General features: G+C 46.8%; 2 protein-coding genes across 3 annotated transcripts; one reads left to right on the top strand and one right to left on the bottom strand.

Annotated features, from left to right (window-relative positions):
* Window positions 1-14,442: 14,442 nt before the first annotated feature.
* On the bottom strand, window positions 14,443-18,688 carry LOC119445907 (inhibitor of Bruton tyrosine kinase). The gene has a single exon (XM_037710206.2). The coding sequence runs from the start codon at window positions 18,212-18,214 to the stop codon at window positions 14,672-14,674; it is 3,543 nt and encodes a 1,180-aa protein (XP_037566134.1). The 5' UTR covers window positions 18,215-18,688; the 3' UTR covers window positions 14,443-14,671.
* A 221-nt stretch (window positions 18,689-18,909) lies between these two features.
* LOC119445905 (BCAS3 microtubule associated cell migration factor) lies at window positions 18,910-75,614 on the top strand. Of its 2 annotated transcripts, XM_037710203.2 has the most exons (23): window positions 18,910-19,104; window positions 19,775-19,829; window positions 22,475-22,550; window positions 22,887-22,972; window positions 23,082-23,160; window positions 23,988-24,051; window positions 24,279-24,386; window positions 25,944-26,020; window positions 26,413-26,489; window positions 27,587-27,670; window positions 28,284-28,730; window positions 29,541-29,634; window positions 31,631-31,777; window positions 39,910-39,936; window positions 48,192-48,455; window positions 48,840-48,996; window positions 50,747-50,850; window positions 51,490-51,563; window positions 54,808-54,989; window positions 60,309-60,406; window positions 63,315-63,485; window positions 70,837-70,966; window positions 75,212-75,614. In XM_037710203.2, exons 1-22 carry the CDS (start codon window positions 19,034-19,036, stop codon window positions 70,956-70,958), a joined length of 2,664 nt encoding a protein of 887 aa, XP_037566131.1. In that variant the 5' UTR covers window positions 18,910-19,033; the 3' UTR covers window positions 70,959-70,966; window positions 75,212-75,614. The 2 variants fall into 2 exon arrangements, with proteins under 2 accessions (XP_037566131.1, XP_037566132.1); XM_037710204.2 differs by lacking the exon at window positions 39,910-39,936 and having other exon boundaries at window positions 18,911-19,104.
* The last annotated feature ends 32,678 nt before the right edge of the window (window positions 75,615-108,292 follow it).

The raw sequence follows: 108,292 nt of genomic DNA, 5'->3' as shown, positions 1-108,292 counted from the left end.
TCACCACCAAGAGGGCAAGTAATGCGCGATTATTATAAATAAAACATTTGAAACAATCCGGGATAACTCGCAAAGAAAGGTTATACCTTAAAAAACCACGTTGCGGAAGCACATACCAGAAGCAATATAATTTCTGTGGCACCTACTTCTACTTGTGCGATTAGATTAAGCGCCACCCCCCAGCTAGGCAGCGGTTAATTCTTTATTTCAACGCTCATATATAGGTCTCCGACAAACGGAAAGGTATTTGATGGTCACCAATTTTAAACGCTTACGAGTACGTTACTAACATGTCTGCCCCACGGGGTGGTGGTGGTGAAAACTTTTATTGAACAAAGAGAGAGGGTGAAGCCCGTGAGCTCCATGAAACTAGGTGTCATCCTTAGTCCGGGACGTCATTGGACGCCACTCGAGCCCGTTGGACCAGAGCTCGTTGTTTCTCTAGTCCGGAGCTGTTGAGCACGGTCGCCTCCCAGTCCTCTCGAGTTGGGTGGGGAATAGGGGATAGATTGGGATTCTGTTGGCAGGCCCAGACCATGTGATACAGATCTGCCAAATTACCACAGTGCTGGCATTGCCCATTGATTTTGGGATCGAAATGCTTTACTATAGCTGGGCAGAGCAACGTATTAGTTTGGAGGCGCCGTAGGACGCGTTCTTCAGTTTTGGATAGGCCTTTTGCCGGAGGGGGGTACACCCGGCGCTGCTCGCAGAAGTAATGTCGAATTGCACTGAACCGTAGTAGGGGAGTAGGACATTCAGGCTGTTTAGGGCAACAGGGAGGTTCCCGGGGAATAAGTGCGCGGGCTGCTGCGTCTGCAGCTTCATTACCTCGAAGGCCCTGATGGCCTGGAGTCCAGATTATTCGTTTTGGTGCGGGATCCCGATCCCTGATGCAGAGTCTCAGAATTTTGTTGGCTAGTGGAGAGATTTCCCCTGCCAAGTAGTTTTCACAAGCCCTTCGAGAGTCTGTGAGTATGCATTTGGATTGAGGGTGTGCAGCCGCCAAGGCGACAGCGACTTCCTCTGCTTGGTTTATATTCGCGGCTCTAAATGAGAGTCCGTCCACCTGAGTTCCCTGATGTACAACCGCCGCCGTGTAATATCCCCTGGGCGAAGGTCCGGCTACATCCACATAGTAAACCCCAGTACGGGAGCCAAGCTGTCTTTCTTGCGCTTTGGCACGCGCCTGTCTTCGTCCTTCATGTGTTTCTTTCGTCATATTACGAGGGAGTGGGGGCACCCAGAGTTTGGTGCGCCACAGCTCTGGGATGCGCTCCGTGTGTTCAGGTTCGCAGTTGTGTTGAATGCACAGGCGGTCTAGCAGGCGACGCCCCGGGGCGGTCTGCATAAGCCGTGTGTATTGATTTGTGAGGTGCGCCTCCCTGAGCTCCTGAATAGAGTTAAGGACCCCCAAGGCAGATAGTTTCTGATTGGAAGTGCTGATGGGCAGGTCTAAGGCGCGTTTGGTTACTTTCCTGAGGATTACATCAGCCCTGTTCTCGTCGTGTTTAGTCATTCTTAAATACGGAGTTGAGTAAAGAATCCTGCTGGTTACAAAGGCGTGGGCGAGCCGAAGCGCCTCCCTACCTCGTAACCCCCCGCGTTTGTTTGAGACTCGGCGGATCATACGTCCTACCTGTTCCCCTACTTTGCTTAACTTGTCCAACGTAGTTCCGTTTTTTGTTCTGTTATTTATGAGAAGGCCTAAGATTCGGATCTCAGAGACCACCCGAATGGAACCCCCTGATAGAGTCAAGTCCAGGGTCGTTCTGTCTTTTACGTTTGCTCGGATATGTAGGAGTTCGGATTTAGCTGTAGCGCACTGCAATCCGCATTGAGTCGCGTAGGCGTCCACGATGGAGGCGGCCTGCTGGAGACGGTCTTCCATTTCGCCTATACTGCCCTGATTTGCCCAAATTGTGACATCATCGGCGTATAGTGCGTGATGTACCCCCTCTACCTGTGCCAAAACCTGCGGGAGATTCATCATAGCTATATTAAATAGTAACGGGGAGATGACCGCCCCTTGCGGGGTCCCTCGCGTACCCATTTTAAAGGGTCCATGTTCCTCATCATCTATGCGGAGAATCGCCAGCCTATCTGAGAGGAAGTCTCTGATATATGCAAAGGTTTTCCTACCGCAATGAGTGTGGCTTAAGTTGGTCAGAATGATCTCATGTTTAACATTATCGAACGCACCTTTAAGGTCGAGAGCAAGAATTGCCCTGTCATTGTGTGTCGAATAGGTGGGTTGGATGATGTCTCGATTTAGTTGAAGGAGGACGTCTTGTGCAGACATATGTGGCCTAAAACCAAACATGGTATCCGCGAAGTATCCCTTACTTTCGAGGTATGGAGAGAGGCGGTCTCTAACCATGGCTTCCATGAGTTTGCCTACGCACGAAGTAAGTGATATGGGCCTGAGGTTGTCTGTACTAATTTGCTTGCCGGGTTTGGGAATGAAGGTGACTAATGCTGTTTTCCAATCGATTGGAAGCGGTTGGCCGTCCCAGATCGCGTTAATGTATTCCAATAGATGCCAATAGGTATCATCCGACAGATTTACTAGAAGTGTTACAGTGATATGATCTCGGCCCGGGGCGGTGCCCCTGCGCATTTTGCCCAGCGCCGCTTTCAGATCATGCATGGCAAATGGAGCATCGAGTTGATGGTTTTCCCTGCCCGCGTATTCGTATGCAGTCTTGTCCGGGTCCAGCATGCGGCATAGGTATTTATCGCAAAGAGCATCGGCTAGCTGGGAATTGGTTCCATGAAAGCCTTGCAAGGCCCGGCGGAGCTGTTTTTGTGTTTCTCCTCTGGTTTGCGTGGGGTCAATGAGACTGCGGAAAAGGCGCCATGCGCCCTTCGAGTTCATCTGCCTAGCTACCGCATTGCATCGTTCTGTCCAGTTTGAGTCGTTGAGTTGCGCCGCGTATTCCGCCGCTTGCATGCTCAGCTCAGCTATTCGAAGTTTGAGCTTGCGGTTGAGTTTGTTTTTCCGCCAGCGTTTGGTTAAACTCCTGCGGGCCTCCCAAAGATGGAGGAGGTGATTGTCTACTGCAGGAATGTCTTCCGTGGTCTGTAGGATTGTGACACACTTCGAGTTTGTGGCAGTGAGTTGTTTCGCCCATTCTGTGTACCCACCCGCTCCGAAAACAGAGGGGATTGCATGAGAGCGAAAAGCTGTCCAATTTGTAAGCTTGGCTTGGCTCCACGTTGTGCGGGCCACTTTAGCGGAAATAGTGATTTTGAGGAGACAGTGATCGCTACCGAGTGTATCGTCCAAGTTTTCCCATGTTGCATGAGATATATTTTTAACCAAAGTTAGATCCGGGCATGTATCCCGGTTTACAGAATTTCCAACTCTAGTGGGTTGCATCGGGTCTGTAAGGAGCGATAGACGGAGCGTGGAAATGAGTTCTGCCAATTTGCGACCTTTGGCGATTTCGCGAGTGTAGCCCCAATGGTAGCTGGGGGCATTAAAGTCACCCACGATCACTAGTGGATGCTTATCCGCTTCCCTAACTGCTTTATAAAATATTTCGTTGAAGACGCTTCGCTTGCATTTGGGGGAACTGTAAACATTAAGGACGTATACGCTAGGGTCTCGTCTTTTATTAGGTAGGATGTTGACCATCGTGTATTCATGCCCCTCCGAGAGATCGAGGTCTATCTGACGAGCGGTACACTCCTTATGTACGAGAATACAGGTGGACGTACCCCCCTGAAATGAATTGTATCCAGGCAGTTTCGCCTGCAGTCCGGTTTCTTGTAAGGCTATGACCGCCGGCATTGAATTTAGGGTCTGCAGGTAGAGATGGAGAGTGGCCCTCTTTTTCCCATCTCTAAAGCCCCTGCAATTCCATTGGATAATCTCTAATTTCGCTTGTTTGGAATTTTTATGATTAACTTTAGAAATGCCTGCCATCATGAATTTATTGTTGAGGGGGTGGCATCATCACCACTGGGGCCTGCGTGGGAGCCTGAGTAGGCATGGAAGTCTCGATTTGATGTGCAATGGGTTGCTCCATAGTGCCCTCGGATTCAGAGTTTGCCGGGTTACGATGAACAATTTTGCGTCGACGTTGTTCCGGCATCTTAGTGCTAGCTTTGATTTCCTCCAATTGGGGAGTGAGCCAATTTTGGATGGTCTGAAGTATGCTGGCCGTGAGTATCGGCACGAGACTCTGCTTCAGGTCCTGGAGCGCTGCCTGGACTGCAAGGTTTACCTGTTGTGGAATAATGTGTTCCACCAAAATAATGTGTTTGTTTTGTTCCATTATCATTTTGTTCTCTTCCTCAAATTTTGTTGCCAGCCTGCTAAGACGTGTCTCTATGCCCTCCGAGTTTGTTACGACGGTTTCGGTTTTCGAGACGCTTGTATAACCTGATAGGTCCGACCCAGATTCCTGTTCCTCGTCCGAGCTGGCCGAGGCCTGCATAGACTCCGGCTCCGTTCGTTGTGGAGCCTGCATCGCTTTCAGCACCTGGTTTTCGCGTTCTAGAGTGGCAATTCGTTTTTGCATAATTTCTAGCTGTTTGCTGATTTCGATTTCGGAAGGGGTGGGGGAGGTGGTAGCGGGAGGCTGAGAGGCGACCCCTGCCCAACTGCTCACCTTTTGCTGCGGGCTTACCAGTGGGGGGAAATCCCCAGCCTGGAAGGTAGGCGGCTTCGACCTCGGCCCGGCCTGTACATTGCTCGGTTTGGGCTGTCCAGTCTTCCTTTGCTTGGAATTCTGTGGCTTTTTTACGCCATTCTCGGGAGGTGCTGGTCCCCCTTGTTTGTGGTGTCCCGGTTGTCTATGTTTCAGCTGGGGTGGAGTGGGCTTCCATGCCTTCCTGAATTTTCCCACACATTCCGCAGAGCCAGTGAAGTGGTTTCCGCCGCAAATGAGGCACTTGGGTTGGCAGTTGTGCTTCGTTGGGCCTGACGCGGTGATGTTCACATTCGCACCACAGTGAATACACCGCTGATCGTCCGGGTTGGGGCACGCATCCGCTCTGTGGCCCAGCGTGCCACACCGGTAGCATGCCGGAACCGTTTTCTTGTAGTAACGCACTGGCACGTTTTCGGAACAGTAGTGAATGAATCTTGGAACGCGACGTCCCTTGAAAGTCACCACTGCGACGTTAGATGTTCCTAATTTCCGCACGTACAGGATTTCGCCGTCGATCCATTCGAGCTTGTGCCGAAGGGATTCCGAGGTTTCGGTGTCTGCAACGGTGATGACGCCTTTGCACGTTTCTCCAGCCGATTTTAAATGTCCGTGAAACGGTATTTGGCGGTCCCCGATTGTCAGCGTGACGTCCCCGATAAGCTTCGAGGCCAGGGCTTCTGTCTTCACTCCCACAACAACGATGTTTTGATCCCATACCGGCCACACGGAGACGCCAGCGTTCGCGGTACTACCGGTGAGGCCTTGCACTGCGGTGCCGATCCCGCCTGGACCGAACGCAGCACGGAGATCCACGTTAAGTCTTGGCTTGAGCACAATCACCAACTAATCTGGCCGGATCCGAGGTGTTTGTGTCGGCTTCCATTGCACTTGCTGCCCTCCTGGCCTTGGAGAATCGGAGGCAGCGCCAGCTGCGGGAGCCAATCCTGTTTTGGGAGCCTGTTGCTGGGCGGCTGGCGCAGAGCCCGATGGCTTCGTCTTGGCGAGCTTCTCTTGCATTTGGCGAACCATGATCTGAAGATATTCATCTTCTCCAGGTCTTGCCGTGCTTCCGCGGCCTCGAGTTCCATCCTCTGCGTCGTGCTGGGGTCATTGCCTGCCTTCGCGGCCACCGCCATGGCTGGGAAGCCTCGGCGTTCGCCCCGCCGGCGTTTGGCTTAGCCAGGCTCGTGTGTGGCGTGAGTTTCAACCAGTCGTAAATTGCTGAAAAAAGGCCCACCTGGACAAATATGGTATCCAGAGGTTCCTGGCAACTTCACGGAGACGGTGAGACCAGTTTCGGGTGGATGTAGGGCAAATTTTCAGAACACTCATCGATTTCCGACGGAGCCGACGTGGCATGCGTCCGACCGCCGCGTCTTGACAGACGCGTCCCCCACGGGGCGATGCGTTGAAAACCGTACTAATGGTGCTGCTACTTCTAAAATCAGGAGAATTGAGATGGAGTGGCTTTGCAAATGAGGTAGCATAATTGAGCCACAAGTGCAGTCAATGCATGGAAGAAAATTTACAGAAAAGGTGGCCAGCCTGAACTGAAAACCAATTTTGTTCTTCTTGGTTTCACTCCAGAGTGTAAAAAAAATCGTAGCGTTCCGGTTCGGCCCCAGTTCCAGCCGAAATAACATTTCTTTCTAGGTTTTCGGTTCGATTCCGGTTCGATATATCTGCTGTCAACTGTTATGTCCACTGTGAATAGGATGAAAGTTAGTGAATTCTTGCTTCAATTTCACGTTTGATCGTGTCAGTCAACGACGTACTGTATTCGAAAACTATTAAACAAGATATTAGAATTGTTAGAATGGCGACTATTGTATACGCGGACTGACTCGAATGTGACAACATTCGATTCGTTATTCTAAAGTTTACAATATTCGCACACCACCTAGGTACTGATGACTTCTTAGACACGGCGCGCGGGTCACGTATGTACTCGGCCGCGCAGGCGGCTACGCGCCGCCACGACCGGGCTAGAGAAAAGGACGCGCGCTCTCCTTCTCCAGCTCGGCGTTGAGGAAGCGCGGGCTCGAACACATGACCTCCAGCATTGGGCGCACGGAAAGAGGGCTTGCATGAAACCAACAACATAGCAGTAGCGCACCCAGGATCTCTGCCAGGGGGGGGGGGGGGGTGACAGTTTGCCAATACCATCTAAACAGCACTAATTTCGATTTATTCACGGGAAATTGTCAAAAAATGCGCTTTTTGCGAGTGTGCAGACGATTGCGCGTCTTACATCTTAGTTGCAGTACTCAAATGCGTAAGGAAAGAAAAGGGGTTAAACAAAAGGGGTGGGGGGTTTAAGTCGGCCTCAGGGGGGGGGGGGGTTACAACCCCCGAATCACCCCCCCCCCCCGTCGGTGCGCCACTGCAACATAGAGTTAGTTACTGTATATGCTCCCTACAAGTTTAGGGATGAGGGAGGCTCAGAGTAAAATTGATTTTGAAGAACGACTGATGAATATGCAAGGAAGTAGATGGATTATTGCGAAGGTTTTCAGGTACCTGTACAGGCGAAATATATACGCACAGTGCGGGAAAAGAACTAGGAAGCTTACCAGCAAGTATGCGACCTGTATAGTAAGCAACGTAACAAAGGACGTCAAACGCAAAGTCAGAGAGGCTGAGACAATCTACTGGGTGGCGGCAATGGAAAATAAACCTGCTGTTAGTAACTATACCTTGGAGGTAAAAACGAAATCGGGAAAGGAGCAATTTATGATAACTCAAAGGGAAGCTCTTTACTTTTCGAAACGAGATCAGGATGCCTTAGAACGCGTGTTATAAAGCGAGGTACATCATGGAAGAAGAAGCATGCGCTTGCTGCGATAAAGATAGGGAAACGATAGAACAATTTTTATTAGAATATGAAGATATCTACCCAGCTGTCGAGTTGGGCTCCACTGGTCTCATTGAATCTTTTGGGTTCAGGTATAGCAGGGGGAAAGTAAACATGTCCGCAAATGAGAGAGAGAGAGAGAGAAATAACTTTATTTTGCCCAAAATGTGGTTAGAGGAGGGGGTAATAACTAGAAGCCTCCCCCGTCCCTCCTTTAGACGGCGGCCGGCAGCCCCTGGGCCACGGCGGCGTCTTCAGCCATTTGGACTACTCTTGCTTGAACATCCGGGCTGAGCAGCATGGTCTCCCATTGCTCCTCATCTCTTATTATTAAACTTGGTTGTTGTGTTTTTGACCTGTTATTATATTGTTTCTTTGGGCATGCCCAGATTATGTGTTGAAGATATGCTCTGGTGTTACAATGCTTACAGATATAGTCACTGAAGGCAATGGGGTTGAGGAATGTGTTGGTTTGTATTAGCCGCCAAGCGATTGGAGGTTTGGTGGGAGAAAAGTAGGGAGACCACAAACAACAGAGCCGTACAAAAACAAAGTTCCCAATAATGGTTCAGAAAGTTTCATGCTGGAAATTTTTGTCTGTTAAAAGATAGGTAAGACATTAGGCAAATAAGAATAAGAGCTTGGTGGCGCAACACACGTGCCACGCCGTTTTAAAGCGGACGCTCATAGCATTTATGCACCCATCCCAATTACTCCCTTATCGGCTAGCACTCGAATGTTTTAGCATGCTTGCCTTCGTACCCAAAAAGCACATCATATATGACCACCAGAGCACACGGCGCCCGGGCCACTCTTTCTCGTCGCACTTGGACTTCGTATGGAACAGCACGGCGACGGGGAAAACGCGCCTGTAGTGTCCGTATATAATTGCTATCGCATTAGAAGAATGTATACTTATTATTGCGATAGCAATTATATGGACACTCCAAAGCAGATTTCTGCCGTCGGCGTCGCCGTCGCCGTGAGGTTCCGTATGACGTCAATGGAGATGAAATCGTCGCCGCGCGCCGCCGAACGCTGTGTGTGCGAGTGAAAGGGCGCGAGGGACGCGCTCTTTCACGGGGAGTGAACCCACGGCGGATTTGGCGCTGAGCCGTGCTCCCTCAAGGGCTGCAGAAGATAGCGCCAACCTTTCCCTTTCCCTCAAGAACCACTTATCATCAACCCACGGCGGAAAACAAACGCGCGTTCTGCGCCGTGCTTCCTTAAGGGCTGCAGAAGTAGGCGTCTCTTTCCTCCTTTACAATCACCATATATGTAGAGCAAACGCGCCTTCTTCCGACGCGCTAAAGGCGGGGGGGGGGGGGGAGGAAAGGGAGGTGACTTTTAGCTGCGGCACCAAATGCCTATTTATATCAGAGGCTCCGGCACCAGTCAGCAACGCCGCACGCATTTTGTGCGAACGCGGGCAAAACGCCGACGGCGTCGACATTAGTTCTGCGTGTTGCCGGTGCTGCTGCATGTCCAAGTTTATACAGCTGATAAAGCTACTATCATTTACTCCATATTGACCCTTTTCGCGGCGTTCCCGTGGGCGCTGCCATGTTTGATCACGTGGTGACGCGTCCATTGCTTGCCTCAACTGCCTTCGTTGCCTCCTTGTTTACAATGGAAGTGTATGACACCGGCGCGGCTTAGAAAACCTCTGTTTTCGGAGATATCATAGACGGTGACTAGGTGGACGACACGAAGCTTTGATCACAGCTTCAGAGAACATGCAAAAGCGCTTTCGGATCTCATTAAGCTATGTCCAAACGGCGCTAGCAGCGTATATGGTGCTTGTTCTAAAAGCGGGGCTAAATATGTATTCCAAGCTATCCAAGCTTTCCGATTATGAATTCAGTCCGGATTAGTGTGTTTTGCTCTTTGTTCTTTATTCGGCAAATATTTTGAAGCAGTGGCTTGTCAGTTTCTGACTCAGTGAAGTTCCTCGGTGCAGCCACGATCTGATTATTTTCTGCCATTCGTTCGCGGGTGTGCTCAGTTCCGATAGATTTGCTCTTGCTGCGCACAAGGCTTGAAACGTAGCTGTTTTGTACATTGTAATACCTTGTAGCAAATATATATTACAGCTAGTAACTCGCTTACTCTTGTGGAGCGTCACGAAACATTCAGTTTCGGCTATTCGTGCGCCATAGGTGTAGTCCGTCATTAATTGTGCGCATACAGTGCGCATATATTCAAGTGTGCGCCCATTCACTTCTTGATACGTTGGCGATAGAATGGGCGCAAGTTTTCCTGCCATTTGGGACAGATGTGTATGGATAACGTGCGCGAAACTTACTATGACAGGAAGCGCGCTACTCCCTTTGTCATTGTTTAACGAGTGGTACTCATTCTTGCCGACGTTCTGGGGATGAAGTACTTTCTGTGAAGGTTAGCGATACAAGGCTGGCGGATGAGCAAATTTCTGTATCCTCGAGGAAAGCCGTACATCACGAAGTGCCCGTAACACGTTGCAGCAGCGGTTGCAGCAGCAGTTGCAGCAGCGGTCCGCGAACTTGGCCACACACAAGTGCAGCCAACTACTGCACACGTCTTCAATCCACATGATTCAATCTAGCATGATTGGAGCAGTGTGTTAGCGAAAACTCAGTTGCATTTCCAACAGCTGATCGCACAGAAGCAAGGTAGAAGCGGTAATGGTTTCGTATTCGTTCGCGGTCGCTGAGGAGAGGTATGGCGTGCCGCCGCGAGCGCCATCTCGTTTCTCTAAAACAAACTGCTCCGCGAAAAGGGTCAATAGCTCTCTACACATTTGCTATCGCAATTGATGCTTCGCCTTTCAGGTGAAACTGCGACCACGTTTTTTGCAAAATAAATAGATGTCCTGTCACTTCGCCAGAATTAGTTGTTTGTCACCGACCTTCAGCTACTTCAATGCACACAGAATAACAATGGAAGACATATGTAGGAATTCCGCATTGTGCGTTCCTTTTACATTTGCTCTTCGGCTTTTCGAACATTTCATTCAAACTACTGCACTTCTACTGCTCACTAATCACGATATACAAGCGCATAACATCGATGAATCGTTTGTTCCCCGTTTTAGTACCGCTTATAAGCGCCAGTTGTTGAAGCATTATGTACTCTTCACCTTAAACAACACTTAGGCAAACCTACTGTAAATCAATTACGTAACATTTTTCTGGACCGCTAATTATTTATGTAGAATGTGTCATTCATTAGCGATAAATTATGCACTATGTACTGTTACTTTTTATGATTACCACTGCCCCTTTATTCCATTGCTGTTACATATGTCGCTTAGAGTGTGACTTAATTATTGAATGCAGTATTTTTTATTGCTTTTTATGCATATTCATATTTTGTGATACAAATGCATTTCATACTTCTGTATCTATCCCACTATAGTGAGAGTACATTAAGAAATTAATGTATGTCATCATGGCTACTAGTGAATGGTTAACTTGTGAAGGTTTATCATCTGCCGCCACTCCTTTCAGAGATCAGCTTGTGAACTGTCCTCTTCAGAGACATGTATATGCTGTCATAAGCCCATTGAAGTGGTAGCGTGGTAGCATTGTTTAGGCAAAACAGTAGTGCTGACGAGTCTCCCACCTGCGTGGCATATGCGGTGACTTCCCGGGCTCACGCCATGTTCTGTGGGATTGTCCTGTTGGCCATACACAGGCGTCTGAGTTACAACCTACAACACATAAAAATCAACAGTGTTCAGACACCTTAGACCTCTAACCTGGCTGAGGATTACACCTCACTTTTCTCTGTGAGCCTTTACTAGGATTTCATGTTAATGATTTCCCTTTCCAGAGGAATGCGTACAAGATAGGCCATAAAGTCAAAGCCCTATGGGGAACCTGGTGTCACCAACAGCCTTGCAACACCCCTTTTGTACACATTTTGCTAGAATTAAATGAACATATTTTTATTTTCCTACTATGCATAGAAAAGTATCATGTGCTGTTATCAGAAGCACAGTGAGCCAATATAACTGCCTTTTCATTTGAAAGTGCAGTCAACAGGTATGCATGCACATCTCATAGCAAGCACTTGCAAATATCACTATAACATTGGTGACATGTTTGCTCATCAGGGCAGTACAGGTACTAAAGTGTAAAACACATTAAAATTTGTTTGCACTTTACACTTTAACCCACCAATACTCTCGTAAAAAAGGGTGCTAAATTCACCATTTTTTCTTTCCCGGTAAATTATTGCCCATTACATCTGTACTTGAAAAATATATGTTTGGTTTGTCTCAATGCCCTGAAATATCAATGAAAGATATCTGTCCTGAAATGGAGTCTCTTCCTCAGAGCATGTGTTAAGTTCGAATGTAATAATTGGAACAGATAACAACAAAAGGAATTAAAAGCATTGTAGAACATCTTGAAGTGCCGAAATTCAAATGCACAATACAAACCGAGTTGACGAGTGCAACTTGTCTTCCAAGCAAAGCACAAGCAGCTGTGGCCTGGAGCAGTACAGCTTGTCCAAGGTGAATTAGTACAAACAGCTAGAACGAGTACAGCTCGGGCTTAGTAGTTAAATGGTTAAGCAAAATAATGCAAAGGAAAGGTCAGGCAATCTAATTGAGCTTCCCCTCTCCTGTGCTTTGGAATTTCATGTCAAGAAATTCAGGCACAAGAATAAATACTTTCCCGACTTAGTATCAGTCTGTATTTAAAACTTCAGAAATACGATAAAGTGAATGTAGATGCTGCTAGGAGAAGTCGAATTGCTTAACAAAGAATGCACTTAGCTTTTCTGACAAAACAAAAGGGCACTATCAGCTTATTAACACTGTCACCTTCAAGCAATCAATAAAATTTGATTTAAAAGTGCTGCTCAGACATGTCAGTCAGAAACCCAGTTTCATAAGTAAATGATTAGCATAGAAACAATGCTATCAATCAACGATTACGATTGAAACAATGTTATCTAAAGCATTTTTAAAACCAATAGTTAGAATTTTTTGCTGATGTCCAATGTAGTTAATGGATCACAAGAAAATTCATTAATTTGGATGATTGCCACCTGCTGTTCAGATGCATTTGACAGTAGCACAAGAAAGCTATGGTGTAAGATTAGCTTATGACCTTCAATTTTTATTTCCCCCCTTACTACACCCCCCCCCCTTTCTTCTGTACATTTATACCGGATTCGTAGAATACACAAAAAATGCGGCAGAACCCATCTAACGATGACTGTCGACGGTAATGTGTTAGCAATGAATCAATACAGTGATACAACGTATTGCCACCGTCAAAACGAGTTATGTATGAGGCGTGTACTGCAGCGAGGCTACTCTTTAGCACTTCCCTAGGAACACTTGGGACTATCTAGCATCGCGAAGTCTGCGTGTGAACTCCGAAATGCACGGCTCGCGAATGCATGCAGGCGCCGAGAAATGTGTCATGCGGCAACCAGGCTCCTCTCTTGTGCTTCTTTCTGGACACAGTGCGCCATCTAGTGGCACTGCCAAGAAGTCCGCACGTGGCCTTCGAGACGAGAAGCCTGATGCGCCAGTGCCTGCAAATCTGAGAATTGTTCCCTCACTTGCCGCACACTCAGTGGCGCATCCTCAATGACCCAAGTTGGCGAGGGGTTCTTTGCAGAGCAGTACATACACAGTGCATTTGTGGCAGAGCCTGTTAAAGTGCCTGGTTGCTGTCCTTGAGGAGACAATGTGACGTGGGTTCGATTCCCCTCAGCATCTGAGAAATTTGAGGGAACTTTTTCGTCATTGTAGAGCGACACATTCCCAGTGTCATATACCTAGTTGTTGGAGTCAAAGACGTTCATCAAAGAGTGGCACACACTCACTGACACATACACAGTGACCCAAGTTAGCATCAAAAAGGTTCATTGAAGACCAGCACAGACAGAGGGGCACATACCCGTCGCATTCATGGCGCAGCTCACTAAAGCGTTGGCATGACATACATTAATTGAAAAGCGGCACATACTTGGTGCATTTGGGGTGTGCTTGTTAAAGCATCGGGTTGCTGTTCTTGAGGAGACCTTGTGACGAGAGTTCGATTCTGCTCAGAATTAGAGAACGTTAAGGGATCTTTTTCATCACTGTAGAGCGGCACATTCCCAGTGCCACAGTTGCCCAAGCTGGCATCAATGACGTTTATTGAAGAGTGGCACACCACCTACTGACACATACTCAGTGCTCCAAGTCGGCGTCGAAGAGTTTCTTAACAGCGGTACATACCCAGTCCCGCGCCTACAGTGACTTATGTCAGCGTGATAGAAATTTGTTTAAGAGTGGCACGTTTGTACACATTGCCATATACTCAGTGACCCAAGTCGCTCCGATGGCTGGTTTTGAACCCTGTTACCTCAGCATAGCTGCCTAATGTGCTACCCATTCCACCGATTACCAAGTGACCCAGCTAAGCAGGAAAACAGTTACATACATAGACAGATACATAATACATAGATACGTAGCTCCCGGAAAGTGCATGAAGTACCCCAAGAATGGTAAAGCATTCACAACAGCCGTTTGCAGCAATGGCCAGTTCGCAGTGGTACCACAGTTGGTTTTGAACCCTGTTCCCTCAGCCCAGACCAACTGACAGATACGCAGTGCTCCAAATCGGCGCTGAAGCGTTTTATCGAACAGCAGTACCCCCACCCAGCCCTACGTCTACAGTGAACCATGTCGGCAGTGAAAGAAGTTTGTTGAAGAGCGGCATGTATGTACAAATTGCCACATACTCACTGACCCAAGTTGGGGCCATGGTTGGAACTACATTACGTCAACACAGCTGCCCAATGCACTACTCATTCGACCATGATCTGCCCAGTGATCCAGGTCGGCAGGAAAACGGTTAGATACAAACATAGATGAACAGCCCCCTGAAAGGAGCATGAAGTACCAAATGAATGCCAACGCATTAAAACTCACAGGAATGATACTACATAAAACTTTATATCAACAAAACAGTGCGAGAAATAATAATTAATGCCTAGAAGAAGTTCATTAAAGATTTAAAAGCTGTAGGCGGCTGCAAGGCTCCCTGTGAAAGCTCAACAATGTATTTCATGAGAGATAAAGAAAGCACACGTGCATCCAAGCTCACTTTCCAGTTTTGACAAGTCCCTTTATGCTCTTGACAAATCCTCTTCTGACCGCAAGTCATTATTTCTTCCTCCATACGGGGGCAGCATATGCATCTGGCAGGACCCTGCGGGCCGTTATCCTTTCCTCTGGGTTGTCTTCAGCATTGTAAAACTTCAGCAGCTCTTCAATTGCTTTGTCTTCCATGTTAATAATGTGAAGTGCTTTTGGCTTCACCTTCTCAAGGTTCTGCACCTTTTGCTCTTCAAACCTAAGTATGTCAATCATTCTGGGCACCTCAGCAGGAGGTGAAGACGGAGAAGGGAAGGTGCCGTGTGCACCCACTTCATTAAGTCTCGCACTGGGAGGAGACGAAGCTTGAGCTGTCTGCGATGCATTCTGAAACCATGGGCAGTTGGACGGTGGTGGTGTCTTGGGTGCGAGTATGTTCACTGGTGCGGTGCTCTTCATTTGTTTTCGCTGCTTCTGTGACAGCTTTACCATTGGCCGCACGGCCTCGACGTGTTTGCTGTCCTTTGGCGACTTGTGCCCTTCCTTGTCTGCCATGACTTCGCCGAGGCTCGGAAATGTGAAGACCGACACTGCTGGCGGAGAAGTGGCACCTTCGGAGAGTGTTCTTACTTTTCGCTCTGGTGCCTTGGTGGGAGCAATCTCCATTGTTGATGATTGCTGGCATGGCTTCGGCACGACAACTGGTGTTATGACTGAGCCACTGGTCTGCTTAGCAAAATCGCCTGAGCCGGGCACACGGGGCTCTTCCACGGGTTTTGCTGGGGAAGTGGAGAGGCCACTTGGCGCAGAAGATTCGGAAATTTTCCTCGGGGCACTCTTCCGTCTAGCTTTGCTTTTTGAATCCGGAGTGTTAGTGATGAGAAACTCAGCGTGATCAAACAATGCCCCATAATCTTCCTGGACCTTCTCAATGTCTTCCTTGCTGGGGTCACTCATGTAAGGTGTTACGACACGTCTTGACATGGCTGGCACCATTCCCTTGTAGCAGGATGCAAGGTCAGTGGCAGCATCATCACTGAGAGAGTCCAGTGAACATTCCAGAATAGCAGGAAGGTTGATGCACATAAACTGCACACACAGTGTTTTCAGCTGGTCTGCATTATACATGCAAGCTACTTCCAGGAGGTCAGAAACGTTCTTCAACGTCATCATGTCCCCAAGGGTGGCCTCACACATCTGCCTCAGTCGTGTCGCCAACAACTGGTCCGCGCTAACAAGAACCTGACAAATAAACTCAATGTCCCTGGAGTGCTTCAACTTAGGAACGTCATCCGTGTACAAGAATTCCAGAATGGCATCCAGAACCTTTGATGCTATGGGTAGAGACAACTGGCTGCTCGAATGCTCTACCCAGCCAAAAGACAGCATGCTGTTGAAATACTCCAACCTGGCCACAAGAATGCACCGGTGGCATGGGAAAGTCATGCCGTCACTAGACACTAGGGTAACATCACACAGGGTGTCGAACTTGTTCCTGAAGAAGCGGTACTTGGTCATTGGTGGTACAGTGCCAAGAACCACAGCATTGTTTTTGATACTCGCTTTGCTGAGGCAGTCTTTGAGGGAATGAACTCCAAGCTTCTTGGAGGCATCATGAACCTCTTTCAAAAATGCAGTCGTGATCCTCTTTCCCAGACTGTACTTGTTTGACAGCCCTACAATAACGCGTGCACTCTCACTCTCAAGGATGTTGCAACTGTTTGTGTAGATAAAACAGAGAACCTCTTCAAATGCCTTTACAGTTATGTTGTCAATGACGTGAACACCTGATGGCTCTATCTCATTGATAACTTTCTGGAAGTACTCGCTGCGAGATGCCAAAACGTAACGATGCAGGGGGTAGGAGTTGCCCTTTACTTTTACAATAATGTCGTGCACAGCATCTCCGCAGTCACCCGACTCCAACAGCTGCATCATGTGGCTCTGAAATTCCGAGTACATTACGTTGGGTTCGAACAAGAGGCCCACCTTGGGATTACTCTGAAGCACAGCGAAGCTTTCCCCAGCACAGCTGCAAGTGATTCTTGTTGCCCTGTTAACAGAGTGAAGCCTTTTCAAACTGATATGCTCGCACTCTTTCCACTCCAAGAGTTTGACCAGGCTACAAGCATTAGAGGATGGCAAAGCTGCCTTCTTTGATTGAGGACTGTTTTCAGAGACCTTCTTTACTTCCTTCTTTGGGGTCAGAGTTCCCAAGTAACCTTCGCCATCCTTTGAGACAAGAGCAATGTTTCTGGTGCTAAGGCAAACGTCCACAATATTGGGCTGCAGGTGGGTGTTAAAGAGACAGCGAGTGAGTGTAAGGTTTGAAGACTGCCACAGATATAGCTTTCCAGACTTGGTCAGCATTGCCACCTTAAGTGCTTGCTTCTCTCCGTCCCCGCTGCCGCTAACAGTGTCACCAGAATCATCGATCTGGCCTCCAACAACACTCAGCTGTTTGATTTCGAGTTGCTTAGATGCTATTTTGCGGCACTTGTACTCCTGACAAACATATATGTCACCTTTCACTGTTGCACAAACGACAGCGCCATCAGAAGACACAACATGGCTGAATCTTATGTCAGGATGGCTTAGTGTGGATATTTGCCTCGGAATGGTCTGCAGTCTGTCACCTTTTGGATGTCCAAGCTGTCCAGCATTCAGGCCGAACGTGTACACGCCATCTTCCGTGTAGATGACAGTGTGGTATTTCGCTGCACAGACTCCGACCACCTTTTTTTCCTTGAGGAATTTCATTGAGAGAGGCCTTGGAAACAGCACTTGAGGAGGCGGTGGGATGAGGCCCAGCTGGTGGTAGGTGTTCAAACCACATGTCAGGACTTGTCCATCTTCCATTAGCATAACAGTGTGGTCTTGTCCTGATGCTACGTCCACGCACCTTCCTTTGTTTACCTTGGTAAGCGGGAGCTGCGTCACGCTCAACGTCGTTTTCTCCGAGTTCAGCCCAAGCCGACCACCGAGACCATGTCCGCAGACGTACACGTCGCCGGCGTTCGTCAGGAAAACAGAGTGAAACTTTTGCATCTCGACCTTCTGGACGGAGATGCCGTCTCGCCGAAACGACTCCAGAACTTCGGGGTCCTTGGGCGACTGCTCGTTGGCGAGACCTAGTGTGAAGTTCTTGTTGGAGCCCCAGACGTACACTTCGCAGGGGTCCGACGGGGTGTACTCTATGTACGGCATTCTGTCGCGAACCGCCAGGTCCACGGGTGTCAGACCTTCGTAGTCGGACGTTGTGATGCTGGCGCCATGCTGGAGCAGAACCTTGGCGCAGTGCAGCTGTCCGTAGAAAACGGCCCTGTGCAGGGCAGTCCAGCCGGACTCGCGATCGCGCGCGTCTACGTCGGCGTGACATTGCTCGAGTAGCCATCTGACGAGTTCCACCTTGCCCAACGACGCGGCTACGTGGAGCGCCGTCCGACCGATGGGGTCAGTGACGCACCAGAAGTTGTGGCAGAGGTAACGACAGTATGTCTGTATCTCCGGCACTGTCCCCTTGGTGATGGAGGAGAGGACAAGATCGGCATGCGCCGAAGACTTGCACCTCGGAGTGCAGTCGGGTGTGGGCTGCAGGCTGGCGCTATCCATGGTTTGTTTCTTTTCTGCGCGCTGCGTGGTATACGCCTGTCTGGGAGGCAGCACCACGTCACTGCGCAACTGTTTGTCCGCTGACGGATGGTGGACGAGGGGGGGCTTTATGCAGGCGAGCGGTGGTCACACACGCACACCAGAGTTTCATACCGTCCTACATGGCCCCCCCACCGCGCACGGCACCCATAATTGTTGGACTCTACGTGGCTATTCCATGCTGAGACGTTTGACCGAGTCGACGAACAGGAAAGAAGGCAGCTGCTGGCAGGCGGGAGAAGGCATCACACCACCGAAGGAAGGCATATCGGTTATCTCAGAAGTTTCAGCATGCAACAAACAGTCGTAGGTTTCACTTTCTCCGACAGGGAAGGCGAACACAGAAACAAAACTACAATGCACACCGTAAGCAACTTGACTTTCAGCAAGATCGCAACTTCCAAGATGCTCACGCAAGCGTAGTTCCTTGCTTGATAATTCCGATAAGTCTTTGTGGCGCTGTATGTCGTCATTATATAATACTCTCAAAGTTATAGCTACATATCAGCAAAATATGTAACAATATAACTGAAATAATATAAAATTTACGACTTCTAAAATTTAGTTAGTTACTCATTATGCTTCTTTTAGTTGTTGCTAAACGTGTTCTTTCAGGCCTGTTTCACGGCCGGGGGATAAGGCGTGTGTGACGTCAGGCTTCAGCTGATGTTTGTAAACAAGATGGAGACATCTGTGCGGACGGTCATTTGATATTTCTTCTGATTTTGTGCGAACAACTAGCCAGTCGTATGCCAAAATTGGATCTCATTTGCCTGCGACATGGCAGCGGAGTCTCACAGGCGAGGTGTCAAGCCATCTGGCCTGGTGGTGCGACCACAGGCCGTGATCAAGTAGGTGCTCGAAGAACAATACACCAAAATACGCAGTACCCGATCTTGACACTGAAATCGGGCTGTCTTGCTCGCGTATTCGTCCGACTCCTATTGAACCGCCAGTCCCGAAATACATTTCTCGACGCGTTGGCACCCTTGCGTGGCCGAATGGGTCGCCTGGCGCCTCGTTTTTTCCGTAACCACGCTGCTCTGGAACAGCTCACTTTGTCTGCTCGCCTTTTATGCAACATCCGGTAATGCCTAACCCTAATAAAAGTATCAATCACTGGTTGGGTTAATTACGGGCTTCGCTGCTTTCTCGGTGGTAACGCGACGCAGAACAACGCACGGACAGTCGCGAACCGAGTTCCGTGCGTGCGCACGCCTCGAAACAGCTCTCGCTTTCCGTTGTTTCCGGGGTGCCATTCAAACGAGAGCTTGACCTTCGTTTGCATGCATCGTCTGCGCCCTGACGACAGACGAGTTTCCTACGGTTGACCGTACGCCCCCAGCTTCGCTAGGATGTGCCGTTATTTGCCAACAATGCCCGCATTCGGTCAATAAAATTCCCAACGAAAGCGCATTGTTGCGACGCCGCGTTTTTAGTCCGCTTAGTCACCCCTAGTAACACAGCTCGCTTGCATGAGTGCCAGTTGATTTAAATAATGCGTGTCGATTTTCCTTTCAGTGACAAGTCCTACATGGGCAGTGTTGTTGATCTGATCAATGAAGTCATTCCTCAAGTAAGTGAGCTTGACAAAATGTGTCGTTTTAAACACGTGAACAAAGCGTGGTAAGGTGGGAAAAAAAAAAAAAAAAAAAAAAGTGCATTGCGACATGCCCGGAGAGCAGTGGGCATTGTGACAGAACTTGGCTCCGCGGTACGCACCGACGTTTGGCGTTGCGACAGGCTTTAGTTTTTCTTTCTTATTTTTTTTTTATATTATGCGCACATTGCACGGCCACATTGCATTAAAGCTATTGCTGCACCTAAATGCAACACCATGTTCTTGGAACTTGTGTCTTTCTTTCCCTTTTTTTTTTTTTTTTTTCCCCTTGCGCAATTGGTTCTGGTGGTACAAGCACATGCTAGTTTATGCGCGAAACAAACGATAATTTCGCTTGCACAAAGCGCGAGCTTTTAAACAAAATGACCGAGTTGCATATAAATAAAGTTCAGGCATGTGTTCATTGCCTGAAAAAAAAAAATTAATGTTAAAGTATGTAAGCTCACTTGCATTTATGGAAATTGCATGCATATTGTTTACTTGCATCATTGTGGCCAACGTACATGGTGCTTTTTAAGAAAGAGAAGCTGCAGCATCATGTTAGAGAGAGACATTGTCATTCGACTGATAAGAAAATTCGTTATCAGAAAACATGTTGCCTTGTTCATCAGCTGTGTGGGCCACAATTCCTAGGTTTAGCATGCATGCTTACAGGCAGACAGGCAGCTTTTCGAGGTCTAGAAAGAACCCCAGGTGGTTATTGCCAGCCCTCCACTGCAGCGTGCCTTATAATCAGAACTGGTTTTGGCACGTAAAACCCCAGAAAGAAGAAGAAGGGAGGGGGATGGCTTCTACAAATGTTCTTCATTGAAAGAAATAATTCCACAAACATTAATAGAAGCTTCCTTCATAACAAACATTGTATACCAAAAGTGAGTGCTTACTGAATACATGAGATATCAACTGTACTGTACTACCTCTACAGGTGGTACAGGTGGATGGATATCACTTGTACTTCCGTAGAAAGATATTTTTATGTCGGTGCATTTAACCTTGCATATTTCAGACACCTATAGCCATTGTATGCTAGTTTTCATCTACAGTTATTCAGTAACTGCTGTAATATTGTGCATGTCTTGTAATGCACTAAAGAGCTAGAAGAGATCTGGCATTGTGCACTGCACACACATTGTACGACTTGGAACCGTTGGCGAAGGTAATCACAGAAAAATAATGAAGCCATGCTTAAGAGCAGAGAATTGGTCAGTATCATGCTGTGTTTTTTTTAAAGTGTTTTGTTCTTGACTGTAGCATCAGGCCATATTACACTTTACTAATCACAAGGTCCCAGCCGAATGTAGTTAAGCCATTATGTATGGTGATTGAATTTTCCAACCATTCTGCATTTTTAAGGACTGTTCCAGCTTTTATTAAATAATCCAGAGTCATTGCTTGGCCTTGTCAGGAAAACCATTTGTCCCAAACTGAGACTCGGATCTGTTGCGGTGGATAAGTAGCCATGGCATTTTGCTGCTGAATACGATTTTGCGGGTTTGATTCCCAGCCATAGTAGACACTTTCGAAACAGTGGGGGTGGAATGCAAAAATGCTTCTGTAACTTAGATTTAGGTGCACGTTAAAGAACCACAGGGGCTCAAAATTCATCTCGAGTCCCCTCCCCCAAGAAAAATGGCGTGGCATTGTGAATGATATGAGGGACACACCTGTATCATCATTTACTTTATTTCGATGCGTCTAGCCAACCTCTGTCCACAGCCATTGCCATTGTGAGGAGTACATGTGATCCTAAGTTGTAGCACGCATGCCAGTGCACAGTCAGGTGAGACACCCGACACATGTGCCTCAAGATGAGCAGCGAACTAGCTGAATGTATTCTGTGCACTAAAGTTTCTGTGGGGGTGTGCAGAGCTTTGCAGGGCAACCAACTTACAGGGGTGTGGAAAGGGTCCATTGTAAGAAAGTCTTGGAATCACAATTGTTAATGACAAAAATAATGAGATCTAAAATGTGTTGCAAGCACCACACAGCATTTCTGATTAAGGATTGTGGTTTACTAAGGTGTGCGACATGCTTTAAAAAAAAGCACTAGAAAATGGACGTCTGATTGTTTTCTGGTGGTGCCAGTATTCAGTCATGCAGTAAGTTCTGTTCTTTCGTTGTTTTTGACTTTTTAACTGTTTATGTGACGTTAATTTCTTGAATGGCTGAGTGATTTCTGAGTACAGTACAAGTGAAATAGTCCTCTTTTGTTCCTGTATTTCTGAATTTTTTGCAGAGTCCATACTCATGAACGTAATTGAATTTGCTGAAAAAATTGGAAGGGGGGGGAGCTTAGTCTATTTTGCTGCATCTGTTTGTCAATGATATCGAGTGTGCACATAATGTACTGAAAGCAAGACTTCTACATACCCACCAAATTAATTCACACTTGAATGGGAAGAAGGAAAGATTTAATCAAAAGAGCCCACAGACGATTTTTAGCCCAAGCTCTTACCTTCCCTGCCCTCAACCTACTGCATAACATTAGAAGCGCCAATGGCCTATGGTAATACTTTGTTAGGTTAAAGTTCCAGAAGTTTTTACTACTTTTGTGATTTGCATTTTTGTACTTGATATTGAAAAATGTTCATTTGTTTCAGGCCTACACCCAAACCTCAAAAGCAGAAGAAAAAGAAACAATTCAGTGGGTACGGTTTGCGTACACAGAAGTGAATGGTAAGCCTAGCTGCTTTTAATATTTTGACTGGACTATTTCCTTTAGTTCTGCTTCACTGCCACTTTGAGTGCATTATGGTGAAGCCCCGCTTGAGCATAAAATTTGTCTACATAATTTGCAATGCCACTTCACACATAAATTTGTAAAAAGTAATTGGCTTGGGTTATAGTACACCTAAAACGAGGTATGCATGCGCATGCTAGCCGCAGACTACCCCTCTTTCCTGTTTCTCTGTCTTGGTAATGCGTTCTTCAGGGAATGACCACCAGCTCGTGAAGCAGTTGTCGTACATTTAGTTATGACATGACTGGCATTCATTCCCTTTGCCTGCACAGATGGCAGCAGAGATTACAATGGAACAGTACCCCCGCTGTTACTTGTCGTTGGTTATGTAAATGGAGTCCAAGTTTGGTCTGTGTCGGTGAGTACCAAGCAGCATGTCTCAGAAATGTTGTAAATGCCAGATCGCCATTGTTTGGGCCAAGTTTAATTTATGCGCATCCACATTGTCAATTTTCGACCTCTTGCAGGCAAATGGTGAAGCACAAGAAGTTTTGTCTTGGAGACAAGGGCCTGTGAGGGCACTGAACATTCTGCCAGCACCAGACAGTAAGTCTCGCATGGCACTTACGGAAAACCGCCTTATTTTCTTTCTGTTTTGTGGCTTAGTGCTCGCTATAACTTTTAGGTCAATTGGCTGCCAACTTTTAGGTGTTACATTGATCTATGAATTCTCAGGCTTCATTTTCACGCATGACACACACACGTATATATATATATATATATAAACATGGAAATGAAGAAAGGTGTACGTGCACAGTTTGTACTAAGTGACTGTTTTTGGTCTTAAGTGCAATTGACACTGTGGGGAAGGTGGCATTTAGTATTTACTAAGCAACCACCCCATCTCTCCACAATAGTTGCAGGCAAAAACAGCTGAAGTCTCAATTCACTGTGCCTGACATAAAGGCTTGTTGCTTCATTACCTAATGTACTTATTTCACTTTTTGCTGGTATTTAGGCCTACACCGTAGTTTCACTCTATTGTTTGTGTATGTATTTCTTGTTCAAACATTGAATATGGCTTAATGAGGTTTTACTCTACATGGGGCATCTGCTGTTAGTGTAATACCATGAAGCACAGCGCCCTGTGCCTTTGTACTTAAAAAAAAAAAAGATAAAGGAAACTGCTGCAAAGTGAAAGTGTTAGCGAGGACAGAAAACCGCGTTCGCCATGACGTCATCACACATGCCATAGCTGCAGGATAGCGTCTTTAACAAGGGCTGTCGCTGAATAAACGCACGCTGTGTTCCCGTTCTTGTGTGAGTGTTCTTATGCTCCTGGCCGGCTGGCCGAACGCCATACTGGCCCGGTAGCAAGTTATATAACAGAAACCTTCTGGTCACCATGTTGGTATTTTTCTTTTTATTCACAGGCAGTTGTGGCAATGACCCGTTTGCATCAAAGAGGCCACTCGTGGCTCTTTGCGACAGCTCGAGGTAACTGGCTGTGACTTCTTTGTTTTGGTGTCCCTGTGGGGTAGTAAAGTTACAGACGTACGCATTTCTTCATGTGCATTTCTTCATGCCTGTAAGCTGCAACGAATTAACAACGTGATGTTACCCATGAAAACCATTTTATAGTCCACACATTCTCGACAGTTACTGACCTGCCTCTCCCCCCCCGCTTCTCTCCTCTTATTCTTTTTCTTCTCTTGCTACCACAGTCCTGCGCAGCAGTTTTGTTCTGTTAGCATCGTTTCCCTGAAGACCATGGACCAGGTTCACAGCATCAGGTTCAAAGAACCCATCAATGAGATTCGAGCCAATAAGAGGTGAGGCACTCGCAGGGGCACTGCAATCTGGGAATGCATGCGTTTAAATTGATGAAGCCTCACTGCGCTACGAATGTTCTTTGCATACTAAAGTACAACATGCCCTCGTTATAACGAAGCCACTTTATTCAAAATGCAGTTGAATTTTGATGTAACAAACACGGGCCTAATGAATGATCAGATACATAATGAAGTACTAAATCTGTATAATAATACTTTCGTGTTAGATGTGACTTAGTTATAACAAGGTTCAACTGTGGTCAAAGTAATGTAAAACTATTCCAGTCTGTTTTTATTCCGAATCCGCCATGAGCTCTCCGTGATACGCCAAAATGGCTTGGGCTCCGCCCACATAAGCTGGGCCCGAGCCATTTTGACCTATCACAGAGGGCTAATGGCAAATTTGGAATAAAAACAGATTGGAATAGCTTTATGTTATTCCGGCCTATACCACTTTATTAGTAGTTTTGTTTTTCATGGTCTCGGCTGAAGTGCATGCACTTTAGGCACTGATTATTCAAAGTGAAGTAGCTAGTGCTGGACTCCATTTAGTATGAAACGTGAACCAGGAAATTCGCGCCGGACTTTTTGATGAAGCAAGGCTGCAGACAGGGATAGTTGGTGATAGCTGATGGCAAAGCACGCTGCTCAGTGAAACAAAGATGGAAGTCCTCTTGCTTTTCCTCATACCAGTCTGGTAGAGCGAAAGAGCTTTGTGAAAGATGTTCTGGCAGGGTGGTGCCAGTTCATTGCGACTTGCTGTACCACCTGGTAATTGCTGACTGACAAGGCAGATACTTGCAAGCGTCAGCAGAATTTGGTGACTGTCGTGGTACTCGTCGTAGTGCTTTGCAGCTATGGTGTTCTGATGCCTTACGCAAGGTCATGGGTTCAATTCCTATTTATGGCAGCCACATTCCAATGGGGGAAGAATGCAAAAGTGCCCATACACTTAGATTTAGGTTGCTGCACATCAAAACACCCCAGGTGGCCAAAATTAATCTGGAACCTTCCCGCCATGGCATCCAGCCCTTCTAGCCCACTTGATGCCTCGGGACGCTAAACCTCATTATTTGATCTAATTTTATTTGATTTACAAGCTCTCATGCTGCTGGCGAGCTCTTTTTGCATTACTTTGGTTTTTTTAAGACTGCTTTACTTTAAATAAAGTATCCCCTATAACGAAGTCCATATCCTGTCCCAATGACTTTGTTATTATTGAGGGCTTAGTGGTCGTACCTTTTATTTCATGCACCGTGATAGCTTAGTGGCTGTGGCATTGCGCTACTGAGCTGAAGGTTGTGGATTTAATCCCGGCCGTCGCAGCTGTGTCGTGATAGTGGTGGAATGCAAAAATGCTCATGTGCTTGATTTAGGTGCATTTTTAAAAACCCCCGGCGGCCAAAATTAATGAGTCTCCCACTACAGCATGCCTCATAATCAGATAGACTATAGAGGTTTTGGTGTGCAAAACCCCATAATATAGTTTGAACTTTTAATTTTGCTCGATTGTGCTCTGCGTAGTTTGTTCTAGCTACATTCTTTTTTCTTCTGCAGAGTCCTGGTCGTGACCTTCCAAGACAAAATTTTTGTGTACAATGCTTGCACCTTTAAAGAACGCTTTTGTATTACTGGTAAGTATTTCCATTTTGTCCTTTATTTTTCTTGTCACCTGCTTTTCTTTTTCTGGTACTGTGGTTCAATGAAAGGGGTTCTTTGATTGTATTTTCATGTATAATTATTTCCTAGCATTGTGTCTGATGAAAAGAGGATGCTGTTCCTTTATTGAAACAATGATCTTTCTTCTAGTGTGCTTCCATTAACAGGAATTCCCAATTATGCTCACTCACACTTTTATGAACTCCAAACATGCAGGTTGCTTTCCTGTGTCGGGGCTAAATGTCAACCCAATTGCTCTACATACTCGATGGCTAGCTTTTGCGGATGATCTTTCTTCTAGTGTGCTTCCATTAACAGGAATTCCCAATTATGCTCACTCACACTTTTATGAACTCCAAACATGCAGGTTGCTTTCCTGTGTCGGGGCCAAATGTCAACCCAATTGCTCTACATACTCGATGGCTAGCTTTTGCGGATAAAGCGGTGAGTCACTGTTCTGGGAAACACTTTCTTAGAAGTGAATACACCTTGAAGATAATAGCCAGTTTTATAAATGCTTGAATTAATGCTTTTGCAGTTAAACAAAATACAAAATTTTGGGGTACTGCATAGCTATGAGGATATGTCAAAAATTAGCAGCAAAGTTGCAATATTTAGGTGTATATTCAAGTGTTATAATAAAGGTATTTTTTTTATTTCATGTAATCATCCCTCTGTGTAATGCACCTCTGGCTCTAATGTACTAGCTTTTACGTTCTATCAAAAACAATTTAGACTGAGGAGTTGACCTTGCCCAAATTGCCTCCTTGATGTCTGTGTTGTTCTCAATTCCTTCAATTCATTTGCATTTGTCCAAGTTCTAATGCATTTCACTTCTGACATTCTAGTACACTTCGCTTACACATCCATTCAACTTATTTGTCAGGCTCTCTGGGAATTGTGCGAGGTTTTACTTCCTTGAGTGGCGATACTAGTTGATGCAATGTACAAGTAGATATTATGAGCATCCTCGTGCGTACAAGCATACAAAAGATTCGCTAGATACAGCAGAAAATATGCTGCCGTTTACAACATTGCCTAGCTTTGCACATTAGGAGATGGAGGCGTGACAGTCCTTGTTTTGTCTGTAGAAGTGCACAATATGGTACATTCTTAAAACAATCACCTAATTTGTATGTAAGCCAACATACCAAAAATATCATCAACTTCCTAGGAAGAATGTGCTTGATGTGGTGCGCTAGCTAGGCCTTGCAGGTAAAAAATAATCGCTAAGGTGTGTTCATGTCAAAACTGAGCTGTAATCAGTCCCGAAGTAACAGTTTTGTGTTTGTTTTATCAGCAGAGTGCACTGTACATTTCTTTCTGGACTGTTTGAAGATAGGTAGCGTTTATTAGTCTTGGTGCTGTTGCTAGTTTGCATATGGAGGAATGGTGGTGGTCAGCAACATGACTCGTGTTGTGATTTTTCAGTCTGCATGATGCGTGCAGAATTTCACAGCTAATGCCGTTCAGGGCATTCTCATCTCACTGCTGGAACTTTGTCTTTTGCCTGAGTTGGGCTGTTCTGCGGATTATTCCAGCTTTTTCCAGTGCACCAGACGAGAGGCGGGGTCGCTGGCGAAGGCACGCAGTCATACACAGCAACAGTCATACATGCTGCAAAGGTAGGCTGATCAAGAACTGGTTTTCTTTTCCATGAGAATCTGCTTTTTGAAGTGAACGAATGAGAGAAAGTTTAAAAAGACCACCTCTTCGGGCTCTTATGGCCTGAATTTTTCTGTCACGGATTGGACTGCGCACCAACTTGGATGAAACCTAGAATATGGCATAGACAATTTTAACCAGCCACAATGACTCCGTGGCTATGGCGTACTGCTGCTAGGCATGAGGCTGCGGTTTTGATTCTTGGCCGAATTCTGATGCTGCGTGCCGTTAGATGCGGAATGCAAAATCACTTGTGTACATACGCTTACGTGTACATTAATTGTTGCATTTTAATTACTTAATTTAATATAACCTAATATATTGAATAATCTAAATAACTTCATTCTAATTATTGTACATTTATTATTTCACCCCAGGGGGTGCAATTAATCTAGCACCTCCCACAACGTTGTCCGTCATTGCCTGTGTGTTGGTTTGGAACATTAAACCTTATTGATTTTCATTTGATAAGTCATGAAGAGCAGCCACAAGTCATTATTTTGAGCTGTAAAATCAGTAACATAACCCAGCTTTCAACTATCTTGTCTTTGTTTTTTTCTGTTCTCTTTGTAGACGCTTGGCAAAGGGCTGTCCCTGTTTGGTGAAACTGTGGCCTCGAGCTTGACGGGCCACAAAGTGCCGTCGACGACCACCAGCTCCAAGAAGGACTGCCACCGGTTGGGAGGTGCTCTGAGTGGTGGCCTGGGTGGCGTAACTGGTGCTTCGACCGCCATGTGTTGTCCTGGTGTGGTGTCAGTTGTGGACGTGCTGGGTGTGGCAAACGGCTCGTTCAGCACGGAAGAGGACACCGACACTGAGGGCTTGGTGGCACACTTCCAGGCGCACTACGGGGAGCCGCTGTCGGCGCTCCACTTTGACCCAAGCGGCGTGCTCCTGTTCACGGCTGACCGGCTGGGTCACAACTTCCACCTGTTTCACCTCATGCCTCACCCAGGTGGTCCCACCTTCGGCAGTGTCCAGCACCTGTACACCCTCCACCGGGGTGACACCACCGCTAAGGTCAGTCTCGACATCGTACTCCAGAAGCCCTCTTGTTAACCGTCTGAACAGAGTGGAAAATGTTCAGGACAAAGACATTTACCCTCCAGTGAATGCGGCTAATATACAGAGGTGAACAGTACCATGGGCCTTGCTCCATCTCTGAAGTGATGATGATTTCTAATGGTATCTTTGAAGCAAGGGGGGGGGGGGGGTTCAAATAGTAACCTAGCCTGTGTGATCTACTTGTGTGTTACCATATCATAATCTAGCACTCTGCCTATCTGAGCTTCAGCTCTTAACATTACCTACTGCTGCGGGAATACCACCTCCATATCTTTTATATTTTCCACCAATAGCCTAAACGTGTTGTTTATCTCGACCACTGACCAGTTAATGCTCTCGTCAGCTTTGAATCCTAGTGCCTCTGGAAGGTCGACATTCCCTACAGTTCAAGCTGGGTGAATACATTGGCACTCCATCACAATTTACTGAAGTGCCAGCACATTGCATTGTGTAAATTGCATTGTTAGTGTTTTCTAGTGGCAAAAACGAGCAACAGACCTGCGCTGATCCTGTTGCCATGGTTGCTGCGATAACCAAGCCTGCTTATGTCTTATCAGTTCTTTCCTTATTTTTCGTATGTCACTGCAGTTACCTTTGCGCAAAGCTACTCAATTGTTTTCCAATTTCATCCTCGTGGGGGTTTTCTTCTCAGAGGCTTGAGATGTCGTTTGAGTTTTGTCCGCCCAACAGAAGCAACGTTCTTGTGCATCTGACTGTATCTACTAACTTCATAAAATAATGTGACATGTGCCCTTGTTCCTCCAGATACAAGATGTGGCGTTCTCATTGGACAGTCGGTGGGTCGCAGTGAGCACCCTCAGGGGCACCACTCATATATTCCCCATTACCCCCTATGGAGGTGAGGATGCTGCACTTTTGCATGGTCACTGCAGTGTGGTTTGTTTATAACAGTATCACTCATCACAATACAGTTAAAACTCGGTTTAACGAAGTGATAACCACGCTCGAATTATTTCGTTAAATCAGAAAGTTCCTAAAATCGAGAAAGGGATTTTTTGGTCCTTCGAAATCTAAAACTGTAACGTAACGACACCCAAAAGCTACTGTGGCATTGTATTTGCTGCCAACCCATGCGTGTGCATGTGAAAAGTTTGCGAGGGCGGCCCGCATTGGCTTGTGTGATGTGCAGTGCAGGCCAGGTAGACATCACATGTCACGTGAAGCTATGACAGGCTGCCAATATGCAAAGACGCAGAGAACGAATGCAGTGATTGTGCGAGCAGGCCAAGCAAGAAAGTTGAAAGGAGACAATCAGTCCCATCTGTCCCATAAACCATAAAATAACGAAAGCAACCACCGCTGCCCCTAGCGCCATCTGATACGTAAGAGCGTTACCGACTGCTGAGTCTGTTGTTCCGTGTCTGGGCGCGGCATCAAAATAAAGCTTGGGCCGTGACTAGGGCGCCAAGATGTTTTAACGCAATAGCGTTAGAGCGTATGCTCAACAAAACAAAAACAAAAAAAAACGTCTCTGTCGAAATCGGAAATAAATTGCCGCTTTTTTTACTCGTTTATTTCAGGAAAAACTTTGTTAAATCGAGTTTGGTGGCCATTACTTTCGTTAGTGGGTAATTTCTTCGTTAGGAGCGGGAACTTCGTAAAATTGGTTTTCGTTAGATCGAATTTTAACTGTTACAGTGATTGGCTTTGTAATATTATACATGCGTTAGGGAGGAGTTAGGGCTTAGACCGAAAATTGTTAAAAATGCAATTTTATGTGCTTATTTTAAATATGAGGTCTATCATTTTTTTATATCTCGTTCAGTTCTGACTTGATGCAAGTTTCCTTTATGTAACTTTCCAAAAAGATTGTGAGAAATCTGCTTCTCAGATTTCACTAAGCAGGGTTACAATGGGTCCTGCATGATTCAATGAACCCAATAAGGCCAACATCATTGCTCATGGCTATCCTAAAACAAGAACTGCAAGGCTTTCAAAAAAGACTTCCAGAATAACACTCATCTGAGTATTGACTTCAAAGACTCGCAACTCTCTTTTCAGGTTAGATAGCCATGATAGACAAAAATGCAGTCAATTAGGAGCTAACAATTAGATTTTCTACGAGTCGCATTCAACACCTAACTCAACATTTCGTAGCCTTTTCACCAAGCAAAGAGCGGAGGTCAAGACAACTTATTTTGCCTGATCATCTTTTGACAGTGATAGCTGTTCATTGTCATTGATGGGCATTAGGAGCTGTTAAATGTCATGACACTTTCAATACATATAGCTTGTGCTGGTATATACGTAGTTTCTACTAGAAAGCCACCACTGTTGATCAGTAGTGTGCCTTTGCCTATTCTGTATATGTCAATAATAATTTTAAAATTTCAGAATGATTTAGCTATATGCTTAAGAGTTGGGTGCAATGCATCTTCCTTTACAGTCAGTGCACTTGATTTGGAACGTATAGACAGAGTGAACATTAAGCACTAATATAGGCAGCATGCTTACCACCCCTAAACCAACGACTTCAGGGTGAGGTCATGTGGGAATTTCAAGGCGACAGCGCCCCTTGTCTTTCGGTGTAGTGTCCTTCCCGGCTTCTCTCATGGTAAAAGTAGCATTTTTTGGTATTGTTCAAGAGCCATTTATCAATACAACTCAAATCAGTTTTCTCTTTCGTGTCTATTTAAGAACTGGACGAAGCACTGTTGGCATGCGAAATGAAACCGTGCGGAAGAAAGCAAGATTCGCAAGGCAGCGGGTCGCTGGAGTTGCGTCAGCAGTTGCTATTCTTGCCTTATGTTTCGGGGCTGAAACTGGCGAATCTCGTATTACTTTGGGTTAAACTAATATCTTTTTACATTTTTTTGCTCTCTTCTATGCTTTAGGCCCCATCACCAGGAGAACCCACACCTCCCCCCGAGTTGTGAACCGGCTGAGCAGGTTTCACAAGAGCGCGGGCCTGGAAGAAATCCAGTCCGCCCCTTCCACCGGCCGCAACAGCCCTGTGCTCTCGGGAAGCCCCAGCTCTTCAAGTGAGCACTGCCATTATTTCTTCTTTCTGCGGGGCTCACTTTCTCATTGTGGCTGTCTCAACCATATACTTTAGGGTCCAACAATTTCGTGGCTGAAATACGGTCAATCCCGGATATAGATAACTCGAAAGGGGATCACGAAGTAGTCTGATATATAGATAATTCGAAATCTAAAATAAGCCTATCTGAAGCTTATCTGAGATCTCCGCACCTCTCGGGACCGTTTCCTGAGATTGTGAAAAGTGGGAACTTACCGATTTGCTTCTCCGCTTCTCTAAGGCCATGTCAAACACACAAAAGTTGACTTATTTATTGCACACTCTCTCAATAATGTTGCCAGTTGCTCGCGCTGCAAAATGGTATTCGCATCGGCAACCCTAAAAGGTCTGTGTCTCGTTTTTATTCAAGATAAGGTAGAAGTAGACGCTTCGCGAAAGCAAACTAGCCTGTATGGATACACGCCATGCTGCCGTCAGCGCACTTGTGCTGCGAATTGCGTGTGAACATACCCAGCTGCATGTCTTTTACAATACACTGTTTAAACGGCTGATCATCATACATGGGTAACGAGTCGGGAGGACTTGTGTCGGTTTTCAGAACCGTCTTTCACCACTTCTCTTCCACTTCTTGCCCACCATAAAAAGTTTGCGCATCTCTTCTAGTTGCGCGCCGCTGAGCGCTCCGGTGCCTCATGACCGGTACGTCCCTTCATTCTCGGTCATTCCGCTGTGGCCCCTGCGTCGGGGACTGCCGACACTACACACACGCTGTTAGTTTAGAAAGTGGATTTCAGCTTGCAGAACATCCAAGTCCATTCCCACTGACGTGTAACCGTGCAAGCAAAAATGAAGCGCATTCAGCGCGGACACGCAAGTCGCACAGAAATAAGTCTTGCGCACCATTGCCGCAATAGGGGAGTCTCACTGCTAAGTGCAGTGGTTTTGTTAAATTCAAACTGTAATGTAAAGATTCGTCCAAGTGGAGGTTGGCCACTCGTGGAATTATAAAATGCCATTCGTGGAAAGCCTTTGTCTACAAGCAGACAAATCTGGCAGCGCAGCATCTCCAGTTCAGCTTCCTGTGCCCGGTGCCACTCACTAAAAAGATGGAATCTTTCTTGTGGAGCATATAGGACCAGAGGCCTGTCGCATTCTTCAAGCAGAGTGGCGATCTGCTCTTGCCGATCAATCTCTTGTTTGACAGCATCTGCCAAAACAGTGCTATTTCAAATTTTCAGCATTCAATAATTCTGGCGACGCATATACAGTGTATATACCGTAAAACCTTGTTAATTGGATTTCACGGGATCGTGGAAATGTCCGAATTTACCGAATGTCGAATTATCGAGGGTATCAAGAAAGCAATAAACAAATGCTTACTACGTCAATATGCTTTTATTTACTGAATGAATCAGCAAATCCTGTTTCTATTTTGCATGAAAGCAGTGCAGAAGCTACAATTCTCATCATCTCGTGACCGATTAGCGCTCGCAGCAGCTGAGACCTCGCGATTTCCTTCGCAACGTGACCGCGGCGCGACTTGGCAGTGTCGCCAGATCGCTACCCATCCAGTGTTGCCAGGTTTGGCTATTTATAGCCAAATTGGGCTACCGAAAAAAAATTTTGGCGTCGACATCGATGAGTTGGCTATGTGGCTGTATTTGGGCTACTGAAAATCTGCGATTTGGCTTTGTTTGGGCTATAAGGGGCGCCCTAATCAAAGCTCCAGAGGGGCTCTGATCGAGTAGAAACAAATCTCGAAGGCTATGTTTTAGCTGACTGAGCCGGCAGCGCGCCTGTGCGTGCGCGAAATGCCATCCGCCCTCTCTCCCCCTCCATTCTCTGCGCCGTTGTCTGAACCAGTGGCTTTGATCTTTGATGTACTTCGCTATGCTCAGAGAGCAAAAAAAAAATTACACCATCTTCCCGTAGGAGAACCCTGAATAGTATGCGAAGCAGCCATGGGGTCGACTCAAGTTCCCATTACGCGAGCCCTCGTTGCATCAGTAGCAGCTTCTCGGCGGCATTGACGCTTCCTTTCAGCTTCGCGAGCCCGAAGTTCGGGATCGGCCTGTCACCGCTGCCATTTCGTGGCAGCGGCTCGAGCCCTCTTCTCAACACCGCATATCCACGAAGTGAATGATGATGAGTGGGCGAAGCACCGGGGCATCATTCGGGCAAAATGCCGGAAGCGTTCTCCGGAAGCCGGAAGCTGGCTTCCGGAACCGGAAGTGGAAGCAGAAGGGGAACCGGAAGCGGAAGCCGACTTCCGGTTCCGGCTTCCGGAAGCCGGAGCTTGGCGTACATGCGCAGTAGGGGTGTGGACGCCGCACAGCGGAGGGAGGGAGGGAGTGAAATAGCCCCGACCATAAGCTGCTTCGCATCTAAAAATAGGGTCGGGCGATCGTGGCGCCGACATGAAAAAAGCACGGGTAGATGACCCGCTCCAGCGTGTTCACGGCCATGGCTTCTTGGTGAACTATCGCGTCGAGCACAGCTTTCGACCTGCTTCACGTTTCTCACGCTAAGCTTTACTGCCATTTTATTTTTCCTGCGAGATGAGTTTTTGTTTGTGCTTACATTAGAGGTTCATTTCCGTAGGTTAGACTTAAGACCGAATCGTCCTCGGAGAGAAGAATCGAACCATGGGGAAGTGGGCCAAGTATGCGAGAAAGTATAAAAAAGAATGGGAGCAAGACCCTGAGCCCAAAGTGGGTCCTGGTGCGTTTGCTTATAGATGGCTTGCCCGTAACGTGACAGATGCAGGTACTTATTGTGCTAATATCGAAACAAGTTTGCCGCGATGCCATTAGTGCGCCACGTCACATGAACATCGCCCAGTGTGTTAGCTTAGCAGGTGATGTGTCGCGCTGCTGGCTCGAGGAAGGGGGTTAGATCCTCGGCCACGGCGGCCGCATTTCGATCGAGGCTAAATGTTGAAGCACCCGTGTATACTTAGGTTTATGTGCACGTTAAAGGACCCCAAGTGGTCCAAATTAATCCGGAGTCGCCCACTGCTTCATGCCTCCCAATCATATCGTGGTTTTGGCACATAAAACCCCAATAATTATTATTAATAGTATATCAACATGGTTTGCTTTTTGACAGTAACCGGTTTTCACAGGATTACCACTTTCATCAATTTGTCGTTTACCTTTGCTCTTTATTAGCCGTCGCAGCTTTTGCCATTTCGAGCGAGTTATGTTCGGGACGTGCTCGTCGCCGCAAACGACTGCGTGCTTCTTACATCTGTGTGCCGTTTTGCGCAGCAACCGTTTAAAGTTTCGCTTACACGGATTGAGACATCAAGTGGCATCTTTTGTCTCTCACTTCTTTTTAATGCATGTTCTTGGCATGCTGGAGACCTAAGATCGCGATCAGGTTGATGTAAGTGGAAACTATATAGAGTGTGTCCCAGCTAACCCGGGTCAATCTAATTAACGAGAAAACAAGATAGGACGATAAGACAAGTAATGCGAGATATCATGGCGCGATGCACTGGTTGCGGCTCATAAAAAAGAAGCCGTGGGCGCGTCACCGTCACAGACCGCTGGACAGCTGAAGTTTTTCTACACGGTAGGCGGATGTCACGTGAGAGCTCAATGATGCTGACATTATTTTGCGTCCAGGTGAGCTAAAAAGCAGAGTTCGTAGTTAGTATTACTGTATACAACTAAAAATAATAACTTACTACTATCTGTCATATAATAAGATTACTATGATTTCGCCTTCTGCAGCGATTCGCCGCAAGCGTGATGTAGACCGTCACGGCGGCAATCACATTTGGTTACAACGGGTTGTGCAAAAAAGGATTGCGTTGTTGAATGTGAAAATTTATATAGAAATAAAGCTTCAAATAAAAATGGCTATATTTGGCTACGAAATATTTTGCTCTATTTTTGTGTTTGGCTACATTTTGGCTACAATTTCTTTAACTTTGGGCTACGCCGCCTCGTCCGACCTGGCAACACTGTACCCATCACGATGTAGACGGTGTTCTTCATCCTCGAAAGCTTCGCACTGAGTAAAAACTAAACTACTGTTTGCCACAACCGCTGCGGACGGAACTGCAGCTACTATCGACGCAATCATGGTTGGCGACTACGCAGTCATGAAGGCACGTGGCCAACGCGATGCTAGGCGTGGTGGTAATGCAAGAATAAAGGCTTTAAAGGCACAAATACGCACAAAGCATCCTGGCATTGCTGTCATTCACGTACAATTTCCATTGATGACTATGGCGATGCAAACTCTGCCACTTCGTTTCGGTGGGCACTAATGCCATATTTGCTTATTTGCATTGCACATTTGCAGCACTCCGTGTTCGCTGAGCTCCGAGAGTTGTCCGAATTAACCAATGTGCGGCCAAATATGTCCGAATTAACGAGAGTTTCATTGCATTAAATAATGCATACGCCTGCTGGGACCAAAGGACGAATATGAATTATCCGATTTTCCAAATTAACGAGGTTTTACTGTATCAAATGTGGCGGTGAATGGGAGCTCGATGTACACTTGGTACATTGCTATACTACTGCATGGGATTTTCAAGGGGATTTTACAGCTGTTCAATATAGACAATCATTCAATATATTCGAGTTTGATATATCCTGGATTGGACTGTATTTTCCAAAACACAGGCACATTGTTCGTATGTGCAGTATTGAATTTCATGGGTTTCTCTTGCCTGGTGTGACATGTTTCTTATGACGACAGAAAGCTAAGCAAGTACGCAGTAGAATCTCGATGATACGATTCTCACAGGAACTCGAAAATAAAGCGTATCATCTGAAAATCGTATCATCCAACGTATTATCCAACTAAATTGTCGGCTTTTGTAGTGTGTAAAGGCAACAGTACAAAACACGAACAGTAGAGGAACTAAAAGGACAACACAAATGCCAGCTGTTAACTTAACGGTCGCGCACTGGTTGAAAACAAAGAAAACACAAAAACTATCTGCACATGCTCTTGGGAATGCAACCTATCAAGAGCCTCGACATAACGAGCTCAGATATAACGGAATATCAGGTATAATAAAGTAAATAAAAAATTGTTGCACCGCTATTGCAATGTAACGGCTATACAGTAAAATCCCAGTGATACTATCACGGCTAGTTCGAATTTCGGTGTGATACGAATTTGTAACATTCCCCGGCCGAAATACATTGCTCACAATATGAAAAACATTGGCTGTTTCGACTGCGTTGCCGCGCCGTATAACTTGTAACCATTTGCTTACTGACTAAATTAACAAGCACGGTGTCACATGCGCACAGGTAAACACGAATACACCTCGCTCGATGACCACAGAAAGGAAGCGAAGCAGTATCAGCGAGCGAATCGACCTTCGTGCTGTCTCTCGCTTCTATGCGAACTAAACGTTGAAAGCACAGCACATACTAAGCTATCCGGCACTATGCGTACTTTGTCTGCATCGCAGATCGTTTTGAAGATGAGGCCCACGGGGGCGCGCACTTTGCGCATGTCGCAGATTGCTTTCAAGATACGGCACCCGCGCGGTCGCACCGTATCTGCAACGTGCCGGTTGCTTACTGCAACGTGCCGGTCGCTTGTTGCAATGCACCAGTTAGTTGTTGCAACGTACAAGCCAGCTGCACTGCTAAATTTACATGACTGACACATTGAAACGCAACGTAAGATTCAGGAACATTACAGATTGGTGACGTATTAAGGGGAACTTAATACAGTATAGACCACTTATAACGTGACCGCTTATAGTGCAGGACCGGATATAATACGTCTTTTCAGACTCCCGTTAATTTTCCCATAGCACTCTATGTATGCGCGTATCGCTTATAGTGCAGTTGCGGGACACGAAATACCGGTTACAGTGCGGCTGCCTGGAAGTTCGGCAGTCAACCTAGACGGCAAACGCTCCTCTCAAGCCACAAATACTGTATTTACTCGAATCTAACGCGCACTTTTTTTCCGATAAAACAGGTCCAAAAATTGCGTGCGCGTTAGAATCGAGTACGACCCAAAATTTGCGTTACCATATAACCGTCGGCATTTCAAAATGGCCACCTCGCACACGCGTCGAGCCTAGCTACTCTCAAGCCTAGCTACCGTAGCTTCCTCCATGTGCTGCAGTACACGTGCTTAAGCAATAGTCTACCGTCTGTCTTCACGTTCTCTGCATCTGCTCTATCAGCATAAAGTACCGAGTTCATCATGATGCCGCATTTAAAAGGAAAGTGATCATGTGTGTGGAGACGGGACGGAAATCGGGCCGCATCAAGGGTGTTCAGAGAATCCGAAACTTGCGTTCGGGACTGGCACAAACAGAAGGAGAGGATTTTGCCAGCAAAGCAATGCGGAACGGTTTCAGCGGACCGAAGCAGGACGTAATCTGGGACGATCCACTTTTTTCGTTTTCGCCGCTCATAGGTCTCGTTGAAGCGAGAGGCATGATAGCACTAAGGTCAATTCGCTCGCCGCGCTTCGTCACTGGAGCGTTTTGATAGTTCGTTTCCGTGGTCAATGAGCGAGATGTGTTCATGTTTGCTTGTGCACGCGTGGCACCGTGCTTGTTAATTTATTTAGTAAGCGAATACGGAACCTAGAGCACGGTGACAGCGGCGGCAGAAATGCGCCTGGAGTGTCCATTATCGCAATAAAATAGTTGTTTTGATTATACTAGTGCGGTACCGCTTATAGTGGGGATATTCGCGACTCCGGCAACTTACGTTATAAGCGGTCTACACTCTACATGGAAGTCAATGGCATTTAGGTCGAGTCCGCGAAAACACGACGTAGCAGCCGGGAAAACGCAGCAGCGAGAAACATATTAATGGGTTTCCACTACAGTCGAATCTCGATAATTCGAACTCGAAGGGGCCAGAAAATTTGTTCGAATTAAAAGAAGTTCGAATTAAAGGAAGGATGTATTTTTGTAGTATTCGAGCTCCATAGCATGATGCACGAACGGTGCGATGTGTGAAATATCGCGGTGCGCAAGCGCATAAAGAGTGCAACTGCCCACGCCGGCCAACGCTCGGTTCCCGATAACGGCTGAAAACGAAACTTCAGGAAGCGGACGGCGCCATGCCAGCGCCGGGCGCGCGCGCGGAGACCGTGGAATGTGAGGGAGGAGGGCGGCAGGGAAGCGGATTTGGCCTCGGCAACTCCGCCGCTTCAGTGGCAGTTGCTTCGGTGGCCCCCCTCGCCCTCTCTCCCAACTCCTTCACCTTCTGACGGTCCCTGCGCGCGCGCGCCACCGTGCCGGTGCCGCCCCGGCGCCCGCATAGCCCGCTCCCTGAAGTTTCGTTTTCTGCCATTATCGGGAAGCAAACGTTTGCCGGACTGGGGCCTCCGCCGCTGAATTAAGGGGTCTCTCCAAAGTTTTGCTCTATGGCGGTGTCGGAGCAATGCCACTCGGAGGCACCGCCGCGTTATTGGCGCGCTGCTGAGAGCATTGCCGGTGCGCGGTATGTTCGAATTAACCATCGCAAATGCTTTCGCGTTCGAATTACCGAGCGTTTTCGCCCATTGAAATACACATAACTTTGACAGGACCACTGCGTCAGTCCGAATAAACCAGCAGTTCGAATTAGGCGTGTTCGAATTAACGAGATTCGACTGTATTAAAAATTTCTTCTGCTAAAAATAATTGATTTTTTTTCTTGGTTTTGTGTATGTTTTGATGACACGAATATTGGGTGATACGGATATGTTACGCGACCTCGTGAAATTTGTATCACTGAGGTTTTACTATATGTTTATAAGAAATAGTGGATATAAGGAACCTATTTTTGTGTCAAATGCAACATTGTTGTAACTAGGTTTGACTGTAGTGGCAATTTCAACACAAATGTTGAACAACACAAATGGCATATGTGTTGTCCTTTTCATTTTCCTCGTGTCTGCATTTTGTAAGTCGGCCTGTGACGTGTTTTTTCACTAAAATTTTTTGAATGCCTGTTAGGATTTGCAAAAAGTCAAATTGTGGAATTTGTCTAGCTCAATAATCCATGGAATATAAGGTGTTTTCTTTTTTTTTTCGCAGTATTTCTTGAATCGTTGGCTGCGGTGCATTGACGGCAGTGTTGTTTGATGTTGCCACACGTGTTGAGTCTGTCTCTTTCTTTTCTCGTTTTTTCGTTTTTGCAGCCGACGCAGCAGCTTATCTGTTTTGGTGTAAGGTCACCTCTACGGTATCATATTTTCTGTTTGCAATTCCTGCTTGTGGAATTTTCTGGAACTGCCCCAATAACTACTCATCAAGCTGTAACGTGTGGTTTTGCACTGAAATGGGCTGCCTTTCAAGCATAGGTACATAATGTAAGCTTTCTTTGGGTGTTTGAGCTATGCAGAAAAACCAGAAGACGTTCAGCGAAATTTCTGCCCCTGTCACACGGGAAGATTTAATGTCATTTGTATTTACTGTTATTAGTGGCTACACGGGATATTTAATGTTTATAGATGAAAACAGCATATACAATCGGGACGAGTTTAGGCTACTAATTCGAACATGTTTCAGAAATTAATGTGTACTCTCCAACAAAGAGTACTATTGAGAAACAAACATGCAGCAGCGACCAGAGCAACACTATATACAAATTAGAATTGTTGAATTTTTGAGAAGTAGTTCTTTCCTAATGTACTTCTAATATTACCTGATCACTGACAGTCCATTATTTCTGCATGCTCGTTCCGTTGTGGCATGTTGACCATGTTGACAACTCATTAGATTTATACCTAGCTCGAGTTTTGTCTTGACTTTGTACGGATAAGTATCACTCGATTACTTACATGATTTGAAAGTTTTATCATTACCATAAATATGCAAAATTAACGTTGATGAAAATATGTGTACAGTAGAACGCCGTTGATATGATCCCGTTATGTATGCTTTTCCAGCCTATATGTTCGCAATCGAGAACACAAAAAAACTGCCCAATACTGTTACGCTTATTTTTTGCCGAATCATATGCTCCCGGAAAACACGATCTTTTGGCACCAACGTTCAGTAGATCGCCAAACTGCCATCCTATGATACGCTTTCCGGCTGCTATATCCCGTGCAAACAAGAAAAGGCAAAAGGCACACGTGATCGAAAACAGTGGCTGCCCTCCGCAGCAGCTTCCCCACAATACTCACCTGCGCATCTCACATGAAAAAGTTTCTTATTCTGGTACCAGCAAATCCCCTCCCGGGTTGTCGCTATACCGCATTCACAGCCATCACTGCCAACTCTGTTGCAATAATCTTGTTCACTTATCTGTTTCACTACACCTGGGCGAAGTGCCTTTGGAAGTATACTGCACGCTTTTAATAAGCAATGACCCAAACGCGCCACCATTCCCTGCTGCCGGGGGTGCAAAGGTAGCATCATGTATCGCTCTGGCGGCATTGTAGGCATTGTATTCCGTCATGGCACATCAGCTCGATTTCATATATATTTCCCACTGTAGTCTTAAAACACTACGAAATAGGAAAGCGACAACGCTGGGCCCACTAAAGCCCCACCAGCTTGGCTGTGTCAGCATCTCGTGCTGCAACACGCAACGAGCAATGCTTCGCATTTACATAGATGTCAGCTACAGTTAAGTCTGTCAAATTTTTTAGTGACTTCCGATTGTACATTTTTCTCGGTTAGTACGTTATTTCTCGCGTTTTTTTCCAGCACGTATGAACGAGCTTCTACTGTACTGTGTAAAGTTTTGCGCGTACAAACGATACCCTTTCTGTGTCATTTACTCTGACACATCGTGGTTGCCACATTACACTTATGACATTATTTTTTTGCCGTATTGTACTGCTAGAACCTAATGTCATTTGCTGTGTTGAATGTAATTACCTGCAAATGGCATTATATTTTTTTTGTAGACGAACAGTAGTCAAACAAAGGATATTTCATGCTTGGGGCTGACGTTTCATCCAGGGAGCCTGTTGACAAGTGTCAGCGAAGACAAGTACCCTTGTCACAATGTTGGCTTTTAGCCTGACACGTTCGACTACTGTTCATCACTTTAAAGTACACATCTTCTGATGAGCCTCAGTTTTGTTCGGAATAAATTTTTCTGTGTGACAGAGGTATTTGTAAGTCGGCTTTGCTGCACCGATTGCTGTGTAAGCGATTCACATTAGAGAAAAGAGGAGGGCAGCATGATACAGGAAGCATGTATGCACATGCCATCTTCCCCTCCTTGCTTCAAGCACATGAGCTTTAACATGCTCTCTGCTTTGAACGTCAGCTCAGTGACCTTTACGCGACAACCTATTACTGAGTGGTGTTAAAAAGTGAGACTCGCAAAGCTTAATTCTGCATGAGATCTTGTTTACAGGAGACTGTGCATGCCAAACACTGCATGGTGTTGCATGCAAATCTGTGAAGAAACAGGGGGAGGCACTACGTGTGGCACGTCAAGATGAAAAATAAAATGGTTTAAGCGCTGACTCTGGACTGGACCTCCTGTGAGGTTCTTGCCAGGCATTGGCTAGCTGCACAGGGTTCGTAGCGGTCCTTGAAACCATTGAAAAACCCTTGAATGCGAAACTGCCATTTTCAAGGCCTTGAAAGCCCTTAGCTCTTTTTATTTACCGCTAGAAATGTGCTCATTTTTGGTGCTTCTGTGTTTTAACATTCTATTTCAAGTCGTATTAGTCACAACATATACTGTGACACATTAAATTTTATTCTGATTATTGGTGTTCTGAATGGAAGTAAAGCAGAAATAATTGCTCAGGGAGTTTTTAAGATAGCTTATGTGAAACTTTAAAGAAGCACCTCAAGAAGCATGAATGAAAGTAATAATTTGCTTTTTCAGTAAAAGTACTGAGAGTAACAAAGAAAATCTGAACTATACGAAATATGCACCCTGCTTCTAGTTCCCAACTTCTGCAAGTGAGACCACAAAAAAAAAATGCAGATTAGGTATCGTGAATATTAGCCACGGGAAGGCCGTGGCATCGCAAATGTGAAAACGGGTGAGCAGGGAGCATTTGTTTTTGCTCATTGCAGCAAGCACCTGGTTCCTCTTTTTTTTTTCTTTCACTGCTTTCTTTGGGCTCTCACAGCAATGGTTGTCTTTTGGGGAACATGCACAAACCTCCTAATACTTCGTTATTGTGTTCGATCAGCTGTTCTGTGCAAACGAGCTGGTCTGGTCACGCATCTTAAACTGGTGCTGGAACCTTCACGTGCTTTATGCAGTACAGTTAAACCTTGATATAACGAAGCAAAGTGACGATTTTACTGACTGGCATCAATGCCAGGGCCTGTTCATTCCTGGCAGCAAGAGCTTCTTCCTCTACACAGCATGTGTGTACCAAGACAACAATATGTGCAAGCGGGTGGGAGAAATCCCTGAGAGTCTTTCAACGATGCCCAGTGATGTGTTGATACCATTTATTGTGCAGTGGACTTGAAAGCAACTCTGTGGACTCAGAGGTGCACCTTGAGGCTGTTCTACATGCTAATTAACAGACAAACAAGGGAAGCCTCAGCCCTGAGTCAGTGTGACTTATCATTGTCAGGGCCTTCACAGTGACGAGGCACCCGTCACTGTGTGTGAAGCACCCGTCACTGTGAAGCACCCGTCACTGTGTGTTCGATGTTTAACAATGTTTTAACAAGTTTTCTTGTTAAAACATTGGTTCTGGGTTGTGGCTTCCCTTGTCTGCACACTGTGAGTTCTAGTACGTATTTCCCTTTCTGTGAACTCCTTTGTCTTGTTCCATGTTCTGTACCAGGGCTGTATTCCTGGTCTGTCGTGGCATGTTGCAGCCATTCATCAGGATCAGTCATATCTGCTTTGTAAACTGCCTTCACTACAGCATGCAGAGACAAATGCTCTCATCTGCGCTAGACAGATTGGACAGTCGCCCCTTATCTCGGAAAGGTATTTTGGGACACAGTCGCACTGTTTCAGACAGGCACCTGCGGCTAGTGTTATGCTGTGCTCTTTTCGGGATGCAATGATTGCTTAACAGCATAGAATAGTTGCGTGCTTCGTCACATGTGTGCAAACATAATTTCTTGCTCTTTCTTTTAGTCAATCTCTTCCTGTCTTTCAGTCCCTTCATTCCTCTTTTCCCCACAGCAGTGTAGCCAACCATTTCCTACGATGATTAACATGTCACCTTGATCAGACCCCTCTCCCCTCTTTCAATTTTTCTGCAAATCTTTCTTGCCTTGCTGGCATAGATGAAACCTTCCCACCATGGCGAGTTGCGCTTCTGTTAAAACATCCCCTATGAGAACTCCCCGAGCGGCTACCATGATTCTCGCTGGAGCGTTAGCGCATGAGCACCGGTTCAGATGCACTAGGAAAATGGCAGAACATGCCTCATGTGCCTGCTTGCATTGTCCAAAAATCGAAAACGATGCACTCTGATCTCTGGTGGCACATTCAACTGGCTGCACACGTTACATTCAGCTGGTTGAAATTTAGTGCTTGGAACACATCCGTATTTTTCATTCAGAGCACTGCACTCCAGCTCAAAGCACTCGGGGAGCACTCTCACCTTCAAGCTTGGAGCACGATCGAGCTTCAACAGAATTCCGGTCATGTGGCCCTTCCAATTGCTCTGCAATCAGCTGAATGTTTGACTCTGTCAGGCTTCTTCTAGCCCCAAACTCTAGAGGATCCTGCCAACCGAGTCAGAGTGCGGTAGGGATCAGTTGAATCTACCAAGAGTGTGAACAGTGGAAAGGTGAGCAGGCAGTGATGAGCCAGTGTCAACATATGTTAAACTACAGCACAACGGAGCTGGTGGTAAAAATAACTTTCCAATTTGCTTCTGGCTGCAGTAGTCTACACAAGGTGGCTCTAAAGACATATTTGGTAGCATTTTATACTTTAACTGCCCTATTTTTCTTGGCCAGGCCAACAGTGCCATAAGTGACAGCTTTCAGAGCCAAAAGTGAAACCACTGCTCTAGGTTAATCTGTAGAGCATTGCAGACACCTACAGATTGTGGCTCCTTGTGAAGAATGCAGCACAGAGTTCTGAAACCAAGTGTAAAGTGGTTGGAGTAAGGCTGTGGGAGTAGTGTACCATTAATAGACATGGAATGTAGAAGAAAAGCCGAAAACGTCTTTAGGCAGCAATTTACAGCAAAGCTGAGTAGGAGAGTTTTGCAAGTTTTCATGCAGCGCCGTCAATGTGTGGTGCTGTGGTCGGTACTGAGCAGGGGCGTAGCCAGGGGGGGGGTTGGGGGGGTTCAAACCCTTCCCCGAAATTTTTTCCGCAACCCCCCCCCCCCAACCCCACTTACCCGCCCTTTGTTTTCGTCGCTTCGCGCTGACATAATTCATGAAACCGGTGCTACTATCACAATTTCATTCCTGGGCGCTTCCGTTTAGGTTGGTAATTTACAATGAATCATGTCTGCATATGGAAAACACTGTCACGGTTTTTGTCAAGGCTTTGACACTCTGTGAAGTTTTGGGCGAGAATGTGGCGGCCGCATTCTGAAGCAACAAATGCGGCAGCCGTATTTTAGATGATGGCGAAAACGCTCGAGGCCCGTTTACTTAGATTTAGGTGCACGTTAAAGACCCCAGGTGGTCGAAATCTCCGGTATACATTTCCGCCGCTTCCCTTCAGGTGCCGATTAGGCCGCGCTCGCGCAGGATCTTAGGCTACGTTCACACTTGGTCTCGAAGCTGTAGGAAGAGGCAAAATCTTGCAAAAATCCGCCCGCCTAGGCGGCAAAACAGGCAGAAAAACAGGCTGCGAGCCAAATCGGTCTCGGGCCGATTTTTTCGCCATGGCGAAGCGGAAACGCGGCGGAAAGTCGTTCTGCTTCACTGGAAGCTACACTAGCATGTAAACAACCGGTCGTAAAATTGAACATGGCACCAAAAGTGTAGGCTGTAATGCTGATCGACGCGATCAAGAACCAGCCCTTGCTCTACGACAAGAGTGGCACTAAAACGTACTGTCAGCAATACTCGCGATAGTATTCAACGTCGCGCGACCGGAGGTGCGGCAACGAAGCCTTGGCATGACCTAACTTCTCGCGCTTTTGAAAAGCCAGGCGAAACCACCAGCGCCGTTTCCGAGGTGTCCGCGTCTTCCGTTTATTCTTTGTCCATTTCTAGAAAACAAGTAGGTAGAAGTATAAAAGCCATTTCTTCTTCCACTTCCATGGCAGACAATAGTTAGGCAGATTCCTCGTTGGCACTCCATAATTCTCCTCGCACGTGTACGGTATGTTGCAGAAGTCGCGGGGTGCTTTTCTCGTCGCGACGATAGATTGGGAGCGTAGGTCTCACGTACGTAGGACGCGCAGGCTTTGGCAAGCCCCAACACAAGGGCCAGCCCGGGTTTTAGCTGTGGTGTTCCCGTTGCCCCTTTGGTGTCCTGGAGGCGCCAACAATACGAAATGATGAAATGTTATTACAACTTGTAAATAAAAGCTATTAAAGAAATATTATCACGCCTAGGCACCAACCTGTGACTCAGCGCTACCGCGCCCGTGTGCGGAGAATTACGGAACGCCAACGAGGAACTTACCGAAGGTCGCAGATGACACGCGAAGTTGCGTAACATGATCACTTTTGATGACGGTACGTGGGTGAAAGAATGAACATACCGCTCGAAATAATGCGATAATGAGCGCCACCACGCCGACAAACGTACGCAGACTAGATGGATCTGGACGAAAAGGGCAGCGGCGGCCGCGGCGGTAGCAAAACAAATGTGAACAATTTGGACAGGCGCTGAAAAAATTTTCCGGCCGCTTTGGCCTTTCCGCCCGCTTGCCGCTTCCCAAGTGTGAACGTAGGCTTAGCCTGCGCGAGAAACGTCTCTTGTTTGCGATTGTGCCCCTACGGAAGGCTGGTAATTACTCTTGTGTTGTTGAACCCCAAACCAGCAATTACGGAAGGCTGGTAGTTGCTGTTGTGTTGTGGAATCCCAAACCAGCAATGTACACACGAAGGGGTTCATGACAGCAGTGAAATTCCACCGACTCGCAATAGAATGCACGAAACAGACAGCCGACAAGCATGAATTACTGCTGGGCGCAGTACAGCGTAAGTAAACTCTTGTTGCAGGCGCTGACAGTTCTCGTCGAAGTTCACGCGTCCTGAGAAATTAATTATGTGCACTATGCACTGAACAATACCGGAGTTCATTCCTGCATCACTAGTACACCAATCAGTCGAGATTCTGTGATGTACAAAGCCGCTTCCTGTTTGCACCGGCGTAAGTGAAGCAGAAATGAGTTGCACGCACTACTTAAAATGCGTACTCATGCCATATCTATGCTGTGCGGTGAAATATTCTGTACAATTCTGAATCTGTTGACGTAAAGGCAAATGACAGCTGCACGCTCGCACACAGCGGAAGACACAGCGGCCCATGCACTTGCCGCAGGAAATGCAACCCACTCGTATGAGGGAGCAGGGCGACGAAAGCTTCGAAAAAAAATTCTTACGCGTTTTTGCGCGCATTTAAGGTTTCTAGCGCAAAGACGCAGCGAACAAGCTATTGCTATGGGAGTAGGTATAGCCTGGTCACACGTGCATTTTCACGCGTATAGCCGTCCTTGACTTGTGAAACGCACTTCGCCCCGACGAGGACGACGCCATCTACGCTTAACGGAAATTAACAATTGATGATGTCTCCTCCGATCGCACGGGTCGTCTCAATGATGCGTTTTCGAAGACTGGTCCATTCAGTGGCGCGATGAGAGACCGTTGCTCCAAACGCCCACTGTGCCTGTTGTACTTACTGTATTTACTGAGCTTGCTTTACTTTTTACTTAATTTCTTCACAAGCACACGCACATGCGAAGGGGTCCCATGTCTTTGATATACATGTATAGAGTCTGCTTAAACTACCGATATTTATTATCGATCACGTGACCTAGAGGAAAGCAGAAGCTTGCGTCCCCCCCTGGTCGGGCCGGTGAACCCCCCCCCCCGAAAAAATTTCTGGCTACGCCCCTGGTACTGAGGAGGCGCAGGCATTGTACAGAGCAGAGCTGGTGCAGCATACAGGTACATGTGTTTTGGATATATTGGAGAGTAAACAAGTACTAAGCCTGGATATAGCAAAACCTCTGCGGAGACTCCGGTATGGCGAAGAAATTGAACTGGACATAAGTAGTAAAGCGTTAGCAAAGTCTTGGGTAGGGGCAAACCAGACCCCTAAGGTTTCGAAAGAGTGTGGGGAACTCACTTATGCAGCTTTGCTCTCTTTGACGGAACGAATTGCTCTGATTTGGTTACATCTGCAAAGATTCCTTCTTAATCGCAACAAAGCTTCCCAAACTGTAGGTTTTGTATTGTTTTACAGACAGGAATATTACTGACAGCTTGACCGCAAAATTTTTGTCTTGTCTGTTTGGTGCAGCTCTGGTCATGTTTTTAAATTGTGAAAAGGGTTAAGCTGGTGCATTTATTGCACGCATTCATGTGCTTCTTCCCAACCCAGGCTCGTCGAGCAGCAGCCTGGAGAAGTACGCCTCAGGCAGCCTCCGGCGTTTGGGTCCGCAACCAACGCTGGTCTCCCCTCTGGCCCAAATCAAACAGGGGGCCGCCTTTTCTGTCGCTGGCATCGGCGCCCCTCAGAATAGCCCCCCCAGGGGGCGCCGTCCCTCGGGGCCCGCCACCAAGGAGGCCTTTAGCATAGCAGCCGCCTTCGCCCCACCCCGGGCCTGGCTGGTAGGAAGCCCCAGCACGTCTCGCGACAAGAAGGGTGAGAGGCCCACCACTACATTTCACTTAATTTGTTTTCTCTCGGTGCCAAGGCATTACAGCAGGCAGTGGGTAGTGTGTAAACAAAACACACGTTAGTGTCGCAGAACGATTGCAATCATTAATTAATAGAGCTTTATTTCACTTGTTGGCATCGACGGCTTGCCCGGAACAATTGGTCGGGGACTGTAAACAAATGCTTCATCTTTGTCTTGGCTGTGAGCCTTGTCCTTGGCAATGCACTTGCTCACCAAAAAATAAAGGTATGGACTACATGTGTTCAAATTTATATTCATTTGTCTCTCATTAGGAAATTCTCAATAATTTAATCTTTCACCTGGTGAACCCTACTCCTCTCTCTTCTTGTTTTCTTTGCTGAATGCAGAAAAGAATCCTGTCGACTCCCTTTTCATCATGACGTGTAATGGGGCTCTGACTGAGTACATTATCGACCCCCGACCGTGCTCTTCCGTGAACAAGGTCACTGAAGACTCACCCATTGAGCTCGACGTGACTGCTTATGCCCAGTGGAACCTGCTCAGGTGGGTTCCGTTGGCTTTTGCTGAGATTTGGCTCAGGCCCCGGCTTTACACCAAATGGGCTGAGTGACAACTGGCACAGGGCCAAATGACTGAATTAACGCACCTTTGATGCTGTGTAATAATGCACAGGTTGTTGAGACTAGACAGTGTGAATTACTCAATTTTACAAGTCAACATGGTCATGAGCAAGCTTTTACTGTGATAGCTTGTTAATCTTGTTTTTTACAGCTGGCAACATAACTGCGATGTTCTAGCATGTTAAAAAGCTAACCTGTTATGTTAAAAGGTTTACAACAGGGTTAACCCTGTAATGCTCAGCATATAATTTATGCTACACAAAGTTTGATACCTCAAAATTCTTATTTAAGCATGGGAAATCTAATGCATTACCTACAGTAGTGTTCTTGATACGCTAGAATGAGTTTTTAGTTATGAATAGTTCAGCAAGTCAATTACTAATTAATTAACGTGTAGTGATTAAGGTTTGCCTCAAAAACATTTATTTGTTTTTTCGTGCAGATTATTCTCCATGGTCATAAATAAAGGCAAATAAGTTATTCTAATTTTCTTCGATCTGGAACTGTGTTTTGGCATTACAGAGTTAAGAAACTTGCTATTAAATGTATCTGCATATCCTTATTCGATATTCAAAGTTAAGCATTCCTGTTTGACTCGTATTTGAAAATTTTAATATTTACAATCCTCTCCAGTTTTATTGTGGACAAAATTGGCAAGCAGTGCCTGAAAACATGGTAATAAATTAAATTAATAAAATTAAATTAACTGAAAAATGCTACCTCTGTGCGAAATGTGAGGGTGAAAGCACCAGCAGTTTTGCAGGGACACTTGTGTACACCAGGTATTTATACAACCATCAGTATGTGCAACCTATGAAGCATACCAGACTGTCCACAGAATCCATGAGAGAACTCTGACCTTTTCAAATTGTGGGCGGCTGCACATTTGTGCATAACATGGGCTTGTACACTGTCCTCTCTGTGAAAGGAAACACCTCGTCGCTATTCAGGCCAGTATAATTTAAAAGTTTGTTCTACTTTGTAAGTGAGTGGCCAATTTAGCACCCAAATAAGGCATCGAATGATGAACATGCTAATTCCAAGGTGCTAAGTGCTATTAATGCAAGGGTTCTTTTAAATGGAGAACCATGCATGTCACAGGAGTCCGTGAAGCTTGTACAGTGTCTGAGACGCCAATGACTAGATTCCCTAAGTACGTAGCATGTTCTATTTCACTCTTGTAAAGAATATACTCCCCCGGCCATTGTTCCCGTGTCTTGATAGAGATGAAATGCAAAAATGCTTGTGCGCAGTTGAACCTCAGTATAGTGAACATGAATGTAACGAAGTTAATCTGCGACTCAATGTTTTTGTGGTTGCCGGTATTGGCACGTATGCTTATATCGAACATCAGATATAACAAAGATACTTCCGTGTTAAATGCAACTTCATCAATGTTCAACTCTACTTAGATTCAGCTGCAAGTTCAAGAACCCAAAGTGCTCAAGATTTATCCAGAGCCCTCCGTTACGTAGTCTCTTATAGTCTGAGTATTGCTCTGGGACATTAAACCCAATGAATCAATCAAACGGCAGACTGTGCTTCTCATTCAATGCCAATTAAGCTCAAGCACTGGATCTATCACATCAGGTCTGTTGATGCTGTGCTGCAGTGTGTGCTGCAGTGTGTGCTGCTTGAGGTGTTCTTATTCTTGTCACTGGCGGTGCTCCCAGGCCACCCATGAGCCACGATACAAAACAGCCGCTCAGCAGCAACAACCCCCTCATGATGGGACAAGTGGCCACCAACGCATCCACTGGGAAGCAGTCCTTCAAAGGTTGGTGGCCGCAGCTCCTCCCTGAACAGCTTTCGGGATGGGATGGCCCCTGTCAGAGTCACGAATTGGGTCGTGTTTGGACTTGAGATGATGCATCTCGGGAGCTCCTATCTAAATATCAGTTGGAAAGGGAAAAGTCTTTTTGCTCTCGGCATTCGTTGAAACAATTTTGATAAATTCATTGCATTTAAAGAGTAGGTTAAAAGCTCTGCTCTGCTGTTGAGAAGTGTTTTTATTTATGCTTTAAATCTTTCTACAAAAAGTGTTGGAAATCATAATTTCTTGTTTAGTATGGAAACATCAAGCTTACAGCTCAATAACTGCTATGAAAACAGATATCACAACATTGTAAACTGTATCAATCAGGACATTCAAAGTGAACAAAGCTGAGGCATTGCACATTTCTCTAATGCACACCGGTAATATTACTAATTTGTGAAATCATGATACTAGCATGGTCATTAAACGTGCATGCATTTCACATTTTCTTTCCTTGTGTGACAGCATTTGTAGCTTCTGTCTTGCCCTGTCCCGATATGTATGCAATACCTATAGAAAGCTTGTTAGGATGCTAATGATTTCCCCCTCCCCCTTCTTTATCTTTGTCATGCTAATTGTGTGCGTCCTCCCTGAAAACAGATATCAATGGAATGAGCCACATGGAAGGTTCCGGACTGAGTCAAAAGGAGAACGATGACAGCTGGCTTTCACAGGTGGGTTACCATTCTTCTTGCAGAATGTTTTTTTTTGTACTACTTGTTGCAGTTGCGGTGTTCTCTGATAGTAAAAGCGGTTACCTTATGCAATCTGGTGGCATTTCTTCAGAGCATGTTTGCCTACAGCACAAACAAAACAGACTGTACACAAAGGCACTGTGTGGTGTCATCCTAGACTGACTTTTTTCATGCTGTAGGTAAATATGCCATTGTACCAACTTGCCCAACTTGCTACATTTCTTCATTTCATCAGGGTGCTCTTCTTAAGACTTGGTGCAGAGTGCTTTACACCCACCAATCGAGCTCATTAGATTAATGGCTGCACTGGCTTTCTGGCCTCAAGGAAACCCAGCCGCTTTTCAACGTGTGCCAATAAACTTTTGCACTGTTGCTACTTTTGATGCACAGTGCTATGTTTGCGACAAAGTGCTGCATTGAAATGCAATTGAGACGAAGCAAAGTAATATACCTCTCGTGTCTAATAACGTAAAGTTACAATGTGGAATCATGGTGTAACCATCCATTAGAAGCTTTCTAGGCCTGTAACTAAGTGTCTGCGACATAACTCCACTACCACATGCTAGCAAATAAAGAGGGACGTACACCCTCTAGCTTGTATTCTCGTGTTTGTGTTTCTTTCTAGTGAGGTATTAAATGTCTGACCAATCACTCTTTTTGATGCAACTAATTGTCTTCTGTTGAGCTTCATTACAAAGGTTTTGCTTTCTCACTCAACTAGCCTTTCTTTTAGCATGCTTATGTGTATGTATAACTTGTTAAGCGTGTTATGCACTGTGTAACTGCTCAATATATTATATATATACAGTGCAGTTCACTTATAACGATACCACGTATAACTATATGTCGGTTATAACGATGAGTCGACTTAAGAGTATCAGCTTATGCATTAGGGCTATGAGAAAAAAAGCATATATAACAATATGTTATTCACCGCATATCTGATATAACGATCGACATTTTGCTTCTGGCTGGCGTTTTTTTATGCAGAATAATTGTGAAATTTGCGTTCCTAAGTTTCCCTTAACCAAGATGGGGGGAAAAGTTTGCCTACGCGAGTTCGTTTCTGCTGCCATTCTCTGATAGTAAAAGCGGTTACCTTATGCAATCTGGTGGCATTTCTTCAGAGCATGTTTGCCTACAGCACGACAAAACAGACTGTACACAAAGCGCCGTGTGGTGGCATTCTAGACTGACTCGATCGACGCAGGCGGCACGCAGCGCGTCCTGCCTGCATGCCGCGGAGAGCATCGCGAATTGGCGCAGTGTGCACAAGATGGCGCCAGCTGCTTCATGTCCGCATCGCCGGCGGTCGTGCGAGCGTCCATAGAAGAGCAAGGGAGGGGGGGGGGGAGAAAAACTGATAAGCGAGTGGCGCCTGCGCTCCCTTCCTACAATCTCCATCTCTTAGCGCTCGCGGAAATGCGCCGCGGAAGCAGCGGGAGGTGCACCGACAAAGCGCATAGCTTGTCGCTTGAGGCGAAGCTGCAAATTTTGCAAGACTTGAAGAAGTACCAGCTCGCGCAGTTGATGATATCGACGATTATGAAAACCGGGAGCGCCACGATCATGAAGGCTTGAACCAGTGGCCATGCCGATAAACGGAAAAGGCGTGCTTTGTGTGCTAGGACAAAGCCCCCATGGGTGAAAATAACACGTTGGAAGCCGCTGACATTGCTGATCTCTGGGAGCACGTCGCTACTGATGATGAAATAGGTGGTGCTTCGATGGAGGAGTTTCTGAGTGCAGATAGTGCTGCCTCGTTCTACAAAGAGATCTCCGATGGGATGATCGTTGTCGCGACAGACGGCGGCATTGTGCAGTGGAGGCAACGACGAGATAGATAATGGGCCCATCTTTGACACCGACCCCGATGTTCAACCCAAGTGCAATGTCGTCGATCGAGTCACTCATTGATTTCATGCACACTAAATTATAGCCACCAGTGTTCGGGCAGCAACTGGACACCATGCACACCGCGGCTGTGAACCTGAAACTTCCGCGAAAGCAAGTGCAGATTTCTGACTATCTCAGCGCGTCTAACGATTGAAACGCTATTTAGAGATATAAGTAAACATTTTATTTTTTACAGCCTACTTTCTACGTCATTTTTTATTTATCGCAAGTGCTAAATTTGGTTTCAGGACTACAAAGGTTTATTCGGCAGCTTTTTTTTTGGGGGGGGGGGGGGGGCAGTCCAGATAGTAGCGATTATCGGTTATAATGATCGGATTTTTCGTTCTTAATATTGTTATAAGTGGACTGCACTGTACTTATATGCTTGTATAAATTGTTAAGTGTTTATGTGTTATGCATTCTGGCTCTTATCACAAAACAAAAATGTTTGTTTGCTCCCCCCCTCCCTTATAATAAAATAAATTAATTGATATGAAGCCAACAGACATAAGGCTTCATATGTGTTTATTTACTTAATTTATTTATATTGCTACGGACCAGCATTTCTAATGTCCGATGACAAAGAGGCCAATGATGCGAAGACGACGACGATGGAGGCTAGTGTGGGCTGTTGCGTTGTGGCAAAGTGCAGCGTAATGATTTGTAAATATACTTCTATATAGTGTCGCGTCTGCATCTTTCCACGTAACATGTTTGGTCCTTCTAAGGTCCCTCCAGGGCACTATGTAAGGGGGGGAGCAAACAACAATAATTGTTGATCAGTAATAATTCATAGAATGCATAATACCTGTACACTTAACAATTTATTCTCCTTCTAGTATGATAGCACATGTGCATAGCCCCTTACCAAATGTCCGTGCTCTGTCAATCAGATGGTTGCACAAGGTTTATCGAGCAAAAATTTATATGAAAACAGCGAAATACTAGTGGAGACCGCCATCTGATTTTCTTTAGAACAGATGGTCTGTGTGTAGTCGTCTGCTATTTGGAGCTGGTTTCACTGCTCATTTTTACACAAGTGTAGACTGAGTGAGAATGCTTGCTTACGCTGTGGGAAAAGGAAGCGGTCTGTCCAGTGTTTCATCAAACAGTGGCAGACATGCGGTGGTTAGCAGCACTGCAGCACTCTGAAGAAAGGGCAAAGGGGTGCATTGGAGCCACTGAACATCAAAGCTGTGCAACTCGCCAGCCCAAATAGCTGCGTCGTTTCTCTGAATAACCTTTATACAGGTCATGAGGTCCATGACAATCAAAAGTTTGAGTACCGCTGGTTTACTCACGAACCTGTGCTATTGTGCTCTTTCAGGTTGAGATCATCACACATGTGGGCCCGCATCGGAGGCTATGGATGGGTCCTCAGTTTTCGTTCAAGACTCTTCAAACCCCCGCAAGCACCCCCCTGTCGTCGCAGCATTCGCAGGGTTCCGAGAAGTACACACCCCTGTCCCCCGATTCCTTTGGTGAAGACTCCGACGTGCAGAGCCCAGGGTTAGCAATCTTGCATGAAAAATATTTTTTTTTCTAGCAGTGCATGATGAACAAAAGTTCTAAAGCATTAAAGCGAGCTTGGTTTCTAGTAGCGTCATTCAATTCTGCAGTTCCAAAACGCATTGAAATGTTTCTCGAAAACTGGCAATTCATAGTTGCAGTAGTGTTATGATGTACGCTGTCAACTGCCATGAAATTGATGATGTGGAATTTGCAATTTCATTTATGTGCTTTGAAAGGTATACATGGGTGGCCATAAATTTATATGGAGAGAATTATGTAGGAAACGTTAACTTTATCTGAAAGTGTCATTACTTGTAAAGTGTAAACACTTAACATTGTTGATTAGATCATGTCCAAATCCATTTGCTCGCATTAGAAGCTGCAGTCGCTGACCAATTATTTGAACATGACAGTGTTCAGTCAGTGTCTGCACCAAATCTTTGTTCCTTGGCAACTTGGAACAGAAGTCAGCTGCGCTCTGCTGGGCCAATGATTGCTGGTTTGTTTGCAACTGTTATTGTCTGGTATTTCCTTGGGCTCGCCTCGCTTCATCACAGTACTCCTCAGCACAGACAGTGAGCATGGAATCGGGGACACTTGAAGCTGCTTGATGATGCTGAGTGATGAAAATTTGTAACAGCAAACAGTGAAGTCGTGCAAAACCATGCCACTATTACATTGTAAAGGAGCTAACACTAAGTGCAGAGGGCACACACATGAACACACTGATGCAGGCTTGACAGCTTGATTGCTTGGTTTGGCATATCCCATAGTTCGAGCACAGTCGGTGTCTACTGGATTTACTGGGCCATAACAATAGCAGCCTTTCGCTACTTTTGGTTTCAGAAAACTGCTAGCAACACATCAACACGAAAACATACCGTTTTTGTCTTGGCTGCTGAATTAGCACGCTGTCATGCAGGCAGTCTTAAATACTTAATGGTGCGTTACGAGGCATTCAAAATATTGATTGGCCTTGCATCTCAATCTTTGTCCACAAGTACCGTGAAACCCTGTTAATATATTTTTCAAGGGTGCGTGGGGGAAAATGTAACAGCCAGGAAAACGAACAGTAAGGAAGGCCCTAATCACCCCAGTAATGTCAGAAACAGCTCTGAATGGCTTCCAGTTCATTTATTAGACGTATTGTCGCATATACTGTGATCGGAGCCAGCAAATGCACACGTGTATAATTAAAGGACATGTATTACTATGTTCTATGATAGTAGGCCCTTTCCACTATCTTCCACACTATAATATGCCTGTATTGCTGCAAAACTGACTTTAGAGAACTGGCAAAAACCTCAATCGTGCCGTGACAAGCTTATCGGGATTGATGATTGCGTACTTCTGGCATTCCGGGCAGGGGCCCGTCGGGGCTTGACGGGCTCAACCACGAGTATGTTACAGAATGGCAATACAGTGTAGATCGCTTATAACGTAAGTCGCCGGAGTCGCGAATATCGGCACTATAAGCGGTACCGCACTATAACCAAAGCAGCAATTTTCAAGGCCCGCACATATGCAAAACATGTGCACCGAGCCGCCACGCGTATGCGACAGTCCAGGAATGCGGCTAGAACGTTTGCATTCAATTTACAGTCGAATCTCGTTAATTCGAACCAAATCACACGGCAGCGCCTCCGACCGGCATTCCGCCAGCACCGCCATAGAGTAAAAGCTTAGAGACCCCTCAATGTCGCGCGCGAACAAAACAAAAAAAAAAAAAGAAAGAAAAAAGCGGTGGAAATTTCACCCTCTCTCAAATAAAAAGGTCGCCGATTCTGCGTTGCGCCGGAACATGTGTGTACGTGCCGACGTCTCAGCCACGCTACCATAGCCACGCGTATAAAATGGCAGCGAACCCTTCTTTCTCCTCTATGCTTCCTCTACTTTCTAGTCACGTGTTGACATTGCACGCTGCGGCTACGGCGCAGAGCGAAGCAGCGGCGCTGTCTCAGGCCGGCCAACGCCCGCTTCCCGATAACGGCAGAAAACGAAACTTTGGGGAGCTGGTGCCGGGCCGGCTGTAGCGGTGGCGCCTGCACAGTGGCGGGCGCGCACGGTGATCATCAAAAGTGAGGGAGGTACGAGGGAGGGTGAGGGGAACCACCGAAGCGGCAGAGTTGCCGAGGCGAAATCCCTGCCGCCCTCCTCCCTCACATTCCACGGTCTCTGCGTGCACCCTTCCCCGTGCCGTGCCGGCACCGCCCGCTCCCTGAAGTTTCGTTTACTGCCGTTATCGTGAAGCGAGCGTTGTCCGGCCTTGGCAGTTTCGTGGCCCTCGCTCACTATGCGCGCCGTGATATTTCACGACTCGCACTCAATATTCTGGTTTCAGCCTCACTGGCTGTTCGTTCGCACCACGTGCCATTCTCCTCCACTTCGTCTCTCTTTCTTCCTAGAGCACTCCTTGGGGTGCCCGTTTGAGGGGAGCGTTCGCCGTCTCCGCTGACTTGCGTACTCCCAGGCAGCCGCACTGTAACCGGTATTTCGTTTCCCGCAACCGCACTATAAGCGATATGTGTATACATAGAGTGCCATGGGAAAATTAACGGGAGTCTGAAAAGACCGCACTATATCCGGTCCTGCACTATAAGCGGTTACGTTATAAGTGGTCTATACTGTATATCAAATGGGAACATACCATATTCATACAAATCTAATGCTGTAAAAGTGGGTCTGAAAATTGCCTGCGCGTAACGACCAGATAAGAAACTGAAACTGCGTTCAGAGTGTTGGCAGCAGCCTGCTGTCAGAGCCGTCAGATGCACCATCATCGCCATCATGAGATGGTGGCAGAGCACATTTTCCTGAAGGTTGCTGTGCTCAGCTACGACCACTTTGAAGCTTTCGTAGATGATTACGCAATGTGCACACAAATGTTAGTGTGGGACTTGTGTTCAGGCCTATATTTGATTACATGCGACTCTTTAGTATTATTTTAGATGCGGAGCATCTTATAGCGGCGGCCTGTCCCCCCGCGGCGTCGTTGGCGTCGCATTCCGTCCGCACCTCTCCTCATTCTCTCCACGCCAGCTGTGTGATAACGCCTCTCTCCCCCTCTCCACGCCATCTGTTCGATAACGCACTTCTCCCTCCGTGTCTTCATCCGCCACCTGTGCGATAGCGCTCGCATGCGCGCCTCTCTCTCTCCTCCTCCTCTCCGCGCCAGCTGCTTATATAAACCCGGTGCATGCGCCGCTGCTTCAGTTGCTGCTTCGGTTTAGTCACACTGCGCCGTCCGATGCGCTGAATGGACGCCAACGAATCTGTCAACGAACTGTCTGGCACATCTTCAAACAGCAGCAGCCAGTTCATTAACAGAACCGCGAGCACCTCTGAAGACAAGGCTGCGCAGTGAAGAGCTCATGACGCAGAACGTAAACTTCGGCGACGCGCAGCGGATCCAGATTCAGTTCGCCAACGTGAAGCTGCTTCGAAACGTCAGCGTCGAGCAGCGGATTTCACACTTCGAGAACGCGAAGCCGCTTCGAAACGTCAACGTCGAGCAGCGGATCCTGAGCTTCGAGAACGGGAAGCCGCGTTGGTTCGTGAACGTCGAGCAGCAGAACCTGAGGTTCGGGACCGTGAAGTTCAACGTAAACGTACGAAGCGAGCGGCGGAACCCGACCTTCGAGAACGGGAAGCCGCGTTGGTTCATGAATGTCGAGCAGCAGAACCTGAGGTTCGGGACCGTGAAGTTCAACGTAAACGTACGAAGCGAGTGGCAGAACCCGACCTTCGAGAACGTGAAGCCGCGTTGGTTCGTGAACGTCGAGCAGCGGATCCTGAGCTTCGACAACGTGAAGCAGCGTCAGTTCGAGAACGTCGAGCAGCAGCACGGCGTTCACGCGATGTGATGATGACCAACGCAAGTTAACACGTAATAAAAACGTAATAACAATGTAATTAACGCCGTTATAACGACTGAGATGCTCCGCATCAGCCCATGGTTCCCCTCGGGAAGATGGTGTAATTTTTTTTTCTCTTTCTCTACTTGTGTAGCTGGACGCGTAGAGACACACACACTCGTCTGCCATAGCTGCCACGCGTCAATTTTCGATTTTCTCGCTTGCGGTTATATTGTTTGGCTTGCTTTTCTTGTCCAATGGCTGCCACGCAGCGTCGTTGAGCTTCGCGTTTTTGAAGCAGCATACTTTCACATTCTGCAGCACTTTTCGCAGTGTAATGATGACGTACCTGTTCCGCTAGTTGTTAAGTTTGCATTTGGATCTCTGCAATGCTAAGAGCATGTTTTGGTGGGATTTTGTCGACGGCTTCTGCCGCTGCTCGCAACTGGGTGAGTGGAGCTGGGTCTCGCGCTGGTCGAAAGCGCCCCCTGGACACGCTGCACCATCCAGCGGCAAGGGTGCGAGGTGGTCTTGCGAGACAGGCCACTGGCCCCAGGCGGAGAACTGGGAGAAGAGGCAAAGAAAGCTTAGCTTTAAAAATCTGCACCCAGTAGGCGGCAGGTTTTAAACTTCTGTTTAAATTCAACAAACCTCATCAAAATTGGTTCAGTGGATGCCAAACAAATAGGAGTTCCCAAGGTAAAGGTTCTCTTTGAGCGTATTAAGCCACTAATGATCACTTGTAACAAAATATCAAGGACACCTGTGAGTTATTTTTTCAAGCCTGGGACCTTGGTAAATCAATAATTCTTAAAACAATTCCATCTGTTGAGCGCACCTTGTGTCCTGTTATGTAGTGGCCTCTAGTGGCAGATTCTCAAAGTAATGTGTCTGCCCGCTATGGCAACGAAGATTAACCCGTAAGTTGACGGTTTCACCACGCATCTTCTGTTCTTTTGCCGTTTGCTGCTGTGACCGTACCTACCCTCCCTCTGCCTGCTTGGCTGCTTTGACCGTACTCTCTAACTTTAGTGGACAGACATGTTACTTTGAGAAGGCACCACTAGAGACGACTACACAAGATGTTCCTTCATGTGCGCAGCATTTTTTTAACAGGTCAGGGATGTCTGTCGTGTCATCTAACTGAAACTTGGCATACCCACATTTTACACATATTTTCTTCCAAAACTTCATTGAAACAAAGAAGATGTGTTCGCATCATTGCTGCGAAGTTTTTAGCGCATTAGGGTAAATGAATCGTGAATAAAGTAGAGAAATTGAAAGCACTTTATGAATCAAAAAGTTCGTAAAATCTGATTTTATTTAAATGGAACTTTGACGGTAAACAGCAAACAGAAGAGTAAATATTGCTTCCTCTAGTTGTGACTGGAGACTGTACATGACTACTATTAGCACATAATATAGTTTCATGTGAATGAAAGCTTGTTCTGTTCTGTTGCAGATTTTCTGGCCCCATGTCGGTTCCCGTAGCTGTGCCAGCCATGAGTCATTACCTCTCCGACAGCGCTTTTCCTCCGCTCCTGATTGAGGCTACGTCTGGTAAGGCACAATAATGCACTGTTGTGGTTCCACATTTTCTTGTAGCTGAAACACAAATAGTGGGTCACAAAAACTTAATAGTGTCCCAAGGTGCCAATGTGTCATTTCTACTGAGAACTGAACTTTCTTATGTGATAAAATGATAATATACATAGGACACAATCGGTGCTGCCAATCTGAAAATACTGCACCAGCTCCCCCAACATAACATGTCCTGTTTATAACTCATTAATTGTAGTCAGCCACTGATAATAAATTTGTTATATCACAATCATGTGAGATAAAATACAGTCTGGCCAATTTGTAGGCACTAGAACAATCACAATTTATAGACAGATAAAGCACTGACCTACCAGTGCACGTGTAAATCCAAATGTAGGCGCATAAACATTTGCTTCTAAATTTACCAAATTATACAGTCAACGCTCGTTACAACGGACCGTGATAATCCAGCAAAAAAGGTCCATTATATCCAAAGTCCGTTCTGTCCAAAATTAGGGTCGCGATATGTTGTGAAATGTTGTAACTTTGCATATACCACTGTCTCACGCGTAAGTGATTGTAGAAACGATAAAAACATCGAGATTAATTTAAATAATTATAGATTAATCGGTTTACACGGTGGTAGGACAACGACATGGCATGGTGTTTTCTTGTTTGCTGTTTTCCTGATGCTGGTTGCTGAAAAATGGCAAGTTCTCTAATGTATAAACTTGTAAACATAGGCATACTAACTAAATTAGTAAGCACGGTGTCATGCACGCAGGTAAACATAACCACATCTCGCTTGATGACCGGGGAAAGTCGCTGTCAAAACGCAGCTGTCGGGAAGCGCGGCAGCAGCAGAGAGCGAGCGAACTAAAGGCGTGAATATAGTCCATTGAAGGGCCACATCACGATGGCGAGATCAACACACTGCCGCAGCCAACGTAACCGGACGCGGCTAGCACGCTCCAACGTGCCTGACATCGAGATGGCTCTTGCTCCATCTGCGCGTTGTCGCGCTAACCCACAATGCATTGTGCGCGAAGAAAGAAAGGCGCCCACGCCACTTCGCTGACGGTCACAGACAACCGTTCAAATTGGCGCGCAGGTTGGGGATCGTTATGCGCATGCTCTGAAGATAGCTGTGGATGGCGCGCGCGTTGGAGTATAGAGGGGATGGCATTTCAGCTGGCGCAGTGCAACTGGCGTAGCGTGACTAGCCGCAAACGACGCCTGCCCGCGCGTCCATAACGTCGGGCTATAAACGGGCCTTTAACATTGAAAGCACAGTGCATACGAAGCTGCTGGCACTGAGCGCGCTTTGTCCTTTCAAGATAAGAGCAGCACGGCAGCAGCCGGCGGAGGTGAATGCACCCCCCCTCCGTGCCTCGCACGCAATGAGACTGTGCACTTCTGCACTGCCTTTCTCCCTTGCGCACGCGAGTTTGAGCCATGATTGTTGGCTGACCCTCGCAAGTCTGTTGTCAGCCCGTGTCGACACAACAGAAGTATGCTTATATGCCTAATTAAAAAAAAATTGCTGCTAATTTCGGCAGCTGTAGCTGATAGTCCGTTGTAGCGTGGTCCGTTAAAAGCGAACTTCATTGCATTACTAAAATAGGTAGTGCAAACTAAGGCTGAAATATGGTCTGTTATATCTGAATGTCTGTTGCACACGGATCTGTTATAATGAGCGTAGACTGTATATACACCTACACAAAGGCAAGATACATTATACACCTGCAGCGCGCAAGTCACCGGCGCCAACTTGTCTTTCTGCAGTTAGCTTTTGCAGCCAGCTCTTTTGGCTCATCTGTCAGCTACTGGGAGTCCGCAGTTGAAAAGAAGCATTTGATGGCGTACGACACTGCGTTTAAGCTCATGGTTGTCACGTGCACGGCAAGCGAGCAGCCGGCCGCAACCTCGGCGTTGATGACAAGTGCGTACATTGGTGACTGAAGCAGAAAGAGGACCTCGTCACAATGAACAGATCTAGGAAGGCATTCTGTGGAAACGCATGCAAGTACCCATAAATTGTAGTCGGAAAAAGTAGACCAAATGGCCCGGTCCCATGTGAGGGGCTGCACCTCATCAAAATTGCGAAAATAATGTGTGGCCCTTACACGGGTCTGTATGGTAAAATAGGAGGGAGCATTACTTCACGCAGCCAGCCTTTGCAAGCCAACTTTTCGTGAAGCTATCCCCTTTTCCTTTTCCCTTTTCGCTCTCAAAAAGTCGGCCCAAAATGTGACCCTGTGCTCAGCGGAATTGTTTTACTGCACTTGGCTTCGGGAAGGTCTTAAACTTCTTCTTTCTGGGGTTTTCCGTGCCAAAACCACTTCTGATTATGAGGCACGCCATAGTGGAGGCTTGCGGATTAATTTGGACCACCTGGGGTTCTTTAACGTGCACTGCAACGCAAGCACACGGGCGTTTTTACATTTCGCAAAAACGGTCTTAACGGCAGGTCTTAAACTGCGCACACTTGTTCGGATGCTTTGCTAACCACTCTGTGCACATTTTCTACTGTATGCTCGTGCAACTTCAGTCATTTATTGTAATGTATAAATTTATCGTCTTCGTTGCACCGTGCAAGTGTGGCAGCCGCACGTTGCGGTTGCACCCATTGTATTTTCGGAAGAGCATGCGCTGAGCACAGCCATGGAAGACACTAAAACTTATCACGACGTGATCACATCCTGGGCCGCGTTTTCTTGACTTCAATTTTGTTACGTACTACTCCCTCCTAGTTATTTCTTTCCTCTGTATGAGGGGACAGTAGTGGTGCACGTAAATGATTGATGAAGGAACTTTTACGCTTAGCAGCTATTGTTTCAGCAGGTATTACTTGAATGAATGACCCCAATGCCCTATCTTCAGGGGTGTTTGCTTACATCCCTTCCCTGGTTATTGGTTTCATCAGGTAGTTTCGAAGGACCGCCAAGCCTTCTGGAAGTGTGCGGCCACTGGTCCGACAGCTCAGGCGCCTCTTCTCACGCCAACGGGCAGGAGCAGCTCATGGAAAGGATCGCCGACGCCATGAACGAGTCGCCGTACAAGGAGCGGCAAGCAGCGCGTACTTCTAGTGGCAGTGGTGAGTGTTGGGACTGTCCATTAATTAGGAGCTGTTTAATTAAGGGGGGGCGCGGCTTTCGCATCGCGAAAAATGACAAAAAAAATTGATTTTTTGAAAATCACATTTTCAGTTTCTATAACTCTTATTCTATCTGATTCCGAAATATCATCACTGAAAACCAAGTAGAAGTGCTCTAAAAAAATTGTTGTATCAGCCAAGGTACCAAAAAATTTCGCGGAAATCGCGAAAGAATGGCGTTTTTCAAGCCACGATATCTCCGGAACGGCGCAGCCGAGCGCCGCCATCTTGGTCTCGTTGGAAAGCGCATTTCTCCGTCTTCAAATTTGCCGCTTCAGCTATCTCCTCCATACAGAAATGAGCACACAAAAAGCAAATGATTGAAGGTCGTGCCGGAGCTACCGATTGGCCGCGCCCGCCACGTGACTCCAGCGCGGTTCGCCATTGGTCCGGTGTTCGCTCCGTGATGGCGTCGTCTGCACCGCTTGTTGCGGTCTCCTTGCGTTCCGTAATCTCGACGAGTGTTAAAACGGGCGCTACGTGGACATCGCAGTAGCGTGGCCGATCCCGCCTTTTGTGGACGTCTCAGACCCGCGGCTAGGCATTCCGAGCATTGACGACGCGTACTTCGCGACCAAGCTTCGGGCACGAAATCCTCAGACAAGAGGCTAAGCCTTTCGCGTGTAGGCGCCTCCGACTCGGTGATCAAGCACATCGCGCGCGGACTTCTCGGATCCTTGCCTAAGCATTTCGCGCGTCGGCACCTCGGACTGCGCGGCTAAGCTAATCGAGCGTTGACTTCTCGAGCCCGCGGCTACGCATTTCACGTCGGCACATCGCTCATCGAGTGTCGACTCCTCGGACCCACGGCTAGGCACTTCGCGCGTCGGCACCTCGGACAGCGCGTCTAAGCTAATCGAGCGTCGGCTCCTCGAGCCCGCGGCTAGGCATTTCGCGCATCGGCACATCGCTCATAGAGTGTCGACTCCTCGGACCCGCGGCTAGGCACTTCGCGCATCGGCACCTCGAGCGTCGACTCCTCGAGCCCGTGGCTAGGCATTTCGCGCGTCGGCACCTCGGACTGCGCGATTGAGCTCACCAAGCGTCTATTCTTTGGACCCGCGACCAGGCATTTCGCACATCGGCACCTCAGACCCGCAACTTAGCACATCGCGCGCCGACTTTATTATCGTATTGCCATGATGTCTCGTACCAATACCTATCATACCACCCCTTCATAAAGAGAACCTCAGCATGAGCTCTGTTCACTAGGCCACTTGGGCTGGCACAGACACCTGGCTGCAGAAGTGAGGCATCATACAAAAGTACAGGCTGGAAAGCACCTAGCAGCTGCATTGCTGCCTATCTATCAGTGGCTCTCCTAACATCCATAGCCATTGTTAATGGAAGATGATCCAAAATGCTGGTGAGAGCCTTCATTCAGTAACATGGTCGATTCTACCAAAAGAAAACAATGCCTCACTGACTGTACTAGAGACTGCTATCAATGAGGCAGTCTGCAGGTACAACGCTAGAACTACTGTATATTTTGCCCACATACCGTATTTATTCGAATCTAGGCCGATAGTTTTTTTCAAATAATCACATACGAAACTCTAGGGTCGGCTTAGATTCGAGGATTTTAAAAAACGCGCCAGTTTTTAACTGAAACTGATAAATATGGTGCATAGTTAGCGCCATCTAGAAAAGTCAGTATCGCAGGCGCTACTAGCCGCGCCAGTAGCCAGCTGAAGTACACGAGCGACGTCGCCATTTTGACCTGCTTCGTATCGGTATGATGCAGCATCGGCGCGCGGTGTGGCGTTATCGTAATGGCACCAAATGGGCGATGCCACTATAGTGCCGCTTTCTAAACGAATACTGTATTTACTCGAATCTAACGCGCACTTTCAACACGACCCTAATTCTGCGTCGGCATTTCAAAATGGCCGCCTCGCACGCGCGTCGTGCCTAGCTACCGTAGCATGCGGAAGCTTCCTCCGTGTGCTGCAGTACACGTGCATAGGCAATAGTCTACCGTCTGTCTTCACGTTCTCAGCGTCTGCTCTATCTATCAGCATGAAGTACCGAGTTCATCATGATGCCGCATTTAAAAGGAAAGTGATCATCTGTGCGGAGACGGACGGAAATCGGGCCGCATCACGGGCGTTCGGAGAATCCGAAACTTGCGAGCGGGACTGGCGCAAACAGAAGGAGAGGATTTTCGCCAGCAAAGCAATGCGGAACGGTTTCAGTGGACCGAAGCAGGACGTATTCTGCGACGATCCACTCCGGCGATACGATCAGGCTTGGCCCTATCTTGAAAGCAATCTGCGACTGGTCAAGTCCGCCGCGCGCCGTGTTTTCGCCGCGTTGAAGCGAGAGGCATGCTAGCACGAAGGCGCACTTCGTCTCCAGCGTTTTGACAGTTCGTTTCCGCGGTCAACGAGCGAGGTGTGTTCATGTTTGCTTGAGCGCGCGTGACACCGTGCTTGTTAATAGCGGTCTACTAATTTGCTACCGCATTCGATGCATCGCCTTTCGGGCGAAACTGCGACTTTTTTTATTCATCGCAACATCAGTGCATCGGGAGGAAATCTATTTTTCCAAATTTTTCCTCACGGAAAACGGGTGCGCGTTACAATCGAGGAAGCGTGAAAATCGAATAAATACGGTAGTTGTGCTACCCGTAGAGGCATCGTCAAACGTTCAAGCCGGGCGGAACTTCGGCATCGGTCTGTCGTTGGAGGGGGCCACGGGAGATGGTTTTTGCGTGCGCCGCAACATGCGCTCCTTCCAAAAATGCAGCATCTCTAATGCGCTGGATGGTACTGAATATAGCGCACTGTTTGAAGATGTCAGCAGTAAGGAAGATAGCGACGAGGCTAGCAGCGATGGTGACATAGAATGAGCTCGGCATGTTCAAATTTAATAAATGCTGTTTCATTTTGCGAATGCTGTCCTCGCTTTTTCGTTCGGCCTACATTCGAGGTAAGTTTTTTTTTTTTTTTTTTTTGGACTTCGAACTTTTGGGGGGTCAGCTTAGAATCGGAGTCGGCCTAGATTCGAGTAAATACGGTAGTTCTGCACCTCCCTTGGTTTGAAACCCAGGCACCATGCTCTTTGTAGAGCAGCAGTAAAGAATGCCATACAAACATGTAAAACGCAGAACGAAGGCACAGCAGACCAGAGGCCACATGTCCAAGAAGCCCCACATCACAAAACACATCAAAGATTACAAATTTGGTGCGTTTTAGAGAACTGAAGAGGAGGTGAAACTTTGAGAGCCATTTTCTCAAAACTGTTTTTTCGCCTTTCTGCTCAGTTTCTGGAGCTGATTTCTTCGTTACCGTTTAGCCTATTTTGATACTGTTTTTTTTTTGTCACGTTCCTTGGACTACAGTGCAGGTCGAGACAGTCTCGCATTTTTATCTTGACTTTTTATAAATTTGTGGTGTGGCTATTCGTTCACCCCGAAAGTGTGCTTGGTGCGAAGGTAACTTGAAAAATGACTAAAAAATTTGTGTAGCGAAAAAAAAAAGTAACACTGTCACGACCTCCAGCACGCATTAAGCTATGCAGTCAATACTCAACGAGCCTTCCATCATGTTTTTTAAGCTCCCCAGGCCCTCCAGAAACTTCAAGAGAGAAAAATGCTGCTCAATAAAATGTTCTCAAGGTATCACTCTGAAACTTTTATGGAAGTATCAGGGAGACATTCTAAACATTTGTGCCAATTTTCATCAAAATCCATGAAGAAATCAGGAAGTTGATTTTCAAAGCCACGTCCCCCCTTAAGGCAGATCTTTTTTTCTGAAGGAACTACTGCACTCAAAATTTAATGTAATACATAAATGAAAAGCAAAATGAATGCACTTCTCACGCATAAAAGATTTATTAACGAGATGTATGTCATAAAAGAAATATAAATTATTAAAATCAAGATTGTGTGATAAAATTAAGTTTGTGAAGACGTGCTTGTATCTACTAAGAAAAAAGTATTACGAAAATTATGATACACTAAATATATTGCTGTCTATTAGGCACTACTCCAAAAAAATCAATTTTTCATTGAACAGGTATTCCGCTCCAAAAATTTAACTGCAAGCACTACAGTTGGAAGTGCCGGTCTGCGGCAGCCGATGTTCGGGGCTGGTTTGCGTCGTTGTTGCTTTCAGACTCAGTCCTACGAAAAGTCAGCGTCCTCTGACTCGCTGCTATTCGATGTACCGATAAGACCAGCCACAGAGGCAGCGGTATTGCCATATCTGCGATCTCCCGAAGCGGCGCGTGCTGTTTCCTGAGCTGGACATTTTTGTGTTCTGCTTTGACAATTGTGAAACTTCGGAGCACGTTTAAATATCCCCACCTGGCTTGAAAAAAGCAAGCTGTTTAGAAAACAAAAATATAGTTTCTCCTCTTTCACGTCCAATGGTGCAGTGTGTCCGTGGGCGACACAAAGCTCTTGAAAGCGGCGTTTAAACCATCAATAGCGGCGGCCATTTTTTCGTTCACCTGTGATAATCACAAAACTTCGGAGCGCGTTTAAAATTCACCGCCTCGCAGGAAAAAAGCGAACTGCTTAGAAAACTGAAATATACTTCTCTTCCTTCTGCCGATAGCGCAGTATGTCCGTGAGTGCCGCAGAAGGTCTCGAAAGCAGCATTTCAAATAATCAATAGAGGGTTAACGATGCCCAATGGGCACAGTACGGAAAGAGTTACACTATACATCATTAATTTTTGTTATCGTGTGCAAGTGATAAAATCTTGCAACATGTCTAGGGAGGAACTCAAACCAAATTTCCGCAGAATGTCGAGGCCTTTGCAACTGCATGGCACGATGGCATCATGGCACGGCACATCTTTATCAGAATAGATGTGCTTTTTCTTACCAAGTGCATCTCCTATTTTGTCACCAAGGCTCTGGCTGGTAACGAATCCTCTGTTGCGATATACAGTAGGACTTGTTGATACAATCCCGTGTCGTACGATTTCCCGGCACCAACTTTCACAATCAAGAACGGAAACAATTATCCATACAGTACAGTCACCGACCAATTTTCTGGATTTCGCGGGGACCGAAAAATAGTTCAAAAAATGCAACAGTCCGAAAAACTCATTCACCCTAAAAAAGAAAGCTTATTAGGTTTAGAGTGGCATTAAAAAACCTTCAATAATGCCCTGCCTCATACTACGCTTGGAGGTGATCAGATTTGCTTCTATTTGCGCAAGACTTACGTCGTCTCCCCATACAGTCCATAAGAGCATTCACCGCATTGGCGATCTCCGCTAGCGGAGATCGCCATTGAGATCAAAGAAACGAAGCCCCATTACTTCGCATGTGGCCTCCGCGATCAGCTCCTGCAGCGCGTCATTCGCTCTGGCCTTCCCAGTCGGCAGGACCTTGAATAAAGTTGATTTCATTAATTCATTCCCATTTGGCGCGTAGCCCAGTAGAGAAGTCTAATCTTGCCAACTCTGTAACGTCTCAGCAACGGCGTGCTGCCGTTGGGAGCCTTAAATTCGTCTGAAAAATTGGTCACGAAAATGCAATAGCTCTATGGGAACCCTGACGGTGCATTTATGAAGTCCAGAATATCCAACAAGTCCGAATTTTCGGAGTCTGAAATATCGGTCAGTGACTGTACCGCAGCGGACTGTACCGCAGCGGACTGTACCGCAGCGGACTGTACCGCAGCGGACTGTACCGCAGTGACTGTACCGCAGTGACTGTACCGCGGTGGTAGAACGCCCGCCTCGGCTGCGGGCGTCAAGGTACTAACCTTGGTTCTCCAAAAGAAAAGTAGAAAGTTACCTATCAAGAAAGGGGTCAGGCAAGGAGACACAATCTCTCCAATGCTATTTATTGCATGCTTAGACGAAGCATTCAAGCTCTTAGACTGGGAAGGCTTAGGAGTGAGGATCAACGGCGAATATCTCAGCAACCTGCGTATTGCAGATGACATTATCCTATTCAGCAACAATGGGCACGAATTACAGCAAATGATTGAGGACCTTAACCGAGAAAGTGTAAGAGTGGGGTTGAAGATTAACATGCAGAAGACAAAGATAATGTTAAGCCACAGCAGTTACTTATTTCAAGTGCATAATGCTCTCATCATTTGCCACTTCTATTGCAGTGGCTGCGGCATTCCGCTACTGATTACAAAGTTGCAGTCGATTTCCTGCTGCGGCAGTTGCATTCCATTAGAGACAAAATGAAAGAATGCTCACATAGATTGAGGTGCATTTTTGGACCCCAGGTGGTTGAAATTAATCCGAATCCCCGAAAGGATGTCTCTCATAGCCTGTGTGTTTCTTTTGGATCTCCAAACTCCATAATTTCATTTTTGGTTTGCCGTTTGATGCTCAGCCTTGGCAGTCAGAAGTAATAATGCAGTTTTGCATGAAATTGATGATTGAAGCTTTCGACAAGCGTGTAGATCTTTTGTGACATCAAGAGAACAATAATGTTAGATGCTCCCCTTGTGATGATATCCCTGTCTCATTTTCCAACTTGGGGCTGCAGAACACAATTGCTGTAATATTACACTCTGTAAGTTGTACCAGAACTGCTAGAATAAAGTGCACGAATGAGTGGCATGTTATACGCAATAGCCTTCAGGAGCAGCCTTGCAGCATAGCCTAAAGGCAACATTCGGGTGAGGCCACACTTGATGCTAAATTGAACTTTAAATGCTCTCCACATTGCTGTCAAGGCTTCAACATGGTGCAACCAATAGCATCACTGAAAGGGGCGATTAGTGAACATGTAAAACAAAAGTTTTCTCTGGCTGTTCACTTTGTGCCAACAGTTTACTGGTTTATGTTTACTAATACTTGAGCATTGTTGATTGCTATTATTTGTAGGGGTATTTTCTTTTTCTAGAGCTTCCACGTTTATATGAAGTAGGGGTTATGCATAAAATGAGTTATATTTGCATATCATGAGCATATTAGTACTGTGATTGTGCATGGGCCAGTGAGTCCTTTAAAGCTTTGTAAGCCCTTTACAGTAATTTTCACCAAAAATGGCAAACATATGGGCAGCAGATTTTTTTTTTTTACTTTAGATGAATTCCAAATCATGACGAAGAAGGCTGTAGTGTCTTAACTATGCTAATAAACACCATAAAGAATGTTGCTAGGTAACTTCGTCATGAACCACAGAGGAAGTCATGATCTTGAAGAGGTGACTTCCCATAAAGCATTAAGGAGCTTAATCCGGAATTAATATTTTCTTTGTTCGCTGAACCATGTTGCACTTGCTATCCCACTGATTTACATGCGTGACTAAAAAAGGTGAACTAGTAATTTAATCGCTCCTGTTCCTTGTTTTCACTCATCAGAATTGGCGTGCTTCGAAGACGTTGGCTCTCGGTGCAACTCGGACGTGTCCCTCTACCACTCGCCCAGCCAAAGCACAGAGCACTTACTGGTCTTTTCCTCTACCCAGCAAGACTCTATGTGACTCTCACTGTGAGTGTACTCTTGGATGGGCATGTGCTGTCTGTGGTTCCTACCCTACTTTGTGTGGTTCTAAACCAGTGTTCCTTGAAATTTCACACATGTAAGCACTGAATCAAAGGCAAATGAAACGTACTTGCGGCTATATGATGTACCTTGACCAAAGCCACCAGAATAAAAAAGCGTACTGCTGTCCAGAATGAGTGAATCAGTACTGTGAAGTTTCATACTACATTTCCCGAATGACAGAGACTCGGAAGGGACTGCCTGAAATTACGAATAATTGGGAATCTGAAATAATGAATTTGCCAAAAAAATAACTCTGCGTTCCTTAACTGGCCATAAAGGCTTGTAAACACATTGCTACACGCACATACGAGTCATGCATGCTACCTGATGAGTCTGCATTTTGATCATTGTCAATCCGTTGCTACAAATAAATGAAAGCATGGTCAATGAATGCGCTAAATCTCTGTCCTCTGCTATCTGACAACGAAATGATCGTTGGTCTACATCGAAACAGTCTTCTGTAAGTGTCCACCTAGTGGACTGTCCAATTTGGCCGCCTCTGATTGGCTGGAGATGGACTAGCGAGAATGAAACTGGCTGTGAACGGCTGTTTTCTTTTCGCTTATACCCCATACCAGCCAACAAGCGCTTCAGCAGCAGCCAAAATGGAAATTCCAATAAGTGAACACTGAATAGTCCCCTCCCAGCATTCCCCTCCCTTCATCGCCGACATCAAGAGTGGAGTTGGCGGCATTTGATAGTTCTTGACGATTCCGAGTGACAAAAATTAGTAACAACAGACAATTAAGTTGCCTGAGACAGTATCACTATTGTTAAGTAACAAAAATGTAAAGGGATAGAACTGTAGACATGAGTTGGACGCACGGCAAACAAACGAGTTCTGCCTTGACAACTTAGTGGCTTGGCTTTTCCGGTGGTTTGGATATAGTACGCCAATACTCTAGTTATTTTCGGTTTCAAGGAGGAATTGGCAACGTATCAAAACAAAAACCTCTCGCTGTGCTCATCTTGTTGGTCGAAATAGCATGCCGTTGTGCAGGCAGAGTTCGAATTATTAAATGACGCACTGCAAGGCTAGTAAAATACCATTTGTCTTTACACACTATATCTATGGGGCCAGTTGAGGTACTGAAAAGCTGTCTGAATAGTCATAATCAAGCATGTCCAAAAGCAACGCTACTGCGCGAGTTCGTGACAAGTCGTGTTTGGTTTGACAGTAGTGCTTTTCTGTCGAGGCAGATAAATTTTCTAGTTAATTTGATGTTTGCTTTCAGGAAAACGTGACAGCTGAATGCTTGGGAAAGGATAGCGTCAGTGGTTTTTTTCACAGAGATATGTAGATAGCGTGAGTTTCCGTTAAACTAAGACTTGCTTTCGGATTTCACGAGTTCTGAAAATAACACTGTATCAGGTTAGATACTAGTTATTCTGCAGACTACTTCAGCTGATTTTAGAAATCTGGATGGTTGTCCCCGCACGCACGTAGTGAGTGCTAAACGGGCTATGTGGATTGCTTTTAGTAGTAGCATACTCTACAGATTTCTTTTCTCTTAAATGTATTATGTAAGGGTATGTCTAAGGCTGTGCGTGTCTCGCACGTGTATGTAGAAGACGGCAGCATTTGAGTTTCATTTAGTGCGTGGAAGTACTCATAAATAAGCGCAAATCTTCTTGTAGTCTTGAACACGTAATTTGCGCAAGTTTTTTTGTTTTTGTTTCCTTAATGCGTGAGTTGCATGCAAGAGTTTTGACAGCAAAATGAGAGCGGGTCTGATAATACATCCGTGAAGTCAACGAAGCTCTCACTGGCACCATTACGTGCGTTAATAACGGATGTAAAGAACGAACATTTGACATTTCAATTTTCAATTATTTCGGGTCATTCTGCAGTTCAGTTGGAGGATTTTGGTGTTGTACACATAGACGTGTAGTGTTCTGTTCGATTAATGTCCAAATGATCGGTGTTCAAATATAATAAATTGGAAACTGTATGCTGAAGGGCTCCCTTTCTTAGGCACAAAAAATTTTTCCTTTAGGTATGTTTTTTCCTGCATAAGTAAAAATGTTCACCTTTCTCGTGATGCACTTTGAATGAGGACGCACTTAACGATGCACCTGTAGATCTTAAGTTGCTTAAGCGATGCTGAAAGGCAGTTCTGGGGCAGAGCGATTGCCTGCAATTCCAGCAAGGCTAGATCCTGCAGTCACCATCACATCCTTCTCCTCTATATTTTGATTTGTATTTAGAGATACTTCCCTACTACTGTACTTCGCACAACCATTGTAAGTTGTATTTTCAAATTGTAAATAGCCTGTAGTTTTTCTTGCTATTCTTCTTCCTCTGGTTTCTCATATACAGGGATGTGCATTTTTCTCCTAATATCATAGAAAAATGATTGAATGTTTACTGCTGCTCTGTTTCTACTGAACTTTTGCAATAAGATTGCAATTTGTGGTCAGGATCATTCAGCATAACACTTGCCACAGGTACTTGCCTGGTATTTAAGGGAAAAAATGCTAAGTAACCTTTGTCTATGGGGAAGCTAGCTGATGTCAAGGTGGCACTAGCATAAACTTGAGTCGTCACCTGTCTGCAGCTGCGGAAAGCAGCTGTTTCAGGAGGGTTGCGGCATGTTCCGGAGGAGCTCGCAACACTTAGGAACATAGAATGATAAGAGCACATGTCACCTGCAATAAGAAAGACGTGGAAGCAAACAGATAATGTGGCAATTTATAACGACCTGAATAAAAGTGGGCAGTGAGATGCCTGTCCCAAGTGCAAGAACATTTAGTTTTTACCTAATTTTTATCACAGTCACAACCAGTAAAGCAGTCAAAATAAAGTAAAACCTCGTTCATGTGTTTTGAAAAAAAGAAAAGAAAGAAGGATGCAAAAAAACAAACTAATCGGGAAAGCGCAAGATCCGAAGTCACTAAAAGATTTCGGAGACTCGACTGTAGTCGACATCTACGTAATGCAAGACGTGCATCGTCATTTTTGAGGCTTTGGCAAACTTACGTTTGCACTACTCGTATTCGGCCTATGTCGGCAGCTTCTTTGGGTGGTGCATTACGGCGGAAAACTTTGACGTGCTCACCGAGTGTGAATCCTTATGGCACGAGACGGCAACGCGCATCGAGCTAGTGGGGCTCGAGCACGTTGTCGTTTTCCTATTGGCATAGTGTGTTAAGACGGTGACGGGAAACAGAAACGGAACCGTGCTGGTGGGCGACGCCAGAATACATGCTTCCAGAGCGAAACATGATGCTTACTTCACGCTGCCTGCAGCAGGGAACGGTGGCGCATTTGAGTTATCGCCTAAAAAAGTGTACAGTATGCTTCCAGTGGTATCATGCCCTCTGTGACACAGGTAGATGACGATGCTGAAGGGTTGGCGGCAATATGGCAATAACTGTAAATGCGGCATGCGACGACTCGCGAGGAGATTTGCTGGCACCAAAATAGGAAACTGAGTGCGCGCCAGCGTGTTCACGTTACATGGGTGGGCGAGTAGTGCGGGAAAGCTGCTGCAGCAGGGGCTACTGTTCTCGATAGCGCGCGCCTCACCCCTTCTTTACACGGGGTCTAGTAGCCTAAAAACGTATCATACGATCACAGTTTGGCGTGTGAACATTGGTGCCAAAAGATTGTGTTTTCCAGAAACATATCAACTGGTAAAAAAGAAGCGTTGGGTTAGTTTGTGTTCTCCATTGATGCCAGGAAATCGTACGAAACAGGATCACATCAACGAGGTTCTACTGTATACACCCGTCAGCAATATACGATACATATGATAAGGAACGGCAAGTTTGTTTTCAAGCGGTAGGTACTCGGAGTGTGGCGTAGAGCCTAAATTGTGTATACGTGCAAAGTAGGTTTGCCACTTGTGAAACACTTTGAACGATTTCATCCTCTTAAATGAAACCTTTGGAGTTTCCCATCGTAGTATGCATGAAAGTACTACTTTTTAAAGCCTTATCTTGTAATGTGTTTCAGTTCTATAGTTGCACGCAGATTTGTTTCATAGGAAATTATTTTCAGGCTGTTTTATTCCCAAGCAAACATTTCTGCATGTTCCTGTTGCATTCTTTGTTTTTCTATCAGTGACTTGTGATATGACACTTAGTGCTGTATGAAAGGAAATTTTGCATATTTTTAAAGTTTGATTTTCTAGTTAAAGGTGCTAAACGTTGATGACAGGCTGATTTTATGTCCTTACTTTGCAGCTTGGACGCTCAATCGGGCCTGTGGACCAGAAGTCATGAATTTTTAGATCACAGAACCTGGGCTGCTACAGCACACTCCAGTTCAATGTTATTGTGTTTGTTCTTGTGAAAAAAAAAGCACTATTTACCATTGTCGTGTACAAAAACAAAAAAGGATAATTTTGAACCTCCGAGACGAGATTTTCAAATGACGTGTTTATGTCGCATGTGCCGATATTGCTTTTGTACTCAGAGCGAGACGAAAAAAAAGCGTAAAAAAATGCTTTTTAAGTTGTTTTCTGCTAGACATGGTGAATCTGTCATGTAGCAGATATAAAAGGCTGTGTAGTATATATAGTTTAGCACTTATATATATAATATGCATTTCATCAAGGAAGCGCAATAAAAATTTATCGATGCTCTGTATGCGCCTCTGTGACTGGTGTTCTTAAAGGGCCCCTGACCAGGCCATGTAGCGAATTCTGGTTGTACGCTTGAAGTTGTTACTATATATGCTACAAAAGATGTGCGAAGGGGTGATGCGCAGTGTGAGCAGAGGGAATCTTGCATGCGAACCAACCTCAGTGAAATTCGAGAAATGCGATCTGTGGGGATTGAGGGTTGCGCCGGCATGATTGCGCGCGCTTCGCCTGCTCTGCCATCCCTCGCCATCGTTCCCCGCCGGCCTCCTTCTCCGCCCGCGCCGCCTAACCGGTTCCCGCGGTGGCGCTGCGCACGCGGCGGTTTGCGGTGAGGGCGGGGCGCTGACGTCACTACGCGGCCGCTTCTCGGCCGCTAGCGGCGAAACGTGGACTTCTCTCCGGGACCAGCACACGGTACGTTCATGCTTTCCTCTCGTCCGCCGACACCTTTGTGACTAGGACTGGAGCTCGCGCACGTGGCCTTTGCCCGTGCGGGGAGCGCGTACTTTGCGCTGATCCTTTCCCGACGCTAAGCCGTCGAGCGGTGCCATTAGTGCTCGCGCGAGGTCGTACCTCGCCGAGCTGCGCTTGCCGAAAGCCTAAGCCGAAGGATATTGCCCGTGCTCTCGCGAGTTGACCCATTGGTTATCGCCAGAGCAAGTAGCATAGCCGTCGGGACTTTTCCTAGCGGCGTGTCCCAGCTTGAGCCTGTGCTCTCGCCGCGACGTGCTATAGGCGCCTGTTATTGTATTTTCGCCCTGGTGCGGGACCCCTTTGGCTCCCCTCCGTGCGGGCGTTTGTACAGTGCTGGTGCCGACGGTTTCAGTAAACGGTTTCCGTCAACTCAGGGCTTTACTGTGTTTTTTTGCGTGCGTCGCTCGGTAGCCCCTTGCGGCCTCTGAGCTCGCGTGCGAGCAGTGCTGGAGGCGACAGCTGACGCGGCCCTGTGGCTCGCTAAGCTCGAACCCGCGGTGGTTGGTCTCCTGTGAGACACCAAGAACCCACAGATCGTATGCGCGAAGGGGTGGCGCGCGATTAGAAATGCATACCAAGGAGGGGGCTGCCTGGCGCCTATCCGGTGAAGCACGCCTTGCGTGCCAATTTTTGCAGCGACTACCCCCGGTTTGAGCAGTACAGCGGAGGTAGGGGGGAAATATTGCGGTAAAACACCTCTAAGGAGTGTTCTACCGCAATATTCTTTTCAAATTAATTCATTAATAGCAGAGATAAAAATATGTCCCTTCTGGGTATTCTGAAGTTTTCTCTCAAACTATCGAAAGAAAGTACCATTCTGCAACAGGCGTCGTCAGTACATTCTGAAGTTTCCCAGTGTGCTCTCTAGTTTTCTGAGCAATGGTAATAATGAAGCACTCGCGAAGTGCCGCGAACCCATGATTTCAGGAGGCGGGCGTCACCGCCAACATAGACGCTCTCTCCACTTGCCCCCGTCTAGCCTCCGCAAGCAAAATTCCTTCCCTGCGGACTCCCATGCCGGAGCCGGAGGATCGCGTGACGGATAGGTCACGGGCCCCACCTTTTTTTTTTTTCGTTTTATTACAGAGTGGCGCACTTCCGGTGACGGTGTCGTGCGCGGGCTTTTGCGTTTGTCTCGTTTCGCGCGCTCTGCACGAGAACACCTAGTTAGCGGTATAAGCCACAGTCACGAGCACTGAGGCAAGCGCAAGCGGATCAAAGAGCACGATCGCGCATTGGCACCCGGTAGAAAATTACAGATAGTTTCGTTATCTGCGCGCGCGACTGCCCGACGTGGGGTGGGAAACAAGCAGACGAAACGGAAGTACGTCCCTCTTTGTACGGCAAGGTGTAAGAAACTCGCAGCAGACATTTGGTTTGTAGGTTTTATTATTCTCTAAACTTTAAATTGTCTATTGAAGCTACGGATCAAACAAATAACTGATGTTGCCTAGCATAATGCTTCACGGCACGTGTCACTTTGGTTGACGTCACAGCACTACAAATTACGTACACACACTTGTGCGATTGACGTCGACTCCCCGACTGGGAGCGCGGCGCTCGCGAGTGCAAGGGCGCACGAAGTTTGGTTTGAAGTTTTAGATCTTTTCGCGGCGCGTAGCGGTGTGTAATACTTAGCAGACACGATCGTTAGCGCGCATTGTATGCACTGCGCTTGACAGCTCAAAATGGGCAGACCTGGTGAGGGGCCCTTTAATGGACGTATTGTGCAAAGCGTGTTTTTTGTTACCACGGGAAGCATGTACAAGGTGCGAAATAAGGAGAACGTGACCGTTCGTAAGAATCGTTACCTCTGCCGCCGCACCAAGACTCGTGACGTTAGGGTGATCGCTTCCCATCAACACTGTGGCTTGATACTGCATCTTCCCTGCATGACAACACAGCTTGCAGTGAAGACAACGTGAAGCAATGTTTGAGACTCGACTTATCATTTAGCGCGAACACGATTTGTAAACTAGTTCAAAGAAGTAGCCACGTGTCACTTTCGACCTTTTCTCCCCCCCCTTTTTTTTTGCAATAAATGATGCATAAACCTTTAAATCCCAGAAAAAAAAAAAGATACTCGCAAGTCTCGGAGTGCCTTCAACAATTTAACTAGCTTTTAACAGCAAGTTTCGGTTTCGTTTCTCGGGAGGCGTCTTGTTTTGACATCATGACACAGTATATGGTCACATGAGAGCAGGACCTCGCGACGTTTTGACGTCTGCTCTGCTACTACGTCGGGCCTCGCAACGAGTGGCAGTGTAGGATGTAGAATGTGTCTGTTCGTACGATAGCAACTGCTGCCTGCGCCGCCACACCTAGGCTTGTGACGTTAGAAGTGCGACGCTCGGAACATAGGGACGCCTCGGGTGAACAAGGGCACCGGCATGGCGGGTGCGAAGTACCGAGCAGTGGTAGCCATGAAGCGGATGCGTCGTCGCTGTCAAGGAGAGCATGCTTGCTTGAAGGGCAGAGCTAAAGAAGTGCAGAGCTAAAGAAGTGCAGGCGCGGATCCAGGGGGGATGTCCGGATGTCCTGACCCCCACCTCAGATTTCTGCATCGCCCCCTCGCTGACAGGGGGATGGCCCTGTCACAAAACGAAAATATGGCCACCAGCATTCTTCAAAAGTATTTTTCGCGAGTACCAGTGGTATCAGTCATGTAGAAGTAAAGCTAGCTCGCTCACAAGCTTAGTTGTATTCCGTAGGAGTGTGGTGTCGCGAAGTTGCCGTAGTTATTTTTTCTCATGAACACCTTGGACCTCCTGGCGCCTGCCGTGCCTTAATCGTCCCGTCGGTGGCGTCGAATGAACGAGGGGACGTCCCTTTTGCCAAACACGCCGAGGTCCGCTCGAGCGCCTTCGCGCCTGATTAACTTTGTTTCCCCTTGGGGTGTCAACGGTTTCCTCATTGGCTGTCATCGGTTCCGCGACCAATCTGCTTAATGAAAGAGATCTCTTGCTGAAGTGTTCACATTAACTGTGTGAAGAAGAATGTGTTGGTGCCACATTGTGTAGTGTCGATAAAAGGCGGACGCGCTGGCTTATGGACCGTAAACTATTCTCAGGAGCCCGTTATACTACCAAACGGCTTGAAATTAGCCTTCGTCAGGGAACACGCGTCCTTATCAGTGGCTGAACTTACAGAAGTTCCGGAAGAACCTGATGGCCACAGTTCGGCAACGGCCCTTTTGGCGATGGTAAATAAATCGCTCAGCACAAGTGAACGCCGAACGTTAGTGGGTGTGCTTTCGAAGCACGTTTCGGTATTCGACTTTGCGCAGAAGGACAAAATGCCTGCAATTCCCGCGTCTCGAACACGCCATACCATCAACACAGGTTCGGCAAATCCGATTAGACAAAAGCCATATCGCGTTTCACCATCAGAGCGTCAGATTATCAACGAACAAGTGCAGGAAATGATGAAAAAGGGAGTCATACAAGAGTCAGCGAGTTCGTGGGCAGCTCCAGTGATTCTTGTTAAAAAGAAAGATGGATCTTGGAGATTTTGCGTCGACTATCGCCGGCTGAATGCTGTAACAAAAAAGGACGTGTACCCACTCCCACGTATTGATGACGCAATAGACTGCCTTCATTCCGCCTCTTACTTTTCCTCAGTAGACTTACGATCCGGCTACTGGCAAATTCCGATGCCTCCTGAGGACAAGGAAAAGACTGCTTTCGTAACCTCTGACGGGCTCTTCGAATTTAATGTGATGCCATTCGGACTGTGCAACGCTCCGGCAACATTCGAGAGATTTATGGACAATATTCTGCGCGGCTTAAAGTGGAACATCTGCATGTGTTACCTCGACGATGTCGTCATCTTTGGCCGCACCTTCAACGAACACAACTCGCGTCTGAATATTGTCCTGAACTGCATCAGGAACGCTGGCCTAGTTTTAAACTCCAAGAAATGCCACTTCGGAGACCGCCAAACCCTTGTGCTTGGACATCTCGTCGATAAGGACGGCATCCGCCCTGATCCCCAGAAGACAGCAGCCGTTGAAGCGTTCAGTGCACCACGCTCTGTCAAGGAGCTCCGTAGTTTTCTGGGGCTTTGTTCCTATTTCCGCCGCTTTATTCCTAAATTCGCCGACGTCGCGTATCCGCTGACATGCCTGCTACGAAAGGATATCCCCTTTGAGTGGACTCCGGAGTGCGACTCTTCTTTTCGTCAGTTGAAGTTTCTGCTGACGTCACGGCCTGTTCTTCAACACTTCAATCCTTCAGCTCCGACGGAGCTCCATACGGATGCCAGTGGCATAGGTATTGGTGCCGTCCTAGTTCAACGCCATGGTGACCGGGAACACGTTCACCGGTCCTCGTTTTCCTCACGCGTAACATTAATGTTACGCGCAAAGGAGACCGTTTGTGTTCCTTACAGATGAAGGGGACCGTTTATTTTAGGTCGCGAAGGTGAGCGCAAGAGCGGCTGGCTGGTTGATGCACTCAGCGTCGTCCTCTTTCTCTTTTCCAACCCGGGACCGCAAGCACGTTCACCGGTCCTCGTTTTCCTCACGCGTAACAATATATAAATAATAACAACTAACAGCTTAACTAAGAACTACGCATACGCAACTTTTTTTTTAAACTGTAGCACTCATTGTGATCACAGTTACACGTTGACAATATCCAGTACGAGCACAGTGCCGTTCGTACGCTACAAGTTTTTCATTGTAACTTCGCAGTTTTATTGTCGTACATTAAGCATAGGAGGCTCAAGCCCGCCGGATCCGTTTATCTGAGTGGGCGTTCTCGCGGAGCGGGGCGAAGCCTCGAGCCGCGGCTGCCAAGTGGGGAGAGCGTGACGTCAGCGGCCAACGCCAGCGCGCGGGCCTAGGATGACGTCGCGTGGTTAGAGAAACGGGAGCAGATGCGCGCCTTGTGTAAAAGGATGACGTCGCGTGGGAAGCAAAACATGTAGACACTGGCTCGCGCTCTCGGCTACTAGGCCACATCGTTATTCTTGTAGGTGGCGTCGTGAGTCTTCATACGCGGTGATTCGCATATCGTAAACAACCAGCGTATGTGGTTGCTGCGTTTGGAGCGGAGCGTTACGCCCGTATTCAAGAACGTTCCTCTAGTCAACACACCACCACGACTCAAGAGAGAAGATGGCACCGCCATCCCTCCACAGAAGTGGTCACTGAGCTTCATGATCATTCACGGGAATTAATGAGAATTGTCGCGTCTTTATTCTCGATTATTCTGCGCAGTACGACAATTGAAATTTGGAGCCTGATATCTCGGAGCACGGACACGCTAGAATAATTCTTCCGACTGATACTGTGTAGAAACTCGACTGTCTCTAAGTTTTCAACACAAACATACCCACTTACTGCAGTCAACAAAAAATAATTGTTGAATTTTAGTTAATTGGGCTGCTCACAGCGATAATTATCATCTCACTTTGTGCCCCCCTAGCCACATAACTTATATGCACAGGTGGTCTTCGCGTGCCTCCCAGTGCCTAACTTTAAGAAAACCATAAAGCTTAGTTTTGAACACCCTGTATTATCAGGCGCAGCCGCCAAGCACATGGCTGTATTGGGTAACGTTCTTTTCCTATAAGCTCGGAGAAACCGATACCTGGCTTCGCTACAGGTCTTCTTCCTCTTTCTGGGGTTTTACGTGCCAAAACCAGTTCTGATATGAGGCATGCCGTAGTGGAAGGCTCCGGATTAATTTTGACCACCTGGGGTTCTTTAACCTGCACTACAACGCAAGAACACGGGCGTTTTTGCATTTCGCCTCCATCGAAATGCGGCCGCCGCGGCCGGGATTTGATCCCGCGATCTCGTGCTCAACGCCTGAGCTGACTGAGCCACCACGGAGGGCTACAGGTGTTGCTTTAGCCGTATAAAACGCGGGTTTATCGTGAGGAAAAACGGTAAATTTCGGTAAATAAGAAAGGCTACTATCATCATCATCATTGACAGAAGCTGACCACCCCCCCCCCCCCTCAGAAAAAACCTGGATCCGCCCCTGAAGAAGTGTCGTGCTTACACCGGCTGTTGTCTTCATGTCATTGCAGAAACGCCTTTCTGCCACCCTTACCTGTCCAGTTGCGTGCACTTTTAGACGCTTAGGAACTTGGACCGTCACAGATGAACGAGCCCTTCGTGGCGTTAACTTGTACTTGCGTGCTCACCCGAATATACGTCGGAGCGGGCGAGGTTTCTTTGCGATCTGTTTTACAATTTTCTTTTGCTTTCACCGCGCGCAAATATAGTTAAACCTCGATATAACGAAATCTGTTACCCGACGAGTGCGCGGTAACATTATCCAGCGCGCGCTGGGCGGAGTGGGCAGGTGAACGCGCGTCTCCTCTAGGTGGGCCGTGGTTGTGCACGGGTGTCCGCGCGGCAGAGCGCATACAGCCGCCGAGGCGGCGGAGTGGGCGCGAAAGCTTCGCAAGCGTCGCTTCGCTCCGCCAATGTGAAGATATCGTTGACACGGCACGAAACCGTATCTGGTCACTGAGTCTCAAATTCAACAAAATAAATATTTTTTGCATTAAAATTCGTTTTTCTATGGTCCGTTACTCGCGAAATATTTATTGCCCCTTCCATGTAAGAAACATTTGTCGGCAACTGTAGTAACTTGCATAAAAAAAGAATTTCAACATAACGAAGTGCTGATTTAACCGAGTTCGTTACATCTATAGCTAGGTGTACCGTAGACGCGCCACTCGTCATTTCGACTTCCAGTTTGCGGGAGAAAGGCCCTTAGTAGACGTGTCGTCTGCTAGCGCGGCATTCTAGTTTTGCCAATTTTTGCCACAGGTTGCGCTGTTCGCAAAAGCACCGTATATTAGTAGGAGGTATGAATGAGGATGGATAACCGGTGGACCATTAGGGTTACAGAATGAATACCAAGAGAAGGGAAGCGCAGTCGAGCTCGGCAGAAAACCAGATGGGATGATGAAGTTAAGAAATTTGCAGGCGCAAGTTTGAATACGCTAGCGCAAGACCGGGGTAATTGGAGATCGCAGGGAGAGGCCTTCGTCCTGCAGTGGACTAAAAATATAGGCTGATGATGTTGAATGCGCAAATGGAAGGTCTAGACGGATGTACTGATTACAATGGTTCTTTAGCGCTGTATCTATGCGATGAACAGAACCTTGTAGTAGTTACCAGGGAAAATAAATGTCATAGGCAGGTAACGTGGCACTGCGGAAATAGGCAGTCATGTATTGATGCCTCAGTCTCAGAAACAATTTAAGAACTACTATACCGGCGATCGATGAACAAAGAACAGATAGCCTGGGTAGCGATCATAGACGCATAACCTTAACTTTTGGGAGAGATACCTACGCAGGACAGGAAGCAGCAGCAGAATACTTAAAACTAAAAAGCAAATGGCTGAAAGCGTAGAGAATTGGAGGCCTTTCCTACAGCAGTCTGGGATTACAAGAAACTCGTAGACGTCATGTAGCTGGAGATAAGACAAACACGGCAAACAAATATTTGGACGGGAAAGAGAAACCCACGCAAGTGGTGGAACAAGGGAAATAAAGCAAGCTATAGAAGAGCGTGAGCAGGCCTTTAGGGATCGTCGAGTAGCCAAAACGTTGAGATTACACGAAGAGGAGGTACTGCTTAAAGATGGAACAAGTACAGGGACAAAAGGGGATGGAGAGCGAACTATCTCTTTAAAAAAATATCTACAGGTGAAAGTTGGACATGACATAAACGAAAAAGATAAAATCGCACTTAAAAGATTCTGGAACCATGTTGGGTCACTAGTAGCAGCAACTAAAAACTTACAAAAGTTTATACGGGATGAAGACAGTAACATCTTCGAAATAGACAACGCGCTGCGGTACATGAGTTACATTATTAGGGTGAACTTCGGCAAGAAAGTGTAGTCCAGATTCAACCAGGTTCAGCAACAAAGAGGAGTGAGAGCTCAAAATTTAACCTAGAAATGTTTTACCAGAAAAACAGTACAAGAAAATGCCCCTAGCAACATGCAGCTGGACCAGATGAAATCCCAAAACAAAACAGCTAATCATCTTGGCCCACACAGCAATGCACAGCTGACTAGCGTCATAGATCAAGTTATTAAAGTAAATTTCGATTGGGTGTCGTGAAAGCAGGATGAATCTTAATTAAATATGTGTAGGATATGAATAAACTTTATTTGTCCAGCAGTTATGTCTGTTGGTGCCCGGGGCTAGGCTGCCAGGGGTCCATCGCCGGAGAAAAATCTTTCGAGATCCTCGGCAATGGCCCTGGCCCGCTGGACGGCCCACTCCTGGTCCTCGGGTGCCTCGCTGAGGAGGGTGGCTTGCCATCTCTCAGCGAGGCGCCCCGCTTCAGAGGGTCCTGCTGTTACTTTCCCCCTTCCTCTTGGTCCTTCTTCAGGGCGTTGGCATTCCCAAAGTATATGGGCCATATCAGCCCGTTCGTGCTCGCACCACGGGCAGCCGGGCGACAAGTGCAGCGCGGGCCACAGGCCCGCGCTGTAAGGGCGCGGTGTGTAAGGGCGAAGGTGATAAGGATAATATATATATATATATATATATATATATACCTTTTTTTCATAGGTGACGCCATAATATTGCGTAGGTAGTGGCGCTGGTGTTCTCGCTGTTTTCTTTCTTTTTCTTTTTCTTGTGCTTAATATAACTGGATATCTTCTACGTGGGAAACGGTTCTGTGATACGTACTGAAATGATTTAAGTGTGCATGGCCAGAATTTCCTCTGGCTTTGAGGCTTTGTATTCCTTTACGTCGAAAGAAGCACGATGGGAGTGTGGCCTTTCAGTGGAGCGGCTGTAAACATGCGCCCCCTCACCAGTGTTGCGGAGTGGGGCCTTCCATTCCATTCCGAGAGGTGTAAATAGTGAGATTTGGACCATTCCCACTCCTGGAGTGTCTGAGCGGATCCGTCCCACTTCTCCAATTACAGTAAATGAAACTCATTCTAAATAACTGTTGTTACGGGCCGGGGTTTGGTGAACCTTTAACAGCGTCTGCTTTGAGCTCGAACCAGGTTGACTATCCGAAAGGGTTCGGCAGGGAAGACGAGGCGACGTAAAAACAAATCATCATCATCATCATCATCATCATCATCAGCCTATATTTATGTCCACTGCAGGACGAAGGCCTCTCCCTGCGATCTCCAATTACCCCTGTCTTGCGCTAGCGTATTCCAACTTGCGCCTGCGAATTTCCTAACCTCATCATCCAACCTGACTTTCTGCCGTCCTCGACTGCGCTTCCCTTCTCTTGGTATCCATTCTGTAACCCTAATGGTCCACCGGTTATCCATCCTACGCATTACATGGCCTGCCCAGCTCCATTTCTTCCGCTTAATGTCAACTAGAATATCGTCTACCCCCGTTTGTTCTCTGATCCACACCGCTCTCTTCCTGTCTCTTAACGTTACTCCTAAGATTTTTCGTTCCATTGCTCTTTGTGCGGTCCTTAACTTGTTCTCGAGCTTCTTTGTTAACCTCCAAGTTTCTGCCTCGTATGTTAGCACCGGTAGAATGCAATGATTGTACACTTTTCTTTTCAACGACAGTGGTAAGCTCCCAGTCAGGATTTGGCAATGCCTGCCGTATGCACTCCAACCCAATTTTATTCTTCTGTAAATTTCTTTCTCATGATCAGGGTCCCCTGTGAGTAATTGACCTAGATAAACATATTCCTTTACAGATTCTAGAGGCTGACGGGCGATCCTGAATTCTTGTTCCCTTGCCAGGCTATTGAACATTATCTTTGTCTTCTGCATATTCATCTTCAACCCAATTCTTGCACTTTCTCGATGAAGGTCCTCAATCATTTGTTGTAATTCCTCTCCAGTGTTGCTCAATAGGACAATGTCATCTGCAAACCGAAGGTTGCTGAGATATTCGCCATCGATCCTCACTCCTAATCCTTCCCAGTCTAAGAGCTTGAATACTTGAAGCTTGAAAAACAAATAACACACGTTTAATACATGATTACGGGTGAGCGGTGTGCTCCAAAGAAAACATACAAGAAACGTTCAGCGTGCATGCACTTGCACGCTAGGGCAAAGCAAAAGAGTCTTCCACGTGGCTGCTGGCTGGGTTTCTTATACCCTCCACCATCCGGGCAATCTCCCCCTCTCCTCTCTCCCACTGCAGGACATGGGGCAAACCAGTCGAAGTAGAGATGGTGGGTGACCGTAACGGGGTGCACGTCCTCAGCGGGGGATGAGAAGGGTTTGCAAGGCGGCACGACAGGTTTTGTCTCTGTCCCTCGCGACGGACCCGTCTATTCATGTTGACGAGCGAGATCGTTAGGCACGCTGATTCCCCTGCGTTTGCACGTGGTCCGTTCATGGCCGCTCTAAGTGAATCGTAACAGACTGCACGTGGTCCGGTCCTGGTCGCTCTAATCGAATCGTAACACTGTTCACTGCTGGCGTACTTAATTCGTTGAACACAGGAGGGGGGGGGGGGGAAGAAGAAAAGGTAGTTTTGAATCCTAAGCAAAGTTACAAACAATGTTACGTACGATATTTCCGTGTACGTATATCATAGTGTGTCACTTTTCATATTTGCCGGCATATATTCTAACCGGAGTAATTTTTTAACCGGGGGCACGTTAAAGATTTCTTGGTGGTCAAAATTAATCTGGTGTCCCCTATTACGGCGTGTCTCATCATCAAATCGTGGTTTTGGCATGTAAAACCCCATAATTTATTATTATTTCCGCTTGTGTAGCCTAATTTAAGATGAACGTTTAGCGCTCCAGGACTATATGCCTATTCCATTCCAACTCCATTCCGGAATCTCGGGCTCATTCCATTCCGTCTGCCCGACTAGTACCATCATTCCATCATTGCCACTCCACAGCTCTGCTCATAGAATAACTCTATGTCTCACACCTCACCCAGATAAGCACCAACCGCGTGGCCGGCGGCGGCCTGGTCACGTGACCACACGCGCGCCAATGGCACTAGAGGTTCCTCGACAGTGGCCGCCTCCTTTCCTTCATGCCCACTCCTTGCTCTCTCGCGTGCATCGGATGAATTCAAAATACGTGACCGTACACGAGCACTCGCGTCTTAGTCCCCGCGCCAAGCGAGAATAGTTTCCGATTCGCGGGGCTAATTCAAGGACGTTGCTGCACTTCGTCGAATATAAGCCAATATAGCCAAAATAGTTTACAAGACGTACACACACAGCAGCAGGTGATGCAAGTATTATGTTTGTTTGCGCAGACAATAGAAATTTCCGCATGCTTTAGTTACTGCTGCACCGGAACGCTACACTGACGACCTCGTATGAACTGGCATCACTTAATTTTCTCGGAGAACGAGCTAAAACGTCTCCAAATCGTTTCGCAGCACACGACGCAACACATTCAAGCAGCGCCGCGCCGGCTTGCAACAGAATAAACTAACTGAAGCATTCCGCCCGCGCCCGTGATCTGTATGCCATTTGTGTAATCAGTGGTGTTATTTCGTGTTAAGAGTTTTATTATAACCAAGTTGATTAAATTTTCTTAATCGTCTACCTTATGACGACACACATATTGTGAAAAGCTTGTTGGAAACTTGTTTCACCCTGTTCCTTTGTGATTATTCTTGTGTATCCTGCTCACCCTGCTTGGACTTCTTGTCCGCAGTATTTTTTAAATAAATAAATAATAATAAATAAATAATACATACATACATACATACATACATACATACATACATACATACATACATACATACATACATACATACATACATACATACATACATACATACATACATACATACATACATACATACATAAATAAATAAATAAATAAAAGCCAGACAGGAAAGGCTCGCGGTGCGCCTTTCTCTCCTCGTCCGATGAAAAGGAAGGAGACATAGGGACACCTGTGGATGGAGACATAATGACCTTTTCAGCTGCCATCTTATGGTCGCTGCCATGTTTGATCACGTGGTGACGCGTCCATTGCTTGCCGCAACTGCCTCCGTTTTTACAATGGATGTCTCTGACGCCGGTGCGCCTTAGCAAACCTCCGTTTCGGGAGGTGTCGTTGACGGTGACTGGGTGGACGACACGAAGCTTTGGCCACAGCTTCAGAGAACATGCAAAAGCGCTTTCGGAGCTGATTAAGGTACGTCCAAACGGCGCGAGCAGCGTATAGGGTGCTTGCTCTAAAAGCGGGGCTAAATATGTACTACAAGCTATCCAAACTTTCCGCTCATGAATGGAATCAGGATTAGCGTGTTTTGCTCTTCGTCCGTTATTTGGCAAATAATGTGAACCAGCGGCTTGTCATGTTTCTGACTCAGTAAAGCTCCTCGGTGCGGTGACTATCTGATTATTTTCTGCCTAATCGCTCGCGGGTCTGCTCAGTTCCGTTAGATTTGTTCTTGCTGCGCACACGGCTTGAAACGTAGCTGTTCTGTACATTGTAATACTTTGTAGCAAATACGTATTATCGCTAGTAACTCATATAGAAACATACTACGTAAAGAGTGGCCACAAGGGCCGTTTCGTGGCCGAGCAATTGAGGGTCTGACCACCCGCCAGATGACGTAGCGACAAGCGCTTCCACTTCGCTTCAAAGATAGACAGGTTATCATGCCTCCAGCGGGCTGCATCGACGCGTCATATATTTCTCTATGACGTCCCCTCTGTGGTGTCCCGTCTCCATAGAAACGTTGATGCTGCGCCGGCTGCTGCGGTCATGTGCCGCTGGATACGCCCACCTCGCCGCGCTTTCAACACGCCGGCTCGCTGCTGCGGTAAGTTGCATCCTTTTGTCTGCACTAAGAATTTGCAGTTGTTTGCGTTCAACATTGTTAAAGAGATGTTTATTGATGCTGATGGAATGTATTTTTGCGTGCGTAGCATACAATATATGCTTCGGCGCCCACCGAGGCTGGTTCGTAAGCGTGGGCTGTACATAACGCGTTGCTGTCATTGCTAAACCATTCTTGTTGTTCTGCCTGCTCTTTACCTGCAATTTTAAGGATATGTACTGAAATTAGTTGTGTCCAATAGGATCTTGGTAGTACGCTTTGTTGTGCCATAGCACCTGCCATCATCGCCACCCGCCCCTCTGGGTCCTGTCGACGAGTCGCCAAGGGGACGCGACGACACAATACGACAGGGGTGCGTCAGCAGCCGCCCCATGTGGGCCCTCTCGACGAGTCGCCAAGGGGACGCGACGACACAATACGGCGCGGGCGACGTCAGCAACCGCCGTCTGGGTCCTGTCGACGAGGAGTCGCCAGGGGGACCGCGACGACTGACCACTCGCCCCTCAGGGTGATGTCGACGAGTCGCCGCCAAGGGGATTTAAGGAGGAACCGGCCCATTGTTAAGCCAGAGAGTCGCCACCGGCCGCCCCGTCGGTCTGGTGCGCTCTTACCAGCTCTTGCTGCTTTTACTAGCTATCACCAGCTAATGGCAGCTATTACCTGCTATTCCTGCTATATCTGTACATATTTGTACATATTGTATAAAGCTTTCGTCTCCTCTTCGCCTGCTTCAAGACTCCGTCTCTCGTCCCCGGACCTCGAGTCACAATAGCTTGTAAACAAGGCAAAATAAAGCATTTTGTACTGTGCCACTACTGCTTCCTGTTGTGTGTAATTCAGAAGAACGGCAAAAAAGTGAGAACAAAACAACAACAAAATCTCTGACCGCATGATTTTATGCTGTTCGCATGAGCAAATTCCGTTTTGCATGGTACATCGACAACCTTGGTTTTTTTTTGTTTAGTAAAAAGATTGCGATCTGCTAGTTTGTACACCTGTTTATGCCAAAAACACAACACCGGAGCTTCACTAAAGACAACGTAGTTGAACACTTAAACAGCTAGGTAAATCATATTGAAAAGCGCTGCTGTCAAAACCGAACTCAAAGCGGAGCCAAACCAGGCGTCCCGAATCTCGGAAGACAAAATTGACGGTCTGACCAGCCGCTGGTCGCGCTGGTAGCAGTGCAGTAGCTCGGCCGCAAGGCCCTACGGGAGTGTCCGCTCTTTACGTAGTATCAGGGTCCTTCAATACGCTCCATGCACGTCAGAACGCGCGACAGGTTTTAGTGCTCCTGCTCTGAAGGCAGAGCTGCGTGCACCTCGGTTAAAAACTACCTGCAAGCAAACATTCCCAGCCAATACGATGAGTCTCGTTGGTCACGTGTTTGACCAATACTGCGAGGGGGGGGGGGGGAGGGTAATAGCTTCAGAGAGAGTTCGCTTGCCAAGGGTGGCTGTGTGACGTAATGGATCTCGTCGTTTATTTTCTTCCTCAAAGTATACAATGATGATTGATGATGATCTTTATCGGCATCTCTTTCGAAACGGGGCAACGACAAATGGCCACCTAGACTGATCTAATCAGGTTTTACTACACCTATCGTTGCGTTGTATTTTGCCTATCTCTTCCTGATCTTTTATTTTTTTTAAATGTACACCTCTGTAATTTACATTTAGTTTCCCTGCTTTTCCCGCGAATGCTATATCTGTGGTTCTACCATTTGCCAGCATGTCGGTTAACCTAGTTGTCCGAGCGACTGCTCCACGTGGTGGTGTGGTATAACCGTTTCTGAACACTATACGGTTGCCTTTCTGAATGGAAGCCGCACTATGTACTTTCGGGCGGATGCAAACCTTCGTAAAACTCCTTGGTTCTTATTTACATTCACTGTCGAAGACGTCCGCTAAATTTGGGTGGGCAATTTCTCAATGTTGCTTTGTTTCCTTCCTTGATTGAGCACGCTGCACTCGCTACTTTCCTGTCGAGAACGCTATCTCACGCTGATAACGTGCATGCCGCTCCTCACATGGAAGTACTGGACGCGCAGCGTTAAAGAAAGTAAATGCGGTCAAGATAGGTGACGATTATCATGGGACAAGCCCCAAAGGGTGCAAGCTTTTTAGAGTGAGCGCCAGAACAGCGGGTATTTCCCATAGAAAACCACTGCGCCTCTCATGTGAGAGTAGAGCCATATCGTGGTGCCTTTTCGCAATCGGGGCCATTATCAGGGCTTTCGGCAAGGCGCGCTGCCCACACCTAAATAGTATATCTTACACCGTGGCCACGAGGTAGACAATGATGATGATCAAACCAAATCAAGTTTATTCTGTTAAAATAAAAACAGAAGGACTGTGAAAAAAAAAGATGGTTTAAAGACAGCTTGACTAGTTCACAGCCCCGTATGAAAATTTCGGCGCAGTAACATCACCACGGTATGTAAAAAAGGACAATCGACATTTGACAGCGTGATACAATATTGGCATACACACTTAAGAACGGAAACATAAAGCTAATAGTTACAGAAGATTTTTAATCAATTATTATAATCGGTGAAATGGAATAATGAAACACAAACACATTTTAGAAAAATGAAAATCTGAATGCTATCCAGTTACAAATATTTGTAACAAATACACTGCATTATAGAAAGAAAAAACAATATAGAAATCAACTTGTTACAAACAGTCACATGCAACTAAACAAGACAATTAGATGCAAGAGTATTGATTTGACACTGAGACAAACTGCGTAATAGAAATAAGTGCTAAGTAGTCGAAATCTCACAGTTATGCATCACTGCACATAACTTATATGAACAATTAAACAAGCCAAAGTTGTTAAGGTTGTAGTGATTTAAAAGGGAGATAAGATTGGTGATAGGCGCTCTTTGCGGAGTTTATATTCTACTGTGTCGACCTCCCAATTGTCTCCATGGTGCGTGGGATAATTTAAATGCCTGATTCGTAAGTTGGTTAAAATGTGCAAATTTGTTATGTTCTTAAGAGTTTCTAATTTGAATGTCCTGCTTAATGTATTATTGTATATCTGGTGTACCTTAACTATATTTCAAAATTCATATGCCCCATTATTCCCACATTCAATCATACGATATATGAAACATATAGGATCCCGCATAAAATTCCGCTTTTCCCAATTGTTATATCATGTTATTGGATATAGGAGTTATGGGGAATGCATTTTTTTTTCTGAACCAAGGACAAGTGATCAAGATTAGTCACCATCGTTGTGCCCCATACTAGGTGGCAATAATTTAAACGAGAGATAAAAAACCGAGTGATAGAGCAGAAGCTTGATTCCTTTTGGAAGCAAGAATCAAAGCCGCCAAAAAACACCTGGCACCTGAGCCAATTTTTGCAGGACATGTCTTACATGGCGATCCAAGCTCACATTCGCGAAAAAAGTTGTGCCCAGACATTTAAAACGTTGAACACTTTCAATAGCGCGAGTACTCAGTACTATGTCTGGATGGGGGTGCAATTATTTTATTCTTTGGTCGGAATATAACATCTTCTGTTTTATTTTCGTTAATACGATGGTCAACATTTGCTGTTGACCATCTCTCTAGTGTTTCCATTGTGCAATTACAAGTTCTTACAAGCTCGTAAATATCATGTCGTGAAAATAATATACTGGTATATTCAGCATACGTGGGCTGTGTTCCAATTCTTTCCATCATCGTAGACAGTCTACTTTGACGTCTACGAAGACAGCCAAGACAGCTTCGAGGACAAGTAATGGGACGCGTTTCGAGCCGTCTGGAAGACGCTTCTGCGACGTGACGCAACCTCGCGGCGACAAAAACAAAGTTGAGAAAAGCTCACATTAGTTCTGTATTTTAAGTATTTTCGCCTGCGAACCGATGAAAAACATGATGTGACTTACATTGAAGGTATAGAAAAGAGTGTCTACATTTTTGTGTGCGCAGACAACCTTCCTGTCGAGTTTCTAAGCGCCCTGCTCAGTCGCCATCTTGTTTAGACAGGAAAGTAGCTAAAAGCGTTCTTGACTTCGATGTTGTCTTCGCGATGCTGTCTACTTTGACATCTTCGTGAGAATTGGAATGAGACTTAAGATGGCCGCCGTCCACTTAGCTGTCTATTTAGCCGTCTAAGGCTAAATAGACACTCAAATGATCGGATCACTCAAATGGTGTTCCTAATTACATATGACGTGCACTTTTGACTAAGAATCAGTGCATTTCCTTTTTTTTTTGGAACATTGGAACACACCCATAATGTATTCGGCTTCGCAATTAATATTACGATGATGATGATGATAATTTATTGGCATCCTCTTTGAAACGGGGCGGTGACAAATTGTCACCTATAGCCTTCTTGAGCTAATCAGGTATACTATTTTGTTTTAGCATTTTTGGTATACATCTAGTTATTCTTTCTTCCTGCAAATTTCTCTGTCTACCTTAATTTGTATACCGCTACCCTTGCCTGTAACGGATGCGGTCGTATAAATATCTTCCCTGCTTTTCCACCAATACTTTAAACGACTCTTGCTTATCTCGACTGCTGACCCGGTTGCTGCTTCCGTCCACTTTAAATCCAAGCGCTTCTGGAAGGTGTACGTTACCTACGGATCTAGCTGGATGAATCCCTTCGCTTGCCATTAGGACGAGCTGAATGGTCTCCAGATTTTTGCTGCAGCAGTCACATGCCTCCCCTTGTTGCGAATATTTGCTCCGGTATGTTTTTGTCCTTAGTCAAACAGCTCGAGCCTCAAATATCAAGCTGATTTCTTTCTTCCTGTTCTTGTAAATCTCCATGGTCTTTTTTTGTTTCCATTCTTCAGCATCAAATTCACTGTCTGTTTCACTTTCTTTATGATGACTCCTGGTTGTCTATGTACACTTTCAACTACCCTGTACTTGGTTGCCGACTTTCTTGACCTCTTCCTCCATTCTGTGTCCGCGCTTTTCAGGTATACATATACTTGTGCACTTTAGCCATCATTTATTTTCATCCATTTTCCTTAGTCTTTCTTCAAAACTAACTTTGCTCTGCGCTTCTCTGACTGAAAAAGAGACCCAACCCAACCTCTTGCAAAATCTCTTACAAATCTCTTACAACACATCTCTTGCAAGTACTGGCAGTGAAAAACACATAAACAAACATTAAGAAACAGCCTCACCGAAACCATGCTCATAGAATTCCATGCTAGCAAACAAATGGAGACCGCAGTTACTGCAGACTAGAGTAATGTTGAGCAGCCGAGGCGGCGCATGCTTTGCAGTGAAGTCTATGGTGAAGTGCCCGACGACGAAAAATACTGCGCTGCGATCGGAATGGATTGGGCCGCATCAAGGTGGCGCCGTTGTAAACTACTGGCGATACTGCTCGGCGGGGTCGTTCGTATACTACTTCGCGCGCTGGTATTTGCGATCGGATCACTCAAGTGGTGTTCCTAATTACATATGACGTGCACTTTTGACTAAGAATCTGTGCCTTTCCTTTTTTTTTTTCTTTTTTTTTCCTTTTACAGCGAAGCTGTTAGAGTATAGTTGGTCGGGATTTTTCCAGGCGTGCTCACCCAAGAAACGGCAGCTGGAAAAGTGGTTCGTGTTTGAGTTTCCGCGTAACAGAGTTATGTTTTCTCGTACACTCGAATCGCATTCCGATGCTATCATGTCTGTAGGTTGTGTGTAAGTCGTACTTTCTAACACATTTTACTTCGAGAAATTGAATTAGTCGTCTATTAACGTCGTCTAACGTAAGTTGGGGTGGGGGTACTTGTTTAACGTCCGCACTAGCTTCGTTGTACTTACATGCACTTTCCCAGGGCGGAATGGAGGCGGATTTCTTTGGTTTTTTTTCATGCCGTGCGGGGATTGCGCATGCATTAATTGCAGCCGCAGTGCAGGCTTTAATTCTATACGATGGTATTAAGGCGAAAGCCTTATAAGTGTCATCGTTCAGTCGACCTTCAAAGTCCTGGAGTGAAAACGCGTCGACTACACGAAAGGTACAAAAAGTCACGTGGTCACAGAGACGCGCTCGTGCCACTGCTTGCGCGTTCGTCGCCGTCTTCTTCCACAGCTGGATTCCGATGCCGCTCATCATGTCAGCGTTCCCATATTTCCCCTCCCTCGATCTGCGAAGGCGCTGAAGGCACTGGTACGGTGGCTAGATGGGTAGGTGTGCCGACCGAGCGTAGTTCACCACTTCTCCGCATCATGACGCAAAATTGGCGCTGCGGACAGTAGAACGGTTCAGCGGCGCGCAACGGCGGCTGCGCTGTGTAGACGAGCTGCGTGTCTGATAGTATCGCTTGCCTCTGATTGTATCTTTGAAGTGCGCGTTATAATACCGTTCTGAGCAGTGTAGGCCAAGCCAGAATGAGGAACTTGTTGTTGTCGTCTAGTCAGAAAATACGAAACGCTGAAGTAAATTTCCTAGCTTGGCAATCGGTCACATTTATTGATATAAACGCGGCGCTCCAGCCCATTGCATTAAAGACGTAAATGCATTTTTCCATGCATAAAACAATACTTCAATGGTTTTATACGGTATGTGGAACCGCGTTTACATTATCTTTAGCGAGTTCTAATGATTCAATTTCGAGAAATCCAGATATTGTTTTATTGCTGCGTCAGTTACGGTATCTAAATTGGTGCGAGAAGAATTGTGTTGGTATAAGTGCATATGGTAAGTGCATATGGGTCACTGTTTCATTGTAGTAAAATAAAGCAATATATCTTGGACTAGATTCGTGAATATATTTAAAATACAAGAAAAGCTCTCGTAACTTGAGTCAGCAGACACACCAACATAAATTAGCTAGCGCCAGCAAGGCCGCAACGTTGGTCCACCATATCATAGCATTGTTCACAGCACACGCCTCATCTTCAGGTGCTTCGATCCTCTTCTCCCGGTTACTTTCGCGCGCCATGTTCTTGCCCTTTACAAGAAAGTAAAGGCGTGTAATTGAACAGAACTTCACAACATCGTTTGTGAGCTCTTTCTTGTGCCGCTTACAGCCGATCAAATTCGGGGGATTCAGCTGCAGAAAGGATGCAAAGTCGGCGATACACTGTTCCTTCGTAACCCATTTAAACTGAAGCACAGCTTGAAGCTAGGCGTCTTCGAGCGATGCTACCAGTTTTTTTTTTTTTTTTTTTTTTTTTAGTGCTTCAGAAGGGAGTAACAGCCCTGACCTACTCATTCTGTTGAATTCAGTAACGTCCCTGAGCAAACGGAGCACTTGGCTCTTTGCAGGAACTTCCTTGCTACATAGCCTGCTATATAGACTATCAGCCTAGAATCACTTTTCTTTTCCCTGTAGCAGCGCAGCGGTGCTCGATGTCGCAGGCGCTGAGCACCTCATGTGCGGCTTGCAAATTTCCAATGTCGAGGAACTCATGGACGTACGCTTTTCGGTGTACCGCTTGCTCATTAACGCGCGCGCCGATACAATCTAGCCACCGTACCGATACTGAGCAAGCTACTGAGCAGCACGGGGCGAACATTTCCGCTGTCAGACAGCGGAACAATTCCGCTGTCTTTCTCACAAATTTAGAGCCCGACTTGCAGTTTGGAGCGAAGCAGTAAGTCTCCTTGGTGGTCTTTGGTGGAGCAACGCCGCCGCTAATCTCGCCGGTCATCTTTCCTACCTGGAACATTCCACATCGCTTAGGAACTTACAAACAGTACGAGAGATGCGGAGCTGTTCACCTTTGAAACTGACACGAACAGACGACATACAATTATTCCAATACGGGCTTTATTTTTTATTTTTTTGCTCGCCGCCAGTTCGCCAGCCCCCTGTAGCAGACGACGTGCGCTGCGGAACCGTTCTACTGACCGCAGCGCCAATTTTGCGTCATGAGGCGGAGAAGCGGTGAACTACGCTCCAGAGGCGCCGGTCGGCACACCTACCCATCTAGCCACCGTAGCACTGGCCGGTGGCTAGATGCTACGGTGAGTTCCGTGAGTTCCGGAACTCACTCAATTTCGGTGAGTTCCGTCGTGCGCTCCGATGAACGAACCTTCGACTTCGACTTGAGGCACATGATGCGAGAAATGATACAAGGCAAGGTGAAAACAATACCATTACGTTTCGTAAAACGAGTCGTCATCGGGAAGACGTCGCAATGCTTCCGCATTCATCCGCGTAGTGCCCTCTGCTATAGCACGAGGTCGCGGGATCAAATCCCGGCCACGGCGGCCGCATTTCGATGGGGGCGAAACGCGAAAACACCCGTCAAAACGATGGTGGTCAACACTATTCTTCGGGCAAACGAGATATGATGCAGATTCTTCCTTTTCCATACCATAGGTTCTATAGGTGCACGTTATAAAGAACCCAGGTGGTCCGAATTATTCCGGAGTCCCCCACTACGGCGTGCCTCGTAATCAGATCGTGGTTGTGGCACGTAAAACACCATAATTTAATTAATTAGCTGAGGGCCCTTTTGTATAGTTCCCTTGGAGAACATATATTATTGCGATAGCAATTATATGGACACTTCAACCGGATTTCTGCCGTCGGCGTCGCCGTCGCCGTGAGGTTCCGTATAGATAAAATCTTCACCGCGCGCCGTATGACCGAGCGGAAGCGTGCGGGGACGCGCGCTATCACGGAGAGCGAACCCACTCAATCTCCCACGCGCAAGCAACGAAGCGGGAAGCCAGCGCCGGAGGGAGCGGGGGGGGGGGGGGGGGCACTTCTCCTTTGCCAACAACCGCGCTCGTCGCTCGCCGCACCGTCTCTTATCTCTCCCACTCGCAAGCAAGGCAGCGGGAAGCCAGCGCCGGAGGGAGAGGGGGGGGGCACTTCTCCTCTGCCAACAACCGCGCTCGTCGCACCGTCTCTTATCTCCACACGGCTCTGACCTTTATGCACTGTGCATTCGCCGCTCAGTTTCTGTTGAAGCGATAGACCGCACGTACCTTCGCCCGCTGCAGCGTATGGGCTTGCTGCCAGCGTTTTGACAGTCGTTGTCTGCAGTCATTCAGTGTGATCTATTCATGTTTGTGCGCGCTCACACCACGCTTGTTCATTCAGTTAGTAATAGTCGGGTCACATTTTCCAACGCACGCTACACATGTAATGCTGCCCGGATCGGCAGTGCAGCGCTACAGGTGTGTCCCTTCGCACGCGCGCTGCTAACGGGAAGCGCTTCTCATCAACACCACCGTTTCACACGCGCCTTCTCGTGGTCATCGAGTCTCTCTTCATGTCGGTCTACTTACGCCGCAGCACACCTGCTTACTTAATCAGCTCATGTTTACTACAATTCATATTGCTACCAAAGCCGCTCACCTTACTTCGTATGACATTGCTGTGTTGATATCGCATTCATTGCTTCGCGCTTAGGGCGAAACTGTGAAATTTCTTTTGCTTGTTTTTCAAGCAGTACGTGTCTCTCGCGTGTATTTTTGCGCATATAGTTTTTAGACAATAGGTCTTGCGAAACGCAGACGGAAAACAAACCTCGCTCCATGAAGCTTTAACAGAATAAAACATATCTGCCACATCCGGCGCCCTGTTCTCAGATTTATGTGAAGTATTCTTACAGAAAAAAAAATGCAGTGCAACATTCCGTTCACGTTTGTGTATTCCTCGCGTAACAGAATGCGGAGTAATTGTTAGGGGGTCTTTTTATTGCGGTAGTACATCGGGGCTCCGAAAACAGTTTTATTTACCCATTGTATATACTAATGTTTGGCCCGTAAGCCGTTGACAGTTGACAAGAACTTTATTGGAAGGTCCTGAGGAAAAAGATCCGTGTTAATTTTTTCCCACATTGGGAGATTGCCTTAATTATTGTCTGTCGCTGAGTAAATGGGCCAATCTCATGGAGACGGTGCAATCGAATCTGGGCCGATTCTGGAGACATGCGTAACCAAAGGTGGGCCGATACTAGCTGTTAATGCGATCGCCTTACAGTCATTCAGGTGTAGCGTGTGTATCTATACAGCTTCTTTGCCTGTTTCTCCTGGTGTGATGCTGGTGTCTCACCGAGTAGGCGTAGCGGTCGCACTCTCATCGTCGATGTGGTGTGGAGTAGGTGGGACACGAGCAACGAACTAGAGGTTGGCGTGGCAATGATTGCGTGTCGGCGCGCATAATGGTATGGAGAAGAAAGGACCTGCGTCATATCTCGTTTGACCGAAGCATACACTGTAAACGAAAATACCCCCACATGGGAATTGTAACAAGTTGATGTGCCCTATATACTCCCATCCTTGAATATTTACTCCGATGTATGGGAGGAATACTGTGGCATTCCCTCGTTTCACTCCGCTCACTACCTGTGGGAAGATAAGGGCGGACATGACGTGATTTTATTCCACCTTCAAAATTTTGTTCTCTGCGGGAACTCCGCACAGGGAGTTTAAAAAAATTCCCCGCCGGAACAGGTTGGTCACGTGGTGCTTACCATAAGGCTGTGCGCCGCGCCAGCGACCGGCCGCGTTCGGCTGAGTCGGCGGTGCTCATGGATGACGGTTTGTTTACATCTGTGAAGTGTTGTTCCGTGCGCGTTTCACCGATTTTATTTCCTATACTTCCTGCCAGAAAGTGTTATACACTGTAAACGAAAATACCCCCACATGGGAATTGTAACAAGGTGATGTGCCATATATACTCCCATCCTTGAATATTTACTCCGATGTATGGGAGGAATACAGTGGCATTCCCTCGTTTCACTCCGCTCACTACCTGTGGGAAGAAAAGGGCGGACATGACGTGATTTTATTCCGCCTTCAAAATTTTGTTCTCTGCGGGAACTCCGCACAGGGAGTTTTAAAAAACTCCCCGCCGGAACAGGTTGGTCACGTGGTGCTTACCATAAGGCTGTGCGCCGCGCCAGCGACCGGCCGCGTTCGGCGGAGTCGGCAGTGCTCATGCATGGCTGACGGTTTGTTTACATCTGTGAAGTGTTGTTCCGTGCGCGTTTCACCGATTTTATTTCCTATACTTCCTGCCAGAAAGTGTTATAGGCGTGCCTGAAGCTCACTGTATCTCATCTTTATGTACGTTAGCTGTGATCACTCTGCTGGCAGCGATGAATGCAGGAGCAACGATTTCAAGTGCGGAAATAGGCTTAGGTGTGGCCACGAAGCTGCCGGTTGACTCGTGATGTCGGCTCAGGTTTCTGGCTGTGCTTTCGTGTTGCGTGACCTTGACTTGTGTTCTTCAGTGCGTGAAATACCACTTTTATGTACTTTTGAGTATATGCTGACAACGTCCGGTGTAAAGTGCCGCGTAGCAATGGTAACAGCAGCCACTGTTCGAGGGACCACGTCCGTGATAGCCGCACATGAATGCCATATTCCGACTTCGTTACTGTGCTGTGCTGCCATTAAGTGAGACCGTGGTGCAAACAATTCTTTTTATGAACCTGTGTACGGATATCCTCGCCCAGGAAATACTGTAGGACGTAAGTACGTAGTGTGAATAAAGCTTCTTACTGAGCGATGTGAATCGAATTGTTATCGCGCAGTTCTGTTTTGATCACGTCGTTGCTTCGGATATTGCATTAACATTATGCTCCGTCAAAGATACTGATTTAGGAGCATACCTGCTGGCTCCGAGCGTGAGGATTCGTTTGCCAGATCAGCGATATAGCTTCGTTTCAGAACCGAGAGACATTGCTTGGACGCGGAGCAACTAGTGCGGTACAAAAAAAAAAAAAAAAAATGTATGACTACGCAATTTTCGGTGTTACGTGGGCTGTTACGGGTCATGCTCACATGTAATAAATTCTTGTCCCGCCACCATTCTTTCGCATGAAGCTAATTTTGTCATGAAGCACGCGCACGTATATTTTTCATGCGTACTGTAACTAACGCACTACTTTTTGGCCGCGGACGCCGGCAGTGTGCGAAGTCGCTTCAGCGCTCATAGAATGGCATTCTAATTTTGAAAAATTATGCCATGAACGTTGTTTTTTCAATATTCTAAATTAACAGTTCCGAGTGGATTTAGGTTTCATGTTCCTTTCAGAGAGGCAGATCTCATATGTGCGAGCCTGTGAGTAGTAATTCTGAAAACAGTACAGCTGCTCCCTAGGCCGTTTCGAGGCGCACATTATCGTGGCTATATATGCTGGCAGGGTTGCTTCTTGTAATGTGTATGGCTCTTCATCGCTGCTCTTTATCGGGTGTTTCTCAAATATTGATGTGTTTGTGTATGGCTTGGTCTGTGTGGTCTCGTTCACTTGTTTCGCAGAGTTTGGCTTATTCTCCTGCGTACATTTCGGAATTCGACCCGTAACCTGTACATACAAAATTCTCCACGCAATTTGACGTGATATTAACACGAACGTGTTTTATGCCAGGGTCCACCAAGACTTCACTGACGTATTTCCGTCACGGAAATACGTCATAGAACATAATACAAAGAAAGAAACCAGAAGAAAAAGTTCCACAAACATGCAAAATTTGGAAATCGAACCCACGACCTCTCGGTCCGCGACGATAGATAGCCGAACGTTTAACCCATTGCGCCACAAACGACTTTGCAGAGAGCTACACAGACGCGCCTTATATATCTAACACTCCTCCGTGTACCCGCGCTCTTGCTCGGGGCGGTGCCGCCGCCTACGAGCAGAAAAGAGAAGTACTGCAATATGACACTAACGCGCACCGACAGTATAGTGCCTAGAATATACTTACTAGTGTGCCGACCGCGGGCTTTCCGGTGGCACGGAGAATGATGCCTTCCGCCGGCGGCCACCAGACGGCGATAGCCGTACGGACCGTGCTATGCCGAGCGGCGTCTCTAGCCAACGCGCGCGTGTGCGACAGACGCCAATGGGCTGTCCCAGCCCGTTTCGTTCTGCGGAGCGTTGGTTGAGGTGCAAAGCGTAATCGAAAGAATATGATTTCGTTGCACTTACAAACGATCGTATGCACAGTTATCATTATAACGCTACACGATACGGGGTGTTTCTGCGAGAAATACCAATAAATAAATACGTGGTCTCCGAAGAAGTGTAACTTTTTTCCACAGTAAACTATTATATGCGAGACATGTCCACAAATGCTAAATTCGCACCAAGTTGTATCTAATTACCATAAATTAAATTAATTACCATAAATGACGGTAATTAAACAGGGCACATTTTCATGGGCGACATGCCATCGACTAATTTTGAAGGAGCGCTCAATGTAGCAATTATTAAAGTGTTTCTCACAAGCGACAGCCGCCAGAGTTAGCCTTCGATCAGCCCTCTTATATTCTTCTCCCACTCGGCAAAACGTTCTGGCCAGTCAACAGGCGCGCTGAATAATGAGACTTGCTCGTTGTTTGAGCGGTATCCAGTTCTACAATATGGGACAAAACAGGGGCTGTCTTTACGCCTCGTTTTCTGCGACGACATCTCGGTTCTGTCCGTGAACAGACACAAGTGCGAACCACTCGCACAGAAAAAGAAACCCAGCAATGACATGCGGAGGCACCACATGCTACTTGCTCGAAAGCTACAACGCGCCGCAACCGACTGCGCTTACGAACGCGCATCCGAAGTGCACCCGAAGCGCAAGTGACGCGTGATGCGCCGCTCGGTTAGCACGGTCCCAAACAGTGTCGCCGTCTGGGGGCCTCCGGCGGAAGGCATCACCGGCGGTGCCAGCGTCTCCCATTGGAAACGCCCGGCGGTCGGCACACTAGTAAGTACATTCTAGGCACTATACCGACAGTGAACGCTTCGGTGGTCTCAGCACTACGACGCCTCGATGCCAGCATTCGAAGGGACGCTGGCATCAAGAAGCACTACCAACGCCACCTAGGTGGCGTTCACCGTACTCAGCACAGCGGAGCGTGGCCTCCGCAATTAGCTCTGAAAATGTTTCTGAAGTTGATCGCGGAGGCTGCAATTACGACGCGCTGATTTGACTCGGTGACGATTCAGTTACGTGCTTTGTCTTGCGCGTTGTATTAGTGTGTCAGTTACGTGCTTCGTCTTTCGCGTTGTGCTAGCGTGTGCAGCGTAGTGCAGCTTCCATATGCACGACGGTTGCTCATGGTCATCGACGTTGGTAGTCGTGATGGAGGAGACGCGCCACCAGGCGTCAGCGTGGGTGCATCAACGCCTAAGGGCGCTTTAGCCACAAAACACCAATAGACATTATATATCAATGTGCAATAAACATTACACTACTTCTGTGAAGACACGTTTCACTTTCGTGTTCTATACCGATTCCTATATAAGAGGGATCAACCACATTATTTTTTATACTTCCGGTGCAGCTCGAAAACCTCCGTCCAGCCCGAAAAAAAAAATGACCGGAAAAAAAAAAGCTCCCCTGACACCACGCAAAAATTCCGCCCGCACGGAGTAAAAATTATACTCCGATCATTCGGAGCATAATAAACTCCCAACCGGAGGGTGGATAGAGGACAAGCAGTATACTCCCACCTGAGAGTTATTTCCGTTTACAGTGTAGTGTTGACCACCGTCGTTTTGACGTTAGCGTTGAGGGAGCATACGAAGAGAAAACACTTAATTGCGTAGTGGTGCTCCTTCATACTATGGCCATAAAATGGGGGTCATGCGAGACTTGTTCCTAAAGCTGTCACCACGGTGGGGTGCCCGCGAGCCCCGCCGTAATTGAATGGTGCACAGAAGGAAAAAGAAAACATATCTCACGAACAGAATTAAATATGGAAAATGAACTCGCGGCTATACATACTAGAGACCGACTGGAACGTTCCGATGAAATTTCAGTAGCCTGTCACAAGGCACTTAGGTTCCCAGGACATCTTAATATTTTACAACACAGCCAAGGAGACTCCCGGATATCCGTGCCGAGTTACTCCGAGCACCCGGCATCCTCGGTCCTCAGGTGACACCTACAACACCACTGAATGAGACGAAGAATCGAGAGGCTCGGTTTATTAGAGATCAGTAATTTTTGTCAGTCATCAACAGAGGAGATTAGTGGTCACAAGTTGACAAACAAGGAGAAATGAAGCAAATAGACAATGAAAACAATTAAAGTCAAGGAAGGCACGGGGAAAGTTAAGCTATTCTAATGGAAATGTAGAAATCATAAATACAGCAGATCCAACGTGCCCTGTTGGAATCTATAGCGAAGCTTACGAGGCAGTGTTCACGCGCACCTTCTCATTTGGCTCAAGGATGCCCCGGATGAAGAGCTCTGAAATGCAATGCACCTTTGAACGCAACCAACGTTATAGGGGTTGAAAGAGGCAAGCTAACCGCCGTGGTCGGCTACGGCGTTTAGCTGCTAAGCACGAGACCGCAGGATTGAATCCCGGCCGCGGCGGCCGCGTTTCGATGGGGGCGAAAGGCAAAAACGCCCAGTGTACCGTGCGCTGGGTGCACGTTAAAGAATGCTATAGGTAGTCAAAATTAATCCGGAGCCCCCACTACGGCGTGCCTCATAATCAGATTGTGGTTTTGGCACGTAAAACCCCAGAAATTAATTTAAGAGTAAAGCTGGCTTTCTGCGCTGTTATGATCGGCTTGGAACTGCACCTGTGAAATGTGGGAATCAAGCTCGAGCGCCTTTCCCGTGACGAGATAAGGCTATTATGATCGCCTTGGAACTGCACCTGTGAAATGTGGGAATCAAGCTCGAGCGCCTTTCCCGTGACGAGATAATCCCCTTTCATCCCCTACGGAGCAGACGAAAACAGCGAGCTACCAAGAAGGAGAACCCGAGGGAGAGGAGGTCGCCAACTTGACCGCCCGACAGAGGTCTGACACTTCCACAAGTTCCCCGAAGAGGTCATCGGCAGGTTATGCCTGGAATCTGTATCTCTCCAATGTGGGAAGCAAGCCCCAGCGTTTTTCCCGTGACGAGATAATCCCTTTCAGCCCCGAGAGAGCTCTCACCTCTACGGAGCAGACGAAAACGGCGAGCTACCAAGAAGGAGGACCCGAGGGCGAGGAGGTCGTCAACTTGACCACCGGAGAGAGGACTTCCCCGAAGGAAATGCCGGCCACCACGAGGGGATTTAAGGCCGTCCTGGCCCCCGTGTTAATCAGAACCGCTCGAGACTCAGATAGAGTCAAAACCATGTACCAATGAAGTGAATACAATCTTTTCTATTTTTCATCATCACGATGCCCGCCTTCCTCGTCATCTCCTGATTCCTGCGGTGACGACCCACCTCACCCGGTCGAGATTATATCAGCTGGTTGGCAGCAATGGGATACTCCACCCTTCGTCCTGGCTTCAGCAGAATGGTGAGCGCTTGACTTTCTTTGAGAATTTGCCAGGTTTTAGCTTGTGTGTTTTCTAAAACGGCGAATTAGTTTCTGTACGTGCAGGCTCCTGTTGAAAGCTTCCTCACGTCACAGCAGAGTAAGAAAGTCCTCGTTCGGGATTGACCATGGATTTGGGCAAACGGAAAAAGCCAGAGTTGTTATTACTTTGTGAAGAGCTGGGAATTGAGGTCGGGAAAAGTCAGAGAAAGCCACAGCTTATTGAGGCGATTGAGAAGTGCGGAGCTCTTGAGGACGAAATTTCAGAAGCATGGGAAGAAATAGAGAAACGAGCTGAGAAGGCTGAACAAAATGCTGCAGAGGAAAGGCAAAGAGCTGAGAAAGCTGAACAAAGTGCAGCAGAAGAAAGGCAGAGAGCTGATGAAAAGGAAGCTGCAGAAAGAAGGGAACGAGAGGAACAGAGAGCTCACGAACTAAAGCTAAAAGAGCTAGACGTGCAGCGGGATCTGGCCAGGCAATCAGCAAACAACCTCTTAATAGATGAAAGGCGTTCAGGTGAAGCAAGAGTGAAAATAAGGGATCTCATGCCGTCGTACAAGGTGAAGGATGACATGGGATTGTTTCTCGTTATTTTTGAACGAACCTGCGAGAGAAGCGGGTTGGCACTAGAGAGTTGGCCGCAACAGATTCTGACCGTTCTTCCTGGCGAAGCAACCGAAATAATTGCGAGGTTAACGAAGGACGAGTCAGAGGACTATCAGAAAGTAAAAGCTGCGTTGCTAAGGAAATATCGGCTGTCAGCCGAGGCTTTCCGCCGCCGTTTTCGGGAGGCAGCTAGGACACCGGGCGAGTCTTATCAAGATTTCACGTATAAATTGAAAGTTAATTTAATTGAGTGGCTAAAAGGGGAAGACGCGTTCGGCTGTCACGACAAGGTTGTGGAGCTAATCTGCATGGAGCAGTTCTATGGGTGCTTGAGCGAAGAGATGCGCCTTTGGATTCAAGATAGGTCAGGCGAAAAGGGCTTGGAGCGGGCTGCAGTGCTAGCAGATGAATTCGCCGCACGTCGCGAATCCGAGAGAACACGCGTCAGGCCCTTCAAAAAAATCAGCAAAGAAGAAAACAAGCGCCCCTTTCACAGCGACAAATCTGGAGGTGGGAAAAATGACGCGCCGACCGATAATCCCGGAGAGAATGAAACCACAATGAAAGACGAAAGAAAAACAAAAAAGGCGTTTGAGGCTAGAAAACCGGTCGTCTGTTTCCGTTGCCAGGAGCCTGGACACCTTGCGATCGGCTGTAGAAAGCCTAGAATTGTTTTTTCTTTCGTGAATGACGACGACAACTTGGCGCTCTTAGAACCCTACCTTCGCGACCTCGCAGTGAACGGAACGCCATGCAGGGTACTTAGGGACTCGGCTGCGACAATGGACATCGTCCACCCTGCGTATGTGAAACCTGAGGATTTCACCGGGGAACATACGTGGATCCGGCAGGTAGTTGAAGAGGATAGTGTTTGCTTGCCCATAGCCAGCGTAAAGATCGAAGGGCCGTTCGGACTATTGATGACTGAAGCCGCGGTATCGCAGAATCTGTCCAAACAATACCCCTACTTATTTTCAAATCGCTCGGAGATGCTGTTAAAGAAGAAGGGCCTCAGTTTTTGCGACCCTACGGTCCAAGCTCTTCCGCGTAACACGGCTCAGGAAATCGCGGCAGCAGAGAACGATTGCGCCACGAAAGTGGAAACAGTGGCTCTTCCGGAAGCCGTTCCTTGCGGAGACAAGGCTTGTTTTAGCAGCCCTAAAAAGGTCAAGGAGGCGCTGAAAAACTCCCGTGTACTTCCGCATTTGAGCGACAGTCCTGAACCGCGCAAAGGAGAGGAGACTGACATGGTGGCTAAGCAGAGCAGGAACACGACACTCGGGGATAGCAGAGACACATTCAGTGGCCGCCTGGCAATGCAAAAATTTTTCAGACAGCGCAAACGAGCGAAGTATTTAGAGCAGCGCAAATTCGAGAAAGACGCCACACCGCAGCCCGTAAGCAAAGGGAACAGGCCATCATGCAGAACGTCAAAGGGCTCGTTATGGTGGTTAAGAAAACGGAGACGTCTAAGGCGGATGACATCAAAAAAGGGCGCGTCTCCGCGAGTAGGACTGCGGCTGAAAGGGGCAACCTGGCTGAGGTACGCGCGCACGCACAGGGCCAGTCAAACAGTCAATGAGGGGGAATGCGACGCGAGAGCGAGGACAAAGGAAGAATGGCGATTCTCCTCGCGTTTACGGCCTCCCTCTCTGAGACGCGAAAGAAAGCCGCGGCCACACGAATTGAAAAGTGACGGGAGGGGGCAGTGTGTGTCTGGCACCCTTTATTGCCCATGGCGAGGCCCAATGACTTTCAGGCTGCGACCTAGTCGAGTGCGCATTAGGAGGTAGTAATTGTCGAATTGGGCGCCTCCATAAGGTTCCCGTTTGTAAATTTGTAAATAGAGCACGTTGCATTTTTTTTTGTCATTTGGTAGTTATTAAGACCTTATTTTCTTTTAATTTCAAAGGTTCCGCGTTAATCTCGGTGATTCGTTGTGATGATTGTTATGCGCGCCAGTTACGCGAATAAAACTGCGAAGCAGGTTTTGCGACGGTGGTGGCTCGTGAACGCGCTGTTTTTGTAGATAGGCATTGACATTGGAGGTTTGTAGAAACAAACCATTTTGGGTAATTCAATGCTTACAGGGTAGGTGCGTTTATCGGCTACCATTGCAGATAGAGTATGGCTTTTGGTTTTCTGGCTTTAAATGCCACTTTATGAATCAGTTGAAGCGGTCATCAGAGAGCAGTACGTTTTGCCTTAGAAGCGCTGGTACTGGCAGATACTATTGACCCAACGAGTAACTAACTCACTGCGCAGCATTTATCCGTCTGATCATTTTCAATGCTTTCTCAGTCTCTCCATAAATGTGGCTTTCCCGGGCAGGAGAAACAAAAACGTTAGGTATTAGGTTAATTGAAATATGCACTTAAGTCTAATTTTTCCTTTTGTTAATTTTCGGGAAGCTCGAACGAGGGCTGCAGGTTTAATTCTGATAAGGTTTTGTGTGAAGAATGTGTGAACCTGGCAGTTCTCATGGTTAGTTGGGTGCTCTCTGTTTGTTGTGCCTTGGGCTTGGCGTGGTCTACTTCCAGAGGGTGTCACCTGGCTTGCCTTGGAACGAACGGCGAAACAAAGCAGAGGCACAGGGTCTATGGTCTCTTCGAGGTGCTGGATGCTGCAA

This window comes from Dermacentor silvarum, chromosome 3 (assembly GCF_013339745.2).
Source record: "Dermacentor silvarum isolate Dsil-2018 chromosome 3, BIME_Dsil_1.4, whole genome shotgun sequence".
Taxonomy (NCBI): Eukaryota; Metazoa; Arthropoda; class Arachnida; order Ixodida; family Ixodidae; genus Dermacentor; species Dermacentor silvarum.
This window is presented reverse-complemented; position numbering and strand designations above follow the sequence as displayed.

Excerpts from the sequence above, each read along its gene's own strand:
- LOC119445907 (XM_037710206.2), bottom strand. The coding sequence starts at position 18,214 with ATGGATAGCGCCAGCCTGCAGCCCACACCCGACTGCACTCCGAGGTGC.
- LOC119445905 (XM_037710203.2), top strand. The coding sequence starts at position 19,034 with ATGGCAGCGGAGTCTCACAGGCGAGGTGTCAAGCCATCTGGCCTGGTG. Across the intron at positions 51,564-54,807 it reads ATGACAGCTGGCTTTCACAG|GTTGAGATCATCACACATGT; the intron begins GTGGGTTACCAT and ends GTGCTCTTTCAG. Across the intron at positions 54,990-60,308 it reads TCCGACGTGCAGAGCCCAGG|ATTTTCTGGCCCCATGTCGG; the intron begins GTTAGCAATCTT and ends GTTCTGTTGCAG.